At 41.8% G+C, this 144,179-nt stretch overlaps 1 protein-coding gene and 1 long non-coding RNA gene across 5 annotated transcripts; one reads left to right on the forward strand and one right to left on the reverse strand.

Moving 5' to 3' along the window:
- Window positions 1–28,236: 28,236 nt before the first annotated feature.
- On the reverse strand, window positions 28,237–89,036 carry LOC144720657 (uncharacterized). The gene is made up of 3 exons (XR_013585787.1): window positions 88,897–89,036; window positions 32,040–32,153; window positions 28,237–29,030 (listed from the first exon to the last, which is right to left on the reverse strand). It is a non-coding gene; the product is annotated as an uncharacterized LOC144720657 (long non-coding RNA).
- A 33,914-nt stretch (window positions 89,037–122,950) lies between these two features.
- LOC144720658 (interleukin-1 receptor accessory protein-like 1-A) lies at window positions 122,951–142,009 on the forward strand. Of its 4 annotated transcripts, none has more exons than XM_078597576.1 (9): window positions 122,951–123,576; window positions 126,516–126,633; window positions 126,745–126,991; window positions 127,235–127,403; window positions 128,767–128,929; window positions 129,083–129,151; window positions 131,491–131,626; window positions 136,794–136,942; window positions 141,446–142,009. In XM_078597576.1, the coding sequence occupies exons 2-9, from the start codon at window positions 126,531–126,533 to the stop codon at window positions 141,535–141,537; spliced, it is 1,128 nt and encodes a 375-aa protein (XP_078453702.1). In that variant the 5' UTR covers window positions 122,951–123,576; window positions 126,516–126,530; the 3' UTR covers window positions 141,538–142,009. The 4 variants fall into 4 exon arrangements, with proteins under 4 accessions (XP_078453702.1, XP_078453703.1, XP_078453701.1 ...); XM_078597577.1 differs by lacking the exon at window positions 122,951–123,576 and adding an exon at window positions 125,693–125,847; XM_078597575.1 differs by lacking the exon at window positions 122,951–123,576 and having other exon boundaries at window positions 125,693–126,633.
- The last annotated feature ends 2,170 nt before the right edge of the window (window positions 142,010–144,179 follow it).

A 144,179-nucleotide genomic window follows, 5' to 3' on the forward strand; every position in this document is an offset into this window, starting at 1 on the left:
TCCAAAGACAGATTGGGAAATGATGAAGAAACAACATGCCCACCCTATAACCAACAAAAAGGAATAAGTGCCATTGAAAACCCCCCTCTGCTCAACGTAAAACTCGCAATAAACACCAACTCGACCAGGAAGATAAACCACAGAATCTCACAGTATCAAAAGCAACCCAGAAGATAAACCGCACTCGTGCAATCTAACAGCGTCCGAGTACACAACAGCACGATGCGTACCTCCACTCCAAGATACAAACCTCGACAAGTAGCCCTGCGATTGATTCAAGCAAGATGGCCCACACTCATGGGCTGACTGACAAACCACACCACGTGCTCCTTGCCTCCCTGGTACCCTGACCGACCAACCGACCGCAAACCTAACCTGCCCTCCTTTACGAGCGACGCTTGCCCACTACAGTAATTTGCTTCTTTCTGTGGTTGTCCCACCTGATGACGGAAGCTTGTGTTGCTTCCGTAACGTCGTGATTTAATTTATTGATTTATTTATTTTATACCTACGTGACTTTACCGAAATAACTAAAGAGTATGGAACATTGCAATCACGAAAACTTAAGATCGAAACTGCCCTCCTTTATTTTTCAAGAAATAGACCCCCCAACAGCGGGTGCGATTGTCCTGAAGGATCTCCACCCATCCATGCATCGCAGTGACCCTGTTCAAATCTAAAATACCCAAGAGAATACCTCTGGGAAGTTAACCTGGACGGGGTGATCAAAGGCTGCGCCTACCACAATCCCTACTGTCACTCGGGGAGAAAGAGGTGGTAGCCCTCGCCCCCGGACTTGGGGATTACTTATATCAGAAGGGGGATGGGGCATTAACAGAGGAGAGATCAACGCCATACACGGCGCAAACGCCCGCATCTCCAGACTTTACAATGAAAACAGAAAATAATTCTCAAGTGCTTGACAACACGGACTACAACACGAAACACAAGCCACATCCACCCGAGACAATTCCACAACATCACCCACACTGATTACCCCACCCCACCACCAAAGCACTAAACCCAATCCCACTGCCTGTCTTTCATACAATAAGACACGGATGGCGCACATTTTACGCATTTCCACCCACATACGCTGCGAGACACTTAGTAAAATCTCTCTTTGCTCCACCACACAAAACGCAATCTCTGGCAGACAACTCATGTGAGTTGTAAGATAATGTATAGGAAAAGATTTGTTCATCTGTCCATGCCTGCTCAACGTTTAAACAATAACCAACTGTTATTCGTAATAATTACTAAAGAAATATCACATCTTTGCTGGCCATTTAGCTCTGGGAAAAACAACAGCATTCAGTCTTTGTTTTCGGCTCTTGCAATTCACCTCAAAACGAACGTTTGGAATTATACCCAGACTATATGAAAACTTCAAGTAATAATTTGTATTGTTTTTGAAATCACCATATGCAATGTGATGTGGTGGTCCCTGTTTTGCCCTGACATTTGTGCCACTATAATTCCATATTCCTCTTGGGAACATGCATTTTTGCTGGTCTAAGACCTTCTAAATCAATTGTATGTATGTTTAACTTTCGTATCGCACGTGGCCAACCGTGCTCATCGGAGGTGCGGTGACCTGCAGTCAATATTTAAAAAACATTTAAAAAATATTCACGATTAACATTTTTTTTTAAAGTGCAATGCAAACTGCGGTTCATATACCGATCTTCTTTTCTAATAAAAGACATTTTACAAAGCAAGATAGTCAACGCTCATTATTTTCCAATTTATCATTCATACTTCAACATTAATGCAGTTGGAATTGTAAAATGTTTGGTGACGTCCATTGTCAAAAGCCATAGAATACCAAACATTTGTTTGAAATCAGGATATTGTAAATGTTGACCTTTCTCTTCCTGCAGAAGCAAGTGGAAGATGGTTTTGTCACCCCCTGGGATATGTAGTCTTCCTGCCACTTCCTCAGGGGCTTGCCTCTTGTGAACCAATTCATCCAAAACAAGAGTGGGCAGGATGTCAGCATGAGCATGTTACTTCGATTACAGCTTGGCTGCTTTTAAAGGAAACCTTGTGCTCCTTTCCTAAAACAGGAAACTGATTTTTTTGTTTATTTACATTTGACAGTAAACAATAGCACATTGAAAGCGCAGCGTTTGAGCATATTTTTTTTATGCAGTATATAAAAAATATACATTTCTGCACGTATGCTCTCGAATGTGGAAATTACAGTTATGGTATAACTGATTTCTCAATCTTGATTTGAAGCTTTCGTGACTGCAAAAATCCATACTCTTTGGTTCTTTCGGTAAAGTCACGTAAGGTAGAAAAATAATAGATCACGACGTTTCGATCGCAACACAAGCAACCGTCATCAGGTGGGACAACCACATCAGTTTTTTCTTGCTGTGGTTGTCCCACCTGATGACGATTGCTTGTGTTGCGATCGAAACGTCGTGATCTGTTATTTTTCTACCTTACGTGACTTTACCGAAATAACTGATATCTCGTTTGTGGTTATGTATAGTACGGTACTTCAGAAAATAGATGTGAGAATACTATACAGTACCACGATGCAGGTTATTGGAGTTGTTACTGTCGAGTTCTCTGATGCATTTTAGATTTTCCTGCGTGCTGTTGGCATCGTGTAATGTATTGCTCCATATTTTGTGACTTTCTGTCAGAAATTAATAGAAGAAGCTCCCACGGCTCGTGGAGCAAAAAACGTCGGACATCGTGCTGTAACAACACACGGTACAACCGGAAGAAAAAAAACCCGGCAGAAGTAATAAAATAAGTTCCAGAGGACCCATTGGTTTTTAAAGTAGAATTTCTCTGGTCTAATTGGTCAGCACCTTGCCTGTCAGTGTTAATAACAGGTGCAATCCATGTAGAAGAAATGTTAACCACGTGGCATCAGTCAATGATGCATTCACTGCACGGGTCATTACTCATTAGTGCGAGCTCACACCATGCTGAGAGCGCACTCTCTGGGAACACTGGCACCATTCCTCACCACACTGAAAAGGGAATGGGTAATTGGGTGCTTGGAACCCCAATATCCCCAGCGCTGTACTTACACCAGGTGTGATCATGGGTGTACATTGGCTTTCGGCGGTACGATCAAGGCGAAGAGAATTTTCGATGACACGTCATTTACTTTGATCACAGAAGAGGCGAAAACGGACAATTGCCATCCAAGCTATTCATTAAAGAGCGAAAGGTGTAGGCCTGCAATGAATAACGTGACTGCTCGCAGAAAAGCCTCGACAACATGAAGCACAAGAGGATCCATCCAGTAAGTATTTGGCCTACCCTTCCACGCTGGCTAAAGGTCTTGGAGGAAGTGGGAGCATTCACGCATTACCCCACCAGACGTGGCCTGTCAATCGACTAGCTTGGTATACCCATTTATTCTGCTGTGTGTATCGTGGCAGGGGGGCTTTAAGAAACGTGCTCTTTTCTCAACTGCCGTGCAGGAGATCGAATTGATAGCCTCTGGAAGGCAAGTTCAGTCTGCTAACCATTACACCACGGCTGTACATCCTTGTTGAAATAAAAATATAAAACGTGCAGCTTTTAATAGTTGTGCTGAACTGATTGCTTTGCAGAGGCAGCATGACATGGCCCATATCAACAGTGGGCAGAGAATGGATGCTGATTGCGATTACGCTGGGTCACTGCTTCCACTGTCACTGTTTTCATGGACATAAATTGATTTTCTTCATTACCAACCATAAATACGGTGCCATAACGATTGTGGTGATGATAGTTAAGGCTGTGAATTTTTGGTTTGTGACGATTATCATCAGGAAACAATTCTGTGAATCGCAGCTCTAATAATGATGTATGATAACTGTTAAAATCCAGAGTGGGCGCAGAGGGATTTATACTGTAATTTGTAATAATTTTGATTAATATCCACGCTAGGTAAGGGGCAACAGAGGTAATTCAAGAAAGGAGGCCACAGTATCTATTTTACTATTTTCATTTAAAATCACGTTTTCTTTCTACTGAAAAAAGATTGAAACTCACCTCTTGTTTTTATTTTTGCGGTTGGGCCACATTTCCGTGTTGAAATATGAATGCTTGGTTGACGAAACATTTAAACACGCATATGCAATGGTGTACTGTAGTTGTTATAGGTTGCCTTGAATTTATCAAAATAAGCTAAACCATTATCAGTTTCTGGTGTTCAATGCATACATTTGTGAATACCAAATGGGTCAATTTGTTGTAATTAAATGCGTATTTTATTAACAGATCACACTGCTTGGATTGCTACCTGCAAATCCTCGAAATCTTTGAATCTTCCAGGGAAATGAAACGTCCCAGTTTAACACACTACTCAAGACAATGCATTTACACGTGACTCTCCCCTATGGTATTGTAAGATATTCTTCCTATGATATGTCCCGGTTATTTGTACCTTAGAAATGGTGAGCCTACACAATTAACATATACGAAACAATACATAAATTATGGCTATACACAATGCATTATAACAAGTGGATATTAATATTTGTGTTACCTCCCACACTTACTGAGGAAACATTTCAACAAGCTGTCAAGATATGCCATTAAGGGGGGTCTCCATTTTTTTATTTTAAGCTTTCGTGACTGCAGGAATCCATACTCTTTGGTTATTTCGGTAAAGTCACGTAGGTAGAAAATTATTAAAGGTTTCACGACGTTTAGATCGCAACACAAGCGACCAGCTTTCGGTGAAGAACCAAAGAGTATGGTCTCCATTTTGTTTTGGTATTCTTAGGCGATAACCTTATAACCAAAATTATTTTTGATAATAAAACACAGTGACGAAATGTTAACTACGTCACCTGGTATACAGGGGGTCGTGGGTTTGGTCCTGAACCTGACGTCTATATATTTGAAGTTTCCATGTTCTCCCCGTGGTCGCGTGGATTTTTCTCCGGGTCCTCCAGTTTTTTTCCCTCCACATTTAGAATCAGCATGCGTTTAGAGTATTTGGCTGCTATAAATGTTGACATGGTAAGCCGCTTCTTGGAGCTATCATTTCTGGCCAGGTTACTTCTGAAAAAGACAGATAGCTCAGTGGGCACTACCTGATAAAATAAAATAAATGTTTAGTTTAAAAGTAAAAAAATAGTAAAGGTGCAGCCCTACAATCAATTTCTCACAACCACTGCTGATGGAAGGGCCTCCAATTCTGTCAGCTCTAGAGAAGCGCATCTCTGGGGTATTTTGGCCGAATTTTCCACAGTGGGTAGGCATCTTGAAACATGTGGGAGTGCCCACACTTTACACCGCCACAAGCCACCTGCCAATTTACGAACTGGTGTACGTACCCATTTACATGTATGCCGCTCGGTTAAATAGTGGCAGGAGGGATTTAATAAACCTTGTCCACGGTTTCAACTGCTGCGCTGGGCGACCACATTGATGACTTGGAATTCAAGTTCGGTGTGCTAACCATTATAGATATATACCACGGTTACTAGCAATATCATGGACAGCAAGGTGCTAAATTTGTCCTATTTGTGATTTCTTTTTTTTATAATAGAGATGATGATGGTATAGTGATGTTGGTGGATGATGAGAATTATGGTCACCGTTACCCTCTTCACAATTATCCACTGCCGCTTCTGCTTGTCATCACAGCCACGAGTGACCTCACACTGAGATGCCTGAGATGGCTCAACGTGGGACAGGCATTGGAACGGGCACCTGGTTTAAGAAGTCAGCAACCACAGGAGACGAACAGTGTTGCTTTTTTTTGTTTGTTTTTACCGAGAGTTAAAGGTGCAGTCTCGCTCAAAGTATACTCCTTCAATGCTCCACGCAATCGTTTACCTTGTAATTATTTTTTAAACGTCCAGCTTAGTATGGCAGTCCTGTCTCCCTGGTCAGGTGACCAGATCGGAGCGCCTAACGGTTCAGCATCTTTATATACAGCCTTACATGTTATGTTATTTTTGTACATATCCTATTTAAGTTATAATTTATCGTTTCAATAATTACAGTATGATTCATATTCATGAAAAAAATAGCAACAGATTGCCTCTGTGGTAATGACAGCTTCCTGATCAGGATCTAACCATGATGCATTTTTCTGACAAGAATTGGGAAACACTCTCTATATACAAAACACATCGCACCAAGGCTATTCAAATTGACAATAGAAAATAATTTCCTGAAAATTGGACTGGAGAAAGAAAATGCATGAATATCAATGGGGGGGAAAAAAAAGCATTAATCATCTCAGATTTGCGGACGACAATAGTTATTTTAAGGTCCGATGGCAGTGATCTACAGGGAATATTAGAATATAAAAGAGAAAGACTGCAAGGATAGGTTCAGGATATATACATGAGCAAACCCAAAGTTACGTGCGTAAAAATTCACTTTAAAAAATTGGAGACATCTGTTCGAAGGACACGACGTTAAAACGCAGCTAAATAGTTGTACCTGAGGCATTTATTGAAGGCAGCCTGCGATCAAAACGTTTAGAGAGGCAATGCCAGAGTAAGTTGGAGTGCTTTTGTAAAGTGTAATTTGATAGTGCCAAAGTGGCAACCTGAAAGAGGAACGCTTTTATATAGTGCTTGTTGCCTGCTGTGTCACCAGCCAGAACGTGGACAATGACAAAGAACATGGACACAAAAAAGCTGCTAAGTGCACGAAGATGCATGTGGAGATGATGCAGGCTAGGAATTACACTGAGAACAGATAGATCCGAGAACAAACGCACAAGTATAAACATCACTCCCCTCCGCTGAAAAAAAAGTCGCCTCTATAGTTATCATTTTCGTCTGTGCTGACCCTGGCCAAACATTCCCAACGTCATCAGTGTCACCACCACTCGATAAGGGCAGGGTCGGTCAGACGGTCATCACCAACCACCACAGTCTGTGTTGTTGCTCATAGCCTGAATGTCCTGCGTGTGATTGGTGCCTTTACATGGAAACAGGATGACACACCGGTGTGCTGAACTAGTAACAAATTGTCATGTTTTGTTTACGTGACAAACCTTACTAATTGGCTGTGTCGGGTCGTGGTGGGTTTAACGACACGTTTATATTTACGCGATCTAACCCAAAAACCTATTATGGGATTATTACTGTTTTCCACAAGTAAGTGGCGAGGGTTGGAGTGGGTAATAGAGCAGCATACATGTCTACAAAACCTCTATTTGCCAGAAGCTTTCTGTATTTTCAGCCTTTGACCCAGACACCCATGCGGGAGCTCAGACCTCCCGGTTTTTTCACTATCTCACAATCGCAAACGATTCCCAGGGCAGTCTGCAGTCCTATGGGAGGCCAGGGTCCATCACCAAAGTGTGCCAGGGTCAGTGGTGTCAACATCAACGAGTCCCAGGGCAGCCCCTGCTGCACACGAGTATGTATAGAATGCCCAGGGCAATTTCTGAAGTCCGACCGTGAGCAATATGAGTAAAGAATCGTGAGCAGGTTTGGATGCTTTTGGAAAACTAACTTGTTTCCGAAGTGCTACGTAGAAATGTGTCTAAGGAAGTGTTAAAAAAAATCATAACTGCAATGACATGGATGAGATACATGGACAATTGCAAAGAAAATGAAATCAAAGCTGAAACGTGTACAAAGAAGCATGGCAGAGAGGTGCATTTACCTGGAATTACACCGAGGTAGAGAGGAACACGTGATCACAGAATACTATACAGTACCGCTTGGGCTGGACACGCCACAAGAAGGGGATTATGACCCATTGGCAAAACTGAACATAGAGTAGTGGCGATGGAAGAGGGAACGTGCTCGGAATTCCACAATAGTGTGGAAACAAACTCAAGATGAATATGACTCGTGTCCATAATGGAAAGGGTGAACACAAACCATGGGGCTATTGTTTAGGAGGACTGGAATAAAACAATGTAGATCTCTGGTGTATTTGCAGAGCTGTTACACCAGCTGAGAAGAATACTGAGACTAAACATTTTTAAAAATGGAAAACAACGATTAATTCACGTGATTATTGCATTATGTATGTATATTCGTATGATGAACTTTTTTTCGCACCGTACGTAATCAACCGAGCGAATCGGTGATGTAAGGAGGATTGTTTAAATAGGGGGAGAGTGTTATTGAACCACGGCAATGTTGCCTTTTTGACTTAATGTGAATAACTTGCGTTGTTTGTGGGAAGGCGTGTTGACGTGCCCTGCAATGGTATGAGCCTAGGTTTGAGTCCAACCCTGGGGAGTTTAGCGTGTAGAAGGCATGTGGAGAGGTGGCGGCCGTGAAGACATCATGCTGCATCGTAATGGGAAGAGAATACTGGAGAGTAGGGGCTGGACACATCTTGATGGCGGCTGCAGTGGGATGCATTCTGGGAACTTTCTGACACAATGAATCTTCGTTCCCCAAAATTCATTGTGAGGGCATTTATTGGGGAGGAACGGTGACAAGATGTTAATTACCTCGCCTGGCATACAGGAGGTCGTGGGTGCAATTTAAACCACGACGCCCGTATATTTGGAGCTTGCATGTTCTCCCCGTGGTCGCGTGGACTTTTTTCCGGGTCCTCCGGTTTTTCCCTTCACATTTAGCAACATGCGTTTAGAGTATTTGGCTGCTATACATTTTCATATGATAGGCCACTTCGTTGAGCTATAATTTTTTGTCTAGGTCGCTTAAAAAAAAGAGCTATATAGCTCAGGGAGCCTTACCTGGTAAAAAAATAAATAGTTCTAGTTCGTTAGTATTAAGAATATGTGTGGGCAAGGAAGTGACCATGTCATGGTTCGTGTCCGTGTCTGCTGCATCACATCGTTGCGCCAGTTCTGTGCATAGCTTCCTTGTGAATTTGCGAAAAATCCAGGGCATATGGAACGAAGAATATCTCGCGATATTGAAAGACGGGAGAACTGCATGTCAGTGTCTTGAGTATGTTATTGTTTTGATTTAAAGATTTCGTGACTGCAGGGATGAATATTCTTGGTTCTTTCGGTAAAGTCACGTAGAAGGGAAATAATAAAAAAAAACAATAAAATTCTCACGACGTTTCGACTGCAACACAAGCAATCATCATCTGGTGTGAAATCCACAGCAATAGAATTTTAATGTTGTATATTTTTATTATTATTATTTCCCTTCTACGTGATTTTACCGAAAGAACCAAGAATATGTTATTGTTGTTATTGTTACGGAAGTGAGAAAAACACGGCGCTTTTAGAACGTCCTGGGAAGACTGCCAGCATTTTCCAGGACGAACAACTGCTGCCTCAAACAAAAGAGGAGGATCACGAGAAAACCAGGACAAGAACCGCCTTCTCCTGGCGAGCCGGGGTATGGCAACCGCTTCCACGCACACGGGAAGGGCGTTTCACAGCAAGTGTGTGATCCACCAGCCCTCGCCGTCGCCTACACAGAGCTGGAACTTCTACAGGCCTACGCGCTGAAACACTTTCCCCCCTATCTCCCCCTAGGCTATGGGACGTCGAAATAAAAACGTCAATATGATAATAGGTTTTTCCCATTTTTTCTGGCAACAAAACAGCTGTTAAGATGTTAAAACACCAACTGGAAACCTTTACCAAGGAATCATGTCTGCATCGACCACAATGCTTGTGGTCAGAATGCAAACAAAAAACATACTCTGATAATATATGCATTGAAACGGATGGGTGCACACCATTAGCGTGATCAATATTTTGATCACTCTAATGTTTTTGATGTTTATGTAATTAACTATTCCCAGGAAAGAGTGACGTAGACATTCAAACGCGTTGTTTTTTTTTAATGGAAGAATGTACAGTCATGAATACAAGTAACGTAAAACATTATTTTTAACAATCAAAAGACGGAATACTGTACTACCGTTGTTAGTGCAAGGTCAACACAAAACTTACGTTACTTTGCAGGTTAAGGTGGGGTTGTTTGACTATACTTAACCGTGCTGGTCTCCATGTTCAGAGCGCCCTGCCACATCTGCAATTACTCCACAAGTATTGATCAATTAAACGTTCAATGTATTTTTTGTTGTCGATGAAAAAGCGCCTTATTATTTGAACCCGGCGAACTTGAGCTCACCTTCTTCGTATGTCACACAGGGCCATCTAGTGTCCCAGACGAGGCATTTTACTGGTAGGAACCTCCCGGTTACACCAGCCCACAGGGGATTATTGTGTCCGTCCGTCGTGCAGGGATTGGCTGGGTGGGGAGGGAGGGGTAAGGGTGGGGAAGGAGGGGCTGGGTGGGGGGTGGGAGGGGTGGAGCTGGGTGGGGAGGGGTTGGTCACCCCGTGGTGCCCTTATAAAACTCAACGTTTAACCTACTCACGCCGGCTTGTGCCCGCCCTCACAGTCGGGCATATTTGCGGAATACACCACGCCGCCGTTGACCCTAGCCATTGACCGAGCAACCCAACGTTCCTACCAGCTCCCTCCGCAGGAATGTGTTAGAGACCAAGGTGATTTGTATCCAACTCTCATCTATGCAGCTGGATCTATTTACCGCGCCATGTGTGAAATTAATATGGTGCTGACCAAGCCTGCTGCGGCCACGGACATGCATACCGTGTCAATTCATATGGTTTGTCCTGTATTCTTGTACAGATAAACTTGCGTTTTCAGGTCCATACGGCGTACAGCCGTTTCAATGCGGGGAAGACAAAATGTTTTTGTCTATTTGTTCGTGTTTCTCCCTTGTGATGGGAATTTGTAGGACGAACGTTGAGATGTATAAGGGACACGGGGTGACCAATAAGGTCTGAATTGGTCTGTAATAAGGTAGGGCACTGATACGGGGTTGACAGGTATGTTCATCTTGACTTAATGCTTTCGTGACTGCAGGAATTCATACACTTGGGTCTTTCGGTAAGGGGCCGTCCATAAATGACGTGACGCACCTGGGGGGGGGGGACATTTGTGATGATGTGTGACGAGGGGGGGAGTTGAGAAATGTGACGTCACATCAAAATGCGCAACTTTAAATAAAATAAATATAGGCAACACATTCTACTTAATTACATAGACTCTTTAATAAATGTTTTCTCCTACAACATCAGAGTGCAGCGCCACATTAAATACGCACTATAATGACAATAGTTTAAAGCAATTTGAAGCATGTTTTTTTTTTTGGGGGGGGGGGCAGAGCTTTGTGACGTCATATTTGAGGGGGGGGTCTGACTTTTTGTGACGCCGTGTGACGAAGGGCGGGGGGGATCAAAAATCGTCCAAAATCGCGTGACGTCATTTATGGACGGCCCCTAAAGTCACGAAAGACCCAAGAGTAGGGATGTTAATGCCGCGATGATACACTTTACGCATGTCGGGGCAAGTGACCGGGAGAAATCATCTCATCTGCGATTGTGTTACCGACAACTCATTATCTCCGGCAACCTCCGATTAGCACGGTTGGCTACGTACGGTGCGAAAGAAGTTCAACATACATCACCGGGAGATAAAGGGTCCGGGGGAAAAAAACGATTGTCCGCGCCCTATTCTTACTTTGATGAGTCAATCGTTTTTGTTTCTCAGGCAAGTGGAGTCAATTTGCGGAGAATATCGCGGCAAACAGGATCCGCGAAGCTCGTTCTCCACGTCACAGCGGACAGGGGGGAGATCTATTCCAGAGAGTGAAATGCGATGTGAAGAGAGGTCCCTTCGCTTTGCCCTCGAGTTGTGTTGTGCATCAATCCAAGTCCACCACGAGGTGGCACTGCCACCACACTGAAGTGCAAGAGGGATTCCCGATGACCATGGCAATTGTCAATGTTGGGGGCTTTAGTTGTATGGATGGGCATCACCATTGGCCTGAGGGTTTAAAGATCTCTAACACGGATCTGCGATGTAATCTCACAATCCCCCCCCCCCCCAGCTCTGTGACTGCACATGGGGATGAGCGACCGGTGTTCTCTGAAATCCACTCGGGATCAATTTGCCCAGACTGGGGGATTACACAGAACCCTCGATGGTGGAGCGACTCGCCCTGCCTTACTCGTGCTGCTGGGCTTTGCTTTGGCCCACGGAACTTTTTTTTTCACCGAGTGAAAAAAGGGGATGAATTATTCTTGACGTGCAAATGTGAGCCTGTCACACGAGCCTGCGTCTGCCGTTTTATATGCTCGCTCTATAAAGTATCCTGCGGTGATTATGCTATTTCAATGCCATATAATTTGCTCGTGTGTTTCAATCTATTCAGTGCCAGCGATTCTCCCTTCAGGCTCTCGTCCTCTGTGGCTATATGGAAAGAAATAACCAAGTGTGCAATAGCCGCTATGCAATGACGAAACACATGTAGTATGCGGTGTGGACACTAATATGCGATTTATATGTACAATTTTTAAATGTCAAGTCTTGGGGGTTTCAAGACTTAGTTTCAATTTGTGTAACCAGGTGAGAACTCACGAGACGACGATCGTCTCATTTCAAGAGTGACCTGAGTCACGAAATTCAAAAAAGCAAAACAAATTAAATCCGAATAAATAAATAGATTCCATCCATTATCATTCCACCAGTGGAAGAAGGCCTCCTCCCTCCTACACCATGTCAGTCGTGAAGTTTGTTACCATCCTTCGCCACGCTGTTTGCACACATGTATCCCGATTGCACGTGGTGGAGCGATGGCACAGTTGTTAGCACGTTGCGCTAGCAGATCCACCCCCTCACTTCGCCAAGCCGTACTGACCACCATTGTGAACTTCGGTAAAAAAAAACCAAGACTGACATTTAAAAAAAATTCCAATTAAGCGTGGTCTTCACTGAGCTTGAAAGCATCTTCCTATCCCACTCGCTATCCTTCTACATGTCAGCATTTTATATTTACCATTTACCTCCTGCTCGCTGTGCCCAATCCTGTTGTCAGCCCTTCTATATCCTTGCACCCATCAACTGGAATAAACTTCCCTGTTCCCGAAGCAGCCCCCCTGCTTAACATCCTTCTGTTCCTCTCTTAAAGCCTCACCTCTATTGCCCATTCTCTTCCTCTTGCCTCTCGTTTCCCCCCCCCACTCCTTCATGTCCCTCCCCTACCGTTCTGTGATCCCTAATTAGCCTCTATCGCTATCACTCATTCCTGAATCCTTGCATAACACTGCCATCTAAATCATGTTATTCTGTCACCGTTGTGTAGCCTACGTCGAGCTCCTTGAGTGAAGGCCCTCTGCACATGTAAAATTAAATAATATTAGTTAGCAAAATTAAAAACTGAATGTAGACAATTTGAATGCTTAAAGCATACGGGCTGGTGTTTGGTAATGACTGCGTATTAATGTGTGTTTTAAAATGCATGTCATTCCACTGTTCTCCCTATTCCAATGCTGTACCATATGTGTGAGACTGATTGCATGTTACATCGTATAAAATTATAGATTAATTTGGTTTGTTGTGGGCTGACCCACTATAATCTGAGTAAGCGGCAGTTGTGGCTGGAAGCAGTGACAGGACGGCAGGAGATTGATGAGCAAGTGGCCAGGGCAAGAAATAAAGGAGAATGGTGGCAATGGGAAGGAACACGTGAGGCAAGGGTGACAAGGCAAATAGGGTGTGAATGCCAGGAAATGTGAGAATCGATGAATGCAGCAAACAGATTTTGGGGTACAGTATGATGCACGCTGACAGTTGGAGACAAAACACAGGCGCAACGCATCAGCGTGGGGTAATATCGCAAGAGATGTGAAGAGAAAAAGGAGCAAATCTGCAGAGAGAAGATGACTAGCCTCGTCTGTGTGTCATTGCCTGACTTTTAACAGGCGCCCAACAATGGAGAATGGGGCAAGAGGGAGCCCGACACGACAGTGAGGGGCTTTGAAAGTATTGTAGAAAAATAACATCAGTTCAGTGATTTTATTTTTTTACTACACAAAGGCTACTCGCTCTAATGCTTTTTAGCATAAGCCCAACAGCACGTTCTTAACCAAGTTTTACTATTGAGTGGCGGGCCAAATTTGCCCGTTAGCTATTTAAGTCAGAGCCAATAAACGTGTTTTTTTCTCTCAAAAGTTTCGGGAACAAATGTATATTCTATACGGTGTAATCCATTCTGGAGGGAAAAGCGTTGTCGTAATAATTGGAGCGAGGCTAAGAGATTTATCTGCCTTGAGGTTTTCCAATTCCCCATGCCAGGTGTGGGGACTATTGTCAATCTTCAAGGAACATAATGCATTATATCTTAAATTAACTATATTGAACACATCTGCTGTAAGAAATAATCAAATACTGGAATGGATCTTTATCTCTCCTAGCCAGCTAAAGGATTGTGGCAACATTAATGATCTCACCTGAAAGTGGCATACATGATACTACACTGTCATTTGCTTCACTTCGGCTGATGTATTTATTGTGGTTCGCGACAATGATAGTGTGAGTCCATTGTAGGCCCTAAGAAATATTCTTTGATTGAGAAAATCCGTGTGAGATGACAGAGATATGGAAATAGAGATGTAACTGAGGGAGATATACATGTGCATAGAGATGTAGTGAGATAGGAGAAGAGAGGAAGACAAGAACAAATCATTGTTGACATTAATTGGCATTTTATTTTATATTTTCATGTTTTGTAAGATTTTAATTTGAGCTGATCTTTGATGCACCCTTGAATCTTGAGGGTACCTTGAGCTACGTACGGCCCAACGCATTTCCTTGGTTTACATAGCCTAACTGTATTACTGGTTCTCAAGGATTCTTCTTTTTAAACTAGCAAGTGTGCATCTTTTTTCACCTCAGTTTGTACTTCACGGACAGCTCAGATCGCTTGCAATGTATACAGAAACTCTACTTATTTTTGGCTGTGCTATCAGCAACTTCTGATATCTTAAGAGCCATACCAAGCTGTGATTCATCCCATTGTTCATGATTACTACGAATAATAAGAAGGGTGCAACGGACAGGCATTAAATGCATCAACCGTTATCAGTGGCCTACAAGGGATGGTAGTGAGGCTCTCTTGAAGTGATGTATTAAAAACAATCTTGAGACTCAGAGAAGCATTTCCTGGATAATCATAGCATCCTCATAATCATCATCAGCATCAGCAGTATAATTAGCACGATTTTGATGATCCTCATCATCACCTTAATCCTGTTGTCAACATCCTCCTATCTTCTTATCCAGAGAACCACGGATCATACAATGCATTGAGTACCCACTGGGAATCACGTATGTGTGTATGTATGTCGAACTTCTGTCGGACTGTACATAACCATCAATGCTAATCGGCGGTGCAGGGGAGGACAACAAACGAAGCACAGACACCACGGCCGCATCATTCTTTTTCGTTCCGACCTGCTATGGCCACTTAGGAGTGATTCCTCTTATCTGTGAAATATTGCGGATGTGTGTACGAATTTACTTTGAAAAATGGGATTTTTGCAGATCGATGCAGAGCCACGTGTAATTATCAATCACGGATAATGCCGTGACAAACAAGAGACACTTGACTGTACATATACAGCCATTCTGTCAATCCACTGCGGGATGAGGAACATCCCACAACATGCGGTTCGTGGAGATTATTTCACCATACTTCACCTCACCACTACATATCCGGTGGATACATGTGTAATGACAGGGTGCCACCTGTCGGTCTGGAAGGGTAATCACGGGTATGGGCAAGGTTATGTAACAACTAATCAGAAGGGGGGGGCGTATCTGGGTTAAAGGTAAAAGGTGGGGCTAGTCGGGAAGCTCCGGGTACCTGCTCGAAGGTTCTGGAAGGGGGCGTGGCCTGAAGCGGAGCCTGGCCACGCCGAGAGGTATATAAGGGGGATGGAACCGAAGGTTCAGGGTTGTTGCAGGGTCCCGGGGTGCTGGCTGCGTCGCTGCTCGCCGTCATCTCTCTCCGTCGTTCCGGCCGCGTGGAAGATCCTCTGCACGGCTCCCATCGCCGTCATCGTCACGCCAGTCAGTCAGCTGTGTGGTTGGATGTAGGCGATGGGACTACGTAGAAAGGCCGGCTGTGCGTAGCTAAAGTAGAAACCTATATATATTACCCAGTGTTGTGCCCAGTGAGAGGAGACGCACATATATATGTGTCGACCAGTGTGTTGCCGACCAGTGTGAGAATGAATAAGAAGAAGCCCTCTAGCACGACGCGTCTTGGAAGTCGCTCATTACACGTGTATTCACCGCTCAGAATTGCTCAGCATACGTGTTATTGTATGCATCTATAACTTCTTTCGCACCGTGCGTAACCAACTGCGCTAATCGGGTGTGTTGGTACTGTGCGTGCGTGTGTGCGTGTGCAGAGCTTTCAATGCAGCATTTCCATTGCAGTGCACGTTGCGTGTTTTGTGTCCGCAAAAGACACCTTGGCTCTGGGCTTCATTGGAGCAGTTTCAAGGCATCTGCTGTAATTCTCAGCCTCGTTTTAGACTGGCTGCCTGGCAACGTGATTGATGGTGGAAAAGTTTTCCAAAAATGCTTTCTGGTTTCACCCCCCGCCCAACCCCTCTATCACAAACTGGAATGCCCCCCCCCACCCTCTTGCATTATACGTACAATAAGGTGCCATTTATGTTATACCCACAGTCTCGCAGTACAGGATTACAGGGAATCGTCAAGTGAGGCTACACAGCCCACGGCTAAAACATCTCGCAAGCACCTCACTCGGCCGGCTCTCACATCACGTTCATTAGACTGCTTTTGCCGGAATATGAGATGTCGGGGTTGAATAGGGGTGGGATGTCTAAGGATGAATGATTTTACTCAGTGAAATAGGGGCATTAACAGTGCGGCACGTCGTCAATATACTGTGTACACATGCGGGAATGCAGCCGACATTGGCTGTGCAAGCGTTATGTTTTCAAAATCCGAATTCACATTCGCAATCATATTTGCTGTAAGCTGTCACATTTGGACAACTATTAGACCCACTAAATTGCATTTCACACACTTGGAAAAGCCGATGCACTTCAATGAGAAAAGACGCACATTAGCATCTGAAATGCATAACAAAAAATATCCAAATGCTGATGGCCTATTGCACATCGGCGGATCTGTCATCTGGCATCACCCAATGCTGCCTCCCCCTCTCCAGTGTGCGCAAGAAGCTCTGTAAACCTCAATGTGTCTTGAAGGTTAGTCATCCAAGATTTCGATCTCCCATTTCTCTGAGTGACAGTAAACATCGCCGCTATTATTTATTTTAAAAAAATGTAACAGCGCGGCCCTGCAATTCATTTCTCATGCCACTGCTGGAGGGAGCTCTCGAGAGCCCCTATAGAGGGTATTTGGCCTACTCTTCCATGCAGGCCAGACATTCTGGAAGGGGTGGGAGTAACCACACCTTATCCCATCACACACGACCTGTCAATCAACTGTGGTGGACCCGTTTATACCACTTAGTGGACAGAGGTGGGGCGATTTGAGCAACTTGACATTTGTTTCAAACTGCCGCAGGGAGGGATCAAACCAACAGTTTATCGATTGAAATCATGACACCACAACATTCATCACATAGTTATATATATTTAGTTTGAATCAACCTGTTGTTTTATGTATAAGCTTGCTGGTGCAGCCACTGCATAAAATACACATGGTACTGTATTGCGGTCGACAATTCAAGGCCTTGTTGTTTGTACGCATGCCAATATGCGTGTTAAAGGCACCACCGCAGTCTCTTTGACCTTGGCACAGGATCCCTGGTTGCAATATACATTTACAATTTAGTGTGCATATGGCACATTGTGCATTTTAGCTTTTTAGCACACCTGAGAACTATAACTGCATAATTAATGGATTTCATTTCAAACGTACATTTGCATGATTTTCTTATATTTTTTTTACTCTTGTGAATGGTCCATACAACCTGCACATGCACCACACAATTACATTTAATTTTGTCTTGGGCTGTCTCCTTAATATATATGGCAGTATCTGTTATATATTACTAATTTTAATATAATATAGTGTAACTTAAAGCGTATTAAAATTGCCTTTGAATTTTACAAAATAAAAAAGGGTATAAAAGCGATAAAAAATTCCAAAAGGGTGACCATTAAAGTACATAATATAATTATGGCAAGTCAGGAAAGCATAAGAATAAGTAGCAATAGCCCATGACTTTAACGCTTGCTAATTAAAGCACATCAGCCTGCTATGCATATTAAGCTTATACACAGGGCTCCCATTTGATCACAGCTCATTTAGCATGCAATTAATCGGGTAATATAATAAATCATTGACCACATTGAACAGATTCTTCATTTACATATTTTCTACTACAATCCAGGGCCCTTTTTTTATTTCAACTCAACACGAGCCCGGTACAGAGCACAGATCGTTGAACAGGAAGGAGAGACGGGGGGGCACAATGCAAGGCCCTTAATAGAATGCAGAAACCATACAACCACTGTGCACAGTGCAACCATATGTTCATAAACGATACAATTAGGCGTCAATAAGAATTGCAGCAGGGGGCACTCCTGCCTGGACACAGTAACATTTTGACAATGATGGTTAAGATGCGTGTTTTATAGAAAAAAATAAGCCGAATTACGAACCCTGATTGCCTAAGCATGAGCGAGCATGTGGTCAAGTTCTACTATTTTATGGTCGGATTTTTACATCTTTTCCTGAGATATGTCAGAACGGGCCTGAACAAAGTAGGAAAACGGAATTATTAAAGTATTTTGTGGCTTGCTTTATGTAATTTTTTAAAAATATCTGATTCCTTGTCCATCTTTGCATTCATATGATTATTGCATGAAGGTACGCCTTCAAAATAAGCATGAAGTTAGTTTCTCATCTCACTCAAATACTACTGTTCAAATCTATATATATTTTTCTAAGTGTCTAAAACTATCTAAAATGCATTTATGATAAATACATTACAGGACATGCAAGGGCTCTTTGAAACAAAATGCCAAATTCATTGCTAAAATGTGTCCTTTCATCTGATTAGAAGGCACCCTTCAAACACCTTCCTTTGCTTTTTATCATTCATTATATATGTGGAAAACGTAATATTCCTCCAATCATGGCCAGACTGAGAGCCAGTTGGGCCCCAGGCAGCAATACAGTTTTTGGCCCCTCGTGAAATAACCTATCATGTAAAGCATCATAATAAAACACCACATTATAATCTCATGCTAATCCCCTCCCTGTGTTTTCCTACTGTTTCCGTCCCATCTCACTCTACTCCCCGCCACGCACTCTTCGACCTCTCCCCTCTCATTCCGCTCTGCTTCACGTACTCTCCTACCTATCCCTTTCTAGTCTCATTCTACTCCCCCCCCTCCATGCACTTTCCTACCTCTTACCTCTCACATTGCTCTGCCTTTCAAACTATCTTACCTCTTTCCTCTCATTTCCCCCTACTTCCCGTCCTGTGCTCACCAACCTCTCCCTTCCTCTTCCTCATCATCTCACTTTACTCCCGTCAACATTGCCAAGAGAGATGATGGCTGGTGGTCGAGAATAATGATGGAGTGGCAGCCAAGCGAGGGAACATGGCCGAGACGAAGCCCTCCGTGGAGATGGAGTGAGAAAATCAGCTCTTGTGCACGACCTTGACGAATGTCTGCATCCCGAGACTTTGAGAGATGGCGATGGCTTGGATACACCTTCATCTAGCAGTGGATAGATCGATTCTGATGATGATGATGATGACCTTCATCTGTCATTAAATCCACCTATGGCTTTATCATACCAGAACTAATGTCTTGCGACACCTGTGATGCATTATGCAGGCTGCAATGGAAAGGCCCAAGGCTCAGATATTCATGACTATTCATCAAGCTATTCTGAAACATATCCAGTACTTCCATAACTACAAGCAATTACACGTCAGTTGTAATATCACTGTCATGTTATTAGATAATTAAGTCTGCAGAAAGCGGTGCATTACCCTGTGTGAGAGAATTGCCCTGGAAGTTGACATCATAGAACTAATGCTGGACTCACTTCAATAGACCATTTTATTCTCACTCGGGATACACCATTTAATGCCCTGCAGATATAATTTTCACATGCCATTCAAATCTCGAATATGCCAAATGCATTGAAAACCCAAATGTAGTGTTAATTTTGTTGTAGAATCATTAGTGACTGGGATGAGACTTTCAACTTTTCACACGTGACAGCTCTGGTTAATCAAGGGTGGCTGCCTGGAATCAGAACCAGGATCTTTCTGCAGTGACCTCTGAGCAACCCGGCAACCTCACATCTCACATTTACTTGAGTTTGCTTAACTTTCTGACTTGTACGAAAGCGATAGATTGCATTTGAAAACCAATCAAAAAAAGCATATGCCAATAGGGTAATCTGTTTTTGTGCATGCAACGTGCATTTGTTGTTTTGTTGAAGCGGTTTTCTTAATGGCAAAAGGGGAACTTTGCGGACGGGTGGTTATGTACGCGACAAAAAACGAAAAGGTCACCTTGTGCCATGGGGGGTGTTGTTTCTGGGTGCATGTGTTTACTGCTTTAGACTTATTTTATATTTGTGTTAGATGAAGGCGTTCTTATTCGAAAGCAACTGCCTCTGGTCTTGTGAAACTGCAATCCATCTCCCTACTACACGTGCCTCAATTTCATCACTCCATCTTTCCTCTCCCCGTTCCCTTGTGTGCGTGTTCCTTTTTTCGCCTCCCTTTCCATCACTGTTTGCGTACAACTATAGTCATTCCTCCCCAGTCGTGTGTCTTGACCTAGTCCGCTGGCCTTTCTGAACAGTTTCGCAGTCTGTGTGACACCATGGATTCTTGCTTGTTATCTGACCATGATCAATCTACTACTTGATAATGGTGTCCCTTAACACATTGCCACCTCTCACAATCCACTCATGCAATAATCCACCTAGCACCTAGATACGAGCCAATTTCATTGCTCCATCTCCTTATTGGACGTGATTTCGGACGCAAATCATTCCTTGACTTACCCTTGCTTATCTTCCTGCCTTTACACTGTATGAAGTGTAATTGTCAATACATGCAGCACTGTTTTAGAGGTACATGGTTAACATAAATGCGTGGCCACATTAGAACTAAAGTCAGGCCTTTGGACATGCATTTCAGATCTGACCTTTATGCTGAATTTTCGTTTATGTTATTTATTCAACGAGTGTAGACAAGTTGCCCATTTCGCCACGAGGCTTCGGTGAATACTGTATTAATAAAGGTCAGTGTGTGTGACAGACGGGTTGATGAGCATAATGCAGATGCATGCCGAGCCGCCATTCTGTGCGGTTACATAATGCTGATTGTGAAACTGTTTCAGTATATTCTCTACAACCAATCAATGAACAAAGTGTGTTGTATTTCATTGATAAAAAAAACATTATAATTAGTACTTTAGTAACATGATGATGATTAATAAAGAGTGCTCATACCACTTGAGTGTTTCCAACGCCACAGGTGCTGTACTTATTAATGCTCCTTCTCTGTATGATGACTAGAAGAGCTGAAACGCGAGGGATCACCCCCACTGTTTACCCCATCACAAGTGAAACAACCGTTGACTTATAAGCGCACACATTTCCACGATCAGGAGGTCATCGCGGCCCAGGCCACTGGTGCCACGACACCGACGCCTTCTACCCACTGCCAGATCCCGCAATCGCCGCGGCATCCACAGACTCGTCTTGTTGCACCACAGTGTGCGCAGTTTATCGCAGAGTTCACGCTCAGGCGCGGCGGCGAAACATTTGAGGAAGTTGTCCCTCCCCCACAAAAAAAAAGAAACCACACGGTATACATGTTCATTGACAATGCGCATACAATACATGTTGGGATATCATTAATTCCTCAAATATTTAAAAGCATTGGGTGAATACACACACGTTGGTTCAAACTTGTGTGAAACGCAAGGCGAGGTACCCACGGAGGCCCAAAGAGGCCCTACTTGTGGGTGGAAACGTGACAGCACACCACATCCCTGCTCCTGTGCTGTCACCCTTTGGGTCAGCCAGGCCATTGCCTTTGCCGAACAAAATCCCAGCCTGATAAATATTTTTCAATCATACTTTTGACAGTTGATGGACAGGGAATGCACTGTGGTTCAAGGGCAAAAATGTTGTTCTCAAATGTACATGAAAAACAAGCAAAACCCAATATGCCTTTTGATCGGTCAAAATGCTCATATGTGGTGACATTTTAAAAGGATACGGACAAATAGGTTCGGGAAAGATATTAGCTTCATCTGTAACGCACGCTCGTGCACTTGTGGTGTTAAATCAGGTCAACAGACTATCTTCATGGATGCCACTTATCACCGTGTTCCTGTAATGTAAGTATAGAATTTGGTGACTTAAACGGAATCTATCGACTGGGTGTTTGCCATTAGTTGAGAAAAGTGTAAACCTAATTCTCCTGTCTCCATTAAAATGCCAATTAGGGTAAAGTGTAATGTTGATCAATGCTCATGCAATGCTTAGTGAGTTGGTAGCGATTCTCAGCAGCCATTATTTGCTCAATGCGTTATTTTAGGAATACCTAGAAGAGCTATTCCCATCATCATTATTAAATTCGATGCCAAAAATATTACGGGATCAAGAGTCAAAGTCCCTCTGTTGTCAAATGAGTGTATGGCACTACTCCATTTGTGGTCTTGTGCCTGTGGTGTAAATTACACATTCCCATAATGAGGGCTACTTCTCTCAAGCGGATATCCACTGTTAATTTTGCATGAAGTGGCCACTGATACGTGCACTATATGCATGTCCATTATCGACTGTGCTTTGCTAAATCGTCACACACTAAAAAGGCACACAGGTGGTAAGACTTGGTGTCTCCTATGGTTGTTTTGAGGGTGAGAGGTTAATTAGCTTTTTTGGTCATGGTCTAATAGGATTATGATTATAGGCACACTCAGTTTTGTTGTTGTTAACATATCTAGTGTGTGGCTGCATATGCTCTAGAAAGTATTTAGATGAGTATGCCACACATTATGAACAAAACAATATCACACTCAGCTACATCCACAACTTTTCTATAGATTATTTTTGTTATGAACATTAACGCAAAATAAATACTGTGTGTAAGTAAAGACTGGGAAACTACATTTAATAAAATTAACTAGAATGGTAAAAAACATAAATCTGAGAATAATATACTGCAGTCTGTTCTATAATCCTTTATGGGTGTTCTTTTCTTGAAGAAATACTATAGTGCTCTGAAAAGGCAATAGCTTTCATATCTGAGGTTAAACCAAATCCAGGTTGAGGGAGCTTGGTACTAAATGCTTATTTTTTACATACATTTTATATAACAAACGTATAAGTACACGATGTTGGGGCTATAATAAAAAAGAAACCAATAATACACGGACGTTTTTTGTTGTTGTAAAATGTGCCTTTTTTTTGACCACGGACTTTATTGAAGTATATACGGCGCTAACCCACAGGTCGCTGGTTTGATCTCTCAGCACAGCAATTGAAACAATGAGGAAAGCTTCATAAATCTGCCCGTCTCTGTCCACCCAGTGATGGGTACACCACAGTTAGTCGATCGATCAGCTGGTGGCGTGTGGTAGGCTAAAGTGTGAATACTCCCACAACCCCCATGACGTCTGGCCAGTGTAGAGCAGCCGGCCAGGGTATCCTCCAAATGAGACCCTTCTGCCAGCAGTGGCATGAACAAGTCGCTGCAAGGCGACACCTTTACCTTTCGTACAATGCTCTCCTTATTCCAAGACGCCTCCGATACAAATTTACTTCAACCTATATATATCGCCACCAGATATCGCACACTTAGACCTTCTTTGTGAGCTTATCCAGGCGAACAGTATATCTTCTCAAGTGCAAAATGCAAGGTCCGATATACAGTATCTGAAATGAACATCAGGGGTTGCAATAGGCCGTGGATAAATTAATATAAATAATAATATCACGCAAGCGACATTTCAATGCCAGTGTTGCCTTCGGGCTGTGTCGCTGTGTTTAAGACTGCGTGAAATGCGCGCAAAAACCTGCGTCGGTCAAATCCCTGAGTCATTATTTCTGAGGCCACATGGGTCCATTAAGGCCATGACCAAGTGCTGCCCGAAGGCTGTGCTGTCCCAGCGCCCGTTTCTGTCCTCCCCAGGTAATTTCGTGACTGCTAAGGTCTCTCATCACTGGGAAATTGTGTAGGTTAGAGGATGAATCCGTATCAATTCCTAACAATGCTAATCGATTCCAGTCAATTCTAATTGCAACTAATCAATGACAGTATTCTAAATTGTGTGTGCGTGCGTGTTTTTTTGGATTGGGTTCCGTTAACATCTAACCGTAATTTAATAGCTTTTTATGCCAATCGTATAGTTTATGTTAAGAGATTGAGGCTTATAAACGTATACACTTATTTGCTGTAAATAGATTGATACTCATCTACATCATTAGACCTCCTTTGCCAGTAGCAACATATAATAGGGGTTTTCCCCTTTTTTTCTGGCAACAAAACTGAAACCTTTTTACAAGGAATCATGTGTGCATTAGCCACAATACTTGTGGTCAATTGAGCACCAATTGAGACGAGGCTCAAAAGAAAGCTGTCTCTGGTGTGGACCAATCAGTTTCAAGGACAATACATATATTATCAGAGTGTGTTTTTTGTTTGCATTTTGATCACAAGTATTGTGATTAATGCACACATGATTCCTTGTAAAAAGGGTTCAGTTTTGTTGCCAGAAAAAATGGGAAATCCCCTATTATTAGATTGATAATATTACTTCGTTAATACAAATGTAGGGATAACATTGTTAATCTTTAAAAAATCAGTTTGAAGTTAAAATGTGAACAATTTGAAACATTAAACAAGGTTTGACACTGGTGTTGGTTATCATGAATCAACATTTTACTCTACTTTAGTCACATAACTACAGAAACCATCGGTAAGAAAACATGATTTCATTTCGTAACATTATCCTGCACATTAATGCATGTGACGCTGCATTACAGCGTCGTTTTTCATTCTCCAAGTGTTAGAATAAAGATCTGGCTGTCCGCTTGATGGTGCTAGTTGTAATTACTGGTGAAACGTCACACTCAGATTGGAAATGTTGTGGATTTGTTCTCCAATACACTAGTGTGCTGTACTAGGAACGAAATGGCATGTCCTGTTTACGTGACAAACATAAGTAGCTGTGTCGGGTGGTGGCGGGTTTAACGACACATTTATATTTATGTAATCTAACCCAAAAAAACTATATTATGTATGTTGGAATAAAATTTCATTTCTGAAAAAGTACCTCCGATTTATCATGGTTGGCGACGTACGGCGCGAAAGAAGTTCAACGTACATTCGTACAAAGGTATGCTTCTTCCTATTTTCCTTTCGTGGGATGTGCAGTTGGCAATTACGGTATATAATAATTAGCTGGGTGCATAAAATCATTACAGGTCGGAGTTATTTATTAGCAGGCGACATAAATGAGCAACGATAATTCTGTACCCAAAATGGTGAAACCAATATAGTTTGACGGCAAATGGTAGCGTTTATGGAATTCCCTTAAGGGATTTAATGAAATCAACCCCCTCAACTAGTTATTAAAAAATACTTTATGATGCTGATATTATTATTAAACCTAAATCCGTAGTTGAGCAATTATTTTCATATTTTTGATAAAGCATTTTAGAGCTCTTCATTTAGAAAAACATATTTAATGTAACCATGAACAGCACACATTGTACATTTAGACAATTGAAAACACATCAATGTTTAGTACACTACTGTATTGTACATTGTTGGCAAAACGTGTAAAACAATTTTTTTTTATTAAAAAAACATTTTTTAAATACTTCTCAGAGTTTGTGTGATTGGCATCACCAAGATTAACCGAACGCTCGCGTTAAAATTGTTTCACAAAACGCCAGTGAACTGTTGGCGTAATTCCAAAAATTTACCCCGTAAAAATATTTGACCTACACATTCACATAAATCTTCTAAAGTGTTCTTATAATTAGCATGTAGAAGCATGTTAATAGTTCTGCAGAATTAAACATACCCTCCGCCATTACGGTTCAATATTGCTTCCCTTTTTCTTGGAGGCATGCCAACAGGATGTCTGTGTACATTTTCCAAAGTGACAAAACTAGACTCTACGTGTATAACGGTTCTTTCGGTAAAGTCATGTTGGTATAAAATGTATTATTAAAAATGTATTATACATTTTTTTTTTACCTACGTGACTTTACCGAAAGAACCAAAGAGTATGGATTCCTGCAGTCACGAAAGCTTCAAATCAAGATTGTATATGTATATATGAATTCTATCAGATGACAGACAAGCCTGATTAAGGGGTGTTATTGCTCTCTGGGCTGAACATATATTTCTGCCGAAAGAACTTCAATCTGCCGAGTTATCACGTTAAGATGTGCCAATGCTTGTTTGCACACCCAATGCATCTTCTGACATCAGTCACACACCTGATTAGATGTAGTGTGAGTGAGTGCTCAAGGCAAAATAACCACCACGTGATGCATGTATCATTAGCTACATTACGAGTAGTGCTTCTGACATTTTGGATTGCTTTTTCTTTACTCTAGATCAGATTTCATTGAAATATCAAGGCACAGGTTTGCACAATTTCAAAGCCTTTTCCTTGCTGATACATTCTGTAGCATTTTGCCCACCAACTGCCATCGTAAAGCAAATGAGATAATGGTTTTTCATTTGCTATGAGAAAGAAATTAACATTTAAGCCGACTGGCTTTTGTCAAGATGCTGTAAGGCGATACGCTGCTGAAAATGTTAATTAATTTTAATTTTGTTGAGGAAAACAATGTGGCAGTAATATAACTATATCGTACAATATTTATTATTAACTGTAAGCATAGTATTAACTTCAATGTACATGCAATTTAGTAAACAATCACATTTACAACTTGCGCTTTGGACTGTCCTGTTACCTTTTACTTACGTCCACTGAATATTCTTATAGTTAGCAGCCGTGATCGATCCACTGCTGAATGAAGGCATCCCCAAGCCGTCGGCCACCCCCCGTGATCCTCTGATGAAACAATCCACCCGACACCTGCACACAAGGTGACCTCATCGCTCCATCTCCACGGAGGGTTTCCTCTTGGGCTCTCTCACTCCTTCAGCCACCACTCAGGAGTTGTTCTCGCCCGCCACTCACCACCCCCCTCCAGTGATGTGTCCTGTCCGACCCCACTTTCTTGTCTTAACAATTAAAATAGCACCTCACCTGTGTTTGTTCTCAAATTCACGTGCTCCTCTCTCTGCCCGGCCATGTAATTCCATGCTTCATTGGGCACTTTCGAGCCTTTGTTCCATCTTCACCAGTGTCGACGACTTTTGATCCATATGCCACGCATGTCGTACGCATTTCATAGGAGGTTACTACGCGTAACACGCAATATGCCTTGAAATTGTCGTGGCAATACACGTTTTAATTGTCACGGTGGAGTTCATCAAGTTGATGAATGCTCTACCATCCAACAAAGTGCTCCTCACATTTGGCTGTGCCGTGCCAACTGAAAATGTCGCGAGGAGGCTGGCATTCACATTTGATCTCTCCAGAACAATGATGGAGTGGCAGCCAAAGGAGGGAAACATACTCGAGAGGATGTACACTGAGGAAGATGGAGCGATGGAATTGACTCGTGTGCATGTGCTAGATGGATTGTTCATTCGCGATAGATGGCCCAAGTATAAGAGTACGGCTCCCCAAAATATAGCGCAGCAAGCATTGCCTTATGCTATGAAGCAGTGGCATGAAACAGATCTGGCGTGTGGATGTCGAGCATGATGCTAACATCAAACCTGGACAACAGGCCCATTGTTCTTTTGCACAAAGAGACAACTGGTAAGGTATGTATATGGCAGTCAGTACATGCACTACAGCTCATTAAGAAACTGGCCATGACATTTAATAGGTAATTACAGTAATGGGATGTTAGAGGAGACTGAACAGGCGACAGCACGTGTGCTCATTAACAGATAATTAGTACATAATTGCCTGTGGCTTGGCAGACAGCAAAGGTCATACAAACAAGTACGTTTCTTTATCAGCACTGAAGCATATAGGTAAGCATATTTCTCTTGGCAAGACAAGCTTTTTATATGAATGCTCTGATGTCAATGTCAATTGCTTGCTAATTGTTAATATCTGTTCTATGATTAAGCTATTTTAAATGGGATTAGGGTCCCTTGTTTCGGGGTATGTACAACATTTGTAGTAACAAAAACATGATCTCGTTCAGACCGTGGCTTTTCTTGGACAAAAGGAGAGATTATGAACACCGCCCTCCTCAATAGTTTCTGTCGTAATCGTCGCTGCCACCAGCAAACATCATAGTAGGCTTGAATGTAATTGATGCAAGGTATACGCTTTCCAATCTTTTCCAATAAACACCTTGCAATGCCAAGGTTTGTTTAAAATTAAAGTTTAATATCCTTTGTAATCAGTGTATGTTACTCAGTGTATTTAGGGATTTATCAAGGGCCTATGTATAACATTTGGAGTTTTTATTACATCAAAGAAAGCACGGGTAAACTTCCACTCGCTGACACGTTGTGATCTAACACCAATGTGATGAGTCTTGGGTGCTGTGACTTGCCCTTTCACCATATGACCTCAGAGCAATCGCAATAAAATGTATTGTAGTCCTTGACCATCACTTAAAATGTTCCATGGCTTGTTGAAATGCTTTTCAAAAATATTGCAGATATTCGGACATGTCGACACATGCAGGCGTACAGGGCATAATCCCAACGCGAAGTGTGGAAATTGGCTGGAAGACTTTTATGGACCACAAATGCACAACAAGCCTTTTCAAAAAAGTGCACACCACTACACGATTTCACGTAAACCGCACCAAAGGCAGTGTGAGTGGTGAGATGTGAATGTTGCGACACACTGTTACCGCACGGTTTACATGGAGGCCCGGAGGAGGTTCAGTGGAAACGGGAAGTCTGAACACCGGCCACGATGAACGTTGAGTCTGCAGCAGCAGGGCGGCGGGCTCGAATTACTCTGAAATTACTCTGGGAAGTGAGCACAAACGCACGCTTTTGCAACTTGTTACGTAAAATTGACGCATCACTTGGAGAACAAAAACAGGGTACGCTCTGACCTCGGTAAAGTGTGCTGCAATCCCACGCAATGGGAACAGCTCTTGCAAGGGTCGTGTGGTTCAAGGGCTGCATTTTTTCTTGTTGTTGCTGCAATGCATACAAGGTGACAAGAATGTCTAACAAAGTGAACGAGGTTGTTGCCGTGATGAAATGTTCGTCACTGAACATTCCCATCAGTTTCTAATGACATTTTGGAAGTTTGTGTGCTGCGTATGATGCTGTGTACCTTGTGTGATGTATTCCACTGAAAATATGGTTTTGATTGATGGTGATGATTGATCCACGGACAGAAATAAACCTACCGTGAAGCGTTAACAGTGGCATATCTCAATGTTTTGCTGATATGTCGTACGTGTGACCCAGTTTTAAACGTGTAATGAATTGGAAAGGTAAACATTTTGTACTGCTGTATAACTCTTTCCAGTGAACATCTGGGAAGCTAATCAACCCATGTAGCAGTGCACCATTAGCTAGAATGGGAAATATGCACATTCTCAAACTAAAATTTGAAAATACCATGAACGCCTTTAACTTGATTTCGCACATTAACATGCACATGCATTTACATCTGCTCACAATGTAGCATCTACACTCAGGTCACCCATGCTGGGGCCCTGCTATTCAGCAAGGGGGTACTCGTGCCCTGCATGGGCGAGGTCTGTGCATGCAAATAGATCGACCCGGTGTTAAACGAATGCTGCATAAGCATTTGCTGGCTGTCTCAAGGCGACAAATGTCGACAGACTTCACCTCTTGGCTGGCATCGCATCGACATTTCTAGGCCAGTGGCCAGCTGCACAGAACGCTCGCGTCACGACCACGAACCCACGGGATTCACTGTTGAGAGTAGATTTAAATCATATACATGGTGCCAGTAGACTCAAATCATATGCCTGCTGCCAGTAGACTTAAATCATATACCTGCTGCCAGTAGCCTCAAATCATATATCTGCTACCAGTAAACTCAAATCATATATTTGATGCCAGTAGCCTCAAATCATATATCTGCTACCAGTAGACTCATATCATATATCTGGTGCCAGTAGACTCAAATCGTATATATGCTACCAGTAGACTCAAATCATATATCTGTTACAAGTAGACTCAAATCATATACCTGGTGCCAGTAGACTCAAATCATATATCTGCTACAAGTGGACTCAAGTCGCACAACAGTTTTACCACTTTATGGAACCTCTCAGCAATACGCTGCTCCAACTATGGAACGCATGGCTAGAAGCAACATCAGCAGCTGTTGAGACTGAGAGTAGCGGAGACTCTGCCATAAGGGTCAGAAAAAAAAACTACGGGCAGCCTGGTGGCGATGCCTGGACCGTTTTCGTACAGGCGTCGATTGCTGCACAGCAAAATTCAGGAAGTTATTCCATCTCCACCATTAACACAGTCGCTGCTGCTGGAGCTGTCTCACATTGACATGCTAATCTCGAAACTCTAGGTGTATTAGGCTCTCCGATCTTACATTTACATGCAAATTCCATCTCTAGCCCCGCCCACTTACCTTTGGGTTGCACCCATCTCAAACATATATAACCTCTTGCTGCAGCTGCTCTGCCGCTATATTTCTCCTGCCTCAGCAGTTCGCCTGCTGTATTTTTTCACCTGAAGACGATTGCTTGTGTTGCGAACGAAACGTCGTGATTTTTTAAAGTTATTTTTCTATCTACGTGACTTTACCGAAAGACCCAGGAGTATAAATTCCTGCAGTCACGAAAGCTTCAAGTCAACAATTACTTTACTGTGCAAGTAAAACATTTGTGTTTTAATGTTTATGTGTTTTTTTTAATGTAAATATAGGGCCTCTTTATAACATATGCTACAGGCCCCACACTAGCTTAATCTGGCACTGGTTAGCCTGTGCCCACTTACAGTCGTTATTGGTCTGACTCGGATGGTATTGATGTACGCGAAATTATGAGTTTTAGACAGCCTTTTATATATATTTTAAATGTATCTATATTCAACCCTCCACTTGTATTTCCTTGCAACCGCACACATTCAGCATTCAGACCTGACCACGTGTTTTAATGGCACGTGATCGGCTCTATTATAACCGGGCACTTGCTCTGCTTAAGAATTTGGTTATATTTCAAGTGAGAGCTCATAATTCCAACCCAGATATAGGCCTCAAACCTGTTGGCACTGCCGAGCTACGTGCACCGCATGACAAATGGCTCACTGAGCCTCACGAGCGACCTGTATATAGGGTGGTCCAGATGTCTTGTGACACACAATTGACCCCTAACATTTTTGTTCCTTGTCTTGTTCATTTCTGTGTTCACACCGATTGGTATGCAAAAAAAAATTACGTTTTAGGGAATTACATGGGAGTCGCAAGACATCTGGACCACACTGTGAAATGACGAATATTCAATTTTAGTTTGCCAATATTAATAATACAAATGCACATTTAAGTCACCGTGTGCTGTTGGCATAGACTACATCCTGTAAAAAATTAACCCGTAAAAACAAAGTTTTTCACTATAAATCCTTTATATGCGTGGCGGCTAGAGTCCTCTCGTCCTCTGGCTTGAGATGGCTGCCACCTATGGGTCAGATGATTGCCTGCCACCATTAAGCAATTGGTAATTAAATATAAAAAAAATTCCCCTAAAAAGCATAAAGTTATGGAAAAAAAATTTCACTAAAATAAATTGTCACGCACAACGAGTCTGTGTGCAAAATGTCAGCTCGATTGAATCACGGGAAGTGGGTTAAAAAACGACCGAAAGATTTGCACGGTCGTAAGCGCGCAAGCAAGTGAACTTAATATAAAGGATTTAAAAATTACACAACATCCTGTCAATATTAATGCATTTTCCTATAGTGGAGAGACTTTTCAGATTCAGGTAATTGTGCACTTTAAATGGGTTCGTGTTATATTATTGAATACAAACTAATGTTGGTGAGGCACAATGTGACAACTTGCATTCGATAGTTGTGGCTATTTTGAAGTAAATTCACGTTTAACTATGAAGATACTAGAGGTGGGATATTCAACGATTTCATGCAACCGATTACTCGTTCATCGGTTGGATTACTTGACCAATCGAAATTAGTTGTTTAACACGTTCTCACCTCTGTTTCCACGTGTGACGCTGGACGGGAGGTTTGAAGACGGAATTGGCATCGTCGTCAGCCGCGTCACATTGGGGCGTGGCTTTAGGGGGTTTCCCACCTTCGGGATGTAGCCTGTGGGGGTAACCACAATTTTTTAAAGAGGCGGAAATAATCGACCATGAAAAAAGTAGTCGATTAAAACTTTTAGTCGATAAATTGACTTAATCTGTGTACAGACTTAATCGACTCGACGTGCTAGTTCTAGAAAACGCAGACATTTGAAACCTGAGCAACACACATCCCATGAAGCAGCCAGGCAGTGTTTGTATTTATATCACAACCACCACCAGAGGGCATCGCAGACGGCAATATCGCGCGCGGTCTCGCTGCGTGAAAGAACACGAGTGAGTGGCCGTCTCTGAACGTCTGTCCCTGCAAAGGAGGTATTGACTCAAAATTCCCCCAGTATTAAACAACATTGATCCAACATAAATTCCCGGGGCATTGTCTACGTCTTCCCTCTGATGTTTAAATCTCCTCTTAGATGTTATAATGTACGTGTACAAACGGCCTTTCATGGCACCTTACCCCAATGTAAGGCCAGCACTTGAACATGATTTAAACTGTGTGATTTAAACTAAAAGTAGAAGTCCATATTGTAATTTCAGTTTGTTAAGTATAGTTTTATCAACGTGGGATGATACGCAAGCTTAAAATTGGCAGCAATGTGTTTCATATTGTGGGAAGAGTATCATTTGGATGCTTTAATAGCACTTCCGTCAAATAATCACAGTTTAAACATAATAAAAAATGTTTTTCTAACTTTTGTTGAAAAACACAACTTTAATCCATTCGAGAATGCCACGCAATGGGCTATAAATTTAGTGCATTCACGTGGCAAAATAAAGAAAATGATTACAAATAATAAATCCATTTTTGGTGATCCAAACATATTGCCATTCTATAAGCAGGGAAGGTCAGAAGGACTCCCATTAGAGTAATGAAGCAATTACCAATGAACAGCTCCTATCGAAAGCATTTTAAGCAGTTTTTACAATCAGTTCCAATCCCTTGCCTCAGCTGTTCCTGTGTTGGCTGATTGAAAAAAATTGAAAGTTAATGTCTGTCTCTGAGGGTAATGCATCCCTGGCTGTGTTTAAATCATGGGTACTGCACAGAGACCACTGATCTGCTTTTAAGCGATTGTTTGCATTCTATTAACGGTAATCGTCCTGTCACAAACGGCTGGCAGTCACAATTTACATGTTGAATGGGATGTTGGGGGGCAGAGACAAAAAAACAGCTGTCAGGTATGTTGAACTTGATTTTCCTTACTTTGAAAACGTATACATTGATACAGTGCACGAGGGAGACACAACGTTGAGGATACGTTAATAAAAGTGCTTATCTTTCACACCTGTTACAGCTATTTATTGTTTAGTTTGTTGTCCTTCCCCCCGCACCTCCAATAAGCACGGTTGGTTACGAACGCTGCGTAAGAAGTTCAACACACATGCACACAACACCAATAAACATAACAATTGATAAGGTACTATGGTTATTTCGGTAAAGTCACTTTACCGAAAGAACCAAAGAGTATGGATCCTTGCAGTCACGAAAACTTCAATTCTAGAATTGATAAAATACTGAACGGAGTTGTGTCCTTACTGACTACATAGAACGTGGCTTCAAATACAGTCATGCATGAAGGTGGCGTGATATTCTCAAACGGGAATATTCCCACGGGAAACTCGTCGTCTCGCAGCCCTCGTGTCGCCAGAAGCATCCCATGACACTTCGCAACTGGCCTTGCATCCTCACGTCAACGAAATAAACGCACGTCGAGCATGCCGACAATTGCCCGATGTCCCCACAGAAGGCTCTTTCACCAAAATATTAGGTTTAATTAATCTTCACACATACGCTTCATGTGTGCACATATACACAATTTGCACATGTTTGTATCTAAATATATGTGTATATCTATATATGTGTCCTGCTCACGCCACTGCTGGCAGACAAGTCACTCCCATAGGGCCATGGCCCCTATTGAGGGTGTTTTGTCCCCTCTTTAAGGCTGGCCAGTCGATTTGGAAGAGATGGGAGGACCTACGCTTTAACCTATCACACGTGACTTGCTACTTGAATAACCGTGATGTTCCCCACACCATTTACCAATCGGTGACGGTGACATCGCTCTGGCACATGTGCCAGGCGAGGTGCACTTTGAGTGCCGCGCGGAGTGGTGAAAGTTGCTTGTTGGGAGGCAGAGGCCATGGACTAGAACCAGCTTTATGGGTTAAGGTGACCCCTTCCTATGTAGGCGTGCACGCACGCACGCACACAGAGACACAGAGAGAAAGATCTCCCGTACAGCCTTTAACAACAGACTGTTGGGACTAGTGCTGTTAGCGCGTAGCAGCAGCTATGAAGACCGGCACGCCACACGCGGGGGTGGGTGGCCAGCACCACACCCGGCCGCCTTTGTCTCTCCAGTGTCTGATGTTTATTACACACCACCCCAGGTACTCAGTTGAGGCTGAGTCGACGCTGGGGGGGGGGGCTCAGGACCATTGTTGCACGACCGCTCCCCACACGCAAAGACACAAACACATAAGCATCGCATACAAAAGTGAAATCAATACAAGTTCACAACAACAAAAGGTTCATATTTTTTAAAGTTGGATTGCCAAATTATTAAAAGGACACTGCGTAAAAAACGTAGTGACTTTAATGTGAACCCTCTTTACCTGCTTCAATCGTTTCATTTTGTCTCAAGAGATATGCACACAATGTGCTAAATTTAACGTCATAATTGGATAACAGCTGTCACAAAAATGCACGTCTCAAATAAACTGACGTGTTTAAGTCATTAGTTTGCACACAAAAAAAGAATATATACACACAAAGTGATATACTTTTCATTATTGAGCCAATTTTTCTAGCCCCATGTGTAAAAGTATGATGTAAGACCGAACTGAAATACATCCTCTCTATGGATAGTAAAGGTCACGTTCTAGTTTCATAGAGATGTGATTAACAGCTAACAGTGACCGCACCATGATAAAGTATGCTGCTTCTGTTAAATATCTCTCGTGCAAAAACTATTTCGAGAGTTTATTTTCACAACCATTGTTCTAAAGATGTTTTTGATCGAGAATTACAAATCTCTCCTCCATGGCAGAACTCAACATCCAAGTATAATTCACGACAAAATGCTGAAAATGCACAGTGTAAAGTCTACCCAAATACCATTAACGTATGTATATGCGTTAATGCAAAAATGTGATGAAAATGCTGCTGGCAAGATTTATGAGCTGTTCTCCACAATAAGCATAATTTAACTTTCAGGACATTCCATACGATAATGGGATAGAAGAGCGACCGATTTTTTTCCCCGTTTTATATATACCTCAGTTAGTAACCTCTATTAATACAGACCAACCTTCTTGGCACTGCAGCTGACATTCTTCAGAGTCACTTAATACAATTTCTCACGTGTGTAGTAGAGACCAGAATGACAGATGAAGATTAATTATTTAACCTAGGGCAATATTTTCATGTTAATAGCTTTTAAACTGATATAATCCCTAAAGGCCAAAGTGCTATGAGCTTGTTGTGGTGATGAATAACCAAAGACAAACAGTAGACTTCCAAAGTTAAGTCTTTAACACAGAAATCTAGGCTACTGCTTGCAAGATAGTAAGAGTAATGTTATTGTTTGTCTGCTCACAAAAGGAGGACAGACTTTAACTACAACATGTATTACACAATGGCTAAGGTTTTTAAAGTAAATTGTTGTATTTGCTGCTAGATTATAAAATCACCTCGTTTTTCCTTTGTATGTAACATTTTAAATCACTATATGTAGAAGATTAAAAACGGTGAGCTTGAATATAATTAAATCAGTGCAATTTCCTGAATGACCTATTTGAAATACAATGGGCATTTAGAATTAACGTAATAGGCTTTATTGCAGTGCAGTTTCAATTGTTAATAATAAAGTCCATGGTAACAGATTATTCAGCACACAATAGAGGATTGTCATGGTGATGTTAAAAAATATACTGTTGCCAGTGTATTATGAGATGAATATGAAATTAGGTTTAAAAATAATATAAAAATTCACTCCTATTAAGTAAATGTGCGATATCATAATTTATTTTAGCAATTTTTTTTACTGTGAAATCTCCAAACCAATAAAATAATTGCCACAATGTATATGGGATGAAACATATCAAGTGATGTGATGGATCAGAGCTTACTGTTCAACCTCCTAATATCGGTATTGAGTTACAGTAACAAAATATGATCGAATGCACCTGATGATTTTGTTTTAAGACTGCATATATTATTGATTTTATATCAGGTTTTCCTGTTGCTTTAGTGACCAATTGCAACGATATTATCAGTATTTGCAGTCTCGATGTCAAATGTCAGAATTTTACCAATTAAGGAGATGATGAAACATGTTCAAATATAAAAAAAAAAACTCACTTCGTTTTCATTAACTTATCCTCCTTTGCTCATGTTTTTTTTTTACATAAGATCTTGTATGTAATCTAAATTCAACAGCAGGCAGTTGGCAGCGATGTCAGCATTGTCATCATCACAATAATAATACAAGCATGTCTTTGTAGCCTTTAACTTATTGCCTCAATTCAGCTTCAAGGCATTTGATCCCACCTCTCTACAGTGGGGGGGGGGGGGGGGATCTGGTCATTTAATTTTAGACAATTCTGTAATTTTCCTGACATCAACAGAATATTTACATCTTGACTTAAAGCTTTCGTGACTGCAGGAATTCATATTCTTTGGGTCTTTCAGTAAAGTCACGTAGATCCTATCTACGGGAACCTGTCTACGTGACTTTACCGCAAGATTCAAAGAATAGAATATTTACATGTTTCAATTGCATAAAAACAAGTAACCGGCCTCGTGGCACAGCGGTAAGGCGGATGATTTGGGCTTGCCCCAGCCCATCATCTCTCCTGGGTCAATACAAATTATTACCAACAGCAGATGATCACCACCTCATTTCTCAATTGAGCAGGAATTCACTTTAATTTGTGTCAGAGAATAACTACTGTAATCACTTTAACATTTCTGCTGGATTTGCCAAAAATAACAAATATACTTGTTTTCTGTATAATTCCACATAAAACATGGAATATGTAAAAAAATGAAATAGTACGAGGCGAGCTCAATGCGACAATCCTTTCAAAGGTCAATGACATTTCTATTCTGGTAAATTACCGCGATTTATTTGCTCTTCTTCAAGGACATGCAGTTAGAGAAGAAGGTACATTTCAGCATATTGCTCGAGTATAGACATCTAGCAACGTACACTCTACGTAAATACAATGGACACGGCGTGACGGATTCACGCTGGCTCACCCTGAGCAGGAGAGTAAAATTAGATATTCGCTGATTATTCATTGAAGCAGTTTGGACACACAATTGACTGTTCTACCACGTCACTGCATATGTGCACGTTTCAATGTATTGTTACATTTATACATTTATATTCGGACTGAGGAACTTATATTATATTGTGGCGTATACAATAATCCTCTATTACTTTCATATTAAACAATAATTTATTGAATAAAGTGGTTTAGCACCGTCCGTTTATTTTGAATTAAGAGACGGTGTGTATGGGGCAAAGTCATAGAGGATTTTACCGATCAAGTTGTTGAGTCAAGCGAATGAGGACATTTTTATGGAACTTATAGTACCAAACAGAATTAATATTTGTAAAAGGCACACACAATTTAATGGTCAAAGTGAAAAATAATGTAATCCCTCATAAAAGCCTTAATAAAGTCGAACCTTCCACTCCTAGTTGTGCATTCACTTGCTGGCAAATAATTGATAAAAGTCGCTTTAAAGATACGCTTTAAGATTTAATAACAGAGCACAATTCCCCACCGACTAATGAAATCAATTTGCAGAATATGCTCTTTGAGGTGAAAGTGGGTTTACCGTTGGACATTGGGAACGGCCTGTGCTTCGAATGCCTGCTAAGGTGAAGCAGTGCAATTGGTGTCAAACTCTACGGGTCAATTCGAGAGAAAGGAAAGCGTGCGCGTTCGGAGGAAGGATAGTGGAAGGATAATGTCCCTTGAACAAAAAAAAAAAGGCCACAGAGTATTAATTCACGATACTACCTACCAAAGAGACGCTCCGCTTGTTTCCTCTCTCAGGTACGCCGGAGTATTACCGTGAGCATTTTACAGCCATTATTGCAGTTCCCAACTCGAGGCGAATCAAATTGATGTGGGAGAGACTATTTAGTTTCTACATATAGACAAATCCATCATCCCTGTCACCCAGGTCCCTTGTGTGATTTCAAATCGTGCTTTGCTGAGTTTTCGTGCAATTATGAATTGAGTTCTGATGTTCTCACACGCGACTTCCAGTGAACCTACATCGTCGTGATTCACAGTGGCAATGATTCTTTGTAATTGGTGTTGTTAGCAGGCCGGGTTGTTGATACTCACACAGATACCAATACCTGACTAGGTATCATACGAATGAATATTATTTTCTGGCTGGCTGGTTGGCTTGGGAGGAAAGGACTGATGGATAGACTGTCATGTCCAAAGGACGTGTTGATTGCTAGTTGATGTGGAACATGTTAAAATATTGGCCACCTCCACGTCGTACGCATACGTGTGAGATTTCTCATTCTAAGGCTGGGTCAAGGCCGGCAACGTCCGGTATATAAATGAGGTTTTGGTGGGTTTTTTTTCCTTTTAACGTGGCAGACGAACAGAGGAGGAATACAAACATTGGGCAACAGCAACCACTTGTATGCTAATCGGCGCTGACAGACTGTGATTTGTCCCAGAAAGTATGATTTTGAATTCACTGGGTTTAATGAAATTTACTTCTACACAAATTAAATTTCACCTCCGCTCATTGGCTATTTTTATAATGTACTTTTGGAGGTGAACTTGCATGTGCTATCACTCTGAATAGAGGTTAACTCTTTCAGTACCAATTTTATGAACGCAGGGATCAAAATACTCGAGAAATTTGGTTGATGATTGTTCACAGTTACTTTACACACGAGTAATATATATATGAGGCCAAATAAACCTCATCAGGCAAGCTCTTCGCCTAACAGCAGGATTATTTAGCATACCATTATTTGATATCAGTGTGGAAATTAAATTACAAAGAGTCTACTATTGTTTGTAATACTATTGGTTTATGTTACTACGCGTATTGTCTTCGTCGGCAGTTGTCATAATACATTGCATCATAATAATGAAACGCGTTTCATTCAACATTTCATACAAAGCGAATACGCGTTCCTTTTGTTCGATATAAGAAAGCATTTACATTTTTAGTGGCAGTTTGCATGGCCAAGTAACAATAATGCAGGAGCAAGCGACAGTGTTAAGAATCTAGCAGCTGGCGGGACCCCCACCCCCAGCTGCGTAAGATAATTGGATACCAACTGTCTCAGGGTCTGTGTGTGCGTGCCTCTTGCACACCTGCATGCTTGGTTACAGCCCTGCAGTGCACGGAGCACCTGTACACGCCACCAGATAACAGGTCAGCCCAATTCTGCGTGGCAATTTACAGTGCGATGTGTAAAACGATTTGGCAATAGTAAACATGCCCCTTGTACTGAGTTAATAAGACACGAGAAGCCTTGTGCGCACGATGTAATGTTCATTCTGTGTTGCGTTCTAAATATGTTCTTTAATATACTCAGGGATCACGACCCACACACTCAATTTCTCCAGATCTGTTGGGTGCAGTCCTGATATCTAATCAATAACTCAATGCCTTTGGATAATTCTATGATAAAGCTTTTCAAAATAGTTAGTTTTTTCTTCTTTAAAATATGTCATGCCGTGATGATACGTTATAACTGCTCTTCCATTATATTCTCCTGCTACTCCTACAATTTTTTTTTATAAACCTTCACCTTAAATAATATTTTTTGTCTGCCTCTGTCCACGTCTAAACTGAAGACCTCCCGATTATTTGTCCTCATTCATGGAAATGCATGACTATCATCACCTACAGAGTGAGAGCATAACACACGTTAATTTCGCCACTGCTGGACAATAGTGGCAGTGAAACGAAATGCTAAACAGGTAAACCGTCAATCTAGATTGGAAGCTTTCGTGACTGCAGGAATCCATACTCTTTGGTTCTTTCGGTAAAGTCACGTGGGTATAAAATAAAATAAATCACGACGTTTCGATCGCAACACAAGCAATCATCATCAGGTGGGAAACCACAGCAATTACATTTTTTTGCACTGTATCTTGCATTTTAGTATCTTGTACGACTGTATTGTTATCCCTCAGAATTATGCTCCTGAATTTTGTACAATTAGCAACAGAATTTGATTTGATTTTAGCGCATCAATCAGTGGCTGATACAATCTATACTAACCGGACTGAAATGTGGACTTTAGCAGTATGCAGTCAAAAACTTTGCAAGACTATTCTTTGTTTAACTGTGTTTAGCAATGAAAGCAGATTTCATGGATAAAGAAGGCTTGTTATTGAGTGTACCTGGTCTATTTTAAGATCACCCCTGTGTGTGTTTTATTAACAGAGGGAAAATGTGACGGTGTGCTTAGATTTAAAACATCATTACATGATGTCAATTATCTAAACTATGGTTTTACATTTTTACGTAAAAAAGTACATTATTCTGATCATTTAAGATGTTTTGTATGTTTTACATACATCTTGTATTTTCTCTGTAACCCACGTCTCCAATGCAAAAGGCTTAAAACCACAATACAATTTGCGACCACAATTTAGTGGAATCTGCTGATACTTGGAATCCTACGAAAGCCATTTGACTAAATTCACGTTCAGGTTATTGGCTAAATTTGCCTTGCGAAGTGTGTCGGAGTCCCATTCGCAACAAATTCCGCAGCCAATGAAAAGCTGGTGGCGTGCCGCAGGGAATCTGGGCCTTGCGTTGCTGGACGCATGCCCTGACCAACAGCCGACTCAAGCTTCGTCCTTACCAGGTAAGGCTCACTGAGCTATATAGATCTTTTTCAGAAGCGACCTGACCACTGATGATAGCTCAACGAAGTGGCTTATGTGTAAAATTTTAACAGCCAAATACTATAAACACGTGTTTCTAAATGTGGAGCGAAAAACCGGAGGACCCGGAGAAAAATCCACACGACCACGGGGAGAATATGCAAACTAAAAATATACAAGCGTCAGGGTCGAACCTACGATCTCCTGCATAACAGGTGAGGTAGTTAACATCTCACCACAGTGGCGACCATAGATATGTAGGTATAAAAGACAACGTATATACAATTATGAAGTGATAATGAAAACTGTCAATATTTATGGCACACGTGCTGGCTAAAATGAAGCAGCATTAATCCGACTAAAATAGTCTGTGCCAATGGCTTGATGTGACATTGAAATGCTTATCTACGCATCCGGGAGGACAGTCTAGGGTGCTAAGTCACGTGAGCCAGCAAACATTTAAAACGGACCATTAACATACATTAATCCTCTCAATATGTTTGCGAATGAATAAGTCGGCTGTGTTTGGTATAATGTATATAAATTTCTATCAAGTTATGCTGACGCGTTTATTATTTTGTTCAGTGATTGACAAAGAACAATAGTACATTGGCTAGTTTAGATACATGCGTGTTTTTTGCCATTGTTAAATGTCCTTGGAAAGTGCTCCTTCAGTTAGAAAAGGCGCATTGGCAACCAATGTGGAATTTTAAAATAGTGTCAATCAATTGATGATTAGGGATGCAATTCAAGTACACAGTCATAAGCTATCACGCAGTACTCAAGTCACTCACAGAGATATTACTTCACTTATCTGCTTTAACCCTCCCCCTTGCACCCGCCCTTTCATCAAACTCATTATACGTGTTTTTACATTCGTACTTCCAGAAAATAGGGGTCTCCAAAGTAGTCTCCAAGATTGTAGCATGATTACCATTTCCCAAAACTTTATAATCTCTCATCTGCTATGCTGCCAGGAGAGAAGGGCTTAAGTCGGACGTGTGCACACTTTTAATGCAGCAATGCACCTGGGCAGGTGTTTGTTTTTAGGCATCGTCGTATAAAACCACGTAATTTCACCTAATTGCAGAGCCCCCTCGGACGTAAGTGTAGTGGTATACATAGTGTGTATCAGGGACCTGCGGTCAGGGGAGGCAGGGGAGGCACAGCCTCACCTGTCAAACTCCAATGAAAATAGCTGCTACGAAAAGTAAAAAATAATAAACTAAAAATTAAGATTTTTCCACTGATCTGTGTTATAAATGTAATTTCTGTACGATTCCAATCATTCTTATAGTCAAAATCGCCAAATTTGCAGAGCTTCGCTGCAAATACAAGGAGAGACGAAAGGTGAGGCAGCGACGAGCTCAGCCTCCCCTCTAATTGCGCAACCCCTCAGACACTGGATGGAGCGCGGGCAATAAGCGCGTGCCTGTTACTCTCTCTCTGTGTTTCACCAATTTAATGTTTGTAGACCCCTTCATTTCATGTCCTCGCCTTCCATACTCCAGGTAACCTATTTTACGTATGTGCATAAAGATATTTAGGCTCGCTGGTCTTGTTATGAAACTGCAATGAAAAAGCACCAGGGGAGGCAGCTATCACATCTGCCTCACTGAGGGGGGCGTGTCAGACAATTTTCAATCTAGCTTTAAAAGTGCTCTGCTGAAGTGGCTTCCTAATATCAGAAGGAAGAACATTCCAGACGGCTGCAGAAGCGCATCTGAAAGTGCGTGATGCAGTGACCGTCTTTGTTTGATGGCCAGCCAAAAGCCGCTGCAAGGATGATAGGAGTTCACGTGATGGTTTATGCCCCTCGATAAGTTCAGCAAGGTATTGTGGTTCGCTTTTGGCAAGCACTTTGTGTGTAATGAGTGTGACCTTATAATGTTTTTGTTCGGTAACTGGAAGCCAATGCAGCTCAGCGAGTACTGGCCGGACATGGTAATGGTGCAAGGCTGTAATTGAAATGCGAACACCACTTCTGGCAGAAGGGCCTCCACTAGAGGAAGTTCTAGAGAGTTCATCTAGAGGGTATTTGGCCTAATCTTTCAGGCTATCCAGACATAATGGAAGCGGTGGAAGTACACACACCTTAACCCACCACATGTGACTTGCCAATCTAGACTGGCATATCCATCTATGCTGCTTGGTTGAATAAAGGCAGGAAGGATTGAATAAACTTGGCCATTGTTTCAACTGCCACGCTGGGAGATTGAACTGGCAATCTGTGGATTGCAAATTTCATGTGCTCACCATCGCATTGCGGCAGCATCCAAAGGGTTGGTATACAGCACAGATATTAGAGTTTGCGGTTTGATTTAGACCATTGCCTCAGTGAAGGTGTGGTGTTGAAAGGAAGTGCTTGAAATAATGCACCATTTCGATTTAAAGCTTTCGTGACTGCAGGGATTCATCTTCTTGGTTCTTTCGGTAAAGTCACGTAGAAGGGAAGTAATAAAATAATACATAATAAAATAATATAATAAAATAATATAATATAATTATATAATATAATAATATAATATCATTATTTTATTTTATTTTGTTTTATTTTTATTATTTTATTACTTCCCTTCTACGTGACTTTACCGAAAGAACCAAGAAGATAATGTACCATTGTCATCGACGCAGCTCTTGTGCTTTGTGCAGAGCTCAAAATTACCCGCTGCACTATTGCAATGATCTGGTCAAGTCTGGTCATCCTTTTTGCTCATTCGGTGTGCAAACACGTCGTCTGCATTTCACAATCTCCTCCAAGAGGGCACATTACCTGATAATGGTCACGCACTCTCGGCAGAATTGCTCAGGAGGCCACCTGTCAGTAAAACTGCGGCGTCGTGGGACCCACGCAAGGTTGGGCAACTCTTCGTGCAGACGGCGGTGTGCCTTTGGCGCGTGGCTGTCCCTAGAAGACTCTCTTTGTTGGTGGTTATCGCATGTGATGAATACGCAATCTGGAGGCTCGCTTATCAGAGGAGCGTCTTGTATTCCTACAGGAGAAAATTGCTTTGTGGTCATCTCAGTTCTTGCCTCTGGTGGTTTTAAGTTATTATCTCAATAAGGAGATTCATTTACCCACCTATTCTTGTGGACTCCTTGTGCTCCGACAGAGTCGTTATGGCATTCCTTGAATTTAGTTTTAGGTTATATTGTGAATCACACCGAGTATGTTTGACATGATAAATTAAAATAGTGGCTGGGTGAGAGTGCAATGGTTAGCAAAGTCTTCCACGAACCGTACCACCTGAGTTCGGTTTCTGGCCGTAGCTAACGTAACTGATATCTCAAACAGTCCTATGCTCTCCCACCCTCACAATTCGTCACTGACCAACATAACGAAGTTGAACAACCCTGAAGACCGGCAAGCTGCGTGGAGGCCTTTACCCAGCCGTGGTATTCAGCAAAGGTTGTAAATCACATTCGTAATAATTTTCATTAAATAAAATATGTTTTATTCTATTTATTCATATAAATAAAAAAAATATGATTTATGCTAAGGGCCTCCAAGTCTTTATTGTTGACATTCAGATCGGCTGTCTGTGTTGCACAGCAATAGTAATGAAAAGATATTGGTAACCAACTCAGGTTAGGCGAGATGGCTACGCACGTTGTAAATGGTGAACATCATTCTCAAAGTGAAGGTCTAACCATCCCTTGTGAAAACACGCTCAAAATGGGTGATGGCAGCTTCATGGTGATGTAAGGGGGCATATGTCTGGGCATTAAATTGCAGTGCAGCTGCCTATTTCTAATTCATAATTACTAACTGCACACCAAGACTAAGGAGCGTGTTCTATTCTGTACGGCAGACCTCTGGGCAGGTTGCCGAGCATTTGTTTCTCTGCCTGCCTGCCAGCCTTCTGAATTCTCCTAAGAAATTACACCATCAAGAAACGATCAGCACACTGGCTGGGGGTGGCTCTTTGGACAAAAGGATTGTTTTATCATCAGTTGCTAATGTGTGCATGAGTCTAGATTGGATATTGTGTCAGACCTGGCTCTTTTAAATGTGTAGCACTAAATCTATCCTAACCATTGGAACCTCATTTGCCAGTAAAAAATATTATAATTGGTTTTTCACCCTTCTATCTGGCAACAAAACTGACACCTTTTTTTTTACAAGGAGTCATGTTTGCATAGACCACAATACCTGCAGTCATAATGCAAACAAAAAACATAACTCTGATAATGTTCACTGTCCTTGAAGTTGATTGGTCCACACCCGAGACAGCTTTCCTTAGAGCCTAGTCTCACATGGGTTGGACCAGATGACGCCAAAAGGCGCACAACTCAAAGACAATGCACCATCAGAGTATGAGAGCTCGGTGTAAGCATTTACACCATTGGAACCTCATTTGCCAGTAAAAAATATGATAATTGGTTTTTTACCCTTCTATCTGGCAACAATATATCCTCTTCACAGGACGGAGCTGCTCTGGCCGGGGTCATGGTCATGGTGTAGACGAGTCCAGACTCGTGTGTGGGCTGTGGCAATTTGGCAGTGGCGTGATCGCGAAGTAAAACGTTTTGCATTTAGTTTATCGTCCTTTCTCCGCAGCTCCGATTTAGCACGGTTGGCTACGTACGGTGCGAAAGAAGTTAAACATACGCGAGTTGTACCCTGGATGTTGACATTATCGCGACAGTACAGAAGCCTTCCGTCGTTATACACTTTACGCATGTAGGGGCATGTAACCAAGATAAATAATCGCATCTGCGATTGTGCTCCCGACAACTCATTATCTCCCGCATTTCCGATTAACACGGTGGGCTGCGTACTGTGCGAAAGAAGTTCAACATACAATCATACATACAAAACATGAACATATTCTCTAGGACAACTTTAATGCCATACATCTTATAACATTGCCCGTAATCATATCACCTAATAACCTTGCTCAATGCAAGACAAATGTGAGCTCTTGTCGATTACAACTTCAATCGTGCTGTTAGTTTATGGCCACCTGGCGTTTTGGGTCTGCACTCAGCAACCGCTATTACTCAAATTCCAATCATTAATATACTGAAATGGAATAATTACAATTATGTAATAAACATTTTTTTTAAACTATAAACTGAACAGGAAGTCACGTATTCATCATAACGCTTTATCCACTGCTGGATGAAGGCTGCTCCATGTCGTCGTTAAGCTCTACGCGGTCCAGTGCTTATTGTCTTCTATCTCACTCGTGCACATCAACTCATCTCATCCCTTCATCTCCATGGTAGTCGTCCTCTTGAATGCCTTCTCATCTTTGGATGCCATTCCATCACCTGCATCGTGAATTTGACATCGGCCCCTCGAGCATATGTGTCTTTCCTCCAAGTCCATTAAACTTCTAGATTTGAAACTTTCGTGACTGCAAGGATTCATACTCTTAGGTTTTTTTTCGGTAAAGTCACGTAGGTAAAAAATAAAATTAAAATTGATAAAAGTAATAATAGAAATAAAAAAATATAAATTTTACTTGAGTATGTATTGCCAATAAAATGTCTCGTATATTTTTTTCTGTGGCTACGTAATCTCCCGCGTTGCCCACCAATTTGGGTGAGTTGCACAACTGATTGTATACGGCACAACGTAATCGCCGATTAACCATTTCAGATAAAAAAACATTCTGATTATATCCTTATAACAGCCAATGGTAATTAATATTGTTAAACCTCATAAAGAAGGCTGAAAAGTGCGATTAAAGATAACTACTAGCAAAGCAAAAGTCGCGTACCGTACGACAAAGGGGCTGGCGATTATTGCATGCTGATTATTTTCGTCAATGCAAATCAATCAGCAAAGCACTCATTACAATCGAAATGAAAGCCGAATCGACGTTAACAAGTATCATCTGCTTCAGATGAATCTTTTTTGTGCAATGTCTGCATTATTTTGCTCATCAAACGAAAGCCGTTCATATATGCTGTGTACGGTATAAATTTCACTTGCTGTCAAACGCTCCTCAGGATTTCATGTAAATATCTCACCGTAATTTACTTGTAACGTCCAAGCCATCGTCACATAATGATGATGCATCGCTATTACGGCGCTGGTATGAGCAGAAGACAACAATAAACAATATTCCATGACTGCCAAGCGTTTGTGTACCCTTCTGTTTTTGTTGTTGTTAAGTGTCACCTTAAAATTTGACAAAACAGCAGCTGGACAACGCTAGGTCTGCCTTTCTCACGTATAGCAGCAAGACAAGAGCGAGTGGGGCGATTTACCTTCACAGACCGGCTGGCCAATGTTGACAGATGCAAAGCCTGTGACCACATAGCATTTCAACAAGGCCAATTGGAAAAGTTTCACAATGTAGACAGGACATGCTGTGGCGTCAATCACCGGAGTTGGCTCGGTTGTCAGTTGTGCCCGACAGGTTACACACATGTTTGGCGGGGGTGAGAATGAAAGTGATTTGACGAAGGCGCCTAAAAAGTTTTGAACTCGCGTGCAGCACACGGAGGGGGCTCTGCCACGTGGGCGGATCACGCAGCGTGAGGACGCGCACGTACTTATTGGCACTGGCGGCTTCAAGGCGTTAAGGATCTATATGCCTCGTTCGTATGCCTTCACGGTCAATGACTGCTCTGTGTGCGCTCTCTAACTCTCTCTCATGTTAAACTATATTTTTTTTATTTTACCAGGTAAGGCCCACTGAGCTATATCGCTAACCAAGGTCAAAATGCCGTACATTTTGCAAAAAAAATGCAATACATTTTGCAACCACAATTTCGTGGAATCTGCCGGTACTTGGAAATCCTGTGAAAAGCAATTCCACTAAATTCACGTTCAGATTATTAGCTGAATTTGTCTTGCAAAATGTGTCGGAGTCCCATTACGTAACAAAACTCCACAGCCAATTGAAAGCTGGTGGCGTGCCGCAGGGAATCTGGACGCATGCCTTGACCAACAACCGACTCGTGCTTCGTCCTTAACAGGTAATGCCCACTGAGCTATGTAGCTCTTTTTCAGAAGCGACCTGGACACAAATGATAGCTCAACGAAGTGGTTCATCGTGTGCACATTTTTAGTAGCCAAATACTCTACACGCATGTTTCTAAATCTGGAGGTAAAAACCGGAGAAAACCCCACACGACCACGGGGAGACAGGCATGCAAACTCCAAATATACAAACTAGATTCGAAGCTTTCGTGACCGCAGGAATTACCCTTTGGTTCTTTCGGTAAAGTAACGTAGAAAGAAATTAAATTAAATAATAATACAAAACGACGTTTCGATTGCAACACAAGCAACCATCATCAGGTACAAATGAATGAGAAAACAGACATTGTAAACTTGGAAATATAATGCAATACAACACAGAGAGTCGGCCAACACAACAGTCAACACCCCACCTGGTTCATTACATTCTTCTAAAGATTGCTAAATTTGAGAGAGATTCCTGCCCATAACGGACGGACGAGCTGGACATTGGACTTCTAAACAAACAAGCACGGAGCGTTGTGTGGAATTCCTGCCCATAGCGACCGGAGGAGAGAATGGACTTATAAACAAGCACGGAACAAGCACGGTAGAAAGCAAATTTAATCCAAATATACAGCCGGCGTCAGGTTTGGGTTCTAACCCACTATATATCAGGCGAGGTAGTTAACATCTCCTTGTCACCGTGGCACCCATTCCGTATCATATGAAAATAAAATTGATTTTCATGTGACTGGGCTGGCCACTTTAAAAGGCACAGCGTGCGTTTGCTCTTTATCAAGTCACACACTTGCATTTTAAACCCCCCCCCCCCCCGTTCGCTGATGTGAAGACATGTACTGCACTGCCATTTTTTTTCTTCACAAATTAACTCTTACTTGCGACTGATGGATACACTAAGGTGCACAGTGTATGTTTCACTTACATGCTTGTATAAGTCCACATTGGGAGTCTACGTTTTAAATGCAAATGGTTGTTTATGAATTACTTGTCATATTATAAAGGTCACGTGATCAGACCATAGTCATTGACTCCCCTTCTGACTTGATTCAAGTTCACTTTTCCGATTGTCTAATAACCTCTATTTGTTTACTTGGTTTATTCACTTATTTTAGTTAATTGCGTTTGTTATCATGCTTTGTTTGGTCATGGTGAAGTGAATGCAGCAATAAAATGAATCCGTACCTGTACACCGCCTTGAGCAGCTAAGTTTCAGGCAAACTGGATGGACGGGAGGCAGCATTTTTAAAATGCTGATGCTTTCATTCACTCCGCGAGATTTGATGTGGTCGTAGCATTTTGTTTTAAATTAATTTTAACTTTTGAGTGGCACTTCAGGTCTGAGTGACTGAGCGGACATGATTAAATTAGACTGCAGTCTTTTGTGACTTTCCTCGCCCGTGAACTTGCTCGTGGCAACTAAACAAACTTTCATTTTGGAATGCTTCTAGTGAAGGTCATTTGCCATATAAACAATGAGATTTCCCTTTGTTTGCCCTGCAGCTTTAGACTTTCTTGCCCCCATTATACAAGGGGCAATGGAACGATGCCATACATGAGATAACAAACATCGCGCGAACTTAACTCTACACTGTCATGTGCTTCGGTTTCTCCTTGATATTTTTTGTCATTACAGTATATTCCACGATGCATATTAGCAAGGCACATGATTAAGACATGTTCATATGGAATGCTTGCCAAAGGCAATAAACACCCCCATCCTAGATAACAGCTTCGAGAGAGATTGCATCATAGAACTTCTTCTGAGATCCTTGAATTTGCCGCCTGTCGACACGAGCGGTGGTGCATCTTCTCACTTCTCCTGCTACATCTGCATGGCAATTAACCCAACAATTCTTGAATATCGTGGAGTTTTTCTTTTCCTTCTGTGTGCAGTTATTGGTGACCATCAGCTCGGTGTGTTTAGGAACCGGGTTTCGTCATGATTGGGGGCCAGATTCAAACCACACCACTCCCAAATGCATATTTACTTTGAAAGCCCCCTTGTTATTGAACTACTTATGTCATGCATATCAATATGCATGATTAAAAACGGTTGTATAGTCTCTTAGAAAGTTTATTTCGGGCAAAACTCATTGAACTAAGAGCTCTTTTTTAATGGCAATATTGTATATTTTGTATCATCCAGCAGTGGCTTGAGAAAGGGCTGGAAAGTACGCTGGGAGTAAATATTCATGGGAAAAAGTTAACGTTGAGCTACCAGTTGTGATCTGATTTAATTGGAATCGGAAAATGTTTTCATACGGTTTAGAAGTATACCCGATCGTGTATTTCACGTTGTTAACTTCTACAAAATGATGGCTTATCAAGTCAAATTGCATAGAATTTTTTTCAATGAAATTTTACATTCCCGTGATCTTTCAATTAGTGCTGAAAATATGCTTTGTTTGAAGCCGGCGATATTTCAGGGTGGCAGCTGCATGTAGACGGAGCTCTCCGTTGCCGTATTTACAAGACTGCTGTGTTTAATGTCCCAGTTTGTTTACAGTAGCTTAAACTGGTTTGATTCATTGCCAATACAACCTCAGATTTAATCCAACATTTTTGATGAGTAACTTCATTTCCAAAATTTTACTACCAGCGATTTCAATTTCTGGAACACACGTACACACACAGGGCGACATGTGCAGGGAGATGCACACGTAGAATTGTATTTAAAAGCAATTTTCAACTCAACTGAAATCACGACTGCTGGTTCATTTATATGGAATGCATCCCATGAGTCTTAATCAAATGATATTCTTGGCTCCGCAAGAGAAGCGAACATTGTGGCTAGCCAAGCTGCTAATAGCAGGACCGTGTGGTGGAGTAAAACCCCTTGAGGTGAATCAGCAGGCTCAGCTCCTGACGGGCTTTCAAATTGCTGTCACCTCCGCACACAAAATAGAATTATCCACACCTGCGCAGCCACACGGCAGCCACTTTGCTGCTTAACTGCAGGTGTGCTGATACCTACGGAGCGCACGCGTGCACAGAAAACTCAATTTTAAGGGGAGCGTGCAGATGTTGCACTCCAAGTCTGCGCCGATTCCCCGAATAGCGAGGAGATGGCACTCTTTTTTGGTGCACAGATGGCCCGTGGTGAATGTGCAAATGTATTAATCAATGAATGAATTGGTTAATTCTTTCATAATCATTGTCACTGATACAGAAATGTTATGTGCCTAAAATAAAAGGTTGTGGCCAGTTTTGTAGAAAGCTGCGGTAACACCTGTGCAGGAGACTGTGGTAACGGCTTTCATGATTAAGTTTCCTCGCCCGTGGCGCTTTATTAATGCCTCTATGTTGTGCACAGGTGTCAGATACCAATTGTGATACTTTTTTTTTTAAAGAGGCGTTGCCCTTGCAATGTCCTGTGTAGTTTGGCACGTTTTATTTTCATCAATTAATTGTGTCGACAAAAATGTAAACGCTGTACTGCAGAAATGTTTAAGTCGTTTGAATTTTCTTTTTTTTTACAAAAATTGATGTAAAAAAGTTAGCATTCCTTTGTTAGTACTGTATCACACCTGTTCGTGTGTCTGATGACTAGACGTTTTAAAGCGCATCTGTGAATTTTCAGTTTATTAAAATGTTTGTATTAAAACATATTTACGGAAAATAGTCACATGTATGTAGCCATCCTAATCGGAGGTGCGGTGGAAGGACAGCAGTTAATTGTATATTTTATGAGATAAATGCACCACATTTGATTAATTATTATAATTTCAGTACAAGTTCTCATCGTTACAAATCTTAAATGTTATCTCAGATGAGATTACCGTAAATTACGTTTTTACATTTATCTTATGACTAATGTGCATCTGAAGAAACCGAGTTTTCCTGAGCCAGCGTTAAGGGTTAATCTTGCATGGTTCACTAAACGTTTTGAGTGTCTGGCATTTATTTACCAAACTTAGTCATACCAATGTTGTAACTAATCCCTGGAGAGTGTGTGACTGGACAACATAGACTACTTGTGGCAGATTGCGTTGTGAAAGGAGTTAGGAAGAGGAAGGTGAGACAAAAGAACTGTGGTAGGGTGAAGTGGTGGCGACTAATCAATGCAAAGCAGTGGCGGCTCCTGCAAAATCTCTCAGGGGGGGCAAATGTCTGGATGATTGATAAGGATAAGGTCCACCCATGCAATGGATAAATTAACAGCTTAAGCATGTAAAGGCAACTTCACTTCTTTAATATTAATGAAAAATAAAGTGACTCTTACAATACATCTTGTTTGTTTCTATACTCACTATTAAAACAAACCACTCAGGTTTATTTTATTAAAGATTCCACTAGGTGGCGACAAATTATATTGTTGGATGAAACGTGCTTACGTATGATGACGTAAGCACGTATGATGACGTAAGCACGTTCGGGCGAGCCCTCCCGGAACCCATAGAGAATGCATTGTAGCGCCCCCGTTCGAAAAAAAACATCTTTGAATGTAAGTCTATGGGACCACTCGGGGCGATTCTCAGCTGGAGGGAAATCGCCCAAAAAGAGGCGGTACTCCACAGAACGTAGCATGACGCTGATTGGACTATATCCAGCGGCACAGTGACGGCTAGCGTGACTCTGTGGTTGAATGACATTGGTGGTGCGTCGCCCAATCGCCCTAATGAAGAAACCGCCCCTGATGCAAAGAAAACTTCTACAGGCAAGCTGTGGAGAACTTAAAAAGTGTAAGGCCTTGGAGGAGCGTGAATGAAATGTGGGAACTGGCAAGTTGAATACTGAAAGCAGCAGGTAGTACAGTGGGGGTGAGCAAAGGAAGACAGATGCAACAGAAGGAAACATGGTGGTGGAGTTATGAAGTGCAAAATGCAACAAGAGAGAACATTTTACGAAGTGGCAGAACATGAGTAAGAAGGACCATCCGGATGAATACCTGGCAGCGAGAAGAGAGGCAAAGCGAGTGGTAGCAATGGCAAAACTAACAGCATTTGCACAACTCTACCAGAAGCTTGACAGCAGAGAAGGCGAGAAGATGGAATACCATTTGGCAAGAGCCAGAGAGAGAGAAAGACCAGGGACATCGACCGTGTGAATCTCGTTAAGAACAGTGAAGGACAAACAATCTTGGATGAGATAAAGGTTAGAGAGAAGTTGCTGAATGTGTAAAACCCAGGACGCGTTGTGGTTGAGGAACATCAAAGAATTTAAGTAGTTGCAGAGACTATAACCATATACTATAACCAGAGACTATAACCAGAGACTATAACCAGAGAAGAGGTAGTGGAGGCTCTGGGGAGCATGAAACATCAAAAGGCAGTGGAGCCAGATGAGATTCCAATTCATGTGTTTAAATTAATGAGAGAAAAGGGCGTTGAAACATTGATGGGGCTGTTTGGGAAAATCTGGATGGAGAAGAAAATGCGGGATGCGTGGAGAGAGAGAGTATATTGGTTCCCATCTTTAAAGGGAAAGGTGATGTACAGGAGTGTGGGAACTACATAACAACAGCATTGATGAGTCACACCATGAAACTCTGGGAAAATTATCATAGAAATGAGACTGAGGAAGCTGGTGGATACTGAAGTCAGTTTTGATTTAGTCAGGGAAGGTCAATAATGGATGCACTCTTTGCACTGAGAGTATTGATGCAGAAGTTCAGAGAGAAGAAACGGGACCTGCATATGGTGTTTATATATCTAGAGAAAGCATATGGCAGGGTGCCTAGAGAGCTCATCTGGTGGTGTATGAGAACAAGAGGTCTTCCTGAGGTATATATCCAGCTGATCCAGGATATGTATGAAGGAGGGAAAATGCATGTGCGAAGCAGCTGTGGAGTCCTGGAGAGCTTTCAAGTCTAGTGCGGGAGTGAAGCAAGGTTCCGCCCTGAGCCCCTTCCTGTTCATCCTGGTGCTAGACACACTCACGAGAGACGTTCAGAGGGAGCCCCCCTGGTGTATGCTGTTTGCAGATGACATTGTGGTATGTGGTGAAAGCAGAGGGGTAGTGGAAGTTGATTTGAAGATTTGGGTGCAAAAGATTAAAGGGAATGGATTGAGGATCAGTCGGACAAAGACTGAGTATATGGTGGCAAATTTCAGTGGAAATAAAGCAGGATGATTGCAAATTGGAAGTGACCAGTTAATGAAGACGAACGAGTTTGAATAGCTGGGTGCAACGATGTGGTGCTGATGGATCACTAGAAGGAGACATGAGAACGAGAACAAGGGCTGGATGGCTGAAATAGCAAGAGATGACTGGTGTGGTGTGCGATAAGTGGGTCTCAATTTGGTTGAAGGGAAAAGTGTACAAGACGGTGGTGAGGCCGGTGCTGTGGCACAAGAGGGAGGACCAAGTTATGGTAGGCACAGAGATGAGGATGTTGTGGTGGATGGTGGGTTTAACAATGAAGGACACGTTGATAAATTAAGTGAGAGGAAGACTCAAGGTGTTAGAAATCACAGAGAAGATGAGAGAGAAAAGGCTGGTGTGGTTCCGTCACGTCGAGAGACAACAAGAAAATGTTGTGGGTCAAAAGGTGCAAGTGATGCAAGTGGAAGGAAAGAGATCAAGAGGAAGGCAGAAGAAAAGGTGGGGTGATGTGGTGCGATCGGACCATGGTGGCCCGAGGAGCGGAAAGAGAGATGGTGCAGGACAAGGCAGTGTGGAGAACATTGGCAAGGACAGCGAACCCCACGTTAGTGGGATTAACGTGTGGAAGAAGAGTAAACTATATTATTGTGGAGAAATCCTCCTGTTTCGTTCCTTAAATAGAGAGATAAATCTGACTGTCGCCTTATGAAGCTGGTTATAATTACGGGCGAAACGTCGTACTCAGATGGCAAATGTTGTGGATTTGGTCTCCAATACGCCGCTGTGCTGTACTAGTAACGAATTTGCATTTTATGTTGTGTGACAACCCTTACTACTTGGTTGTGTCGGGTGGTGGCGGGTTTAACGACACATTAATATTTACCCGATCTAACCCAAAAAAACCTATATTATGGATGATATTGGTTGCCAAAGCCTATGCGCAGAGTTACTTTTGCATTTGCTCAGAGTGAAATGGAGTTGCTTCCATAACAACGAGAAGGCGATTGTGGTTACAAATGACAAGAAAAAAACGGATACAAATATTTCTGTTGCAAAGGTAAATTGGAAGGATTCACTGAACTTCACGAGAGTGCTTTATAAAGAAGTATAAGTTTATACTACAGTACACATGCAATCTTGCATTTAATTCATGGTTTTATGATAACCCATCTCATATCACCTCTTTCTTATGAAGCACCATGGTTGCAGTAAATAAGGTAGTGATTATTACGTAATTTAAACCATATCAACAAAGCTTTTCTAAAGTTCCAACCTGTTTATTATGGACAGATTCTTGAACACCATTCCCAAATTATTTAACAATGTTCAAATGTGCTTAATCTAACAAAACAGGAAAATGATGGCCAACGCAGTTTAATCGAATGCACGTTTCGGATCGACACGGTTTAACAAATGAGGTCTATATTTTGAACAACGGGAGTGACGTTTCGGCTCCACGCGTTTTGAGGCCGCTAAGGTGCTCCTTTCTGCATTGAAAAGTAGTGCCTCGAGAGTGCTGAATCTGTAATAAAGGACTCTTCCACAGTGTCGATCTCCGTTGTCCTTTATTTGGGTTCGTGTAAATCTCGCTCCCACGGCGTCCTCGCTCAGGGCCGCGTCTCCTCCGTCGAGCTCTCCGCAGCCACCCTGCTGCTCCGCACTGCAGCCACACTGTTGCTCCGCTCTGCAGACACACTGCTGCTCCGCACTACAGCCACACTGTTGCTCCGCTCCTCCTCGCTCACGGCCAGCCTTCCACAGCCCGCTAGCCCCCCTGCGCCCGGACACCGATGGCCGACAGTGCCGAGGTCTCCCAACACGTGGTGATCGCGCCACCCTCCCAGAACTGCCCAGCGTGGCCTCCTCCCGTTTTCACTCCGTCTTAACTCCCCGATCCCTTCCGGTTCTCTCCCTAAATCCTCTCCCCCACGTGACCCTAACTCCTTCCTCTCCTCACGTGACCCAGACTCCGCCCCCCTCAATCCTTGCTCGCATTACACATCCATTGGCATGCGTTCATTATTTGCCACGTATGTTCTTTTTTAAGTGTGTGCCTGCTTTTTTTACACGCTTTCAATTTCTTTTTTATTATTACACGCTTTTTATTCACTCATTCTGTCTGTTGTTGTTGTATCCTCAAATCTTGTAACTCAATTTTAACCCACTTCCCAATGTGGTATCGACTGCAAACTTGGTATACTTATGTCATACTGATGACAATACTATATTCTATCATAAAAAAATACATATATTTTGAAACATTATTTTTTATATGTTATGTTTCGGATTGGGTCTAATTGTCCATGCTCAACTGACGTTGGCTGTAAATGACCACAGTCCCTTACGTTGTGGCAAGCTTCGGGGCCACTTCCTGGAGTCGTGGAGTTCTTCCATTGCTAGTACGGTACATTTCATGAAAGCGTGTTTAAAATTTTTTTTTTTTAAACATTACTTATTTTGCGTGTGTGCCTGCTTTTTTGTGTACGCTTTATCGTGCGATAATGTAACACACTGTCCTCAACACGCTCGCGCACAACGCGAATGGTCACCCGTTGCCGCGATGCACCGCGTTGTCCACGCGTTGGAGACATCAGTCTTTGGGACACCGAGATGGCGAATCGTTAAATGTTCAAGTGACGGAGGTTCAGAGAGTCAGGGTTAGTCGGGGGGAGGGGAGGGGAGGGGGCGAGCGTTGGGCGTGAGTGCCGCGGTTTCGGGAAGAGTAATCGAGGCAGGGGTTTTGTGTTTAGGTAAAATTTAAAATAAAGAGTGAACACACGCACAAGATATGGAGGAGAGTCGTGTGTGTGTATACAATAACACGGGGATAAATCATGTGGAACTAGCTAAACAAAGAGCGGAGGGGGGTGATCGTTTTGGGACCAGGAACGCAACCCTTATTTTCCCACAAGGTCTATTATTTGACGAACGCGGTTTTTGCCCAACACGGCATTTCCAGAAACGTAACCCCCGTGTTCGGCGAGGTTTGCCTGTATGCTATCCCGTGCACATCAATTACGAATGAAAAGACGTTTATAATTACAATTGAACATCTTAACAGATTTTAATAAAAAAAACAGCCAATCTGCTTTCCATATCGTTTTAATTTTTTCTCCATTAAAAATGAACTGGTCAAGTAAAAAAAGTGGATATTTTTGTTTCATATCCATCTGAAATTAAACGCAGGTCTAAATTAATAATCTAATCGAATCCAGCAGCAAAGCAAAAAACTAAACAAAAATTAAGGCAATTCTCGGGTGAAACTACACAGTTAAAATGACAGGTGTTCAATCATTGAAACAGCATGTGCATTAAGAAATAATAATTTCAGCGTATAACTAAAAGAGAAAAATGACAGACTCGAATGGGACTGAACTGTCCCCCAGCAATCCTATTAATCATCTTGTACAATTTGGGAGTTTCAAAGCTGCTTGTCAAAAGTAATAATTTACGGAGCTCTTGGTCTTTCATGATGTGACTGCAAGTATAAATGTGTTTGGTTTGTCAGGGGAGGAAAAATACTCAAAGCCAGGGTCTATTTAGTATGCAGTAGCAGTAACTCGTATAATTATTTCGCTTATGCAGCTTCAAGCTCATTTCCTTGTATTTCCAAAATAAGTACAACATTGCAGCCAAAATAGATAATCTATGCACCGTTTCATCACATTGCAATATTGCAATAACATGAAATAGATAAAGGAATTGTTTAATCTGCAAAAGGAGGAAATAGCATACAGGATATGAATACGTATGTTGTGTGCACGATTTTAATCACTCTTGGGTCACATGGCGTTTTCACACTTAAAACTCAATTTTCTCCTTTTATCCTTTGCTGTAAATTGTCTCCATTATTCCCCATCTCGTATCACCACATCAACAGGTTTTAATTTGTTGAACACCAATCAATCATAAATTATATTTATCAGCAAACACTGACATCCCTTCCTAAATCGAAGATTAGCTCCGTCTGCCAAAGTAATTATTCAAACAACAGATGTGAAAAATATTTCCTATTAATGTTAAGCAGGCACCGTGGAAGATTAGACTTACTTTCAGAATGTATATATTAACAGCATATCAACACTATGAGACCTCCTTTACCAGTGGCAAAATATAGTAATAGGTTTTTACCCTTTCAACTGGTACAAAAACTGACACCTTTATACAAGGCATCATGTTTGCAATAACTACAACACAAGCAGTCAAAATGCAAACAAAAAGAAACAATTCTGATAATGATATGCACTGTCCTTGAAGTTGATTGGTCCACACCCGAGACAGCTTTTCTTAGAGCCTAGTCTCCATTGGCGTAAATGCTTACCCCGAGCTCTCAATACTCTGATCGTGCGCTGTCTTTGAGTTGTACGCCTTTTGGCGTCATCTGGTCCAACACCAATGGAGACTAGGCTCTAAGAAAAGCTGTCTAGGATGTGGACCAATCAACTTCACGGACAGTGCATATCATTATCATCATCAGAGTTGTTTCTTTTTGTTTGCATTTTGACTGCTTGTGTTGTGGTTATTGCAAACATGATGCCTTGTATAAAGGTGTCAGTTTTTGTACCAGTTGAAAGGGTAAAAACCTATTACTAGCATATCAACACATGACAGTAACTTTCATTTATCCATTCATATACTGAAATAATACGAGACAAATGGGGACACTAAGTTCCCACCCTAGGCTGTATAACAAATGCATGTGTCCTTTTCCATGAAAATTTATGTTTTGACCTGCATATCTTTGTTGTGATGTGTCTCCATATCGCTGTTAATTGTGCTTGTGCACCACTGCCAACGCAGCACCACCAAACAGATTGTTAGTTTAGACGATATTTGGGGGTGCTGCGGTGGCGACATGTTAAATTCCTTTCCTGGTATACAGGAGGTCGATCCCGACTCTGACGTTTGTATATTTGGAGTTTGCATGTTCTCCCCGTGTTTGTGTGGATTTTCTCCGGTTTTTCCCTGCACATTTAGAAACATGCGTTTTGAGTATTTGGCCGCGAGACATTTTCACGTGATAAGCCACTTCGTTGAGCTATCATCTGCGGCCAGGTCGCTTCTAAAAAAGCGATACAGCTCAGTGGGTCTTCCTTTGTAAAATATAAAATAGTTTAGTTAATATTTATATGCAGTACATCTGATTGTACTGAGCACACATCAACCGATATAACGTCGTGCCTGTGCAAGAGTTGAATCCTGCAATGGATAGTTTTATATTCGCCCTGCTCAACACGTGTGTTTCTTGGGGGCACTTTTATACAATTTTATATCTGGTTAAGCACAGTGGTGGCCCTGCTTATCACTGTTCACTGCCCATGGTTCAAGATTTTCCCATCCTAACCAACTGCTTTCCCCCTCACCAGACATACACATCTTTCCACACTGTGGTTAATGAGTGTTCTTTTTAGGTGATACCATCACCAGACGCAGTTTAACATCATTCCAGGTAGAATTTTATATCATGCCGAGTACAGAAACGTTTACTGCGCTTAATAAAAAAATACTTCATGCCAAAGAATTTACATAAAATCGCAATGTATTCATTTAATTGTTGCATCACTATCTTTGGAATTCATAATTGCATTTTCATATTCATGTGTACTTTCTCTGACGTTATTTCAGGGAGTTACGTTTTTTACGACGTCACAAAGAACACAGCACGCTGTGATGTCACAGGGCACATGATGCGTTGTGACATCACAGAGCATAAAATGCATGGTGATATCACAGAGCACGCTATGCTGTCATTGTGTCTGGCTTCTTGCAAGTTACAGTGGCTGCAGCAGCCCATGGTCCAGCATCAACAGCTCCAGCAGCAGCAGCAACGCCACACGTTAGCCTACGGTATATGAATTGAAATGTGTAGCCTGACCAACCCTAATTTAAAGTGTAGTGTCAGAGGGGGTCCGCCTTTAGTTACCGTCAGGTGCCTGAAAAAAATAAACTGTCCCTGATCAAGACAACTTTCATGAATGGGCACTATCCCAAGGTGCCTTAACCCAGAATATTCCTTGATTCCATCTCCTAGATAACCCACTGCTTGGAATAACCACAGCAAAGTACTGCTGCTGCTGCGTATGTCCCATTGGCAGCAGTCCCTGCGTGTCCCCTGCCGAAAATATTTCCAGCCAACACACGCAGCTAGCCAGCAGCATCCACCATCCAGGCCTCGTACGAATTATTTTCCTCTGGCAAAATAAGAAATGCTGTCTACGGCATCATCTTATCACAGTTTAAAAATAGGTTTTTGCAAGGCAGCTGACACTGTCTAACTTTCAAATGTCAACCAGATTGGAGCTATGGTTTCAAGCAATGCTTATCCCCTGCAAGGGTTCTGGGGCCCAGGTACACGATGCTATCTCTCAGCAACATTTAATTGCTGCAGTTGCTGATTATATCCAGATGCTGACAGTTGCTTTCTACAGCTGCAGACAATTAAACAACCGCGTCAATTGTGTTTATTTTTTATTCAGGTTAAGGTGGAATAGATCCATTTCATTAACATGAATGCTTGCTTTTATTGCATCCTTCCAAAAGAGGTTGTGTGCACATGAAAGTGTAATTTGTGCAGCATTTGCTCATGAAATATATTTCATCATTCATATTTAAATATGTAAATATATTAAATATATGCAACGTGTATCACATTGAATACCGAATGCTAAGCAGTGAAATGATGAAAGTACATTCAACGATTGTTCTTTCACAGGTTCCTTGTTATGTCTCCATAGCTAAGAACTTGTATATATAATTGTCTAATGTCTAACAAATATATCCTAGAGTTGCAGAACAGAGGTGGCACTGGTTTGTATAGTTCTGAATGTTTTGTCTATAGCCGTACAAATACCGTGCATGCAATGATGATTGTTTCACATATAAACATAATGTTATTCTAGGCTCACAGTATTAAAATTGTCCCGTTTTATTTACTAAACTAAAATATGTTTACGTTTGCTTTTATAGTGGTAATGAAATTGAATGTGTATCCGAATCAGTAATTAACTTAAATGGATATATAATGAATTGTTGGAATAATGTGTTGTTATTACATTGTTATGATGACAATATGTTATTAGTTATTATTCGATACGTAGAACGATCTTTAAAGCTTGTCCCAAGCCCACGTTGGGAACATTTAAGACTGGCCCATACCCTAAATAAAAAAAAGGAGTCATATTTTGCCATTTTCCCCAGTCGTGATATCGGCACCGTGCCATGACACAATCCTTTCGAAACTCTGGCAGAGCAGTGCAACCCTTCTTGTTGGAGAACATCCCACAGAAACAGATATCAGAGAGCTACCTCTGAAGTCCTTTTCATTGACCTCTGGCTACACAGTAGAGGGCAGCACTTTTCCATCTGAGAGTGATGTACCATAAAATGAGAGTAATGTTTGTCACGTGACAGTCAAATCAATATATGAATTTTCAGTGCTGGAATTTGGCCAAATGATCATCAGCATCACGGTCCATGGGCAGATGGCCGGTAGGTGTCCACTGCACGTTTCGTAATTTGTTAACACTTTCCTCTCTGGCTTGTGCTATTATGCTCAAGTTAGTGTACATCTTCCTTGCATCAATCTCTTATGTCAGCAAGCCATTTCCTGTTCGGTCCTCCTCTCTTTCTGGTTCCTTCCATTTTTCTGAACAACAGACTTTTAATTTTCCTCTTGTCGTCCATCCTACGCGTGTGTCCAAATAGTGCCAATTTCCTTCTCATCACCACCTGCATCAGGTCTTCTTTTATGTGCAACATTTTTTCCTACCTCTACGTTGGTCACTCTTTGGGTCCAGTTTAGATGCAGTGTCCTTCCGTAGAAATACAAACTGCAGCAATACATTTCAAATGAACTGCAGAACAAAATTAAATGTAATGGAGTGTTTTAGTTTTTTATGCAGTCATTGGTGACCAGCCTGAGACCATGAACTCGCTCCACTAGAGGACATGATTTCACCACAGGTGGTTGTCTTGATTTTAACCCATGACCTCAGTGGTGCCTGACCTGCGCTTTGACCTCTGAGGCACTTGACCACCTCTCTTTGAGTTTAATTTTGCGTCCATGTGCATCATTACTGGATCTGTCTGTGAAATCCATTCGCGGAGAAATCTAGAAAATTATGCAAATGTCTCCACTAAGTATGTGTGCGATGAATGAAGGATAACATGTAAACAGATACTCAAAGCAAAAACATCTGCACAAAAGCGAGAAAACATGTTAAAGCATCGATGATGTTGGCGTGGACAGGAAAACATTTCACCCTTTCCTTGGCAGATTAAAAGCTGCACAAGTGAAATTACCGTGCGACGAGAAATTATGAAGGACAAGTAGTCCTTCAGGCGCTTACATTCATACATTAATCATGATCAGAGATGGAAAATTGCAATGAAATCTCTTTGTAGATATAGCCCACAGGAACGCTTAAGTCTCTTTAATGCAATGCCCGCAATATTTTATTCCCAAAATGCATAAACCAGATGGACCAAATTAATGCATTAATTCTATGCAATTATATGCAGTATGCAGAATACTGTATGTTAAATATATATGTTCGAGTGCTGCATATGGACCTCGTTTATAACAAAATATATGCAATTTATTTGAATTGTTTATAGCTGTTGTAATGAAGTCAGAAAACACACACAAACCCCTAATCACAGCCAAACGTACTGCTTCATGACAAGCAGATGAACAAGCATTTCACATCCTTAGGTGTCTTTACATTCTATAATGTGCCTGTCTTGAAATTTTGGAGTGTAAGCTATTTATTTTGCCAGCGAGTCACCTTTGGCTTAGACACGACACAGTACGACGTTACATAAGTGGAAAATGTTTGCTTTTGGGCAAGTTGTTTGACGTTTCCTGTGGTCAAACATCGGGCAATGTGCCACGCTTCCACGTTTCACAAGCACACAATGCTACCCTGTGAGCTGCGTGTGTTTGTTGTTATTACTCTTCACAAATTGCACGAGCCTACACTTTTAACGTTCCAAATGTCAAAGGCATATTTTATGAGCTTTTTTTGGCACTGATGATTTTTCACACAGGATGTTGATAATTCACATGCTTCAATGCCAGAGCGTGTGACATGTGCTTTTGGCAGGTAAATGTACGAGTGAGGCTGGAGTGACTTTACACTGAATCTCATAATCTGACCCAAATTGAGTGGTACGGTTCCACAACTATTCTGCATTGCTTATACGCACTGTGTGTGTTTTGGTGCAAGTTAATAGGCCTGGGACTGAAGTCACTTGAAATACGTAGGCCAGTACTGTGACAAGGCCTCGTTGTGGATAACCCCCTGTGCAGCATTTCAATTGTGAAAATTGCAAAAGGAAGGGCGATGGGATTGGTGGGTCCCTGCGAGATTGTGAATAGGGCCAGCTGCCCGTTTTTAACATTCGCGTGATTAATTTTGCATTTCTCAGGATGCACAGATGCTCGAACTGCTGTTGCTGCGCTCTGGGCTACCGCCTGCAACTTGACCTGCTGTGGGAAACAACAAAAAATAACAACATTCTGCTTCCACCGCCACTGCTTTGCAAATTACAAATAGAATGCATCAGCTAACAGATATTCACACACACACCCACAGCTGTAAGATGTGTAATTATTTTAAACGATGCAGAAAGAAACGCATGCCTCTTTGTGGGTTTATGAAAGGTCTAGAGAGAGTGAACTCACAATGAGAAAGGTTGCGAGTTAAAATCCTGGTTGGAGGTTCACTCAACCCATCATCACCCTTCGGTTGATAAAGTACGTACCACTTTGTGGGAAAGGCAACAGTGGTCTAGTGAATTAGACTTGCTCCAGTCACAGGAATTTTAAATTTGCTCACTGGCCCAGGGCTGTAAATGGGAGATGCTCATTTCAAGCAGATATCACTTAGACGGCTTTGTTATGCAGGAGGCATTTGCCAACATTATTTAATCCCTTTAAGGAACAGATCCAGAAATCGAACATCCACTTCTGGGCATTCTTGACTGTGTGTCTGAAGTGCTCATTACTGCGCTGAGTAATGCATTCTTGCAGTTCTTATCTAATCAGGCGCTGCTGCCTGAGAGGCATGCGTTATCCGCAATGCGATTGGAACCATTTTAAACACAGACACATTGATATATTATTTCCAATAGCAATCTACATTTTTGAACACTTGCTTGCTGAGCACGATATGTATTAACATTGCATATGAATGGTGCACTGGCAAGGAAATATATGTTTAGGAAACAGTTTCTACAGCTCAAAGTCTACATGAGATTAACATAAATACACGTGAGGATGAGCAATTTATAACAATTTAATACACAAGTGCACAGGAAATATCTATTCTTGAAATGTTTGTGAATCATTATCATCAATCATAAGTCAACAAATACAATAATGTACTGTGCTGTTATTAAACATTGATGTCGTTATCGTTTTTTTTTATTGTCGCTGCATTTTCCTTGTAATTACAGGTGACAGCCCATTTCTTTAGATGATTATAAATGCTACTGAACATGAAGCAATATGTGCAGCAGATACTCAAAAAGTACTTTTAGCTGACTTTGCTATGTGGCTGAAGTTTCCGAAGCATTGCACACCATTACACATTGCACAGGAGTTTACAGCTATGGTTTTTGGTGTGTAGTTAAGTTCGCCTCAAGCTAGTCTATTCTGAAAGCTGCAGTGTGCGCTTTATGCAGTTTCCTATCTGTCCAATACTTCTCCTGACTCTGTAGAACTACATCATGATATTCACAGTTTCTCTCTTAGCCTTTTGCTTCACATGCTGTCTTGCAAGCTGATGTATAATCCATAGTTATGTTTGGAATGCAGTATAAAATTTGTTTAGGTACCGGAGGTTTATCACCGAGGACAGTTTAAGACAATTTGTTGTACCGTGTTTGCTCTTTAGGCGAGTGTGTATTTATTTCAAATATTCTTAGGGATATTTTCGCAAGGTGCTTGAGATGCTACGGCTTTTAAGCTAAACTAAGGCAGCGTAGTATCCATTATGCTTCTTTAATTAGTCACCATTCAGCTGTACGGATGCATAGATGCACCAATTTAGTGTACCGCTGAACAATTGTTGAATTAATTCCTCAGCACGCAGTCATATCGGAGGCTTCTTGAAAGTTTCTGTATGTATTCTTGAGGTCGAAAATGTATAATAATAAAACACTGCAAGGCTGATTCACGTAGATTTCACGGTTGTCATTCTGCCCTCTTTTTGCAGATTGATGGACATGTTTATAAAAGCCGACCTGGCAATTTGTAAGTCAAATAGGAGATTTTTTTTAAAAATCTCCACTACCTGACTGTATCCTGCCCTGGAAACATGGACACTCAGGGTAGTGCGGTGGGGGAAGGGGTGGGGGGCAGTGATTCGATAACTGTATAGAATAGTGGATTGCTGTGCTGTACTTCTATGCTCCCACATCCATGCTGTCCTCCGCCTTTAACCCACAATGATCAGCATTGGTGAAGTAAGGTCAAACAAGTCAGGTCGTTTGCCAGCAGTGGATTGACAAAATGGCCGTATGTACATCTTAATAGAATTAAGTTGGATAGTTTTGTAAAATTCAATTAGTTTCGAAGACAGCCCTGCAGCTGAGTGTTTGGCACATCAGCACATTGAGCAGCAATGTCAAGTTGGTTATCTCAATATTAAAGAGCTCTTGTGGCACTCCGTGTCTAATTTGCAACGATTTCAAGGCCAAATTAATGCCCATTAACCATCAATGAACTAAATAAGCAATCCATCTGTTTCGCTCGCCAGCATTCTTGTCACGGGGAGATTGTAAGTGTGGAAAAAAAAGGATAAAATAAATCATTATCAATCACGTCAAAGCTCCCATTATTTTTTTTTAGCCCAAGTGGTTATCACAAAGCTGTTATCGTGCCTTTCTCTACGGAAAATGTGGTCATAATGGATGATTCTCGGATTTCTCTTTTGCTCTGTGGCCGGAGGTTATGCATGTTGACGTGACTGTGTCCATTCTGTTCACCGCAGCTCGTCGTGGGAAGAGCTTTGGTTTATGGCCAATGTCATCTTGGCAACAGCATTACCTCGGGGTTAGTTTTCGTTTTTCCTTGCCGGTTTATATCGCAAGTAATGCGAATGCTCGTACTCGCACTTATACGTAATAGAATTTAGAAATACTTTCTGTGAGAACTGCCTTGCAATGTAGCATGTGGAAACACACGCCAATGCAGTGTCACTTTTTAGATTACTGCACTCAGCAAGTTGTTTAATTAACTGGCAATTGTTGTTTACCTACCCTTTGTTTAATTGTGAATGTAATTTTCTTTAACTTGTGAAATAGAGTACTTTGGTACGTGAACTTATACCAGCAATTCAAGACTTGTAAAGATCCACTAGGAATGCTAAATAATTCATACTGCTCATCATGTAACATTTCACAGAGCATTGAGACGAGTTTTAAGTTAATAATTATGCATGTTGAACTTCTTTCACACTGTGCGTAGTAAACCGTACTAATCCGAGGTTCGGGGGGAAGGACAACAAACTAAACACACGAAAGTAGTTCTAAAGAAAAAAGTTTTCAATCGAGATTTAAGATGAATGCCATTATCAGCCGTGTTCTGTCCATTGCTGGATGAAGGCATCTCTACGGATTGTCAGCAAACCTCATGGTCCTGCACATTAGCCGATCCCATCGCTCCATCTCCATGGTGGACATCATTTTGAGCGTTCACTCATTTGCCTGCCATTGCCATCAGCCTCGTCCATCTGCTGTATCCTGCCCAAGCTCACTTAAGTAAAAAAATAAAATAAATTAAATCACGACGTTTCGGGTGCAACACAAGCGTCCTTCTTCAGGTGGGGACAACTAAGCGAAAGCACACTTGAAGAAGGACGCTTGTGTTGCGCCTGAAACGTCGTGATTTAAAACAAATTTTACCTACGTGACTTTACCGAAAAAAAAAACAGTATGAATCCTTGAAGTCACGAAAACTTCAAATCTAGAATTAAGCTCACTTAAGTTTCTTCAGTCAACATATTTATATTTTTTGTGCATATTGCCTGATCCGTTTGTTCCTCTGTCCGCCTCTAAGTGCAATCCCCGGCATATGTCTCTCCATTCTTAAAAAAAAAATACTTTTCAGCTATTGCTGTTTTTTAAATTGTCAGAAAATTTTTTTTCATGTGCAGCCCTCTGGTGGAGCGCTCTTCGTTCCGATATTAGGAAGCCACTGGAGCTATGCACTTTTAAATCTAGGTTGAAAACCTATTTCCTAAGAGCTGCTTTTTGTGTTTCGTTTGTTGTCCTTCCCCCGCACCTCAGATGAGCGCGGTTGGATACGTGAAAGAAGTTCAACGTACATTCACATATTTGTTTAATGGGTAGATTTCACAACCGCTTGTAATCGACGCGTGGATTTCCCGGATGGGCTGTGGGTTGAGATGCACTTTTTCGGATTACAGGAATGTTTAAATTCGGAGCACATACCGTGTGTTTTTTTATTACTAAGTTTAATTGTTCAAAATCAATCAATCCTGCCCTCTCTCTATCCGCTTAACATCAGTCTGACAATGGTCTGCATTCAGTAATTGTCCAATATACAGTATACTGTGTTGTGTTTTCTAGTTGTGTTTGTGTAACTTTTTTGAACGTATTATTTTGAACCTGACGCACTTTCAGTTTAAATTTTGCATTCGATTAATCATAATATAACTATGTTTTAAACATATATTTTTTAAATAATTGACAAATATATTACCAATTTGTAGACTCGTACCGAAGATGTTGAATGTAAAAGTCAAAATGCCTTTATTGGAAAATGTTTCCCAGTACAATAAGTGTTACTACTAATTGCAGAATTATTCAATGTTTGTATTTGAGTATTGCTATTCAATCTGTCTATTTTACGTAATTAAATACATCGTGAAAGTTTATCTTACATTTTTATAATTTCATTTCAGTGTCCTTAATTTTCAGTAGAAATGCATTGTCTATTATTGTTTTGCTTATTACTGTAATGGCATCTGCAATAAAATATACTGTAGAGGGAGGCTGTTTACCATTTATGTATACGCTTGCATTTGTGAGTTTCGAAAAAATATAAAATGAAATTACGGCAATGCAAATAAAACTAATTTACCAATATGCATCTGCAGACGTGTTGATGTGCTGCTATAACCATTTGCTTATCGTCAAATGCATTAGTACACATGTATACAATGCCAATTTGGCTAAATATTCCTAAGTTGTGTAATTCTGTGTAATAACCCCACTGGATGCACTTTGAGTTACCGAACGAACAATGTTATTTCTACAGTTTATTTCTTAACCTAACAGGGGCCAGGCGTCTGAGTTGCAGAGTCAAGTAAGCTTTGTCGCTTTTCACAATTATGCTGTATTCAGATCTCCGATGTGTTGTTTGAGGTGTACCACGTGTTTCTTCAGCACGATGTGGGAGCTTCAATGCAATGCATTTTCTGCAGGAAGCTCCCAGCATGTTCAGCAAAACATCGAACATCTCGCCGCAAAATACGCTAAATAAAATATACTGCAAGCTATATACACACACACACACTCTACTAGATTTTCAATTCACAACTGCAAATAATGTATTTACTCCGTCTTCACCATGCTACAGCTTCACGTGTGTTAGTCTATCAATGACCTTACCGAGTTGTAGATCTCCCATTGTTGTGTCTCCCCGAGGTTTCCTCTGAGCTCGCTCAGAAAGCATTTGCTTCCTCGCAGCTACGCAATCCTCAATGTAGCATAAAATATTTGTTGAGCCATCATCCTAATTGCCACACTGAGCGATCTATGGATGGACTCTCAAAGTAAATTATAAGTAACGGGAAGTCCTTTGTGCAAGTCCACTGTGAGCTAATGAGGACGGCGATATTTTCAGGACTCCTTCACGTGCAGATCCTGTAGCCACAAACGTTTGTCCACTTTGTGTGCACGTTGAGAGCTTTATTAAAGGTCACTGGGATTCCCATTAGAACAATGAAGCAATTAAAATTTAACGGGCCTCCTGTAAGCATTCTAAATAGTTTTCAATTAGCTGCAATTCCCAGCTCAGCTGCATCTGTGTCAAGGAATGAATATATTGAGAGTTAATGAGACTTGCTAATGATGTCGGCACCCGGACCGTGTAAACTGCCGTGCTTATCCCTCCACAAATCATAGCTTTCCTGCCCTACAGTAATACATTTTTCCATTACTTTTCTTTTGTTTTAGTGGCTTGAAACTCGGCCATAGCTTGTGGGACATTGCAGTTGTTGGAAATTCCCTTGTTGAACAAACCCGCACCTTGTGAAAATAATTTTTTAGGTAATGTAATATCGATTTTTCATTATAAGCATGTTGCAGCTGAAGTGTTTCTCCTGTGGAGAGAATGTGATGGAGTTTTTACAGCCTTTTTTACGGGCGTCAAAAATCAAGCATTCAACACACATCGAAACACATTCGTGCTCATATATTGATATTAATAGTGCTCACAATAAGCTAACTTTGTACGGAAGTGTGTGGCATAAAAAAATAGCACAAAAATAACTGATTTTTTTGGACAATTTTGGACGCATTGTTTTAGCTTTTTATATTATTTATACAAAATATCTTCATGCTAATAAAAGTGGTGCCACCTATTGCCAAGTTACACCACCTCTGGTAGGAAAATCACGGAAGTGACAACTAAATTATGTCATTTATTGTGGCGACGTGCTTTTGGAATAATGCAAAACACATTTCATTTCCCAGATCTGGCCCAATCTTCGGATTTTCAAATAAATCCGAAAATTAGGAACACACCCCGAGTGTACAGTGTAATACTTTTTTTTGTAGTTGAAATAAAAACAAATTCATACGTCAGCATTTATTTTCATAGTGTCTATTTTCTTTTCACTGTCTATCATTTTATTTCTGTGATTCTGTTGCTATATAGCAAAAACATATCAGTTGTCATCTGGGTATATAATTTTGATGTGACCACATTCCACTAATGTATCAAGTTGGTACAATGACTATAATAACCGACCACCTTTGTAATCGGACATGACCAATTTTGGCACAGATGCACACACGATTATATCACTTTATATATATTTAAAATATTCAGAGAGCTAACATATACTGTACTATACTTAACATTCTGTAGATGCACTCGTACTAGTGCAGAAAGCCAAGGCTATCTATTGAAACATTTTCAAAGCAGCAACTGACAATTCCAAAATAGACAATGCACAAGTCGAACATGACAAGATGTGGCACAGCATGACAAAGCCAACACTGAGTCTTGGCTGGGGTTAGATTTTTTTTTAGTTTCAGCTAGGAAATGAGGCATTCCTTTTCATAAAGATAAATTCACAATAAAACCTAGTTTGGTTGAACTTTTTTTGTGCAAACCTTGGTCAATCAACTGCTGGACGAAGGCTTCTTTTATACTCACACAAGTGAAAGCAATTTTCCACATTCTGGCAGATAAATGTTTGTAGCATGGAAGTAAAATGTAAGTGTATAGACAGTTTAAAGAGCTGGCATATAGCCAGATCAAGTGAATAAACGAACTTATTTACAGGTCTGCAGTAATTGGTGACCAGGCAGATTATTCCAGTGTACTCAATAGTCACTCTTCGGTAACTTTTCATGTGCATATTAAAAAAATGGTCATCAGAAAACATTTCAAAATTAAATTTCTCATCAGGCTCCATGGTGTCAAATCTCCAATCCATTATTCACTCTATCTCTCTGGCCATTGCCCTAAACGTCGCAAATTTTCTACTTTTTTAAAAACAGCGTTATTGAATATTGTAATGACGTATTTCGGTATAATTGTAGTTGGCTGTGTCGATTCGAACCCAGGATCTCAACAGTGCCACTTCAATACTCGGAACTGAGCCACAGGGCCACCTTGACATCGTTGTAATTAATAAGCAGGGATGGGAGGTGATGTGTGGGTAATAACATCGTTTATTGGCCTAATTTATTTTAGCGATGTCCACTTATGTTACTGAAAACAACAGGGAATAGTCCACCATTAGTTTATCGTGCAACACTTCTTCCTCACTTTGTCTCTTTCCTATTAAAGAAAAAAAGACATGTTATGCGATGTTGGCCGTGGTGTATATTCACTAATGAACAAAAAACCCAACACATCTAGCAATACTGCTCAAAAGAAGAAAACAATGGATAATAGGTGGCATTTTGGGCAATAACAGTTCTTCATAGAGACATGGTTCCCCTGCTTCAGGGCAGTGTAATTGATGCACGTGTTGAGTTTTGTCATTTGTCCCGCCTTTGAAGTGTCTTTTTGTGACAAGATTTTGTTGCATTTGAAATGCTATCCAAACCACGCACCAACATGCCCAGGTGGCACTGGGAATATAAGCATGGGATCGTTCTGTCCAACAGCAGATGGGGCAGTTCTCGTTAGCTCCCTTAGACCTCAAGGAAACCACATGTGATGCCTAGAGCCTCAGAGCACCCAGTGAGATGTGGTCCCTAGAGTTAGGCTTTTTTTCTCTTTATTCAACATGTCCAACTAGTGTAGCCTTTTAACAGCTCATTGTCAATCAACTGCTATATAAAGGCCTCCACATGCCATTCGGCTCACGTGAGTTGACCATATTCAGCAAGCTGGTCAGGTGGGTGGGCTTGGTGGAGTTGGGGAGCATAGATGTCCAAGGATTGAAGCAAAGTACAACAATTGATTTTCTGCACTGCCCTCTGTTGCTTGTCAGGTAGCTCCAAATCCTTTACTAGCTATATCTGGTGGTCGCCAACCCAAGCACTACGTTCACAAAAACAAATTGTGACATTCTACAGTAGGTGATTTGGTCATAGGTATTTTCAGCTCCTAAAAAGCATAAACATACACTGTGTAGTCCAGCACATATGAAACAAATGGATATTAATCCACTATGACCTTATCCTGTAGCCTTTCCATTACCAGTTTGTATTGTGACCTTAACTAAAATGACCATGAAAATGTGTAGCCTTATTTACAAGTGACTAAGCAAACTCACTAGCTCTGTTAGCAGAAGACAGGGTTTGGATGCCATGGCGCTGGAGACGGGCCACGAGAACGTAACAGTTACGTGCGTGGTCCTTGGGTTGCCCGATGGCAACATCAAGGACGAAGCTGTAGTCGTAGGGCACTGGTCTCAAGATCAATACTGGGGTGATTTAGGATTCCAGTTTGCTGCACTTTCAGGTTGGGGAAACAGAGGCTGCAGGAATGCTGGCTCACAAGGTGGGGATCACCAGATCCAGGCAGGACGATAAAGGTTGTTGGTACATAGGGCCTCGATCACAAAGGGTCTAGACAAAATGAATACTTTTCCTTGTGGTTGTCCACATTTACTTCATTTGTCGATGGTGAACTAAGGCAAAATGACCACAATGCCATGGTGATTTTGTATGATGCGAAAGCTGAGGATGTGATGGGTTTCCCTTTTCAGTCGTATTGCTCTCTGCCCCCGTTCCATTCCCATTCTGTTGTAATGTGCACTGATGCCTACTTTATTGAGGGCGATATTGGCAGATAAAACAAAGATTGATAAGGCTGAGGTATTTTTGTAGAGGCAATGAAAATCTGTGCGTGTTGCTCCATGTATTTGTTCCCAGCCCACACTGTTTCTGTTACAGTGACTTTTCTCGCCATTTACATATTTTAACTGCTATCGATGATCAATAGTCAATTATTGTTGTCATCACCAGTCGCTGCCAATGAGACGGCTTACCAGGATCAGCGTTGGAGTATATCCAAAGGTCAGTGACAATGAGAGACACATATTGTACTAACGCGGTAGGTTATTGTATGACAAGACCTTGCAGGATGAGTGCCCATTGCAAAATAATGAAGATAATGTTGATTATACGGATGATGATGACAGATGACAATGGTGAGTGAAGATGAAGATTGATTATGTTTGAAGTCGATGGTTGCCACCTGTGCTGATTTGTCCCAGGATTTTCCCTTTCTCATGTTATCTATCCTAAGATATCTGTACGTCTTTACACAACATTAAGAGTCCTGGTTTTGTCAGTTATGCAATGCTACACCAGTAAAGACAACGCATTTACATGTAGCTCTCCTCCTTCCTCTGCAATTTTGATTATCTTTTTTCCCGTGACACCCCTCGTTTTATTGTTTGTTCCACAGAGATTGCAACCCTATTGCCAACGCTGATGATTTAGTGTTAGCTGCTGTCTCCAGTCGCCGCTGATGCTGGCGCAGCTGAGATGTACGGCGCATTGCACCGTATCTCACGATTCATTCATTCCATTATCCACCGTAATGGTAGTTTATGATTGCCGTCGCCAATCACTGTGGCCGTGATGGCTTAATGGGAAGAACATTTCAGTGCGGTCCAGAGAGGTTGACTGCTATGCACAAGACATCGTGCACTAAGAGGTACAACGTGAAAACGTATCGGAGCGCTCGCGATACAATATAACTGCAAAAACATACGCAGCAGTTAAGTGTTACGATACCACGCGGTGGAATACAGCCTAAGAAGACCTCGAGTATCGGTGTTGATGCAACAGATGCTGGATAATGCCAATAAAAATAACGGGTGAGGATTTAAGAAAATAGTTTGTTTTACATGTGGTGAGCCTGTAGCTAAATGTCTGCTAATCTAACCACCTTCCACTTCGTGTCAGACGAGACTGGACAATGGTGCGACACAAACCGAGTGGGCGAAGTTGAATGTGGTGCCAACTCTTTGCTGTTATTCCCACCAGCCAGAGCCCGTGATCCCCGTCTTTTTGGTCGTGGTGCGACTGGGTGGGAGGTGGTGGTGGTTCGGGCCAGAGGGACACCCGAAGCACTCCCCGGTCATGCCACAACCGTAGCTCACGCATAAGGCTCAACACTCACACAACTCTCACTTGCCAATTGGCACGGTTGGCTGCATACGGTGTGAACGAAGTTCAACATGCATACACACACACGTCTACGTCAGACTTTAAATTGGAGAAGTAACCAAGGAAATTAACAAATTTTGCATAAGCAGTTGAACATTTACATGAAAAATAAACATACTTCAAATTCAACGCCAGTAATGTCTCTCAAATGGACGAATCGAGTCGATTGGGGGAGAAGGTGACACACTTGCCTGCTACGTGTGAAAGCACAATTGATTGCCTCTCAGGCCTGCCCTGTAGCTTCCCTGTGAGGAGGAGCGACAAGCCCTGGTCTTGATGTTCTGCTGGCGAGAGTTGGCTGCACCAGCCTGTGGTCACTCCACCACCAGCCACTCCAGTCGTATTCCCAACGACCTCCAGCCAATATCAATGCAATACTCGAGCAGTCACACCATTAGCCCACAGTGCACTGCCAGCGGCCAATCACCTGCCACTCCTGGCGGCTATGTACGGCGCGAAAGAAGTTCTACATACATGATCTCATCACTGCTCTCTTTTCAGGGATTTACACCAGCTTGTTAGTACTCATCCTGCACAACATATGTTGCTTTATCTGCTGTCTTCAACACCCATATCTATAACGTTCCGACTCAAGGAACTCTTACCAGCTCACCGATTTCATTTTCCATTTTCTCCTCCACCGACTACATTTTATCATCTTCTTTCACACCGACTCAATCTTCTCTCCACGGGCCCCCATCTCTCTCTCTTCTCTCCGTTCTCATTGGTCCGCCCATGTCACCTGGCACTCCCGTGAAGATGTTGTCGTGACCCATCCTGGTCCCCTCCTCCATCTGGCTCCTTATGTGGGTGATGCTGATAAAAAAGGTGAGGGATGAGTCCGGAGTAAATGGATGATGTTGGACAATCCTGAAGGATCTTTACTGCTGTCTGCGGTCACCACTAATGCCACCACAGCCATGAAGTTGGTGCCTTACACTGTATATATAACATGCATCCTGTTATCCACAATTATAGTGGATAACGGTCACAGTACACAATTATTACAAATAACTATAGTGCCGGATAACGTTTCCCATGACATTAGGAATACGTATTCTTTGGTTATTTCGGTAAAGTCACGTCGATAAAAAAATAATAAAATTAAAGTGAAAAAAAAGAGGAAAAATAAAAAAAACACTAATGTAGACTGTAGCCTGGTTCTTCAGTTTGGTGAGTGTACTGGCAGTCTACAATGTAGACTGTAGCAATAGTTATTAAACTGGGTGAGTCTACTGGCAGTCTATAATGTAGACTGTAGCCTGCTTCTGTAGTTTTTTTGTTCACCAAAGTTCCTGTGCCCGATACCATTGCAATCATTGAAGATTTGGTCCCACAAGGATTGCATGCTGATGTACCAGCCCTGGTGAGACACTGCCTCACCAATACATACTTCACCTGGAATGGAACATTCGGCAAACAGACTGAAGGCACCCCAATAGGTTCTCCCTTATCTCCGGTTGTAACCTATATTTTCATGGAAAATTTTTAGACGGACCCCCGTCCTTGTGGAAAAGGTACGTGGATGACACGTTTGTCATCTGGCCACATGGCCGATCCGCTCTGAATCAATTCCTCAACCACATCAATTATATACACTCAGCCATCAAATTCACCATGGAGGTAGAAAAAGATGGCATGCTACCTTTCTTTGATGTCCTAATCAAAAAGAGACCAGATGGCTCAATGAGCCATTCTGTCTACAGGTAAGTAACCCATACTGATGCCTACGTAAAACTTGATTCCCTCCACCATCCATTCCAGAAGAATTCCCTAATCAAAACTCTACACCAAAGAGCTCACTGTATCTCCGACCATGAACACCTAATCAGTTAACTCAAACACATACACCAAGCTCTCAAGGCGAATGGATATTGTGACTACACAATCCGCAAAGTCATCACCCCAACCGTGAGAAAAAAAGTCATCTGAGGATCCAATCAAAACGATCACCTTGCCATACATAGCAGGGGTAAACAAACATATTTCCAAAATCATGAACCAGGTCCAATTTAACACAGTACATAAAATTCGTGATCTGATCCCATCTGTGAAGGACAAGATTCCTGACATGCAATATCCCGGAGTCTACAAACTAAGCTGTATCTGCGGCAGCAGTTCCATTTGGGAAACTAAGCGACATGTCTCGGACCGTGTTCGTGAGCATAAGGCAGATTTGAAACACCGTAGGACCAATACTTCTGCCGTGGCTGATCATTATTTTAATGTGGCCGGCTCACACGAAATTGATTTCTCTAAGACGATGGTACTTTGCAAGCCCACTGGCTATCAACAAATATTTGTTCATGAAGCCATCCATACATAGACACAGACACAATTTCAACTGAGAGGATGGTTATAAACTCAGCAATCATTAAAGATGTCAACAACCACTTTGGGTCATGACTTGATTTGTGTGTTCTTGTCAAGAGAGCACACGTCAAGTCGTGACTTGATTTCTTGTTATTTTTAAATCCTTTATATTAAGTTTGCATGCTTGCTTGCGTGCTTGCTTGCGTGCTTGCTTACGACCGTGCAAATCTTTAGGTCGTTTTTTAACCCACTTCCCGTGATCCAATCGAGCTGACATTTTGCACACAGACTCGTCGTGCGTGACAATTTATTTTCGTGAAATTTTTTTTCCAAAATTTTACACTTTTTAGGAAAAAATAAATTCTATTTAATTACCAATTGCTTAATGGTGGCAGGCAATCATCTGACCCATAGGAGGTAGCCATCTCAAGCCAGAGGACGAGAGGACTGTAGCCGCCACGCATATAAAGGATTTATAGTGAAAAATTGTTTTTACGGGTTAATTTTTTGAAACCTTTATAAACGGTTGCCTTTGGTGACCTTCCCCCTCTTTACTCCTGAAGACGATCGCTTGTGTTGTGATCGAACGTCGTGGTGTTTATTTTTTATTTTTGTATGTTATTTGTATTACCGAAAGAACCAAGAATAAGTCTACATTATAGACTGCCAGTATGCTCACTCAGGTTAAGAACAAGGCTACAGTCTACATTATAGACTGGCAGTACACTCACCAAACTTAATAACCAGGCTACATTCTACATTATAGACTGACAGTACACTCACTCCGATTAAGAACTAGGCTACAGTCTACATTAGTGATTTTATGTGGGTTTTTTTTATTCACTTTATTTTTCTTATTATTTTTATTTTTCTATCTACGCGACTTTACCGAAAGAACCAAAGAATATGAATTCCTGCAGTCACGAAAGTTTTAAGTCAAAATTAGGAATACAATTTCCTTCAAAGATCTATTACTTACACATTAATTGTAACACGTGGCAAATTATCTTTAGCTTACATATTTCGCTCTTCTATAATTAGAAAGAGAAAAAAACCATTCCGAACACATGTTTGAACATAGTTTAACATTGAGAGTCATAAACACAATGACAGTAATGGTCTGAACAGACTATGGCATAAATAAGGGGTGGTGTAGAGGTCACATTTTAATATAATACTAAATAACATTACCTCTGGAACAGTGGTAATTTGAGTGCCAACCATCATTTGCAAATGTAGGCTGCAGTATTACTGCTAATTCAGGATGAAAAAGATGGTTGTCATTAGCATCCTTATTTATGAATTTAATTGTTAAATAACAAATGATTGCCCCGAATTAGAGCATGAATGCCACCACACCAGTTTTATTGGTTTCTATTGAAATGTAGGATGCTCATAACTGCGTAGGAGTTGTAGTCCTTGTCCGTTTAATACAGGAAACAAAGTACACAATGCAACCAACTTGTCAGTGTTTGTTTGAGTGGAATCTTTAAAGGTTGCAACATATTTCCTAAGTTATACATTATTTAATCCCTTATCTGTGACTACAATTTGTATACATACCATACCTATGGCTTCGGGAATCGTTCATGCAATAGAGGTAAATGTAATACATTTATATTATTTATTCATGATATATATCGATACATATTTGAAAAGTGAAAGACCTCGTGTGAGTTTCTGGTCAGATAAAAAACCAATAATCTGACATAGGGTGCTTTCACGTATATATTCAATGAATCTGCTCATAATATTTAACTAATAGGGGCACAATTTGTCATTGAACTCTGCCCATTCATGCCATGTGGGGTCACCAGAGCGCACGCTCTATACTACCGGATGAACATTGAATGGGTTGTTGAATGATACTAACCCCCACCACGACAATATGGCAATTAGACCACCGTCGCAGCACCACTCTGGAGGTGCTCTCTCACTCGGGAAACTCTCCTGGAGGCCTTTCCACCAGCAGTGTCAGGAGCAGGCGATTGCAGGGTCTGCACCTGTACCTTATTTATTTATTAACACCACCAATAGAGACGAGTGTTGTGTCACTGTTCGTTTTTTTTTAATCGTGGTGATGCTTGTATTTGTATTCATCAGCTGTGTATGGTCTGGAGGTTTAATGTTTTGGAGAGCCCCCATGCATTGCTTGCTTTGTAGAGAGTGTAAAACTCATTAGACTATAAAGCGGAGGCAATAATTGAACTAAACAACACAAAAACAACATTTATATTTGCTTTGTAAATGCAAGTATTGTAATTGGATTTTCACACGGTGTTATTGTTCAGAATCCAGGGACAAGGTAATTGCAGGTTTATATCCCCGGTGACTTCATTGTAATTTAAGCGAGGGGGTTTGGTTGTTTGTAAATTGTCACTGAGATGGGGATAATTGTCTGTGTACCATGGATTGATCATAAGATTTACTCAAACAATTGCTCTGGGTCGTGATAAGAGTGCACTGGCCTGTTGCAACTTAAGTGAAGATTTCTCTTTATTTACAGACTGATTTAGATGTAAGCTAAGGAAAGGTTTTCGCTCAAGGAGTGTTATGCAACCAGTGAGTCACTGGGTTTTCGCAAACTACACCTCTGGGGCTGAAATTAAATGTGCAAGCTATCAAAAAAGCCTATAAATAGTAATCTTATTTGAATTAATTTTTGTTACAAATACAATATGAACATTTACCATCAGAAACATCATATAGGATTACAAGTAATTATTTCGGCAGTGTATCATTCCTGTATTGCACTCATACTAAACGCCTCTTGACTTCAATACCAACATGTCCATCTTTACACAAACATTTTGTGGGATTCCACATCGGAGCATAAGATCCCAGTTATATACATTCTAACAAAACCAAATGATTTCATTGGATGTTTGGACATGTTTATAGTGGGTCTACCTTTATCTAGCTCATAGCTTCATAAAAAAAAACCACTGTGTTCACAAGGGGACGTCACTTTCTTTTGAGCGATATAACGTGTTTATTGCACTTGGATAATTACATCGGAACGTGTTATTTTTTTCGGTTTGTGATTGACTCTTCAATGCATGCAATTGAAGAGGATTGGTAGCAATTTGGTATTCTATCAAATGTACCCGCATCGTCGAAAGCATTGTCAAAACCGGTCTCTGCTATGCATTGTTGTTATACTTCACTAGTTTCCACCACCAAACAGATGCTATTTCATACCCACTGACAATAGTAAAAATAGGGCGGTTGAGAATGTGGTTAATAGGTCACTTGAAAATATGTCAGAAGTAGTTTTGTGACATCTCTCTCTGCCGGTTGTTCCCTAACACCAGGTGGTGGACTGCTGTGGCGAGAGTTTAGAATGGATTCTTTGTCCCTCTTAGCAAGCACCATACGGAATATTTGGAGGATAAATATATATTTTAAAAGTGTTTTTATTTGAACATTGGTTGCTCGGAAATATAATGTGGGAGGCCCTTTACACATTTATTCCTGTAATTGCCGCCGGTGCTATTTCCCTGCAGTGACTGAAAACCCTTTGCTAACGTTAAATGTCACCGTTTTTTTTACTGGAGTATAATCATCTGACAATTTAAGCTATACTCTTCAGTTGTGAAATATGGATCTAAATTCGCTACAGCATTGTATTTTACGGTCTGTTTAAACTGCGCGCCATAAAGCAACCCACACGCTCAATGTGTGAAACTGAAAAACAGCACTCACCACAATGGGATAGATGCTGTGAAGCATTTTGACTGCCTCTTTAAAGCCCGAGACCTCCTCTGAATCCATTTTCTTTCACAAAGTACGTTCAATAAATACTTTATTTGCAGTTCAGCCACCATGTAGGGAACATTTAGGCCTTCAGTAAAAAAAAATAGACGTATATACTTTTTGTGGATGCTTATGGGTTTACCACGAGTGATGGTTCATGGCCAGAGTAAAGACTTTCAGATTTTCTGCTTTTACATATTTGAAAACTATATTTTAGTGTTATCTGACCATCACATATCCGAACTAACCAATTAACTGCCCACACCCAGTGCAGTATTTATACATGATGTGGATTTAGTTTTCTATAGATGCACACATAGCCAACCTTTTCACATATCTCGCCTATATTTCAGTCCCCAGTAAGTGAGATGTGCAACATTATTGCTGTATCATGCTATAAAATGCATTTCTCGCAAACAAGGTGAGATGACTTTGTGGGATGGTCATTAACAATGCATTGTACTCCACATACATTTTCTTTAACAACATCAATTGAACCGTAGATAGGCAGTGTCTGGGCTTTAAAATGTTAGGGGGCACCTGCTGAGTCGAAAGTGTTAAGCTCTGGTTTTATTTTTAATCCAATTACTGCATGCATTTAGTTATGCTCAGTGCAAGAATCCCCATTACTATATCCACTCGTGCCCATATTTTCATCCCCTGCATTCCCGAGAACTCCACCAGTCTGACCCTGGGATCATCATCATGGCCACTGTGGATCCCATTACCTTGTGCAATGGCTTAGCTCGACCAGGTTTTATTTCAATATTTGCACACGTGAACCATTTTGCTTTCATTATTGTTGCAGAACATTTTTCTCGATTTCACTTTTAGTTTGCTCTCCATTTATCTCCACTGAGGAGTAAAGGAATAATACAAAAAATGTGAGTTAAATTTGAAAAATTTGAATCGATGTAAGCGTTCTTGACTTTGATTCATATTTCCAAAATGTTTATATGCTTTTTAAATCCCTCGGAATCAAATTTGTCGTGTTTCATTGGTTGCTGTCAAATTCATTTGAACGTGGCATTGCTGGCAGGGCGTTTTCTAAAACTGGCATGCTCACAAATAGCGCACTGCAGGGAGATTCTTTCTCAATGCATGGCTGACGATTAGAATTGACGGAAAAGCTGGTACCACTTTAATTAGCCACTGAAGTGAAGAGAGTTTCACCTGACTGCTTCCAATTACATTTTCAGATTAAATAGTCCTCTGCTATGAAAAATGCAATAAGAATTGTTGTTTGGGCAAAGTAAACGCTTTACAACAAGAGGCACAAAAGTCGTTGTTTTCTGCTTGCGTGATTCACTAAAAAGGTAAATGAAATTTCAATCACCAGGATATGTAAATGTTTTTGCATTTTTTGAAAGTTAGCAATAAAATTCAGAAAAATTCGCTCTTTTCTTTTATTATTTTGTTTAAGAGGAATACGTTATTAGAAAAATAACAATTGTATTAAAACAATTGTTTACGTGGTGTGCTTTACTGGAAGCAGATGACATTTCTTCAGGGTATTGTAATTCATAATTGAAAAACCCCCCACGTCATCTCTTAATTAAAAAAGTGAAGGTGCAGCCCTCGAATCGCTTAGTCGTATAAATGCTGGCAGGAGAGTCTCCACTTGAGTTCCGTGTAGAGGCTATGGTGGCCCACCTTTCCATGCTGGCCAGATGTATTGCACGAGGAACGAGCGCCCACAACTCTACCCGACCGTATTTGAGCTGCCGGTTGACCAAGTCTCGTGTATCCATTCATAATGCCTTTGCTCATACTCTTTGGTTCTTTCGTTAAAGTCACGTATGTACAAAATAAATTAAATCACGACGTTTCAGGCACAACACAAGTGCTGTGGTTGTTTCCACCTGATGACGGGCACTTGTGTTGCGCCCAAAGCGTCGTGATTTAATTTATTTTGTACCTACGTGACTTTACCGAAAGAACCAAAGAGTATGGATTCCTGCAGTCACGAAAACTTCAAATCTAGACAGAATGTCTTTGTTTCAAATGCTTGCCAGGAGATCGAACTGGCAACCTCTGGATTTCAAGTCCACAGCAGAATCCCAGAGTGCTGTTATATATTCAATAATACGATGATATATGTTGTAAGCTTTCTGGCTTCAGAGAACATTGACGATACTGTCATTATTCATCAAATATGAGTGGATATAATACAGCTTGCAGTGGTATTCTTGCATGGCCACTGGGGGTGATGTTCCTTCTATTGATGGGATAAAGCCAAAAAGGTCTGGATGAAATTGTAGTTTTCATATTGTAAATATTATATTGGTAAATATTTTGTTAATTGTTGTTTAGTAGTAATTAAATGCGGTAGGTGTTAATTAAATGTAAACGCAATTTAAACAGATAAATTATTTGATGTAAAATTATTTAAGTATGCTAGACATCCCCCAGAATCGTAAAGGCTTTCCCCTCAATTAGTCCGAATTCGAGACGGTTTTCTATGGGGAAAAAAAGGTCTCAACACCATACCAAGGCTTTTCTGGGCCAGGATTTTGTATTTAATATGAAACATATGCATTTAGAATTTTCTTAAAATGGAAACAGATAAAGTAATGCGTTTTTTCATAATGGACTGTGCTTTGTTTTCAGATCACTAGACATCACTCGTTATGCGAGTGCCCTGACTGATCGCAGCAGTTGTTTTATGAAGGGAGCCTGGCTCGATCAAGACTGATCTGAGGTTTGCTGTTCAGACATTTACATAAATTATATTGAAAACGTTCATTGGCTATGGACCCATTTGGTTCAGAGGGCTGATTGCACTTCGTTGTTGATATTCATTGCACTGAATGGTTTCTGAACGCGCAGGGCATCACAAGCTGGTAACGCATGTATTCATACAGTCTGTACTAATGTCGTGAATATTGCATATTGCTTGTTACATACGTGTGTTTGAATGGTAAAAACAACGTTTTAGGATATGTACAGCTGTTCACCATTTGTGGCGGCAGAAAAAAAATAGGCTGAGGTGTTGAATCAAACATTTAATATCAACATTATGCACCGCCTCTTCTACGCTCTGACAATTTTAATGTTCCGATGTATCAAACGAAAGTATCCACATTGTAAATCCGAGCCAGTGACAAATACTTAACTTCGCGAGAAACAGCTCCACATCATGACACTGCAGAAGCTTTACCAATAACTGATCAATTTCTCTATTTTACCAGCTTCCCCTGAGTATTCTTTCCTGCCGCACAAGCAATTTCCACTCAGCTCTTACACCACCCACTGTCTGTGCCGAAAACAATCGAATGATGAGCAAACTGTCAATACAATTTTTTTTATTGTTTTGTACGAAGACCTGTGTTAGGTGTCGAGATTGTCCAACTCTCTGCACTTGAGTTCACTTTCAGGCTGAGGGACAACATTCATTTTGGACCTGTCTGCCGCTGGAGTTTAAACCCATGATCTCAGATTTGCCGGCTCGGTTCCTTGACATGGGGAATTGGCCCCCTCGAGCCACTCGGCTTTCCTTTTCACCGTCATTTCAACTTTGAAAAGCAACAAATCCCCACGGCGATGGCTGCAGAAAATTTTGGCATGGGGATCAACCCAAGTAGCAGAGGCCGGTGGAGTGATAAATAATGCAATGAACATATTCAGAAATAAGCAGGTGAAAGCAGTTAGTTAAACATGGGCCTGGCAAAGAGAGGCCAGAGATAGCGCCCCCCCCCCTGTTTAGTGACAGCAAGGCTCACATTGCCAGTTAGACCATTAATTGCATGGTTGATTGTTAGAAATATGTAGCACCTCCTTTGCATAGATTGGTATGTTAGTTACAAAGCAAACCATTGGGTGAAATGTTTAATCTCGTTTTATATGTATGCAAAGACAAAGGTATCTCAATTGGGAAAACAAAATAATAATTTCATTACCATATTAATTGTAATGCTGAGGGCAACATCCAGTAACAGCTCCTAGACGTTGAAGATAACAAGATTCATATGAATTGGCAATTCTGGTAATTGCCATTGCAAACATGCTTTTAATTTAAAAGAAAAAATGGAAAAACGATTAAATTGAACTTTGGAGGCTTGGAAATGTTTTTTTAATATTAAGAATGTGATGTTTTTGCATGGTGGCTGAGTATTCTATATCTCTTGTATCATTACCAATATAATCATTTTTCTATATCTATAGTATTTATATTTTAAATACATGCATATCATAATTGAGTTTGAATTTCCAACGTAAAAAAGAAAATTGCAATGCAAAAAATATCAAAGAAACTGTAGAACAAACAAACATGGCACGTCAATAAAACCTGTCAGCGTAAGGAACATATGTTGATATTTGGACTGTCGATGTGTTTGTAGTTTAATGCCATGTCCTGAACCCAACAACCTTTTGAAAAAAAATGTCATCCTGATAAAAGTGTAAGAGTCTGTTATTATTCGTGCCATATGGCCATAGATTTATTTGCATGTACGCTTCCCCATTACGTCATGGCACAAATACAAAGGTAAACCTGAGAATGTGATGCTTGCGTGTTCGTTGGAATAGTTTGTGTGTATGTGCGCGTTTGTGTACATTTTCTCCATCAATGGACTGCATTTTTTAATTTTCTACTCCACTTGGTTTGAATTAATTTGTGTTGCTTATTGTAAAACATTTCATTTCGAAATAAATCTTGTCTGGGCATCGTGTACACAATTATCCCATGTTAAGAAATGCATGCTAAATAAAATAGGACTTAATAAATGATAATCACTCACAATAACGGTATCCGTTTGGTTTCGAAACGCTTCACGCACACTCTATCGATATAACGTATTTAATAATTTGATTTCAAATCTTATCCATATGGTGACCTTGTGGTGTCCTTTTCATGTTTCCGTGCCTCGTGATGAACTGATATGGAACGCGGTTTTGCAAGGTCAGGAATCTGCTGTAGAATTGGATTTTTGCTAGCATGCATCCGTCACCAATTACCCCAAACCCTGCATACATAAGCACTCCCTGTGATGCGACAAACTTGGACGAATGTCGATAAATTTGATGCTACAGCACAACCGTTAACATGGAATGTGGTCAAACGATATGAGGAACACATTTATTATTTTCACGAACGCAAACACAAATCACAACACAGTAATTTCCTGCAGATTCCCATAAATTTCCGTGCATTCCTATATTAAATTCTTGTTTATGTCTATGGTATATGTATGCAATTTGCCACTTCCACATCAACAATAAGGAGGTCGGAATTTTTTTTAAAGGAAATGTTGGATAGCGTAAAATAGAAGAGTAACTTTTGAATTTCGTAGAAATATATGAGTGCTCTGTGGGTCAAAACTGAAATGGTCCTCTTTATTCAGTGAGCGTAGATAAATGAGTGAATTGGCGTGGAGCAGGCATCAATTAATTGATAAAAACATGTATTCCCGTGCTCACGATGAATGCATCGAATGATACTTTGTGTAAATGATGTGCCAATGATATGTTGATATCACAATTAGACCAAAGAAGCAGGTCAAACTGTGCAAATGAAACGGCGAAAAAATCAAGAGAAACAATGCAAGAGATACACTAAGTGGTGATAACTTTGATATACAACACAACTTATTATTTTATTCACGGTCCTGTCTTATAAATATCGTTGTCCTGTGAATAGAGATGTTTAGAATGACGTAAATACTATATGTAATTATTGACAGATTTAATATATGAAATACTATATTTACAATGTCGTCTGTTCGAAAACTGACCGTGTTGTTATTCCATCTGTTCGTGGTTCCACTATATGGTATATCATTTATAAGCTGAATAAATGTTGCTAATGTTTTTAGCTTGTCACCAATTATATAACGTTTTCGTAAGATAAATGTCTTCCTTTTCTCACACAGTTGTTTAAATATGACTGACCTTGCAGCCCATACCATGTATTGCCATTTACTTTTATGAATCCTCCTGTTAGCCGACTCGCATGTCCTTGGATAATACTTTGTCATTGCGATGTTTGACTTTACATATTAAGCCAAATCACATTTGTGATCTGGCTTAATATTGGCTTTTCTCTGCTTCCACCAAAGGTCTGCACCGAAGAGACAACTGTGATCATAAAAATGATTGAAACGCAAAATGTAATGTGAAGGACAGAAGATGCAAATTGACACCACTTATACATAAAGGGGGAACATTAAGTGTGTGTTCATTCACCGGCGGAGTTAAAGATCGCAACACCGTTAATGGGAGCACGGCCCTCTGTGTGTCAATGTCATTTTCATATTAATCACTCTGGTCCACTCACGATAAGTCACATACCCTGTTATTACTTTGCATAGTGGAATATAAATGAGTGATGCATTGTGTGTACTCGGTGCTACCAAGTGCTCATGGACATAATTGGAGGCTGGGAATTAAATTATAAATACAATCCACTGAGAAGTGCAAAATATTTATGCATGGAGTTTTGCGGAGACTGTGATTCTGACACTATGGACTTGATTTATGTAGAGTTCGTTTCCACACGTTTGTGGAATTCCAGTGTAAAGCCGTCATTGTGAAAAATTGGTCCCATCTAATTAGCACAATTTGCGGTTTGAAATGATGGGTGGAGCCTTATTCCACCACAATTTCTCACAGCCAATCAGTAGCTGGGCTAGTTTAGCTGAGAATCGTGGACGCTTTCTTGGTGATACTACCTCTTCTGCAGCATCTGTTTTACCAGCAGCAGAAGCAACATCAACTCTAGCCACAACGGAAACAGCAAGATCATTGTCATTATATTCATGGTCATTGACATAACCTGCGGTAGCGTAATTTATCATCGTCATTAGAGCCACTATCATTATAATTCACAGCAGTAACTGTATCCTAATCATCATCATCTTATGTCATCCCGCACCTCCGATTAACACTGTTGGATACATATGGTGCAAAAGACGTTCAAAAAGACAAAAAATCCTATAATTTTTCTGTAAAAATTTGCGACAATATATTGTGGAATGGAGATACCAAACAAACAACGTGATTTAGTGCAGCATTTTCCGACCCATGTCCCGCTCAGCACTCCCCATACAAGTCTAGGCTCCGATTCATGATTAAACCAATTCGTAATATTTTCAGAAATGTCTGCAATTGTTGGCTCGCCCTAAACCCTGCCCACCTTCTTCTTGGTTCTTTCGGTAAAGTCACGTAGAAGGGATATAATAAAATAATGAAAATAAAACAATTATAAAATATATATCAAACATATTTTTATTATTTTATTATTTCCCTTCTACGTGACTTTACCGAAAGAACCAAGAAGATGAATCCCTGCAGTCACGAACGCTTTAAATCGAAACCTGCCCACCTTGTAGAGTAGCCGAATGGTTCTGGATTTGTATGGAAGTGGCAGTACATGAATTGCAAAGTGTGAAATGTTCGTGATTTTATGAAAAAAAACGTGTCTTATTCCACCGATAAGTCGTGGAATAACAGCCAAAATAACTACATGATTCAGGCCGCATGCGTCTCAAGTTTTAAAGCCATTCATTGACTACATTCCATGTCATTAACATTTCGACATGAATTGCAGCCAAGGTATCAGAATAGGTAAAATTATATTGCATGAATTTTAATGCCTTCCTAAAATGACTTATGCGATGGTCACCAAACTTCTGGCCTTACAAATTCCAGGAAAAATAAGTCTGTGCCACCAATCCTGAAATTAGTACCCGTAGACCTGAGATATTGGTTGTAATTCGATATTTATGTAGCAAAAAATAATCTCATTATTGCAACACTGTTGATTCCAGGTATATTATATGAAACTATGAAATCAGTGGGAGAATACACGGATGGAGAGGCATTATGGGTGCAAATAAATAGTGACACGGCAGAGGAACAGAAGTCCCCGAGTGCATTTTTTTACGAGGAAAATGAAAACACCTCCACACTCTTTCAGACAGATGAGGCATTTGCTGGCTCAGCATACATACATACCTACATTTTATTATTACAGTATTATTATTGTTTGATACAGACCTTCCCAAGTAATGTTTTCCAGTGGTATTTTGTTAAAATGATGGAACTCGTACTGTTTTGATGTTACGCTCATATACCACTATGCATTGTATGTTAATCCTGGGCTGCTTGGGTATTCAATGTTATTGGCTGAATGCATAATGGAACACACATCCAGCAGGAGGTTCCTTTTGCACAGCATATGGTCTCTCTTTTGAAAATAACTGCAGCCTAAAACTTGGTTTCCAGTGCTGGTACATTGTTTGAAATTCTCAACAGGAACCTGATAACACAAGTATCTTTCTTCCCAATATATCTTTCATGTTTATAAACATATACAGTATTATATTTTTTATTATAAGGGGGAAGGTACATTTCTGTTGCAGTGAAAACATTCGAGTACAACTTGTAATGAGCAACAAAACTGTCCAAAAGTGTTCCTGCAGACATCACTGAAAGCACACGCAGTGCTTACATGTCACAGTGTTTACGTGTGAATGTTGGGCTCAGTCTGTTTTCATTTTAATATTCATGTTTTTAGACTTGCTTGGTGTCGCTGTTTGGTGTTGTTGTTAATGCTGGATGGTGTGAAGTCTGCTATATATGTTTGGGTAAATGCTCGTGACATGAATAAAAGAGTTCACAATGCAGGCATATCTTCTAGTTTTGTATGCTTTATGAATTCTAGTTCTCGCAGATTGCACCAGTTATACATATATAGCACTTTTCATCAGTTATATGCTATTTAAAAAATTTGAGGCAGTGACATTCTAGTACATTAGTTGTTTCATAATTGACACACCACATTTTAGAGACGTTCACTTCATTTTGCGTGCCTATTAATTCCACGTAGCTTAATAGTGTAATAAACCCCGTTTAGACGACGTTGCGACTTGAGAGTAGTTTATTCGTTTACCTTCACAGCTTTCCACCACATTCGTTCACTCGGTACCCTTGCTCCTTCACGCTGCTGGCTGACAGCGTGAGGGGGAGAGAGACTGCCGCGGCCCGCCACGTGGCTGGCTCCGGACCACGGCACCAGCGTGGCTTCCCCCTTCGTTCCTTGCACACTTACCACGTGCTGTTTTTCTCCGCCCCATTTAATCCCTGGCCCACGTGATAGCACGCAGCCAATCCTCAGCCACACCCCTGGAACTTTCCCGAAGATACTGTACGGCTCCAGGGCCACGCCCTTGGCTCGACTCCCCATTGGTTGCGGGCTGAGGCCGGCAGAGCCTATCATTATCATCCAGGTGTAACTTCACATTACATCAGGATAAAACATTGTTACCTATGAAAAAACCCAAAATATTATTTTACTGGCTGCCCATGGTTTTACTCTGACGAATACACGATTGAAAATGGCACCATCATCAATTCTTCCTGGCACTCGCTCCCCCTGCTTAAGGACTGTCCCTCTCACAATGACAGTCAATCCCTTTTTAAATCCTTTATATTAAGTTCGCTTGCTTGCTTGCTTGCGTGCTTGCTTGCTTGCTTGCGTGCTTGCTTGCTTGCGTGCTTGCTTGCTTGCGTGCTTGCTTGCTTGCTTACGACCGTGCAAATATTTCGGTCGTTTTTTAACCCACTTCCCGTGATCCAATCGAGCTGACATTTTCCACACAGACTCGTTGTGCGAGACAATTAATGTTCGTGAAAAAAAATTCCCAAAATTTTACACTTTTTAGGCAAAAACAAATATTTTACATATATTCAAATAGAACTCATTCATGGCTTTGGCTGAACGTCACAGTGTAAGAGCCCAGAGCGTAACCCCTCCACAGGTCTTGGTGGAGTAGCGCAGTTGGTAGCGCCCTTGCTTCCCATGCCAAAAGTCGCGTGATCGATCCCCGCGTCCTCCACAGGCGAATATATTTTTAAATCCTTTATATTAAGTTCGCTTGCTTGCTTAGGACCGTGCAAATCTTTCGCTCGTTTTTTAACACTGTTTAGGGAAAACAAATTAAATATTTAATTACCAATTGCTTAATGGTGGCAGACAATCATCTGACCCATATGTGGCAGCCATCTCAAGCCAGAGGACGAGAGGACTCTAGCCGCCACGAATATAAAGGATTTATAGTGAAAAACTTTGTTTTTACGGGTTTACTTGTTTACACTGCACAACCGAACAATGCCGGGCTAAGCTGAACCAGCCGGGTGCAGTTCATGAGACGCCAGATTTTTTTCCACAGTGGAGGCTGAGTCATGCTACTGACATAACATGCAATGAATGACTTGATATGTATATACATGTTGAACTTATTTCACATCGTACATAGCCAACCCTACCAATCGATGTAGATGACAAGGTATTGAAGATTCCTTCCTCACAGATGCCTTCCTCACAGTGTACTGACTGATGTCTATGGCAGTGAAGAAAATGATTAAACTCACCCCAAACGCTGCAAGGCCCTGAGCCCGATTCAGATGTTTTGTGAGGCTAGCAATTCATGGTGTGGTTTTGGTGCTGCTTGGCAAATAGCCAGTGGAATTATCCTATAACGACGAGGTCACTGCTCTGGCACGGCTCGAATGTGCCAGTCAAAAGAAGGGGTGTTAGAGACACGTTACAAACAACTTAGCCCAATATCTAAATGGAGATCAATTGGAGACCATTAAAAATGTATATTGTATTATGAAAAAAAAATCCGAAAAACACAACGCACACATCCGAAAGGAAACACAAGTCACGATAAGGGACCTACTAGAAGCACTTGGGTTCACTGCACTACCACTGTAGGGGTAATGATCGGGAGCAGAATATTTGCAGGGGAATGGTAAAAGAGGGAAGAAAGAGAGGGGGTGGGCGGGTAGAGGCGATAGGAGACCACATTTTGACAGGCAGGTCGATGCCAGGCAAACAAAGGGGGGGGGGGGGACGACGACGAAGGTGTAGTCCTGTTAAAGTCTTCTCACTGGTTTCCTCAAAATATGTCTGCACTCTCTGACATTCGCATCGGGGCCACCTCAAATTCTGTCCTGGTTGCAAGGTGGGTATCAGAATTCAAAATGGCTGCCATAATCCCTGAAACTGTGTTTCTGTAGCCTGTATGTCTTGTGAAATGTAGATTTCTTTGTTTTTATCTGATGTAACAATATAACATTAACATTAAAAAGTGCAATTGAAACTTATACTCTCATGCTTTGCTTTCGATAACTAGTTCAAAAGGGAAAACTTCAGAAATGTTACTGGCAAGTTTTTGTTGACGAAAACTCGCATCTATTTCAGTACATCTCCTCTCTGCCCTTTATTTACTGGATAAGGTCAAACGTGCGTAGTTCTTGAGATGTAATGGCTTTAATCTCCACTGTGATGGCAGTGGATATGCATAACACATGTTAAAAAATTATCCTATTATATCTAAAGTGACAATAAATGCAAACACCATTGTAGCTTCTCTCAAAACTGTCCCCTGATCACCCACTCAATGTCCCCTCTTGCTCGTCCAGCTAAAAAAGAGTCTTTGCCCTTTTCAATGCTCTGCACACCCCCCTGGAACATTGATCATATTATAGTGTCATATGTATTATGCGGCATGAAGCTGGCAGCTTGGCGATAGTTGTTTTACTTCATTCAATCACCTTCTGCCAGCCTCTGCCAGGCATATAACGTGCTTAATGAGGCATTACGTCTACATCTATTTAATGTTAAAACAGGTTATGGAAACCTGCATGATGAGAGCATTCTTTGCAGAAATAGTTTTGGAAATGTGCTCAATTGGCCAATGTATTACATTGGTTACCCCATGAGTGGTAATGGCTTCAAATGGCCTTGCTTGTGATGTTCGTACAAAATATTTACAAAAGTTTAATGGTCATGACCCAGAGGACCGGTGAGCTCCAATGCTAACAGCTCACCATTGCTTTTATTAGAAAGGGACTCATAGTGTGTGACATTGGGGCCATGGTGTCTTCAGAGAATGAGCACTCTGAGAGTATTTCGGAATTAATCATAGTGGAGGGTGCCATCATTCTTGACTATTAGGTGTCACTTGAGATGTAAAATGGTTGTCTCAAGTGCCATGGCTGTCGTGTGAGGACAAACTGTGTCCCGAGCACGAAGTTAAAAAAGCCAAAAATTATTACAAAATAAATGGGTCAACGATTTCACTGCTTCACCTTCACAAAGCGAAAAGATGTAGTTTAAACGAATGAGACTGTACATTTTTCAGCTCAATATCTATTCCGTAGTTTTAAAAACGTCCATAGGCATGTTTGCTCAATTTTAATTTGCTAAAACTTGATTACTTTAACATTTAAATGTTTTAATAATTACACGAACTTTTGCAACCAAATATATATACAGGTTAATGTAGATAACAAATGTACTCAATATGGATGTTTATTCCAAAACATTAATGGAATTTTACGAATGCCATTCAGTGTAGCACTTTTAAAATGTTTAATCAATCTTTGCCTCAGAAGGTGGTTTTAATCTTGGGTGTATTAAATGGTGTGACCTGCTTTTGTTATGATTTCAAGGTTATGAACTGTATTATACGTAGAAGCTTGCGACCATTTAACTGTGTGCCTATGGTTTTTGTTTAAAATGTGTTTTCTATAAAAGTATTTCATGATTGTTTAAGTCCTGATTTTGCACAGACAAGACGGAACAATTTGCAAGCTTTAAACAAATCCACGCGTGCATTCGGAGTAGTATTTTTCAGTATTGTGTTAGGCAGTATATGCGCAATATACTTTAATTGAAAAAAAGGTAGCACCAGGTTTTTTTCAACTTTTCTGAAAGAATTATGTAAATATGTTGAACACATCGTAAGGATTTATATTCCAAGAAATTGACTGTCTTACCGATGATCCAAGAACTAAAAATTATCTATACATGAAAAACAGGCTGTGATTAGTCGTTCATTACAACAATGACATTTTATATGTGCGATATAGAATGACTTTGTAATTGCACCTGCATCGTAATGTAAACGCTTAAATCCGCTATTTGTGAAGGCTGATACTGCAACCAATTTCTGTACCTATTTACCTGGATGCACATTTACTCGGCAATCTTAATGTGATGCGTATCCCAGTGCATCAGTGAACTATAGCATATTCAGTCTATATACAATTATGAAGTTGCATTTTCGATTTGAATGATTGCTCTTGCTATTCAACAGCACACAATTGGATAGCCTGTATCCCATATAATGTTTTGAGCATTTCGTCTAGATTTCAATTAAAAGGCACATCTCATCTCAGTGACATTTCACCTACTTTTCAATAAAATATAAAATCATATACATGTAAATGCACTACATGCTGACACCACATTGCTCGTAGAGGGAGACTGGATGAACATAATCAAACCTAATTGAATCTGTTTGACCTCATATATATATTCTGAAGACCAGTATGCAAGCCAGTCAAATTTGTAAATCTTTTCTTCTTAATGATAATAATAAAAACTGATTTTAATTGCAATTAGCGCTCACCCAGTGTATTGTGCTGCTATCCAGATGTGTTCAATTTCTGGCCTCACGTAGCCATGACCTCCACTCATTGTATTTTCTCAGCCAGACACGAGTACTGAGTGGGATTTGTCAACATCAGCACTCAGAGAGAAACAATAATCAGCCTGATTTGTTGGCCCTGCCACCCCTTCCTGTGCGACGTTGGCTTCCACAGATTCACCTCGAACAGAAATTCCTCAGAGAGTTCATGTCGACTTTAAATTAGAGACGTTTACCTTTGTGTGCATACCGTACTTTGTGAATGTTTGATAATGTCGTTTAATTAATTGTGGCCTGTGAGAAAATAACATTGTTGATATGAAATGACTTTAACGAATTACATTGTGTGTAGGCCACTAGGAGGTGCTGCTTATCAAGGCTGAGATGCGACGTGCTTCCCACCTGCCATCTTTTTGTAAGCGTTGTCGCTGCATTGGCAAGCGTTGGCATCAGCAGATCATTATCTCGGACTGCGCCCTTCACATTGCAAACTGCATCTTATCCTTGGGAAGTCATTGCTATTTCCTGCTTAAAATGACACGTGGAAATATAGGAGGAAAGGCATTTAACCCTTCGTTTTCCAAACGTATACATTGTTCTTTTTTACTGTTACCATCACCAAACAGGCATTTGGATAATTGCATGCAATTAACGAATATACTTAAAATGTAAAGAAACGTGCATCTGGCAACTCTCATCTGAGTAAAATAGCAACCATATTTTCAAAACAGCTTAAGAAAAATCTCTTTACAAATGTGCAAGAGCATATAAAAAAATGCTGCTTTCAGGCAAACTGTATGATATTGGGTTAAAGGTAAACGTGTTAGAGGAGGCAGATCAATTACAGAGGATGGGATATAATGTTACATTGTATGCCATTTGAAGTCTTGCTATTTGTGTTTTACTGACCTTGTTACTCCTCTGGCTTATGATTGTCTTTTAAATCTAGACTACTTATTTTTTTTCTTTAGAAAATTGAGCTGGAAATGTGGCCGACTGATGCAACCTTTGTGAATATTGAAACAGTCCTACAAGTTGCAGTATCTTACCATATTTTGATCCTCAATCCTTGTGCCTGAAAAATTAAATAAAGACAAACACATTTTCTATGGCATTTGAGTTAAGAAGGCAAGGCAGAAGCCCTGATTCCACTCGGCAACATCAACCACTTTCCCATTACCACATAAAGGATGATGGAGCCCTGACAGCCTTGTATGGGTCACACAACCCCATGGGTAGATGCAGTATTGTACTGAGGTGAGGTGTGATGGGAATAGGGGGCAGCTGAGATACTTATAAGAAGCAGTCGACGGCAAAAGGAAGCGAGATGAGAATTGAGCAAGCACGGCTGAGAAGCAGTTAATGTGAGCATGCAGAGTGGTTTATAGTTGCGTGCCTCTGATTAATTATTTTCCTTTTACTCATTGTCTTAAACCTAATCTGTCTATATATTGCAGGATGGAGGAAAGTGTTGTCTACTCAAGTCGTGAATTATTGTGGATGTTCTTTATCTGTATAGGAAAATAGCTGTTGTATATATATTTTGCCAGTTTCTGCTCGGATCCAAGATGTCTTACGATGTTGAGGCACAGCATAACCCATAGACACGACCATTGCTCAAGTCAACACCGCTGGGATCACGAAATGCTAGAACAACATTTTACCGCCACATTCATTGTTCAACTGTGACCCACGAACACAGCCCTTTGACCCATTAGTCGGAGAAAATTCCACTACTTGTACCAGAGCAGTAAAACAATGGCATAGCACGAACAAAAAAAATCTGTATCATTGTGCCATAAAAACATTGTATTGAAAATAATCAATGTGCTGGTGTTTCATTTCATTACACATGCAGGACATCCATTGTGTGCCAAAACCATATAACTCGAGTAAATCCTCTATTTACCTTGCACCTGTATCACCAAAACGTCGATGACGAATCAGGGAACGTAATGCGGTTCAAATGCGTTGATTCGCTACAACGTTGTTTTGAAAGATTTGATGGCAAAGAACGCCGTAGGTTTGGGCAGGCTGCGTGACGATGCACTTACCCCGCGGCGCCCATAGGGGGCCATACAAGCCTCGGCCGTGCTTAAAACATCGCGGGGGTGCAACTTCTCAACTTCCCTTTACCCCACGCCAACCAGGCCTCAAAATGTAATCTCCCGCCATCTCCGTTGAGTAGTTTGTATTCAATCTCTATTATGACTTCTTTGAACTTGTTATGTGTAACATATTTTTTTGGAGTATCTTTTGTTATATTTTCTAGTACTTACACTAGTACTTATGTAATATTTTTTGTTCCGCAAATTATGACGGAAAAAATTACCCCAGGGGAACGTATCCTAAATTTGTATAATTAAGTGAATGGTGAAATAGTTTTCGAATTACGTTGTTCCGCCTAGCACATTGCGTTTTCCCAAGCACGCATCCCCAACGTAATTAGATAACTTATCGTATTCCCAATGTCATATTATTGACCTATATATGCAACCAATCCTTCTCGGTGTAATTGATAGTACTGCTGCATTTAAATTCAGTGACTTGGAAAGGAAATCCAGACTGAACTTGGATGGCATCAACAGCTTTTCCCATGGTGACATCTATATCTTGATATATGCATTAAATCACCCGCCCCTAAAACCAATACACTGCATTGCATGTTTTTGCAAGTATTTGGCATATGTTAACGTTCCACGTAATGAGAAAAGAATTGTTTACACAAGAAATCCCATATTTGCTCATATTCAGTGCACAACACACTTGTGTTTTTCGTCATCTTCAAACGGCTCTCTCCAACAGGATATGCTATGCCTATTACTTGTTCGGATTTGTCACGGTTCCCTTTGGTGATAATACAAATTGCAGCATAGTGTGGCAGCCCACTGCGTTTCTGCACTCGTCTGGACACTTTCAGTTTAAAGCCTTCCTTTTAAAGCCTCGTTGCATGTCCTTTACTTAAACTTTGAATAATGCGTAAGCCTCAACCCATGAAAATTAGATTTTTGTTCAGGTTTTTTGCGATACTACCATTGCTATAAAAAACATCGATTCATTTTCTCCAGCGTCATTCAACAAACCCAGACTGAGAACATTTGGCATAGTTTCTCTGTAATTCTTGCCTGTCCCTTGATAGCTCACTTCCTCTGTATTAATGTAATCACTCCTGATGCACATTATTTTCTGTCCTTCTAAACTTTCTCTATTTAACCTGCCCACTGGCCCACTATGCACTTCATGCACACAGCAGAACGCGATAAACTTTCGTATGTGCACATACACACACATCAACTGGAGGAATCCAAATCAAATGAGACACATATATCACATTTACGATCTTCAGCACAGCATGGGTTCAAACTTATTTATAAAATGAACATTACTGCTCTTTAAATATCATCTACAACAGTTTTGTATTCCCCCGGTTACTCATGTTATTTTGTTTATCTAATTATGATTGTTCCCTAAGTGCAAATAAATAAACACATTGTTTACCCCAACCAGTTGCTGTCTGTGTCTGTCTAATTTTGATCTATATTACTCACGTCTGCTGTTGTTTTATTTACTACCCATATTAGGTGCGGTTAATTGAGCATAAATAAACATTAAATGTCACCACAGTCCAACCGTGTTCTCGTATGCTTGCCTGAATCCATAATACTAGTGCATTGTTTAGTGCATTACATCTTATGTTATTCGCAATAATGCTGGTGTGTGATTGATGTTATTGAGCTCATCACAGCCTCTGCGGATCTATATAAGTTTGGTATCAAAGTGATATACTCCTGGTTGTGCTGAATTAATTGATGTTAGAAACGTATAAAAGTGTTTTTGTGGAAGGGCATGGATGCAGTGCTTATAGTACTGAATGTGAGATTTTGTCTGTAGATCATGTGTAGCGAGTATCAGTCTGTCGAATTGCTTTCTATATTTACAATAGAATTATATTTACAGATGCACCCGTGTAACGTGTAGAAATGTGTATTCATTTACTATTGGATGAGGTTATTGATTATGAGAAGCACATATACCCTTGTGTGTTTCTTGGCATGAATCTCTCTTTGTCACCATGTCTCCCTCTCTGTCTCTCTGTGTGTCTCCTATACATTTCCACATGATAAGCCATTTTTGTGAGTTATCATTTGTGGCCAGGCTACTTCTGAAAAATGAGCTGTCTAGCCCAATGGGCATTACCTGGTAGAATAAAAAAATTTATTCAGTTTGTTCATTGTTCAGTTTATGTATGTTGTGTTTCCTTTGTGCAGCATGAGTTGTTTTAATTAACTCCTAAAATTTGCAAACACTTTGATTGGCATAAATTTGAAGAGTTATTATCGCTCTGTGTTGCTAAGTACAGGATTTTTTAGAAGCATCCCCCAGACCAATGTCAAAAACCAAGCTTCATTCTACATGCTATCCCATATTCCATGTGTAGAATGTTACACATATTATGCCATATTAGGTTATATGTTTCCATACACTGTTCATTGAATTGATACATTGTGTAATGCGAGCGTATGTTGGGGGTCGCCGGTTGGTGGGGTGGGCTTTGCCGCCTCAGCTTCTAAGCCAACCAGGCAACACGAACCATCGGGGATAAAGTTCAAGGGCGGAGCCTGCGGGCGCTAGGGGGTGGTACCATCTGGAAAGTTCGTGAGGGGTGTGGCAAGGGGCGGAGTCTGAGTGACGCGGGAAGGGGATATAAGGGAAAGCCGTAAGGGGCTCGGGGTCAGTGGGTAAAGGCTGGAAGCGGGGCCACGTCTCGGGTCTCCGCGAGCCATTGGCCACGTGGCGACGCGGAGACGGCCCCCAGCGCGCCGCCTGCCAGCGGTACGCGGTCGCGGAGGAGTGAGGGAGAGAGCGGCGAAAGAGCGGGATGCCAGCTCACGCGACACGCCGCAGGACGGAAGAACTGAGCGGAACGCGAGCTGTCCAGCAGATGAAGGAATAAATACGGAGACACAGTCGCTTGTGTCTCCGTATGGGGTCAGAAGTGATTCTTGACGTTGGACGACAGGTCCAAGCATCTCAAGAAGAAACTCCCACCTGCGCCGTCTTCCGGCGACGACGACGACTCACTCACCCAGGACCTGGCGATCTTGGGGGCGGTGGACCCAGACGCGGCGGCTATGGCTGGCTCTGCTAAGGCACCGGAGAAGGTCGTCGGGGCCGAGCTGTCTTCGTCCCCAGGCGCTGACGATGGCTGGCGGTGCGTGGCGGAGCAGATCGATTCGCTGCGAGCTGTCCTGCTCAACCAGGTGACACTGGTCGCATCGTCCGCAGTGCCGGGACATCCGCGAGGAATGCTTCCGAGTGGTGATGAGCAGGGCCCCCCACGGGGGGTCTCGGAGGGTCCCCTCATGCAAGGATCGGCCGCCATTGCGGCCTCGGCAAGACTGTCTGCCATTACGCCCACGGCAGCTGCCATGTGGCACGAAGACGCCATCGTGGGCGGGTGCGCAGCTGGAGTATGCCATTTTGGCGGCACCGCGTGGAGCGCGGGCGCGGGAACCTGGGTCCGGTGTGGACAGCAGCACAGGGCGCAGCCATCGTCTCCCGCACATGAAAGAATTCAGCGTGGGAGGGGACTGGAGCGCCTTCACTTGGCGTTTCGAGTCCGCTTTTCGTTCCATCCGGTGGACGAAGGAGGAGGCGTTGGATGCCTTGCCTACTCTCCTCGATGACATATCACTCGCAGTATTCCGCTCCATGCCCGCTGAAAAGAAGACGACATTGCGAGAGGCGTTTGCCGAAATGGCGGAAATTTATGAGCCGCCGTTGGATACTCAAAGGAAATTTGTGCAGCGTTAGCGGGGTGCAGATGAGTCTCCCATTGCCTACCGTGGCGCCCTGGTGGCGCTTGCGATGGCTGCCTACCCTGACGCTAAGCTCGACATACTCGACCCTCTCATCTTGGGCAAAGGAACTCGGCATTCCATTGCCTGTAGGTGGTCACGAGCCGCTCATTTCCTGGTGGGCCGCCAAATGCCTCGACGCCCAGTTCAACTTGCGCCGCTGGGCGCAGATGGCCGCCTGGACGGGTGTTCCTGCTTTAGACTGTCAACCAATGGGATGGGCGCCATCACGGGTCGTCCGCATTCCGGATGACGCGGGGACCGGGAACCTGGCCGCCGCTGCAGTCCACTGGGTCCCGAAGAGGAGGGCCGAGTTGCGTTCGAGTGCTTTGTCGGCGCTGCACCGGGACGTCGGTGGAGCCGATCGGCGAGCCGGCATGGCGTGCTTCAGGTGTGGCCGTTTGGGCCACTTCGCACGGGACTGTCGGAGTCGTCCCTACCATCCGCCTCCTCCTGGATCCCCACCCCGGGCGCCGCCACTGTCGGCGGACCGTGACCCAAGCTAGGCGAGTCAGTATGCATCGGCCCCCCCACACGGTGCGATTCGTCTCGTACGATTATGCAGTGGAGAAAATTGGCACGTCGTGTGGTGGCGGCCGCGACGGGGTCCTCGACGGTGCCGCGCTCTTTTCAAGGGGTGGACATGCAGATATTGGTGGACACCGGCGCGTCGGCCAATATCATCTCCGATGTCATTTTCCACCTCCTTTCCATCCCCGCTTCGCGCTGCTAACGGGGGTAGTATGGGAATTTTGGGTCAGGTCGAAGCACATGTTTCCATTGGGAACGTTGCGGCATCGGGAACGGTCTTAATTTCCAGGTCATTGGCAGTGCCTTGTTTATTGGGTACCGATTTTCTCTGTAAAATGCCGGTTAAAATCCTCATTGATCAGGGCTGCATTGAGCTGCCTGCGGGACGTAAGATTTTTTTTGCTGTCCCTATTGAGTCATCCTTTGTCATGCGTTGCGGTGCAGGTGCTTGCTGATGTCTCGGTTGAAATTCCTCCGGGCTCCCAAATGCTCGTCCCGTTGCGGTACCGGAAGCAATTCCGCGGGACAGACGCGGCGACCGGCGTGCTGCTGTCCCCGTCTAACACTGGTGGGGGCCCAGACGATCGTCCGGCCCGGTCAACCCCATTTTTGCAAGTTTTGAACGGGGGGTCAGAAGGCGTTTTGGTCACGGCCGGCACAGTTCTGGCTCATGCCACTACCGCATTTACAGTCCACAATGGGAATCAATGGCAGGGGTTGGCGGCGGCGATTGAATCCCGTGGGATATCTGACGATCGTTGGATCGCCGAGTTGTGTCAGGAAAATTCGTCTTTGACCACGCATCAACGAAGCGCGCGTCGAGCGCTGTTGTCCGAATATTCCGACGTTTTCAGCAGAAACGATTTTGACTTGGGGCGCACTTCGCTGTTGTCCCATCACATTGATACTGGGGAGGCGAGCCCTATATGAATGAATCCGCACCGGCTAAGTCCCTTTGAGGGGGACCATGTACGCGGCGCAGTAAATGACATGCTGGCCACTGACATTATTTCTCCGTCTAATAGCCCGTGGGGCGCTCCCGTTGTCCTCGTAAAGAAAAAGGATGGCAGCCTCAGAATTTGCATTGATTTTTGGAAGTTTAATAAGGTTTCCATGGCAGACGCGTACCCTCTGCCACGGATGGATGACTCCCTCGATGCCCTGTCGGGGGCACTATACTTTTCCACCCTCGATCTCTCTTCTGGATTTTGGCAACTGCCCCTCGATGATTTGTCAAAGGAAAAGACGGCGTTCCGTACGCCTCAGGGGTTATTCCAGTTTAACTGCCTTCCCATAGGACTGAACGCCGCTCCCGCCACGTTCCAGCGGTTGATGGAACTAGTGTTGACCGGGTTACAATGGGACATGTGTCTGATATACTTAGACGACGTCATTGTGTTCAGTCGTATGTTCGAGGAACACCTTCAAAGATTGAAGGCTGTTTTAGACAGGATGCGTTCCAATAATCTCAAATTCAAGCCTAAAAAGTGCCACCTCTTGCAACGCTCCGTGCGTTATTTGAGACATATTGTCAGCTCTGACGGGGTTGCCATGGACCCGGACAAGACGTCGTGCGTCCGGGACTGGCCGACCCCCACCTCAGTAGGGGAGTTACGTCGGTTTGTCGGGTTCGCATCCTACTACCGTCGATTCGTTCCGAATTTGGCTACTATCGCTAGGCCGCTGTACCTCCTCACGGCGAAGAAGGTTCAAATGGGGACCGGAGGAGGAGCAATCGTTCCGGGACCTTCGGGATCGATTGTCGGCTGCGCCGACGCTTTATTACCATGATTTCTCCTTGCCCTTTATCCTGGACACGGATGCCAGTTATACGGGCATTGGTGCCATCCTGTCCCAATGCAAAAATGGCGTCGACCGCATGGTGGCATATGGGTGCCATGTTCTCTCGTCGGCGGAAACACGCTATTGTGTAACCCATAGGAAATTATTGGCGATTGTTCATTTCGTTCGCCAATATCGTCCGTATCTGTATGGCAGGAAATTCCTGGTGCGCACGGACCATGCTGCCCTGCAATATTTCTTAAAGATTGAACAGCCCTCTGGCCAGTTGTCGTGGTGGTTGGAGACATTGCAGGAATTCTCATTTGATATACAGTTCCGTAAAGGTTATCTCCATGGTAACGCGGATGCGCTCTCCAGGTTACCGCAGGGATCCTCTTGCGCGTGCGCCTCAGGCACGAATCGGTGCATGCGCCCCCCTCAGCCCCTTCGACCGATCATGTCCGCGATAGTGGATTCTGCGGACCCGGCCTGCCCTAAGCCGGCTGATGGGGTGTTGAATTTGACACGTTCGGTATGGGTCTGTGAGCAACTGTTGGACGATTCATTGAGTTCATTGCGAAGTCCTCGTCCGCGGACAATTCCCCGCAGGCGGCCTTCCGGGACGGGTTGTTGATGTGGAAGGATGATTTCTTGGGCCGTTGGCGTCTGGTGGTTCCTGTCGCACTTTGGCACGAATTGATTCAGGTACTTCACGCCGAGAAGTTGTTACATCTCGGCGTGCAGAAGACCTTGCTCACGTTGCAGTGGGATTATTTTTGGCATGGCATGACGGCTGATGTCGCCAGGGATATTCAGGCCTGTTCTGAGTGCGCTCGTCGGAAGCTACCGAAACGGGGTTATATTCCGCCCTTGAAATCGATCCAGGTGACGCGCATTAATGAACTGGTGGCTCTGGACATCCTCGGACCCTTTCCCCCAACCGCCCGGGGTAAGAAATTTTTGTTGGTGGGTGTGGAATATTTCTCGCGGTGGCCGGTGGCTTGGCCCTTGCCCGATCAGTCAGCGTCGTCTATCACGAAGGCATTTTTGTACGGGTATGTGATGGACAAGGGCGCGCCCGAATGACTGCTTACGGATCAGCGCCGCAACTTCTCATCTAAAATGTTGCGTAATGTGTGTGATGCATTGGGCACCAGGAAAGTACGTACTTCGCCCTACCACCCACAAATGGATGGAATGGTTGTGCAGTTGAACCGTACCTTGTTGGCTATGCTCTGCCATACGGTTAGCGAGAAGCAGGCCGATTGGGATCGCTATTATTTTAATTTATTATTTTATTTTTAGACGTGGCTTAACCGAAAGAACCAAAGAGTAATTCCTGCAGTCACGAAAGCTTCAAAGTTAAGATTGAACCACTTCTATGGGGAAGTTTTAAGCTTATCTTTTTTTTCTCTCTCTGGCTATTTGTTCTCTCTGCCTGTGTCCTCTCTTTTGGAATTTTCACACTTAAATTCTAACTTAGCAATCTTTGAAATACGTAATCAACCAGGCTATGCGTTAATTGTGTGTTGACCGACTCTCTGTGTTGCATTACATCACATTTCGATATTTTGCGAGGTTATTTAATTTTAGTGTGCCTTTCTCCTAATTTTCAAGCTTGTGTGCCGTGCCACGTCGTCATCTTACTTGCGCAGCAGCAACACGTTGCCGTCCACTCATTGATATGCTAATTTTCTCTGCCCCCTCCCTGTCTCCGTCCCCGCCCCCCCTCTCTATATTTAAGGGACCGTCACAGAAACGACCCCTCTCTCTGTGCCGATATGTGTCCTCTCTCTGTGCGTCCTTGTGATGTCTGTCTGCTTGTATGTCTGTCTATAGTTTTCTAGTTAGATTTTTATTGCTATTTCTTTTATGCCTGATGATGATTGCTTGTGTTGCAATCGAAACGTCGCTATTATTTTAATTTATTATTTTCAAATCTAGAATTAAGTGCTGCCCTCTATTGTGCGGATTGTAGGTCACTTGAAATGGATCTAAAAAGTAGTGTCTGTGGGCTGTTCTCAAATCGTGAAAGTGAGTTCCGAAAATATACTTTTGTCTCATGACATCATACCGATAGGCCTATCGAGATACAATTGAAGTGGAGTTTTGGGGGGACAACATTACACCAAAAAGTGCTAACGAACATTTAGCCCTTTCGTTTTTAAGGTTGGCTGAGCACACATGTCTGTGTTGACTCCATGGTGTCGCCGCTGGCGTGCTCACTTGGGGGAACCGTGCTGCCAACACTCCACACTCAGTCGCTCATTAGCATGGTACTACGTAGCCATGGCAAAAATAACAATAGGATCTCCATGATCAAATGTTACAATTGCTTGACTTTAATATGAAGCTTGAATTCGTCCGGAGGTTGTCTAACGTGGACTGGGAATGTGGAATTTTCACGGCTGACGAATTGTTACCCCTTGCTCCTTGAGAATGGAAATGTTTTCTGTCGCTGCAGCATTCTAAACGCACCCTTTTTGTCGTGCGTGACTATGTCAAGATTTACTATTTACTTACCAATCTTATTACACAGCAACTGTAGTATACATATAGACACTCTATGTTCACATGTTATTTTAACCTAATGAGAAACCCTTTTTCCAGATGAGATAAATATATAATTTTTATTTTAGCACCAACAGATGGGAAGAGGCAGATAAAGGAACTTCAATCTAATTATTGCCTGCAGCAGGTTTCAGTGCCAACAGCCTCTGTCCTCGTGGCTTATGTAGTCCACGTCATTCACTGCGAGTTCAGCTAATTATAATCTCTCATTAATACCAAAAACCACCACACAACACTGGATAATGTTATGCTCTGGGGCACATTAGACTAACCGGCAACTTAACTTCCAAACAGAGTGGGCAACATCTCTGTGGTTGTATATTTATAGGCGCATTTATTTATATTTCTGATTTAAATTAAAGATTTGAACAGATTAGTTGAAGCTTGGGTGATTGTGAAAAAAATCTGTCCAAGGATGATTATGTTTGAGTGAAATGAAATCATCAGCCTCCTGGGAAATGTAGCCACTCGTTTTTCACATTATTAGAGCTGTTAAGATTGAACCATGACAGCAGTTATTTATGCTATTTTGCTTTTTAAATTTGTATGGAAAGCCCACGGGAAAAAGGATCAATGGGAAAAAAGGCAATGCTGTTAAATGTGTTTTAAATAATGTAAAATTCTTCACTTCATTTTTGTTGTGCTACGCGGAGATATGTTCCGCACATTATTTCCTTTAATAAAATATATTCATGATAAATAATATCCAATAACATGATGACATATCATTTGAAGAATGGCCAATTTCCACGGTGGAAATAATTCATTTCACAAATTAGGTATAGGGGACATTTGGTAAGGCCAGAGGTTTTAATTGACTTGCAGAGGGGAATTGGCCAAGAGAATCGTTTTTATCATCTACGCTGTTTATTGAAGAGTGCCACAGCACCTCCAGTGTCCATGCATAGACTGGGCTCACACTAATCTCTCAACTGAGAGATGGCATCTTCTCCAGCACAGCTTCTGCTATCACTGTACCGGAACGCAGATTAAATTCTGGTCTAGAGGGAGATATTCCTTTAATGAGCTGCATAATCCGCTGTTTGCCCTCGAGGGCAACCGAGGGCAAACAGGTGCGCGTGGGCAACATGGGGTTGCACGAACAAACTGCCACCTAATTAAGGGGCGAAGTGGGTGCAAACCGGTTCGACCGTTGTGCACACTGACACCGGAGGTGTTGCCAGGGAGACAGGAGATAAGGGTTGATTATTGGGCTGACAGGCGCCAACCTGGCTAGCCTTAAAGAGACACACGAGAGCTCTCCGATAATTGGCAGGAGGATATAAGGACGTGTGCGTGAGCAGAGCGGGGTTAGTTGTGGCTGGGGATACGCGTGAAGACATCTTGCCACTGCTGCTCAAGCCGTCAATGGACCTCAACCCTCACGAGTTGCCGGGCAGGCGATGGTTGATCCGCCCGCCCGGGACAGATGAGTGAGCGGGTCTGAGGGAGTGTAGACGAGGGCAGCGGTGGAGTATGAGAAGCTGCTGGGTACTGAGGCGCTGTGTGCGACGCTTCTGTGTGGAGAAGAAGCTGTGGGCGAGTTCTTTGTGTGAGGAACTGCTGAGTGCAGGTTAAGTGAGGTGGAATAGATGAGAGTGGGAAACAGGTTAAACAAGAAGTGACCGCATAGATAGTCATAGGAGTGCCTACAACTGGTGCAAGAATAGGTTAATAAAGTGTAAGCAGGTGACATTTACAAAACACTGCATTTTGTGTCAGAAGTGCCAACAAACCTTCGCCGTCATGACCAAGTTGGCGTCGAAACGTAAAAGTCCACCTGTTGCATCGTCCATCGACGATGCCAAGCAGGACGTCATCCCCACTTACCGGAGCTCCGAGCGCCCGCTCCGACGATGTGCTGCAGTCGGTTCAGGACTGCATGGCGAGTCCAGCCCAGCCACCTCCTCCGCAGAGCTGGCTGGACATCGCTGGTCACCTGGGGAGGTTGCTGTCGGCCACCGCTCATCTGTTCGAGCGGATGACGACCACTGGACGCCAAGACCCGCTTTCCGCCGCTGTCATGACCGAGGCAACGGGAGCGCTGGATCTTCCCGCCATTTCAGAGGCCACAATATTTGCAGTCAAAATGCAAACAAAAACACACTATGATAATATATGCATTGTCCTTGAAACTGATTGATCCACACCAAGGGACGGCTTTCTTTTTAGCCTCGACCCAATTTGTGCTCGACCAGAGGACAACAAAATGCGTACAAAAAGGGGAAAAATCCTATTATTATATTTTGGTACTGGCAAAGGAGGTCTAATGATGTAGATGCTCACCCCGAGCCCTCATTACTTTGATAGTGCATTGTCTTTAAGCTGTACGCCTTTTGGAGTCCTCTGGTCGAGCACCAATTGGGTCGAGGCTAAAAAGAAAGCCGTCCCATGGTGTGGACCAATCAGTTTCAAGGACAATGCATATATTATCAGTGTGTTTTTTGTTTGCATTTTGACTGCAAGTATTGTGGTTAATGCAGACATGAATCCTTGTAAAAAGGTTTCAGTTTTGTTGGCAGAAAAAAGGTGAAAAACCTTATTATTATATTTTGGCACTGGCAAAGGAGGTCTAATGATGGAGATTATATGGTTTTTCGCCGTCGATTCGAGGCCGCCTACATCTCAGTGGGATGGACATCCCAGGAGGTGCTACAAGTTCTTCCCATGGCCCTCGACAGTGACTCATTAAACACCTTTTTTGCCATCCCCGAGTCGGATAGAGCGACCCTCGCACGCACCTACACCAAGATGGCCGCTATTTTTGATCCCCCGTCAAATGTTCGAATAAGATTCAGGCTGCAGCGATGGGGTGAGAACGAGATGCCGCTGGCATATCACATTGCTCACCTTGCCTTGGGACATGCGGCTTTCCGTCGCATTGACAGAGTCGCCTTGGATTTCCTCGCCTTGGAGCGGCTTCTCTCCTTGGCTCGGGAGTTGGGGAGTCACTCTCGTGGTGGCTGAAGAAGACGACTTCACATCTCTGCAGGTCGCCCGCAGCATCCAAGCGCACCTCAACCTCAAAGACTGGCCTATGGTGGCGGCCAGTGCAATGGAGCCGGCCGTGGACAAGCAAGCATGTGCCTCCTTCACCCGGGGTATGGAGGAAAGGGGAGCTGTACGGCGCCCGTCAGTACGGGAATGGTGCCCTAGGCTGAGCCAGCCGCCTGCGCGTCCTTACCATACCTGCTGCAGGTGTGGCGGCACGGGACGCATCGCTGTTGACTGCCGCCGTGTGGCTTTTGGTATTAATGAGAGATTATAATTAGCTGAACTCGCAGTGAATGACGTGGACTACATAAGCCACGAGGACAGAGGCTGTTGGCACTGAAACCTGCTGCAGGCAATAATTAGATTGAAATTCCCGACGCATCCATCCGCCGGCTTCAACAAATCCTCCTCCTGAAATTACCAATTGAAAGAAGATGAACTCCTCCTCATGCAATATACAGGACCGGAGAGCCTAATGGCCACGGACGGAGCAATGAGGACTCCTGCAGCGGACCACTCATCACTCCCGAGCGGAACCATCTCTACCCGCGGGGACGGTCCTGCCGCACACACTCGTTCACAATGCATCACTTTCTGTTCTCGCTGTCACATTTCCATTGTTCTTGTTATTCAAGTTCTTGTTTTTCATGGTTACTGCCGAAGATTGTGTTGTTGTTAGGGGTCGGTCACTGGTTACAATTGTGTTGTTGTTAGGGGTTGGTCACGACACATACGCACACGTTTGCATATATTGACAGCCGGGACTGCTGCGTTTTTATTCATGGGGGGGGATGATGTAGAGGAGTAAAATACGCGGTGCGCACTGTTAACCGTGGGCAAGCGAGGGGAACCAGGTGCGCGTAAGCAACATGAGGTTGCACGAACAAACCGCCACCTAATTTTGGGGCTAAGCAGGTGCAAACTGGGTCGACCAGTTGTGGATGCTGACACCGGAGGTGTTGCTAGGGAGACGGGAGATAAGGATTGATTAATGGGTTGACAGGTGCCAGCCTGGCTAGCCTTAAAGAGACACACGAGAGCTCTCGGATAATTGGCAGGAGAATATAAGGACGCGTGCTAGAGCAGAGCGGGGTTAGTTGTGGCTGGGGACAAGAGTGAAGACATCTCGCCGCTGCTGCTCAAGCTGCCAACGGACCTTAACCCTCACGAGTTGCTGGGCGGGCGATGGGAACAGATGAGTGAGTGGGTCTGAGGGAGCGTAGGCGAGTGCAGCAGTGGAGTAAGAGAAGCTGCTGGGTGCTGAGAAGCTGTGTGCAACGCTTCTGTGTGGAGAAGAAGCTGTGAGTGAGGCCTCTGTGTGAGGAGCTGCTGAGAGCAGGTTAAGTTAGGTGGAATTGATGAGAGTGGGAAACAGGTTAAACAAGAAGTGACTATATAGATAGTGATAAAGTGCCTACAACTGGTGCAATAATATGTTAATAAAGTGTAAGCAGGTGACGTGTTACAACGTGTCAGTCTGAGTTATTTTACAAAACACTACATAAGTACCGTTTTGACTTACATCAGCTCTGTCTTTTTATGCTGAAATTATGGAGTTGATTGGTCTTACAGGTTTTCAGTGGCGTCATAACATAAATACTTTCATTTTCTTGGTTCTTTTGGTAAAGTCTCTGCTGAAAAATTAGCAATTGGATTTCTATCATATGGAGTGATGGTCTTGTCAGTCGTCGAAATTCCACGTTCACATGGCTATGGTCATTCTGTCTGATGGTGTTGTAGCCTACTCTTCCACGCTAGCCAGATCTATTGAGAAGACGTGGGGGGTCGCCACACTTTACCCCACCACATGCAACCTGCTAAACTCACTGTGGTGTACCCTTTCATGCTGTTGGGTGGACAGATGTGGGGGAAGTGGGTTGATCTTACAAACTCGCTCCAACGTTCCAACTGCCATGCTGGGAGTTCGAACTGGCGATTTGGGATTGCAAGTCACAGTGAGCGAACCATGACATCGCGGCAGCTTCCCTCAAGGTAGGGGTAGGTTCTGGGTGGTGGTGGTCTGCGGCTAAAAACTCCCCCTTGGATTCTAGATTTGAAGCTTTCGTGATTGCAAGGATTCATATTCTTGGGTTTTTTTTGTAAAGTCACGTAGGTAAAAAAATAAAATTAATAAAAGTAAAATAAAAATAAAATAAAAATCACCACGTTTCGGAGGCAACACAAGGGATATTCTTGGGTTTTTTTCGGTAAAGTCAAGTAGGTAAAATGTTTTAATTTAAATTAATAAAAAAAATAAGAATCACGACGTTTCGGAGGCAACACAAGCTTCCGTCTTCAGGTGGAACCGTCACAGCACGCTTGCTGTATCAAGTAAATGAGCTTGATACAGCAAGCGTGCTGTGAAGTAAATGAGCTTGATACAGCAAGCGTGCTGTGACGGTTCCACCTGAAGACGGAAGCTTGTGTTGCCTCCGAAACGTCGTGATTCTTATTTTTTTTATTAATTTAAATTAAAACATTTTACCTACTTGACTTTACCGAAAAAACCCAAGAATATCCCCCTTGGATGTTCCAGTCTCAGGTGATGCACGCAGGTCAATTGAGTCACTGGAATGCGATGGCAGTGATTCATCATCAGTGCTTCCTCTATATGACTGGAGCAGCTTTCGCTGAGAACTGGTCGAGTGGGTGCGGACCACTCGTGCACACCTCCACGTCGCCTTGCGATCCAATCACGTATTAGTCCACGTGCACGTGTCACCTGAGACGGGGAATATCCAGGGGGAGTGCCCTTTTAGCTGAAACCACAATTCGCCAATGACACAGCCACTCATTTAACATCACCCGGAAAGGACAATAGGCTGAGTCACTGCTGACCAACATTTGAACTATTAACAAAGCACTACCTAGACATACAATTATTCGTTTGTGTGGTATGTATTATGCTATATTTCTTATTGCTTAGGCTTCAAATACAACATACACATTTTAAGCTGGCTCTATTGACTAGTAAATTAGGACAGGATAAATCATCGTAAAAAAAATAATATAGAAAAAACTCAACTCATGCGAACAATAACATTATGAACATATCACAGAGAAATCACTTTGTTTATTTTAGTAGCTTGGAAACCCCACAGAGATGACGTTGGTGACCTTATAATTTCTTCACATTGGGTTGGATAATTTAAGACTGTGTCACTGTATATTCTCTAGCCAAACCTGTATGCCAGGTTTTAACGTTTGACATTTCCAGCTGAATCATTGCCAACTAAAGCGACATTAAGTGGTCATACGAGAGCATACTTGGAGCCACAGACACTTATTACAGCTACGTGCAATTGTTAACACTCTGGACTTGCAATACAGAGGTTATCCAGTTCAAATTACACAATTGTGTGAACAACAGATTATGGTGCAGGATTTTCAGTTCAAAGTGTATCGGCACTTGTTAACAGTTCTCACATTTCATAATTGGAACTGTTTTGATGTCTGTCAAGTATCATATGCTATCCATTGAATGAAAATTTGTAGACCAAAAAACAATACCCAGCAATGTATTTTGAAACTTGCATTGCAGAGTGTTCCGAATAAAATGGTTCACTTTATTGGCATTGCTTGTATTTCTAAATATTTCTATATCATTATAGGCTTGCACATAAACAACTAATATAAAAAAACAGCAGAAAGTCTGCCTGGTATCTGCTGGCAGATGTTGGTTTTTAATTCCACATTTTCCAGCGCTATGTTCTTGTCTGTTTGCCGGTTGATGCCTTGGGTAGTGTGGAGAATGGGGTTATACAAACAATCCCTGTGCACTTTGATGCCTCTAATAGGTTGCTTTTACTCGCCAACCCTTCCACTCTGCCATGGCCAAGCCCAAGGGCAAACCAGGGGGGAGCACTTACACATGGGTTCCTGGGGCCTAGCTATCTCATATGCTATTTCCACAAGCCAGAGTCTCTGGGCAATCTGAAATTTTCAGCCCAGTGGTGGTCCAGATACAGCACCAGGGCCTAGATTACTGTCCCTATGATCCATGAGCCACAGGATTCCATGACTCAAACCCCGTCCTCCATTTCAATCCCTCCACTCCTGCCTACTCCTCGGGTTGCCATTCTATCCTAGTTTTCTCACGATTGTCCTCCTTTTGAGGGATGTAGCAGTGAAAATAAATCTTGCAGTTTTCCTCGGAAAACTGAAGCTCAGAAAGCAACCGCAAGACTACCGTGACCAGATACCGTGCAGCGCAACGTGAATCACTGTCGTCGCAAAACTCAATCGAAGCACAGCAGTAGCAATTAATTCCGCCTTACCTGAACCATTGGATGTCTTTACTTTTTGGTTCTTCCGGTAAAGTCACGTAGGTATAATATAAAATAAATGACGACGTTTCGATCGCAACACAAGCAATCATCATCAGGTTGGAAATCACATCAAGAACATTTTTTTGCTGAAGTGGGAGAGAGTGTGTGTTGCGATCGAAACGTTGTGATCGAAACGTCGTGATTTATATTATTTTATACCTATGTGACTTTACCGAAAGAACAAAAGAGTATGGATTCCTGCAGTCACGAAAGCTTCAAATCTAGATTCATTGGATGTCTTTCAAAATGGATATAGCTATTTTAAGTCACTATTCACTATGCCATGCGCATTAATAAGAAGTAAGAAGAGGTTCCGGCTGCTTTCAGTTGCGTAATAATACACAACTCAAGACAATGCATTTACATGCAGTTCTGTCTTCTGCTATTGTGAGATATTACTCTTCCCTTGTTCTGTCCTGGGTGTTTTTGTACCTAAAAAGTGGCAAGCATAGCCCAGATTATTATCCATTTGCACAATGAGCCTTAGAATCCATGAGTTCAGCTCCCTCACCCACTCCAACCACTCCACTGCTTCCTCCTGCCTAAGTCCTGTGGTAGGGGTTAGGGATCAGGAAGCTAAATGTTAACATAGACGTGGGTTAGGTAAGATTATTGTGAGCTCAAGTCTACTGCTTTGTAATGTTCGAGTGCCATTTCTATTTTGGCTTGGAAAATGTAAAATTAACAAGGCACATATCTAAGTTTGATTTTCCCGTGACATCACGACTGGGTCCTGGTTTTGCTCAGCTTTTATTGGTGCGGTTTGCGTTTGACGAGGGAGTTCAGGAGCTCAGTTGAGTAAAACCACAGTGTCGGTTTAACGAGCCTGGCACAACATGGGTTGGCACTGCACACTAAGCTTGGTGCCATCTATCACTATCAATCAGCGCTCACCGAGCCCCTCTAGGGCCGGTACTACACCCACACCCTTGTGGTATCCACAATGTCGTTAAACCGACGCCATGCCTCTTTAAGGCCGGCACCACACAGTGACATCCCGCGATGTCACTACATCATCCCCCCCTTCGTAGCACTCAGCCATCCCAGCTGTCAACTCCCCCTTCAACAAAATAATAAAACGAACAACCCCTTAGTGTGGCTCATCAAATAAATACCCCAACCCATCTATACAATATGTACACTGTATACAAAATATACAGTAACTAACCGGGGAAGGGGACGGAAGTACAGAACAAAAATAGGCAAAAACAAAGGAAGAGAGAGAAGGGAAGAGAGAGAAAACAAAAAAACGCAGTAACACACGAAACCTCGGGACCCCCTCAATCACCAGCATCTCCCAAACTCACCATGTAACAACACCCACAAGCACAATAAAGGCTAGGTTCAGACAATAACCGATATGGCCTGCAGAGTGCGACAACTAACTGACGGTGTGGGAGCATGTGAAGAGTATTTGATCGAGTCCTTGTGGCCGGGCCCCCAGGGGAGGTGGGCTCGCTTGCCCTGGAGGTACCAGGGGAAATTTGCAATTGTCCCCTCGAACCCGGCTCCTCACGAAGAGCAGTCGGCCGGGCTGACGGGCTCTCCTCTCCCGAATCCAGTGGAGATGGCGCAGTTGGCGGCTTGGGGGACGTTAGACGTGCAGCACCTGAGGACGGGATCACATGACTCCCCTGAGGACCAACCTCAACGGGTACACACCTCAGCTCGTCGGACACATCTGACACTCGGCCCCTGTGTAGTGGAGATGGGATGAGGCGAGTGGGTTGTACAAACCAACTCCGCCGACCCCAGAAAATTGAACACACTGGGGCCGAACGACCCAAATTACAACCGGCACCCTTCAAGGTTTAAACAATGTGGGTGACATACCCATAGGTACCTGGGGACAGTGCAGCCAGGCTCTGCCACCTAGAGCTCATTCATGTGCGAAAAGACGGAGGCCCCTCAGGCGCTCATTTGCCAATTTGCGCAAATTGGAATTTTCTCTGGAAGCCTCACGCACTTCCGAAAGCATCTGAAGGGTAAAGCGCATGGAATCCAAAATTTTAGATTTAGCCTTGTTTGGCTCGACTCATAATTGGACATTAAAAAAAATGGTGAGTAGCTGGTGAACGCGTGAGGGGCCATTCTACAGGCAGCCATGACCCCGGGAACATGCAAGTCCCAGTCAAGCTGGGACTCGCTGACCTGATGGCTCAACATGGAGGTCCTGTGCAACCGCTCCACCATTCTATCCATCTGGGGGTGGTATGGTGATGTATGTATTTTCTTTGTTCCCAACAAGTCGCACACCTCCCGCAGCAATTTCGAAAAAAAATGTTTGCCCTGATTGGTCAGAAGACGCTCAGGGGCCCCCTTGTCTATCACATAAACGTCGAGGAATGCCTCAGTGATGGCCACCGCTGACTGGTTGGGAAGCATCCACTAGTAAATATTTATTCCCATGTGGGGTAGTAGGAAATTGACCAAGGATATCAAGAGCGACCAGCTCATTTATGCGGGAGACCTGAATGGATTGCAACGGTGGACAACAGGTTTTAGACGGGGGTTTCCACCGCGCGCACTGCACACACCCATTCAATAAATTAGCGACATATTCCGCCATGCCAGGACAGAAGAAGTCGAGCTTAAGTGTGGTTAGCGTTTTATGCACACCCAAGTGCAACAGTCACTCATGCACCACCCAGATGACTATACCCCGTAGGGCAGGGGGCACGACAATGTCGTAACGGTGCAACCCTCTGTCCCAATGCATGAGCAATCCACCTCTGAGGATGACAGAGGCTACACTCCATCAATCCCCATCCCCATCCGCCTCCTTGACACGGCGTCGTAACTTGAACAGGGAAGCGTCCTCAACCTGGAGGCGTCCCCACTCAGCATGGTCCAAGCCAATAAAGGCGCCACGCGCCACAGGACCCTCGGCTTCCTCAGAGGTTTCAACCTCAGCCGACGCCGCAAGGGGAGGGGGTGAGTCCTCGGTAGGCGTCTTACAGTACCTCAAGCCTGAGAAACATGTGCACCCGTCGTTCGTTGGTAATCATGACACGGCAACTGCGTTCGTATGTCGGGTACCTTTGCGATAGGAAACAGTAAAGGTATAGTCCTGGATGACTTCCAACCAACGTAAAAGTTGGCCAGACGGCTGCTTAATACACAGCACATACTGTAGCACTGCATAGTCAGAGCACACCTCAAAGCGTCTGCCATAAAGATAGGGGTGATACTATTGCACAAAAAACACAATAGCCAAAAGTTCCCGGCGTATGACACAGTACAGTTGTTTGGCTGGAGACAGCCCTCTGCTGCCATATGCCACAACACTCTCGACGCTATTAACGACTTGAGACAGAACAGCGCCAATTCTGGCATTGCTAGCGTCTGTATCAAGGACGAACGGCAAGGAAAAGACGGGATACCGGAGGGGATGGGTGTTCACCAAGCCATCCCAGAGCACAACAAATGTGGCCTCCTCCTCCCCCCAATGGAACTTCTGAGTCTTTGCCGTCAAGGCATAGAGAGGTTTGGCGATAGTGGCAAACTCGGCAAAAAAACGGTGGAAATAAGACGCAAAACTAATTAAACTGCGTACCTCCCCCACCAATGTGGGGGTCGGCCAAGAATGCACACACGCGATTTTGTCCGGGTCGGTCGCTTTCCCTGATTTACTGACTATGTGGCCAAGATACCGAACAGATTTTTGGATCAGGTGACACTTCTGTGGTATAAATTTGAGGTTCACCGCACACATTTTAAGAAAGACAGCATGTAACCGTTCCAGATGTTCTTTAAACGTACAGCTAAAAACGATAACATCATCTAAATATATGAAGCACGAGTCCCACTGGAGGCCAGTTAGAACCAGTTGCATCAATTGCTGGAACGTAGCCGGCGTGGAATGAAGACCCATCGGAAGCTGATTAAATTCAAATAAGCCTTGTGGTATACGAAAGGCTGTCTTGGGTTTTGAGAAGAGTTGAAGGCAGCCTTTGATCACCAATAGTGTGCTATGCAAGGCGAGGGGTGTCTCGGCCTCCCCTCTCCTCCGCGCAGCGAACTTATGGCAAACGTTTGACGGCGATTCGTAGATTGCCACCATTTGAGCAAAGGCTTGTTGTAGCGTGGCCCTCTCCGATGGCGGGATGGTGAGAAATGCCGCTAAGGCGTCGTTGTCAAGCGCGGTGGGCAGCACTCTCAGCGCTTCCGCCTCTGTCCACCCCGCCAAGTCGCAGTCCATTTGGAACCGGCACTTGAAGGCCACCCAGTCGCCTCCGGCAGCTGAAAATTATTTAACAAAGGGTAGTCGTTACCTGAGGGATGGAATCTCAACAGGCGAACTCAACGCAGTCTCAGATTTTGCGGGCTCTCCGCTCTGCGAACAAAATGGCGGCCGCTTGTGCAGGCTGTGCCACGGAGGTTTCCCGCTGGCGGGAAATGGCGACGGGATGCTCAACCCCACGCAGCTCCGGTGCTCTCTCCTTCACCGTTGGCCCTTCGCGGTCGAGCTCCGCGACCAATGCCGCCACGGTTTCGAGGAGTTCAGCGAGGCGGGTGCGGAATGTGCGGTGCTTTCTCCCCAACGTCGGTGAGCTGTCACTGAAATGATCTTCGCAATGCTCCGCTGATGGCGCCTCACTCCCTTTCTCCGGGGTCGCCATCCCCGGGGCTGTCCATGACACATTGTGTACGTTACAAATTGCATTATTATTAACGTAGGAGTGCTTTGCATTGGATCTTGTGCAAATGCCATGAATAATATTGTGACGTGGGAAGAAACTACCTAGAGAGGGGATAACATTCAAAGGTCCAAACAGATGGGCTGACGAACACACGTGCCGTACTGCCATCCAAGGATACTTGAAAAAACTTGTTTGAGATTCAGTATGACTGTCCTAGGTAAACAAAGAGTGTTATTGATGAATTTCGTATGAATGCCTCTGCCAACACATTGTAATATGTTTTCTATTCATGTTTACATTAATGAGCAATTTTGGATCGTGGGGTTTATATATACATTCTGAGCATGGCTCAGAATAAAAAAAAACAGCTTTGTTGAGTACAGGATGTGCAGCTGTAAATGTGTTATTGCTTTTAAATGTAACCATGCCTGACCAAAAGTAGGGTGAATTGTGGCACTTTGGCACGAGTAATGTCCTGTAGGTTATAGTGCCTCGCGAATGAAAGCCTTACAGCTTGAGATAATGGGCACACATCCCAGCATGTGACCCTCCTTGATTGTACAGCATCTACAAAATTGAGCAACCAAACTATGAAAAGAGACTAGAGGTTCAGGTTGTTATTGCTAAACTGACATATTTCACCGGAAATAGTTTCTTGATATGGACGCATGCATGTTGAATTTCTTTCGCACCGTATGTAGCCAACCGACCTAGACTGCATCCAATTATGTTGCGTGATTTGTAATATAACTTTGTACCACAGACATTTGGAAATAAACTAGAATTGGCAATTCAGGAATTTTGCAAAAGATCACGGATTACACATTTCAATAATGCGTGTGTGAGTAATTCCTATCAAACAGTTTGAAAGTCCCTAAGGGGAGTACTATGTATAAATGACTAAATATATGCCTGCACACGTTGTTTTCATTGATTGTCATAAAGCATGTTCTAAAGTGGGTTTCATTGTTAAAAGTACAGGATGGGTGGGCCTGCTAGGCTAATCCTTATGATCATTATCAGCCATGATCCATCCACTGATGAATGAATGCATCGTCATGTCGTCGCCATTCATCATGGTCCTGTGATGCAGCGATCCATTGCACTCCTATACAATATCTTATTTCATTGCTCCATCTGCGGGGTAGTTTTACTTTTGGCCATGGACTCTCCTTTGTCTGCCAATCCATCATCAGTCTTGACCAGGGATCATCATCCCTTCCAGTGATATCTCCTGCCCAAACGCAGTTACTCTTATGAACAGATCATATGTTTCTAACTTGTGGTCATTCTTTGATCCATGTATTTATCTTTTTGTCTCTCAGTGTAATTCCAAGTATGCACCCCTCAATCCTTCTTTGCATACTTTTCAGCTTTTGTTTCATTTTCTTTGTCAGTATTCTATCCATGTGTCATGGTAGGTAATATGCCCTTATCTATGAACACGTTTACGTTGCTTTTCATGATCCAAAAGCACTCCAACTTGCTGTCACTTCTGTTTCATAATTTTGTTTCAGAATTTTAACCAGTCCACCTTCAAATATTACATAGTTACACATTCTTTGATGTGCTTTCCAATTGTGGCCCTCCAAAATGTATTTTTATTTGTTTCACGAACTTGTTGTGCATTGCTTTTGTTTTGGTAATATTTATTTTGAGCCGAAGGTTATATCTTTCTTTCTTAGGTTTACCATTAAATTCCCATAACATTGTTTTTTATTGTTTGTTATCATTGAAAAATTGATTGTTACTTTTTTCATATATGTTCATGCCTTTATCTAACCCAACATATTTTCTTCATGCAATCTCAGTCTAGATAGCTGTTCCATCCTTGTAAATGGGTTTTCTCATTTTGAAAGATCTTTTTAATTTTGACCTGCCAATCAGATTCTGAAAAAGACTAATGCATATGAAATACCATTGTCTTTCCACTATAGACTATAAAAAAGCTTTTCACTCCCTGGAAATTGATGCATTCATCCAAGCTCTCACAAATTGAGGCCTAAATAATATAATACATTTAGAAAAGATTAAAACCATTTATAGAGATGGAACAGTTACACTGAGATTGCATGAAGTAACAAAATACATATCATACCCATAACACGTCTAAATTCTTGTGCAACGCACTGTTTGTTGGGTCTCGTTATCAACTGCAGTATTTTGTAAATCGGAGAGACATGTACAAAAACAATGGGGGGGGGGGGGGGGATACTAATCCTGCTGTCCTTTCTGCTTACAGATGTTAAAGTTCCAAGGACACTCTTCAAAAGGCCATTACCGCGTGGCAGTGTCATTGCCAGCTCTCGTTCGTGTTTAAAGCGCAGTGTGCTGCATTTAAATTGGGTAATTCCACAAGGAGACCGCTATCTGACAACAATGTTCTGCCTCCAATTTAATGGGCTGTGTCCACTACGGATTGGCACAAGCCACCTAGGTGACACAACAGCAAAGGCGTCCCGCAAAATGAAAGGGAGCACAAAACTGAATTATATTTTGTGGAAATCATTTTCTATGTAATGTTTGTAGTTTCTTTTAATTGACAGCATGGGACTTTTGATGCGAACCATTGGACCTTTGTGGGAGGTGGGGGTTTTATGTTTTAATATATTCTGTTGTCCCATGTATAATTTCATTCACTGGACACTCACAAATCACCTGACACTCACCTAATACTTGCTCAGAAGCCGCCAATCACTTACCGCTGACTGAATACTCACCATTCGCGATTTAAAATCACGACTCACCGGACACCGATTCTCGCCACTCAATTTGCACCACACACACAGTGGCGGCAGACCAACACCACCATCGTTAATATTATAATATATACTGCAAAAGTCTATTTGAGCCAGGAGTTGTCTTGTAATCTGTTGTGTTTTTTATATTTAAGTTCCGAGGCAAAACCCTCTGATGTTATTGTACTCACACAATGAAATGCATCAATTATCATTACAATAATTAAACTCCACTGTAATCTCATTTAATCCGTTTCATAACACCAACAAACGCTTTTTGGTTCCACCAGTATCATGTTACAACATATAACCCTAATTACAGATTTATTTTTTTGTATGTCATGTACGTATTTATGGTGATCTTCTTTCGCACCATACGTAGCCAATCCTGCTAATCGGAGGTGCGGGGGAAGGACAACAAACTATGTATACTCAACAAAAGAACATCTCCACACGTCTTTTTTGTGACCAGTAAACTGGATGTAAGGGACACAATGTGGTTCAGCTCAAACATTGCGTTATTATGATTCAATAGTGTCACGACTGCTCTGAACGTGAAGTCATTTTGCAGACAATTGTCCTCAAGAGATGTTTACATTACCTTTTGCCTGACCAATGGTACACCGAGGCATCGATCCATTTGTACCTTTAAAATCATGACATCGTCAAGTTTTTCACTTGTCCCGGAGTCAAGACCAATGTTCAAATGATGTATATTGTTTTTTTAATGAACAATGTCACGTGAATATAAACGGCATACCTAGTCACAATGTGGGTAATTAAATGAGTAAATGGGGAGTGTCCACATTAAGTTCATAGTCCATGAATGGCATGAACGGAATTTCCTGTGATGCATCTCCACAAATGTTTGCACAGTGAAGAAACACGTTTGCTTTACTACTGAACGTTATTAGTTGATTGTAATATATTGATATATATACAAACTGGTAAAATTACCATGATGAGGTAGCATACTGTTTGGTTCTTTCGGTAAAAGTCACGTAGAAAGAAAATAAATTAAATAATAGAATACGACGTTTCGATTGCAACATAAGCATTCATCATCAGGTAAGAACGAATGAGAAAACAAACCTCGTAAACTTAGAAATATAATGCAATACAACACAGAGAGTCGGCTAGTATAACAGTCAACACCCTACCTGGTTGATTAACGTTCTTCTAAAGATTGCAAAATTTGAGAGAGAGACAAAACACAGACATGCAAAAACATAGACAGACACACAAGCAGAGAGAGACAACACAGAGACACACATAGGCACACACATTCCACGCAGCTCTCTCACTGCCCCCCTCTCTATATTTAAGGCCTCGACACAGAGGCGTTATTTCTCTCTGCGCCTATGTGTGTGTCTATCTCTGTGTGTCTCTGTGTTGTCTCTCTCTGCTTATATGTATGTCTATGTGTCTCCGTGTCTGTGTTTCGTCTCTCTCTCAAATTTAGCAATCTTGGGAAGAACGTTAATCAACCAGGTAGGATGTTGACTGTTGTGTTAGCCGACTCTCTGTGTTGTATTGCATTATATTTCTAAGTTTACTAGGTTTGATTTCTCATTCATTCTCACATGATGACGATTGCTTGTGTTGCAATCGAAACATCGTATTCTATTATTTAATTTCTTTCTACGTGACTTTACCGAAATAACCAAAGAGTAATTTCTGCAGTCACGAAAGCTCCAAATCAAGTTTGAGACAGCATGCGTTCGTGAAAAACGTACGAAGCCGTTGACCTATTATTTTTCCCTGACGATTGCCCATCTCCCCAGGCAAAACTCTATGAATCCACGTCGAGGGGATCCCTCGTAGCTGTAATTCTAGTCACACTGACTCATTGAATTTGAACTGTGAGTAAAAAAAAACGCACACGCATTCCGCTTACGCGCAATGCGGTTTATAATTACGTAACGTGTCCCCAAGCAGTACTTGCAGTTTACACCGTGGAAATATCGCGCGGCGTGACCTTTTAAACACCAGTTGTAGGTTCATCTTCTTGGTTCTTTCGGTAAAGTCACGTAGAAGGGAAAGAATAAAATAATAAAAATAAAACATAATAAAATACAATTCTCACGACGATTCGGCCACAACGCAAGCAGCCGTCCTCAGGTGAAGAACAGGTCTGTCGGAAAGACAGCGTCAGGTCTGTCGGAAAGACATCGTCTGAATGAGCGTCTGAAGTTCATTCAGACGCTGTCTTTCCGACAGACCTGTTCTTCACCTGAGGACGGCTGCTTGCGTTGTGGCCGAATCGTCGTGAGAATTGTATTTTATTATGTTTTATTTTTATTATTTTATTATTTCCCTTCTACGTGACTTTACCGAAAGAACCAAGAAGATGAATCCCTGCAGTCACGAAAGCTTTAAATCGAAAAGTTGTAGGTTCATTATACGCGTGATCATTTTTTAATTGTTGTCTTGAAAAAAGACAATACACGGTCCCTTTGATTCTTCTCATGGTTGTGTTGGCAAAGGAGTTGTATTTAGAAGAACATTTGTCAGTGTTATCAAAACCTATAAATGTCTATTTTTATGGCATGTATGAATTTTACGTAATTGATGCAATGGCATGAGTGTGCAATACAACATATTTTCTGCATGTGTTGCTTTAATGTCAGTGACAAACAAAATAAAGCGGTCATCAAAGACGTTATGCAAATGTGAAACAATTCCTTCTTTCTGGGAAATCCACTTGGCCGCTCACAAAACCCCAACTCGCCCATTGTTGTTCGCCAGAAGACTGAGCGGCTTCACAAGAGGCAAGTCCAATGTCATGTTTGTGCTGTTTTTTATTCGTTTTGAATGTAGTGATGCTTTACTGCTGCAGTGTATGTTGAACCGAACTACCATTCTCTGTAATGTATTTAATCTCAGATCAATTGCAAAATGTAATATTTGGTAAACTTGCCAAGTTGTTAGTATTGCTGGAAGGTCATTTATTCATAATAACAAAATAGTGAAAATTAATTTATGGTTCATATCAATTAGCAATATGATGAGAGGTTATATAAGAATATTACCATATCATATGTAAATTTCGGCAGTCTGATGTCTAAAGTATTGTTAACTTAAAATCTTGAGTATTGTAAATGCATGCCTTATAACTTTTTTGTAGGAATATTGTTCATCTGTAATAACAGTCACCGTTATTTGCTCTTAGAAGTGTATTTATGACGTGTTATATACACTTTATGCTGCATACAGAATGTCATAGTGTTATTTTGTAACCTTTAATATACAAGTCCCACTAAATGTACTGTGTACTATGCATTTGTTATTTAATTTGATATCCGAACCATGCCTGGATACTCCATTTACCAACCCATCACTGATCAGTGTGGTGGTGAAGTATGGTCAGAACAACCCCACGACTGACGCGGCATTGGGAGGCCTTCATCTAGTAGTAGATTTTTAGAGGGCTGCAAATTATAATTAATATGTATTATTTGCCATGATGATTATGATGATATTCGTAGGTTTTTTCGGTAAAGTCACGTAGGTAAAAAATGTAAATTAATAAAAGTAAAATAAAAATAAAATAAAAATCACGACGTTTTATTTTTATTTTACTTTTATTAATTTTAATTTTTTACCTACGTGACTTTACCGAAAAAACCTAAGAATATGAATCCTTGCAGTCACGAAAGCTTCAAATCTAGGATTATGATGATGTTTTATGTATTGCATTGTGCTGATATATATTGTGATACTACTGGGTAGAATGTAAAACATGACTTCAATATCAGCCCTACTTTAATGCATACTTGTTTTGAATACATTTTGACAATCTTTGTTTTAATCTATAGTATTAAGATACAATTCATGAATACAAGTACGTATTACTATAGATATGTATGTAAAGGTATACCCTCATAATGCAATGGTTTGTCTCCCTGGCAATGTGATGACCTGTCATTATTCAGGGTTTAAGGCATTCAAGAATTCCCCTCTTAAACATTGTGGTGAATGTAGTGCCTCTAGTGGCTATATGAGTTATATGAACCCATTGCGGTACAGTATATATAATTCAGCACAATATACGAATACAATAATAATGTATTTATTCGATAAAACATTTGAAAAAGCATAAACCTATTATGCTTCACATGACAGTATAGTTGTTTCGTATGTGCTGTAATTATGAAATCACGCAGCCATTCCTACAAATCATATATCAGTACAGATATCAATCAGTGGCAAGAAATATGCAGACACATAGGTAACGTAATCTAACCTGACAGCAAGTGCCAAATGAAATTAATCAACTCTCGACGAGAGTACGATTATTATTTAATATTAAACCATTTATTACAACAGCACTGATTACACCCTGGCTCTGTGCACTCGATAAAGCGGATGCGTTCGAGGGTTACACCCTGGACGTGATCACGTAGACAAGTGGCATCATACCCTGGCTGCGTGATGACATTATAAAGTACAGCACTACCCTTGCTTGGCTCGGCTGCCATTAACATTTGTGCAGGGTGCAGATTGAAATAGAAGGTTATGCAAGCATATTTTATTGGACGTCACCTTTGCAGTTCCCATTTACAGGTCACGCTTTCTCAGGGAACAAGGAGGGCTGTGCGAAGTCACGGACAACATTCCTTATTCACTCTGTTCTGCTGCTCCTGCCGCTTGGACCGGTGAACCAGCTTCATCGCAATCAAACACGTGCGTCTAGACCACGAACGCGCACGCGCGCGCGCGGGCACGCTCTTGCATCTACGAGTGTTTTATTCAACTCGGGGGATGCGTACGGCTAGTCATTGTTGAATGATGAGCAACTATTCGGCTCGCAGTCCAGAGGTCGCCTGCTCAATTCGACCTCCCGGTGCATCAGCTGAAACAATGCGCGCGTTTGTTCAGTCTCCCCTGCCTCTCTCGGCCAGGGCGTCAGGAGTAGAAAGGATTGACGCCACGTGAAGTCAACTAGCAATGCTAGTGCGTGACAGAGTAGGCCGATATATCCTGCAAGAATGGCCCTCTCTTTCTCTCTCGAGCTGCCTTTAAGTGAAGACCCTTCTGCCAGCCGTAGCATGAACGAACAATTGCTGAAATTTTACCTTCACCTTACTCTATTCAAAATGCAGTGGGGCCTCGGATGTCCAAATGTGCTATTGAGTGGCACTTATTTTCGTTGGTGGTCTCTGTGCCGCAGTTGACATTTCCCTTGTCGTTAAAGGGGTCAGACTCTCCGTGGGAACAATTATTTTTTTGAGATTCATACATTTTATCAATTGTCGGTGGGATGATGGGGAGAGTTGACCCCCTGACCGGGATTTGAACTCGTAACTTTTTCATTGTGATATTGCGTAGGGGTTTTTCTTTACGGTTGTGCTGTACATGCGATGCAACACGAAGGTACATCGGACAGATTTTTTTTTATTGCGAATTGAAGAATCTCCGCATAGCTACACCAAGCTTGGTGCTTGTAAGTCAGTTGGAGGCGATTGTACGTGCACTGTCATTTTTATGTCGGTGAGTTTTTTACGTACAAAGGTAGGTAGTTTTTTTTAAATGAACATCTGCATTGTTTAGACGTAGAAGCCATAGCAGGTGATAAGAACGGCGATGCCGCATGTGTTTTTTATGGCTTCAACGCTGTAAATATAAAATTAGCACACTGTGCAGGAGCAATGCTCTACTGGAAATGTGGGTGGTAAACGGCAGAAGTGATTCACAAGTGTTCTTGACTGACGGTGAAGGAAGATCGAGGGAATTGTGGAGTGATGTGAAAATGGTGTGAGCAGGTACTGTGATGTAGTACTCCGGGCACAGGAACGATTGTTAGAACCGTGAAATAATTGAAGACTTAGATTTGTTTTAAATGAACATATAAATACAGAAACTGAAAACACTGGACATAAAAAAAAATAGACATGCATACACAATTGTGCCCACATTCATTATTGTTAAGCTAAATATCCCCTTTGGGTGTCTTCATTCACACGATGATTCACTCAATGCCTATTTGAATGACATTTCACGTTGATAATGTCGAGTACTACTCGTTTATTGGCTTCACTTGTAAAAAAAAAGGCTGCCCTATGTCGTAAGTCACGGAGGGTTTTTGACCATATTTCACAATGCTGGTGAGTTTGGGTTTGTGAATGGGGAAGGTCTAGGACTGATTCATATATCAGTCACCACTCGTGTGAACTGTGGTTGGGAATTCACCTCAGTTTCCCAAGTCTGTAGTTGTCTCCGCGCTAACCACTACACACCTGCTCCAATTTCACTGTCTGGTGAACAATACGTTATCTTTTACGTATTATCCAGCAGAGCTAAGCCAAGTGAAATATTTGAAGATAATTCTCATACTCCCCAGATAATCTCCAACACTACTAATGATTGTTTGTCAAGGTCTAACTCTATATTTCTACGTATAATAAGATAATTGCTATTGCGAGTTTGTTTGAGTTAAAGCGATGTACAGTACTTATACATTGTTAAATGCTGCTGTGTATTTGTGACACGATGCTACCATCTCGGTGGCCTGGACATGATTACTAGCCAAGCCACAGCACAACGTCAGAGCCAAGTAATATCTGAACATATCCGTCGGGCTCCTTGGATCAACTCGACCTTAGAAATGAGTATTTTGTGCACTGGATGAACATTGACATGTGTGAGAAAAAGAGGCAGTTAGTGTTGCTTGCCAAACAACCCTATTGTGTCCTGTGCTTCCAACGATAGGCGGTCACAATATACCACGGGAGTTTCCTCCCGGCCCCTTGGCTCCTCCCCCCCCCCTAGTACCCTATATAAACATGTGTCTCTAAATAGTCCTCTTCATACGCTACAGTAATTTTTGCTGGAGCAGTCACACCTGATGACGGATGCTTGTGTTGCTTCCGAAGCGTCGTGATTTAATTTAGTTGTTTTCTTATATTTATTTTATTTTGTTTTCAACTACGTGACTTTACCGAAATAACCCAAAGAGTATGAATCCTTGCAGTCATGAAAACTTTAAATCTAGAATCTTCAGGGGAAAGTTGGTATAGTATTGCTATTCCTCCATTCAAGGAGCGCAGGCTTCGGTGGTTTACTTTGCAATCCATAGTATGGACACGTGGTCTATGAGGTTAAACGAGGTGATCCTCGTCTTGTACACATTCTGCACATTGCAGCTTAGCCGCATGAACAGAGTTTAACACGTGTCATGACAGAGGCAGCCAAAGTCGAGGAAATGCTCAAGGGGATGTCTGCCGAGGAGACGGAGTTGATGAAAGTTTGTGGGCAGGTGCTAGACCCAGTGGGTTCTTAACCTTGACTGCAGCCTTGCACCCCTTTGGTTCTTAATCGTAAAAAAAAGTGTAATGTTAATAAATACATAAGTTTGATGAAACAAAGTTAGTTGTACTTACGTGCCCGTGCCTAATTTAGCTTTCGATGGTTTACCTTCAAAAATAATCTGGCATGTCTCGCACCCCCAGAAAGGGCACCTCGCACCCCCAGGGTGCATGCACCCCAGGTTAAGAACCACTGTGCTAGACGGATTGCTGCATCGATGGATGTGAGAGCTCGCGATGGTTTTGAGAGGGATTCATGCAGCAGTGAATTGACTGTAGCTGATGGTGATTTTATGCATTGCTATGTTCCACAAACAGGTTCAAGAAATTGCAATGACGCTGAAGAACAGAATGGGGACATGTCTCTGCATTTTATATTTGTCTATGTCCGCCAACTGCTTAAACTACCAGTCCACAAGGATACCTAAAAACCACGGTCAGTTCATTACAAAGCACATTTCACATTCACACAAGCATCGGTTTTACATTACAGCAATGTTTTATCCAGCGCCGCGTGTTAGTAATCGGTGCAATGTGTGTCTTTCAGTATGCAGCAAGGATAAGATATCACACGTGGAGGCACTAGAGGGTGACGCATCAATGATAGTGTGTGACCTGTCAAATGAAATTTCTACGTCCGATGCCACCGCTGTCAGATGGCACAAGGTTTCAAATGACTCTTCAAGCCAACGGGCTTTAGCATTCGAAGAACACCGCGTTGTGGAGGATGGCCACGCCGTGTGGTTTCTACCAAGTCACAGAGATGATCAAGGGCTTTACGTCTGCCATCTGCAGTGAGTCTAAAGCCTATTGAGTCTCAGAGATCTGAAGGCCAGATATTGCACGAGACAATTACACAGACAGACACACACACACACTTATTCCGAATATATTTTTGTCAGTTTAAATCTTGGGAAAAAAGTGTTTTCCAAATTTTTTTTATTTAATAATCAGTGTACAGATTATATTACGTGCTTTAAGTATTATTGGTATTTTAATCGATTAACATACGAACGGAACTGTCTTCTTTGTTTCAGAAATGCAATTTCCTGCATTAACTTCACAGTGGCTATTACAGAAAACCACCTTTGCTACAGTGGAAATAATCTATACAGTAGCTTTACTAAAAGTGGAAAGAGTAAACGCTTGTTTTGTCCACGTGAAATTCTTCAATTATCAGAAAATGCAAACTTCACTTGGTACAAGGTATTAACGCTCACCAGTTATATGTATGCATTCACTCTCTATTTGTACATCATTTGTTTTTCCTGCAATAGAAGTTCCACATGACTTCTGCTTTTTTCGTCTCATGGGAGTACAAACCTCATGCTGGTAGAAACGTTATCATCGCTGCCATCGCCATCACCTGACTGGTTAGGCTGATGGCCCTAATTTGAACCACTCTGCTCTGTTTATCCATTGTTTTTGTGTCGCAACTTTGTGAATTCCCCCGACCAGTTTTGGTTTAACCCAATGTAGAACTACGTCAATACTGCGTTGGTTCCTCTGATAAGTGTATTGTTTACAAACAGATTTTACAGGTTAGGTCTGAGTACCAAAATATTTTAACATATGCTCCATTGTTAGCAATGTAGTGAACTCATTTAACAGAATCTAGATTTGAAGTTTTCGTGACTGCAGGGATCCATACTCTTTGGTTCTTTCGGTAAAGTCACATAGGTATAATACATGCTCTTTTTAACAGAAAATCATGGAATTTTTTGTACCATGTGACATCTTGGAGTATTTTTTGTTAAATAAAATGTTAGTTCTTTTTCAAAACCTCTACTCATGAAATAAACAAAATATCCACTTTTAATTATTCATTAATTATATTATTAAAGTCAATGCTGTAGAATCTGTAATAATTAACACTGCATCAACTCTGCGTTTAGTCCCCTTGTGAGAGTTTGGCTTTTGAGAAAGACACGGGAGAATGGGAAAGTCCTTTAAAAACACTGGTTATCCTTGCACTTTTGTGGCAAAAAAAATTACATTTAGAAAGAATCTTAATGGTTTCATCATCATCATCATCATAATCAGCCATGCATGACCTTTCCACTGCTGGACAAATGTCTCGCCAAGCCATTGTCCCCTCTCATGGCCTTGCGATGCAACGATCCATCTAGCCCCTGCACACAAGTTGATTTCATCCCTCCATCTCCTCAGTAAATGTACTTCTCGGGTGCTCACGCACCTTTGGCTGCCACTCTGTTGGTAGTCTCGACCACCGGCCATTATTCCTTCTAGCGGTGTGTCCATGCAATCAACTCTGATGCGCCTTGCAGTTGTATGCTTAAAAGGGAGACAAAAAAAACCTCGATGTAACTAATTTTAATAATTGTTATAATGTCTCATGAATATACAATAAATCTCAAATGTGAGTTGTTTGTTATTGTTAAGAGTGATGGCTTTGTGCGCTCTCACGATTTCAACAATACATTGCAGGAGTTAATGTAAGGATCAATGGTATTTCATTGATATTTGTTGAGTGCCAAGCGCCATATCAATGTATGTATTTAATGTAAAATGCCAATTAAAAAGGTTTCTTGTTGCTTATTTGTTGCAGAATTGTAGTGCCATAGATGCGAGGGCAGAGCAGAACAGAGGGAATGAATTGACGATCCACAACGTGACTGTAAAAGATGCGGGGAAATACACATGTGAAGTGCACTTCCAGAAGTTTGGCAGACATCATAAAGCAAGCAAAACATTTAGCCTGCAAGTGAAAGGTAATTAACCAGTTTGGAACGAAACTGATGCATGCCTATTTAATGATTAGAGAAAAACGGCGAGCTAAGTTTGACACTTTTTTTTTCTCCTTTAATATTGCTTTGGTAACACGTAGTATTTCAAACTAATTTGAAGTATATTTTCACGTGTAGAAATTGTGATGGGAAAAAAGCCTCAAATTCTTCAACCTCGAAAGAATAATTCCAGAAACGTTTCTCTTGGTAAGTACATGTGTGAGTCACTCGTTAAAATGTTAATCAGTAATCGGATTCAACTAACACTTGCATTTAAATGCTACTGACAATGTTCCTATAGTGTGAAACTGTAACCAATCGAAATGGAGAAACAATGGCAGTTGGGAGAAATAGAAAATCATCCAAGAAACATAGAAAATCACAATTTGTCATATTCATTTATTCATAATTTCACGTAACGTATATATTATCTAATATAACCTTTTTCAATGCTTGTTTGTTTGCATGTTCACCACAAGTAATGTGTGGTTAATGCAGCTTTGATTCCTTGCAAAAGGTTTCTATTTGGTGTTTGAACATCTCAACACCGCCTGTTTCATTACCAGAAAGGGTTAAACCTATTTCCTAGTTTTTAATAACGTATATTATCATTTTCGTGCTCAAAATATCTCTGAATGTTCTTTCCTTCATAATCCTCAGTTCCTATCTTTTCTCAAGAAGCTAACATCCGACGAAAAAATAAAAATAAAGAGCAAGTCTTTTTTGTGTTGGGCGAAATGAGAAATGTGTGAATTAAAAAGTGAACAAGAACTGAAGGCATTGCATTCATTGTATACTATATTCTACTTTGCCTGGGTAGGTCACTAGAAGGAACAACAATCGATAAGTTAAACTTTCATGGGACAGCATTAACAAGAAGGAACGCATCGCCGGGGAATCCCAACGTGTGATTTGTTCAGTGAATTAACGAATATGCAGCACATCTGAACATCCACATGACCATGGGTGATCATGTAAACATTGAGAAGCAATCATCCAGCAGTAGATTGAGCATGCATTTTGCTGATCATGATTGTAGATTGTGGTGAGTAGGGTTGCCAATATATGGTGATTCTACGATGTATTGTACGATAATCGTATCACCCATTCTGCAAATGTGTTTTATATCGTGATTATCATTGCAAAATAAATATTTTCCTGATTAACTATTTATGAAATAACAAACTCATGAATAAATTCAACTTCTGTGCTTTGCGAAATACATTCTTGAGCAAGTGGTGGCATGGTAGTAATATGACGTAATATTTTTAGCATTCTGTTAATTATTTTGTAAATGATTGTGAATTATAAGACTCATGGCAAGGCTTATGTTGAGTGAACTGCAGCTGAATAACTTTTAAGACATCTTTATTCATACTAGACTTACAGCAAAGCACAAACACAATACAAAAATAATTTGATCTACAATTACAAAGACACCGGAAACTGATATTGTGGTAAGCATCATATAATTTAAACTAATATCGTGTTGGGAAAAACATATATCGTGAAAATCCTATTGGTGAAGAAGATGAAGCATCTGAATATCACTTTCTAGCACTGTAACAAACCTTTGGGGAGAGCTAATGCTGTTTGAAACACAGGGATGCATTGTTATGCAGACACTTAAATATATAGGTCAGGACTACCTGTGGAGTTTTCACGGAAACCTGATGATATTGTATTTTGCTAATGGACTCTTGTAGGTGTTTGTAAATGGACTGCATTTGAATGGCGCACTCTGAAAATGAAGCGTATAACTGCACGTGGGTCTCAATCACAGAGTGAATGGGAATGCAAATTCTGATTAGGAATGATTTGTATTGGATTGGCTTTTTGTGGAATTGAAATATCAGGTCTTATATTTGCAATTGCAGAAAGGCTTTGCACTGGCAATAGAAGGCATTATTAGGAAAGAAAATATAAAATGAAATTTGTAACCCAGAATATTTCTATTATACCACCATCTCGCAACCTAAAATCCCTCTACCCAAGACAGACAAAAACAGCATCACCTGTGTAGCTATACATAATTTTGGGGGAAAATATGTTAGCGAGGGTGTAGTGTGATTCGCACAGCAACCAAGAACATTTGTTTTGCTAGTGCTGATATTCACACACTTCACCAGGCATTTGTTTATTTAGTTATTTTCAGCTGGTGGTCTGGATGAGGCTCAGAGCTTATATAAAGGAGGGCAGGACAGATTCTGATTTCACTTGTTAACCACTGTACCACTATTCCCTACCACCATCACCATGAATGGCATCCACCTCATCAACATGCAGAGCATCGCATGAGTAATTTCACAGATTGTAGTAAAATCTTGTACAAAGATAAAGACATTTAAATGCTGTAGAAATAATAGCATTAATAATGTCCTTTATTTATTCAGGAAAACTTCAATAAGATCACTTCTATTTATCATAATTTTTTTCAAACATAGCTCACACTGTATGCGTTTTTTTTTTAAATAATATTGTATTACATTTATATGTGTATATATTTATACAGTGCTGTATTTCTGATCATTCATTGGCTATTGCAGGTCAGGCAGTAAACATAACTTGCAAGGTTATGTACAACCTTGGCCACGATTTATATCCTCTGGTGTGGTGGACATCCAATGGAAATTTCATTGAGGACAATCAAGAAGAAAACGGCCTAATTGAGAGCAGTTACAGGTAAAATTTGCTTCTTATATTTGTGTCGTGATAACAACTTTTTATTAACACCGCATGACTTTCCGTGTAAGTATTGTGCATTCAAACTCTGGCGCTATCACACGTGTGCCTTGGATACACCATGTGCCACACAGTACCCACCGTGGCATGCAGTAATTGTTGAGCACCACACACCGTAATGCTTACATAAGGTGCGCAAGAAGTCCAGCATGCATAAACTGCACCACAAAACCACTGGAAGTCAAATCCTGCACGTGATAATGTATCTGTTAGGGCTTAAATCCTGAACTCAAAAACATGTGACAAACATCTTGATAATTGATGTCCAGGGAAACACTACTAATTAAAAAAAAACATTTATCATTCATCTTGTGTTTCTGATTCATTTATGCATTACATACTTCTTATTCATGAATGCTAAAAGTAATTGGTGTGCAAGGCTCTTGCTAGATTTGCTCATCACCATGATCATCAGCTCGAACGAAGGTCTCCCCAATTCATTGCCATCCCTCACAGTCTCACGATCCCAGTCCATCTCGCTCTTGCACGTGTGCTGAGCTCATCACTGTGTCTCTCACATCATAGCTCTTCCTCTTAGGTGTATTTTGTCCTTGGCGCTGCCATTCCATTGTCAGTCTCGACCATCATCCATCATTCCTTCCAGCGATGTAGTCTCCCCAAATCCACGTACTTTTTTAAATGTTGTATTTGTTGACTGAGCTGCGTGTTCCTCTTCTGTCTCTGATTGTAACTGAAAACATTCTTTTTAATTTTCATAGTTTTCAGCTTTACTTTCACTTTGCCAGCGTCAATGTTTCCAATATATATATGTCATAGTGGGTGAAAAGTGTTGTGTGAACCCTTTCTTCTTCGGGCACATTTTGATGATTCCAGATCACTGAAGGCACAAAACAGAAAAAAAACTGCGGTTGTAGGCTTTATCTCTGTCAACCAAAAAAAAGCCGAAGTCATTTTTGGCTCAAATGAGCATTATCTTTGTGGTGCAGTGTTGTCTCTGTGTTTTTGTGGTGTGGTCATGTCCTTGTGTGTATGTGCTTTTGCGCACATGTAGCATATATCGAAACCTATAACATGTGCGCACAATATTTGTATGCATTAATACGGTCGTGAATTCATACGCTCAAGTATGTGTACGGGTCTGTTTAAATCATGAGTTCGCTTTGAAGTAAATTGGTGATCCATTACGTACACTAGGTGGCTGTTTTTGATAAATGAAAATAATGTACGTAAAAGCATTTTCTAAACCTCTTAGGAAATACATTTTCTCTCAGCCATTTTTCTAAGAATAAATCAGGAGTTTAACAAGATGAGTGGGAGGGTCAAAGGTGATTTGTAGAAGGGACATACCACGTAGATTCATACAAAAATATGCTATGATTATAAAAGCCATTTTGCAGAACACGCACATAGACATGCAAAGACATGAGAACACTTTAATAATTTCAGTTCACTGAGAATGTATATAATTTAGAAACACCAGAAATGGGTGAGTTTAAATAATGAGGCAGGTGCATTTGCCATGACGATACTTAGATAGATGGTGGGCATTTTCAAAATTTGGTTCAAATTTGTCAGCGTTGTGGGCAGTGTTTTTCATTAAAATGGCTTTCAGCAAACATCATAAAAGCATTTACCGGGAAGTGGACTTTCTTGATGCCACATTAATTACAGGTTTATTTCGAGATTAATTTAGATCCTTAATGTGTGGTATACAGAATACCCTGTGAGTACACACAATGCATACAGATTTCTCTTTGTGAAGACGAGATGCCATGGCATACCTTGCAATATTAAATAACTTGCCGTGCAAGGTTGCACATTTTGAAGGTATATACAGTCAGTATTTTAATTACAGTACTTTGTTTTAGCAGATGTATGATAATACCAGCACTTATTAAAAACAAAAACTAGCACTGGTTGGGTTGTAGTCCTTGTCCACTGATTATAAATGACCTCTGGACACACATATCCCACATTTGTATGCATTAATAATGATTTTGCCATGGTTTAATGAGTACCACACTGGACTTGCAATCTAGAAGTTGCTGGTGCGATCTCCCGACTTGGCAGTACAAATAATGGGCAAGTTTCTGTACACCCAACAGTATCAATGGGTGCACCACAGTTAGGGGATTGGCAGGTCACACGTGGTGGGGTAAAGTGTGAGTACTCCCCCACCTTTTCTAAGATGTCTGGCTATCATGGATTATTTGGCCAAAATTCCCTCTCCAGGGGTTTCGTAGAGCTCCCTCTTGTGGAGACACTTTCTGCAGCAGTGGTGTGAGCAGGGACATGCATAGTTGCGGCTCTAATTTTAAAGTTGTCATTATTCAAGGTGCATTTTCACACCGTTTCACGTTTACTGTACATACTGGTACAAATGCACGATTTATGTGAAAACGAAATTATGGGGTTCGCAAGAAGCCATTGTGGGACTTTACCAAATACCAAGGCCAACATTAGCACACCGTGCACATTACGCAGTTGAAGTGACACCTGCAAAATCGGAACTGCAATTGCTTCAGAACATTACCTCGTCTTCAATGAGAGAGAAATTACATCTCTGAAAAATGCATATCGACCTTGGTAGATGTAGCGGATTTCATTGGATAGATTTGAAATAATTGCTTTCACCTCTCCCATCACAATGTTTCCATATTGTCTTGCATGTGTTTGTAAGCATGTATGTGTTATGATTATTCATGCATATGAATACATAAAAACGTAAAGATAGTAAAATTGGGGTGCCACATTGGCGAGATGTTAACTACCTCGCCTAGTATACTGGAAGATTGGGGGTTTAATCCCGACCCTGACGCCTGTATATTGGGACTTTGCATGTTCTCCCCGTTGTCACATCGATTTTTCTCCGGGTTTCCCCTCCACATTTACAAACATGCGTTTCAAGTATTTGGCTGCTGTACATTTCCAAGTGATGAGCCACATTGTTGAGCTATCATTTGCGGCCAGCTCGCTCCTGAAAAATAGTTGTATAGCTCAGTGGGCTTTACCTGCTAAAATAAAAACAGTGTAGTATAATAATAGTTTTTTCCCATTTTTTTGGCAACAAAACAGGTGTTAAGATACTCTTTGGTTCTTTCGGTAAAGTCACGTAGGTAGAAGAATAAAATAATAGATCACGACGTTTCGATCGCAACACAAGCAATCGTCATCAGGTGGGACAACCACAGCAAAAAAAACTGCTGAGTAGGCGAGATATCTGCCGTGGCACGAGGTTATATAGGCCTCGGCAGTAGGGGGGGAGAGACAAGGGTGGGGGGGGCAGAAAGTGGACCCCGCAGCAGCACCCGGGTCACTGGAGTAAAGTGGGCCAACGCGGCAGCACTGGAGAAATCGGCTGCAGGGGGGGGAGAGAGAAGGGGGGGGGGCAGAAAGTGGACCCCGCCTCCTCCTCCCCTTCTCTCCTCCCCCCTACTACCGAGGCCTATATATCCTCGTGCCACGGCAGATTTCTCGCCTACTTCAGCAGTTTTTTCTTGCTGTGGTTGTCCCACCTAATGACGATTGCTTGTGTTGCGATCGAAACGTCGTGATCTATTATTTATCTACCTACGTGACTTTACCGAAAGAACCAAAGCGTATGGATTCCTGCAGTCAAGAAAGCTTCAAATCAAGGTGTTGAGATGTTAAAACACCAAACTGAAACCTTTTACAAAGAATCATGTCTGCATTAACCACAATGCTTGTGGTCAGAATGCAAACAAAAAACATACTCTGATAATATATGCATTGTCCTTGAAACTGATTGGTCCACACCAGAGACATCTTTCTTTTGAGCCTAGTCTCAAACGGTGTTAGCCATGGCCTGGTATCAAACGTAGAAGTATTTATGTTTTAATTACAACATATACAGTATTCCAGATTTCAAATACAGTTCTATGTCAAGTGTATATATGGCAGAAGCATTGCATAAAAAATTGGAAGGGATTGGGTTGACTTTACGTCTTACAATATTGTATTTATAAAATATTAAAACACAAAGTGTTTTTTTCCCAATTACATGTCTCTCGAGAGAGAAATGTGGGAGGCTAAGGGGCTATTGCAACAACCACAAACACCCTGGAGTATTTGTAGAAAAGCATATAAATCTATAATGTGTATATAAGCACACACACACACACAAGGACATCTAGCATATCCGTGCTCTCAGTGTGGATCACGCCCTAATGGGCATTCCAAGCCAATACAGCGGCTGCACATAAAAACGAAGATGTAGATATTAAATGGCATGTGTCTTTGTTATCATTTGCCTCGTGGCCATTTGCTTTATACCAAATTGTCTTGCCACGTAGAAGACCCCTGTGGGATGCAGAGCTGTATTTGTGGGGCCCATTTCTGTAGAGATGTGCTTGGTGCAATGCTTTGCTTGTGACTTTATGAAGCGTTGCTATAAGTTTAACTATTTGTTTGGAGGTTTCAGAAGTAGCATATACTGTTGGCGATTCCCCAAATTGTTCATTTACACACGTTCAAATACACAACCACAAGGTTCTATTTGCAAATATTCACAGGATTACCAATTTCTACATTGTGCATAATACAGGTTTATGGGTTAGACCACCACCCGACATAGCCAATTAGTAAGGTTTGTCACGTAAACAGAACATGCCAATTCGTTACAAGTATAGCACACCGATGTGTTGGAGAGCGAATCCACAACATTTAAAAATCTATATTGTGGCATTAAAAAAAGGATGTTGTTACCAAACTGATGAAATGTCACTCGATTTGCATCTTGTTTTAAGTCACAAATACAAAGCTTCACCAATCAGGATCCTTTTCCCATTTCTTCTTTTTACTCGAAAAAATACCACAAAAATCCCCAAGCATGTACCCCCACATACACCCGACTCCTGAGTCATAGAGCAGGCTGTATTGCACAGCTTCCTCCGTTGTTTGCTTTGTCTACTTTACAAAGTTATAGTACATTAAAATTTAAACATCGCATTGATTTGCATTGTACTCTGGTAATGTCGAAGGTGAAGACACAACGATAACACACAGGCAAAACAAACGTTGGTGTTAATTTATTGTTTTTTTTGGCAAATTACATGATGGGTAAGGAAAATGTCACGAGATAAAAACTAATTCTGCAATTGTGTTCTGTTTTGTACTGTGCGTACAGGAATGTGTCCTCCAATGAGACTTGTTCTGTCATTGAAAGGACATTGACAATCAACAAAGTACAGCCCAACCATCTTGCCTACACCTTTACTTGCTTTGCACAGAATGGAGTTGGGATGAATTCTGCAAGCGTACGCTTACAGCAACAATGTGAGTGTGAATTTAAATGTATTATTTCAAAAAAGATGCTCGTTTGGTAATTGCGTACACACGTTGCTGTAAGTTCGGATGCTTATTGCTGTAGAAGCAAGGTGAATGGGCTTCCTAAACCAAGCAGGAAATAAGTGGTCTTCAAGACAATAATTAAATTCAGTCCGGAGCTTTTCCTGGATCTAATATTCATTTGTGGTGTCATCCACCCGAACTCATTCAAACATTCCCATCTCAAATTACACCCAAAACAAATACTTATTAAGATTTGCATGACTTTCATTAATCATAAAATGAGCATGAGCAAGACTTGGATAATGCAATTTAAAGGAATATTAGATTATTTATTAAATTTAAAAGAGATATCGTACTTTCGTTATTGTAATTTGTTTTTAATACTTTGTCTATAGTGTGCACGACTTTGTCATACACAACCATGAGTGCCACACCAGGTGGACTGAGTGTTGTGGATTTTTGTGCAGCGATAGTTATGCTGTTAGAAAAAATGTTAACAACACTTATACTTGTGTGAATATTTGTTGCGTGGGAGGGGTTTTGATTAATACTGTAGCACTGGTGGTTGTTCTTGAATTGAATGTTTTTTGGCATCAACCAGAAATTCAACTTTTGAAGTAGATATATTGTAAGTGATCAAAGCTTTCAGAATGGAATAAAACGGAAAAAAACTACTTGCCTTTTACTTGCTTCATAAAAAGTTCATTATTTTTTGGAACCACTTTTCCTCTCACCTTGCTGGAAAAGCTGAGTTATTAGTTCTGCTTTTCCTGCTCTTTCGCCTCAATGTTTGGCTACAATTCAGAAATAAAGCATCATTCGAACTCGTAGAGAGTTTTTACCAAGTTGTTCGAGGTCGTTGTCATGTCTATGGGTGGTTGATTCATAGAGCATTATCTTTTGAGTGTTCTAGATACATGTTGAGGCCATTGAATTAGGGACCTCTTTATGTTGAGATAGAATAGCTTGACATGCAGTGAATCTCAAATCACTCAATGTCTGACCTTGTGAAACCTTGTCAGCCCAGTCACCGTTCTCGTTGCTTGTACTAGAAATCTCACTTAGTCATATTCCGCAGTGTTTAACAACCATAGGACAACGTTAAAATGCAGGTGTTGTAATGATAGCTCTCACGAGACAGCACTGACTACACCAATCTGTTTTAAATTCAATATTCGCATCCTATTGTCCCTCTTTTTTTGAGTAAAACCCTGAGATACTTGAACTTTGCCGCGTAATTCTGGGGAACTCAACTAACGCGCAGAGTGCTCTGGACGGCGCATCTTGGGAACTCCATGACTTGGTCTCACAACATTAATTTGCGAATACTTCTCGTGGCAGAAGCCAAAATAGCCAAGTCACCTGCAAACCGCAGGACGACCCGATTCTGGGCACTCTTTGTCTCGGTTGCATTTTTTTTATATTGTGCATTTAAATAATGAAAAGGAGATGTGATAAGATGCACCCTTGTCTAGGTCCAACGACCACAGTGAAGATATTTCACTGAATACCTTGAAGATGTGTTGGAGTTTTGTACGGGAACAATAGCTAACCATTCACTCCATACCCTTATAGACCCTGCCAGATATCGACGCGGAACCAATGTTAAACGCTTGTTTTACGTCCACCGAACAAATGTAGACATGGTTTGCATACTCCGGCAATTCATCGTAAACTTAATGGAGAGTGAATAGTTGGTTGGATGTGTCTTGAATTACTCTAAAATTGCTCTGCCCTTCGTAACGAATTCCCTATTAATATCAGGGGAAACGTGTTGATGTTCTCTGTTGAGAGCTATAACCACCTCACCCAAGAATGTTGTATACTCTTACTCAACACTTAGTACGTAGACCTTTATAGTGATCAGCAATTTACGGCAATCAAGACCTACCCCAAATAACTGCTACTCCCTTGATGACGGGCTTCCATCTACCCATTCTCTCAGCCAACACCAGCAGAGAAGAACTCCCACTCTTCTATACCGACTGGTCTGATATCGCATCTCCAAGTAGTAGAGACTGATTATATCTAGACAGTACATTTGATCCTCATCTCTAAGACCCCATTTAGTGATGAAGTTGTTCGAGTGGTCAATTTTAGGATGCCATAGCTGCTGTCAGATCTGTGTTGGCTTACGTCAATTTCCTTGCTGGCAGCCACTACGAGTGACAAAATCATGGCCGGTGAAGATTCTTGTCGTAGCTCTTTTGGGTCGAAGCCAGCCAATATCCAAGAGAGCAGAGAGCCACAAGACATCGGCATAGCACTACCAAGTTACTATTGAATGTATGGTAGTAATATAGTATAATTTTGCAAGGAATCATGTCTGCATTAACCACATATACTTGTGGTGAACATGCAAACAAAATGATAATGCAACTCACTCAAGACATACAATGGGAAGTTCAGACATTTCTGCTTGGATCTTGCTGTCCACTCCTTGAGGGTGTTCGTCATACGGACGCCTGGATGGCGACCCACTGCCATTCAAGTCACAGTGTCAGGGGCAAGCACTGGGCACGAGTGCCGTTGTGTAGGACGCAGAATGGAGATGGCGATTTTGTGTTGAAGTGAAATTGAGAGAGCGTTCACACGCAATAAACGAAAGAGCGACTCGGCTTCTTTTCGTAGAGCAACAATGGTGGAAGTCATCTAGAATTAGTCAAACAAAGAGGGGGGTGTTAATTTCAGACCCAGGGACGCAACCCTAGTTTTACCATGACAGGATAATATTTGTCGAATACTGTTTTTCTTCCAACACGGCATTTTTCAATAATCTAATCCCCGTGTTCGGTGAGGTCTGTCTGTTACATTATTATCAACGTAATCGAGCAGCTTCAAGGTCTTTATTCAGCGGTAGATTGACCAAGGCTGATAATGGTGATGCTAATAATCAAAGGTCAATAGGCCATTACTAATCTGGAAAAAAAATCGTAGGTTTCATGCACAAAGCCATAGCCAGGCTAATTCGTTTGCATGTACTGGAACAACTAATTTTATCATGTAACTCAGTGTTGATATGGAGATGTGATTGGAAACGTATTTTTCAAATCTGCTATTGCAGTGCCAACGCACTAATAAACGTATCATCCAATTGCATACATTTTAATAAAATATGTAATAAGTGCATATTTTGACAAGTCACAAGTAAATACAGTAAAACCCTTGCAAAGTATTCCTGCTTGTGATTATACTTGTTCTCGAGTATATGGGAAAACAAATTCAATGATGTTGGTTTACTTCCTCAGAATTTCAACACTGGTTATGTGTATTTTAGAAGTGATCTGATGCATTTTATTCAACTAAATGCATTGCATTTTAAAACATCTTCTAAATGCGATGTTTATGGCATGGTGGCCTGTGTTCATGGGCATAAGTATTGCAGCTGTATACTTCCGCTGGAATCGGGAGTGCTTTTAACATTTAGGTCAGTGGAAACTAGTGTAGTTTAGTAGTTAGAATGCGCAGATGCCACTGGTAAAAAAAACGCCCATCATTTAAGGAACATCTCCTAAGAGATAGTGGTCAATCTCTTTTCTGGGAAGAGACCAAGAGTGCAAGAGGGTTCAGAACTAAGCGTAAAGTGGGAAGATGAGGGAGGATAAGCATTTAGACCTTGGCACACTTTTTGCCGAGATATTAGCAGGGGGAGCTTGCCTGTCTGTGTCATAATCTTATCATATATTCAGGACTTTATCAACACATCAGCATTCAAGCGTGGACTGAGGTAACACGCTTGTAGGTATATGGAATTTCAATGTGACCGTTTTTTTTCGCTTGCGAAATCAAGACCACTTACGTGGCATGCTACCTGCCTTCCTTCAATTTGCAATAAATACCGCACGATGTCCGTGCGCAATGAAAGATAGCTCTTACTCAGGATATACTGTCGTTTGAGAAGGAATGGCATCAAGTTGTGATACTGAATTTGACGCGCTGGTATTCCAATGTGTTCACTTTGTTTTGAAATGTACAGTGTAGAGAGTATGGATCCAATGAGTCATGAGCAATTGCAAGAAAACAACATTTCAGTGGAAGGGAAGATTGGGGGTGGAGATTAGGTTAAAGAGAGTTGAGGCGGGGGGGGATTAATAACAATGGGCATTACAATATTCGTAGCCTAATTAAAGACGTGACACCAAATGCAATCCAAGCGAGGCATATTTGAGCCTTTTCCATTTTAAAATTGAGCCGATTCTCGTCGGAACTCAACATCTTTCATCCGTCACATCGTGAACTCACATGCTGTTCAACTCACACTCAAAAGTCAAAGCAGTGCAACGTCTCGGTGCGTCCATACCAGAGTACGGCACGTGTTGCCATGGTAAGGACCTATAGACCCCTTTAACATGGTGATTGATGTGTACAACCTATAACCCGCTGCTGATTTGCGATGAATGCTGCCGTTTGAAGATATTGCGCTGAAATGCATAACAATTTCACCCATTTGACTGCAAGCTCACACCGTCTGCTCGCCTGTTTTCTCAGGTTCAAGCACGGGCGTCAGATCCAATGCATCAAAAAAGGGCCTTTACAGAATTCTTTTTTTTGTGCTGCCCTTCTTCATACTCTTATTATAAAACTAAATTGTATTTTTAGCAGAATGTTTCGGCTATCTTTGCACTCCTTTCCCCTATGTAATTTGAGCACGTAACATACAGAAACATGATTCACATACAGTGTATATATTGTTTGAAAAAATATAAATAATTACGTTTTGTGGTGTTAAATTTGAAGCATGCGTACCATATGCTCGGTGTTGATTGCAGACAGCCCATGTAATAAACATTCCCTGAATATAATTAGACATGTTTTAATAAAGCGCAATGTATATTTACAAAGGGTATTCATGATTTCTGTCTTTTAACTATGCAATGTACAACTGGGAAAATGTATATATTACAATATAACATTATTTTTCATATTCATGTAATTAAATGTATAAAAAAGTGTCATTGGTAAAATTAATTGTCGTAAACCGTAAAAAAAAATTATGCAAATAAAGTGGAAAATTATTGTGGCAGCTACGAATACAGATATCTCAATCACAAAGTGTGCCCGTTCTCACTTTATATTACATCGTCAGCCTGCAAACAACACACTGTGGCTTTTCCAAAACTTGCAAAATGGTCGTTAATGAAAGAGGGAACAAGTAGTGGGGGTTTTGTCCTATATATATATATTCATAGTAGGTGCTGCTATGGTGAAACGGTTAGCCCGCTCGACTTGCAATCTCGAGGTCGCCCCGTTTTCTCGGCGCAGCATTTGAAGCAATGGGCACGTTTATCAGCTCTTTATTGCGCACCAAGCAGTATGAATGGTGACCCAGAGTTAGTCGATCGGCAGGGTACTCGCAAATCTTCCAGGATGTCTGTCACGTGTGGGAGAGTAGCCCAGTACTGCCTAGAGGGGCTCTCCGGAGCTCCCTCTAGCTGAGGCCCTTCTGCCAGCAGTGACACAAGCAAGCAATTTCAAAAGTGCCACCTTATTATCTTTATATGTGGGCACTTTGCTTTGCCATGGTAAATAATATAAAATATTTATATTTAGTATTAGCCTCAATTTTTTTGTACAACCGTATTTGCTGTTATAAGCCAAATATTAGACTTTGCAAATTGTTGGACCAGCAGGAAAGTAAGTGGTACATTTACCACTATTAGTCCTTGGTCTGATTAGACTTTAAGAGCAGGCAAACGGACCTTTCGATCAATCGCGATGCCGGGTTGCACACTGCACGCTTAGCCTATTTCAACACTCTTAAGATCAATTTGGATCAATCGGCATGTGGGTGACACACTCCAGAGTTTACCCATTGTAACAATTTAACATAAATTCGTCGCCCATGCCTGGAGGTCTGCAATGTCTCCCCTAGAACTCCTGCTGCAGGAGACTGGATGTGTCATCTTTAATCTCTCCCTCGTATGGTTCGTCATTCTTTTGCAATTGTATCATTCATTCGCATAGGTGGTCAGGCAGCCTCCACGGTTTTCCATTTTCACGACCGAAATAGAGGTTTTTTTTTAAACAGGTAACAATTTGATTTCCTCAGATGTATGGTAATCTCGATGCAAAATTACCAAAGCGTATATTCTGCTCTAAAATGTCGACCCTATATTATTGTTATTCGCTAGAGCATGCCATGCTTATATGTTGGTATGGTGTAAAGTTTAGCACAATTCAGAAATCGCCGGTTCTTTGTCCCTGCACGGCGATTGAAACGATGGCTAGGTCTCTTAAATGATCCCGCCTCTGTCCACCCAGCAGAATGAAAGGGTACACCAAAGTAATTTTATCGGCCGGTCGCATGTGGTGGGGTAAAGTGTGGGTAATTCCACCTATTCTAAGAGATCTGGCTCGTGTGGTAGAGTAGGCTACAATACCCTTGAACAGAATGACCTCAGCATTGTGAATGTGGAATTTCCACTCCTGACTCGAAGAGTAGGCCATACGTTCCTCTGGAGGGCTTCTCTAGAGCTCCTTTTAGTGAAGGCCCTTCTGTCAATGGTGGCATGAGCAAGCTATTGCAGAGCTGCACTTTTACCACCTACTAATACCATATATTGCAATGTCGCTTTCATAGCGCACAGTAATTTGGAGGTGGGGATGGTGGATCATGCATAGATGGATCCTGTGTTAGACACCTGCAAATGGAGAAGTGCACAACGCATGTTTGTGATGTATTTGTGTGGCATTTGTTATTGCTCCGTAACTTGGGTGTTCTCCAGGTATGTGAGTTTCCTCATGGACATATTCTCTGAAAATAATTTGTCAATCATGAATATTATCTACACCTTGTCGGTAAATACGTTATTATTATGTAGGGTCACATACACAAAATAATAAACTTGGTTTATGTACGAGCCCTTAATCACGTATTTAAGAAAAAAGTAAAAAACATTTATGTTTCAAACATGCTTCAAAACATAATTTGAAAATAAATACTGTATGTGCATTTACTTAGCATATGTACTTAACATGTACGCTCAATATGTGCACATTACTACAACTGAATTGCGCGTATTAAGCCTGCGCGCGTATTCATTCCGAACTTCACGTGTATGTTTTTTTGGGCCGCTCGCCCAGTGAGAATGTTGTGGTCATAACGTGGAAAATGTCGGCGATGAGTGTATTTATCTCACGTGCGGCAACTGCGAGGCGTGTACAAAGTAGATAATGTACCCGCAATCTGCAACAGCTGATAAGCATTTTGGAGTGTGGAAAG

This window comes from Lampetra planeri, chromosome 9 (genome assembly GCF_965212315.1).
Source record: "Lampetra planeri chromosome 9, kcLamPlan1.2.h2, whole genome shotgun sequence".
Lineage (NCBI taxonomy): Eukaryota > Metazoa > Chordata > Hyperoartia > Petromyzontiformes > Petromyzontidae > Lampetra > Lampetra planeri.

What these genes read in the sequence shown, in the direction of transcription:
- LOC144720658 (XM_078597575.1), top strand. Translation starts at nt 126,480, where the DNA reads ATGGTGATTTTATGCATTGCTATGTTCCACAAACAGGTTCAAGAAATT. An exon ending in CTTTACGTCTGCCATCTGCA is followed by an intron (nt 126,992 to 127,234) that starts GTGAGTCTAAAG and finishes TCTTTGTTTCAG; the next exon opens with AAATGCAATTTCCTGCATTA. An exon ending in CAAACTTCACTTGGTACAAG is followed by an intron (nt 127,404 to 128,766) that starts GTATTAACGCTC and finishes TATTTGTTGCAG; the next exon opens with AATTGTAGTGCCATAGATGC.